This window comes from Ailuropoda melanoleuca, chromosome 14 (genome assembly GCF_002007445.2).
Source record: "Ailuropoda melanoleuca isolate Jingjing chromosome 14, ASM200744v2, whole genome shotgun sequence".
Taxonomy (NCBI): Eukaryota; Metazoa; Chordata; class Mammalia; order Carnivora; family Ursidae; genus Ailuropoda; species Ailuropoda melanoleuca.
In genome coordinates, this window is record NC_048231.1 from 33600756 (window position 1) to 33744035 (window position 143280).

General features: G+C 49.8%; 1 protein-coding gene, 2 long non-coding RNA genes and 2 pseudogenes across 3 annotated transcripts in view; 2 read left to right on the forward strand and 3 right to left on the reverse strand.

Moving 5' to 3' along the window:
* The first annotated feature begins 2438 nt into the window (after positions 1-2438).
* LOC117796070 lies at positions 2439-49742 on the forward strand. The gene is made up of 3 exons (XR_004620418.1): positions 2439-2812; positions 3087-3400; positions 47361-49742. It is a non-coding gene; the product is annotated as an uncharacterized LOC117796070 (long non-coding RNA).
* Positions 49743-57745: 8003 nt separating this feature from the next.
* Positions 57746-60529, reverse strand: LOC117796096 (annotated as a pseudogene).
* A 3245-nt stretch (positions 60530-63774) lies between these two features.
* Positions 63775-66616, reverse strand: LOC109488477 (annotated as a pseudogene).
* An 821-nt stretch (positions 66617-67437) lies between these two features.
* LOC117796049 lies at positions 67438-79027 on the reverse strand. Its single transcript, XR_004620389.1, has 3 exons — positions 78940-79027; positions 78401-78648; positions 67438-68128 (listed from the first exon to the last, which is right to left on the reverse strand). It is a non-coding gene; the product is annotated as an uncharacterized LOC117796049 (long non-coding RNA).
* A 56489-nt stretch (positions 79028-135516) lies between these two features.
* Positions 135517-143280, forward strand: part of C14H14orf132 (chromosome 14 C14orf132 homolog) — a 49618-nt gene continuing 41854 nt past the window's right edge. Inside the window, exon 1 of the mRNA XM_011217121.3 lies at positions 135517-135769. Within this exon, the coding sequence (XP_011215423.1) occupies positions 135743-135769 (27 nt within the window). The 5' untranslated portion in view covers positions 135517-135742. The remainder of the gene's footprint in view (positions 135770-143280) is intronic.

The window sequence follows — 143280 nt, forward strand, 5'->3', positions numbered from 1 at the left end:
CACTGGGTCCCCTGTGGATCACTACATTTGTATCTTTGGTGTAAATACCCAGTAGAGCAACTGCTGGGTCGTGGGGTAGCTCTAGTTTCAATTTTTTTAAAAAGATTATTTATTTATTTATTTGACAGAGATAGCCAGCGAGACAAGCAGGGGGAGTGGGAGAGGAAGAAGCAGGCTCCCAGTGGAGGAGCCCGATGTGGGACTCGATCCCAGAACTCGGGGATCATGCCCTGAGCCAAAGGCAGACGCCTAAGGACTGCGCTACCCAGGCGTCCCTCTAGTTTCAGCTTTTCAAGGAACCTCCATGCTGTTTCCCAGAGCGGCTGCACCAGTTTGCATTCCCACCATCAGTGTAGGAGGGTTTCCCCTTCCTCCTCAACCTGGCCAACATCTGTCCTTTGCTGACTTGCTGACTTTAGTCATTCTGACCCCTGTGAGGTGGTACCTCATTGCGGTTTTGATTCCTATTCCCTGACAAGCACTCCAGTTTCGTGGAGATGTTAAATAGCGTAAGGGACCTCTTACATCCTGCAGACAATTGAAAAGGCCCAAATGTGAACCCCAGTCTGCAAGGCCCCAAATGCAGAAACAAGAAGGCACCCCACTGAGGCACGTTATAGAGCCCCCAAGGCAGGCGAAAGGACATGGGAGGTGGGGTGGGGAAGCATCGCCCAGGGCCAGGCAGGAGAGGTGGTAGTGGTGGTTTGATCCCAAGAGCACAGCTGCCCCAACCTCCCTTTCTCAGAAGGTAGGAGGAGCTCAGAGTAGGAGCTGAGCGACCTGGGCTTCCATGATGAAGAGACAGCCATCACAGGAGCAAATGTCCAGGAAGGAGGGAGACCAAGGAAAGAGGAATCTCCTCCTTCACTCCCGTCCTCAGGTCCCCATGTATGCCACGTGCGTGGGAGCGTGTCACACACACCCGCGCGCCCACAGCCACACTCGCCGCTCTCCCGCCCCGGCCGGGCCCATTTCCACGCGCCTGTGGGCACCGGGCCTCAACGGGCCACGCCGCCACCTGCTGCTGCGTCCCCAGTGAGGGGAAGGATCATCTCCAGGCCTCCCGCCTCCGCTCCTGCATCCTCCCTATCCTCCCAGGCCTGCTGGGCTGAGGCCAAGTCTTTTCCGGGGGCCCCCTCCCCAGCGCTGAAGGGGAGGTGGAGGGAGGAGCTCCGACCGCAGCCGCCCGGCCTCCTCCTCCCCTCGCCCCAGCTCCCCCTCCCCTCCCTTCCCCTCGGCTGCCGCAGCCCGGTTCGTCGCGCGTCAGCGTGGGCTCCCCGGAGCGAGTCGCTAGGTAACGGGGCTGGCTCCGCAGACCCGCGGGGGGAAGCCCGCGCGCGCCGTCAGCAGCCGCGCCGCGGGGCGGGGGCCGGGCCGCACGGANAAGCAGGCTCCCAGTGGAGGAGCCCGATGTGGGACTCGATCCCAGAACTCGGGGATCATGCCCTGAGCCAAAGGCAGACGCCTAAGGACTGCGCTACCCAGGCGTCCCTCTAGTTTCAGCTTTTCAAGGAACCTCCATGCTGTTTCCCAGAGCGGCTGCACCAGTTTGCATTCCCACCATCAGTGTAGGAGGGTTTCCCCTTCCTCCTCAACCTGGCCAACATCTGTCCTTTGCTGACTTGCTGACTTTAGTCATTCTGACCCCTGTGAGGTGGTACCTCATTGCGGTTTTGATTCCTATTCCCTGACAAGCACTCCAGTTTCGTGGAGATGTTAAATAGCGTAAGGGACCTCTTACATCCTGCAGACAATTGAAAAGGCCCAAATGTGAACCCCAGTCTGCAAGGCCCCAAATGCAGAAACAAGAAGGCACCCCACTGAGGCACGTTATAGAGCCCCCAAGGCAGGCGAAAGGACATGGGAGGTGGGGTGGGGAAGCATCGCCCAGGGCCAGGCAGGAGAGGTGGTAGTGGTGGTTTGATCCCAAGAGCACAGCTGCCCCAACCTCCCTTTCTCAGAAGGTAGGAGGAGCTCAGAGTAGGAGCTGAGCGACCTGGGCTTCCATGATGAAGAGACAGCCATCACAGGAGCAAATGTCCAGGAAGGAGGGAGACCAAGGAAAGAGGAATCTCCTCCTTCACTCCCGTCCTCAGGTCCCCATGTATGCCACGTGCGTGGGAGCGTGTCACACACACCCGCGCGCCCACAGCCACACTCGCCGCTCTCCCGCCCCGGCCGGGCCCATTTCCACGCGCCTGTGGGCACCGGGCCTCAACGGGCCACGCCGCCACCTGCTGCTGCGTCCCCAGTGAGGGGAAGGATCATCTCCAGGCCTCCCGCCTCCGCTCCTGCATCCTCCCTATCCTCCCAGGCCTGCTGGGCTGAGGCCAAGTCTTTTCCGGGGGCCCCCTCCCCAGCGCTGAAGGGGAGGTGGAGGGAGGAGCTCCGACCGCAGCCGCCCGGCCTCCTCCTCCCCTCGCCCCAGCTCCCCCTCCCCTCCCTTCCCCTCGGCTGCCGCAGCCCGGTTCGTCGCGCGTCAGCGTGGGCTCCCCGGAGCGAGTCGCTAGGTAACGGGGCTGGCTCCGCAGACCCGCGGCCGGGGAAGCCCGCGCGCGCCGTCAGCAGCCGCGCCGCGGGGCGGGGGCCGGGGCGCACGGAACCTCACCCAGCGGGGCTGCAGACCCCGACTCGCACGCTGCCCCCTCCCAGGATGCCCTAACCCGCGCCGATCGCCACCGCCCAGGTGCCCCTCCCTCGCAGGGACCCCGACACCGCCGGCCCCTTCTCCTCACCACCCCCCCCAGCCTGTGCGCACCGCTCTGCGCGCGGCCGGGTGGGCGCCCCACTGCCGCGGTCGCCGTCGCCGCTGGTAAGCTGGGCTCGGGGACCGGGGCTGGGGCAGGGAGGGCGTGGGGGACCCGCGCGAAGCCGGGCACCCTCCCGCGACCGCGGCCGCGGACCGGCCATGTGCTAAAGTTTCTGGGGCTCGGCGCCCCGCCCGGCGCGCAGCGCGGGGTGCAGCGGCGCGGTGGGTGGGGCGGCGCAGTTCTGTCGGGTGCCCGCCGCCCCCGGCCCCTGCCGGGTGCTGCTCTGCGCGCTCTCACTCTCTCTTTTTCTCTTTCCCTCCCTGCTGCCTCCCGGAGGTCCTCCCGCCGAGCCCCTGCGCGGGGCATGAGGAGCCCCGGGGCGCCGCCCGGAGACGACCCGGCTGCGCGCACTCTTCGCCAGCGGCGGACGGGGACATGAGCGGCGCGCACGGGGTCCGGCGTCCGGCTGCCAGCCCCAGCCGGCGGCGGCCAGCGGGTCCGCGCTGCCCGGGAGAATGAGGCAGGAGCCAGCGGCAGCCTCCTCCTTCTCCTCCTCCTCTTCGCCCTCTTTCGGCTCCGGCGCCCCGGCCGGGCTGTGGCTCTGCTGCGTGCCCCGCGCGCCCCCCGCCCGCCTCCGGATGCGCTGCTCGGTAAGCCAGGCCCTCCGCCTCGGGAACAAAGCCCCTTCGCCCAGCCCAGAGGCCGCCTCTGAGCCCCCTGCTCGGCCCCCACGGAGAACCTGGAAGCCTGCAGGGCTTCTGATTGAACCCCTCCATTTCCTCTACCCCCAAACCCTGCCTGGGAGGTTGAACCGCCCGGGTGCCTTTGAGACCCAGGGCTTTTCTCTGCCATCAGGGAGGCAGATGCGGGCTTGACACGCAGGCAGGAGACCTGTTCGGTCCAGATAAGGACATAAGCATCTTGGCTCAGACTCATCTGTGCGGGGGAGACTCATTTGTGGAGGGAGACGGCTCATATATAGTGACTACGTCATGGGCGCCCAAGCTGTGCTGGGTAGCGTGCCTCGGAAACACCCAGGGAAGTAGGTCCCTCTTCTTCCATGGCTCAGATTTGGAAACTGAGGCCCAGAGACGTTGAATGACTTAATCAAGGTCACAAGGCCAGGATGCGAGAGACTGGGATTGGATACCAGGGTACTCTTTCCGCCAAGCTGACCCCTTTGTAGCAAACACACTTGTCCCAATTCTACTAACTGCCTCCTTCTGGAGTAATTGCATGTGTATGGAAGCACGTGTGCCCCCGAGGATCTGCTCCGGTGAGATAAATTGCCCATAGCATGTATTTTTTTGTCCATTCCTCCCTAAGGTGGCTGTTACCCCCTTATGGGAATTGTAAGCATAAGATTACTTCTCTTAGTTAAGGGGGGAGGTTAACATGTTCCCCTGGGTGCTCCCTTTCCTGCGATGCTGTTTCTGTTTCTCTCGGGCCTCTTCAAGGATGCAAAGGGCAGATTTTTGTTCCTCTCCCCAGCCCCTCCTAGGCTCTGCCTGTTGGCACATGCTCAGCCCCAGAAGCCGTGTCCTAAAGCTTTCTCTGGGGTGACGGCTAATCGAGGCTACCTGCCCCTGGTCGTGTAAGTCTTGGAGATGGTTACTTCCCAAGCACTGGGGCTGAGCCCACATGGCCACCGTTCAGGAGCCGACCCTGTCGGAAATGTTATCTTGGCTCACACTTGCCACCCCTCCCTGTCAGCAGAACTTCACCCTTGCCAGCCCAGAAGAAAGGGAGAGGGGGTTTGATGTCGAAGTGGGGCCTTCTGCTGGTGCCCATTTCTCCGGCTTGTAGCTTTTCACAGTTTGCCCGAGTGCACTTAGGCCGACCCCAAAGGGAATCACTGGGTCCTGGTCTGAGCGGCTCGTTTACTCGATCGAGTGTCCAAGTGTTGGGCTTGGTGGTTGTCTCCACGGCGTGTAGTGTTGGTGTCAGCGCAGGGAAAGCCCTTAGAAGGAAGGGGCCTCAGTTTCCCGACTCGCCTAGTCGGCCCAGATGACCTCTCAGTTCCTTTCCAACGAAACAATCCTGGGATCGGGAGGGGAGTGGGTTCTTGGCCTGAGCCAGGGTGCGTGAGCTCATCAGACACACACATCTGGACTAACAGCTCTGCCCTGAATACGCTGTTGATTTCCAAGAAGAGATGTGGTCAAAGGGGGGAGCTGCAAGATTCAGGTTCCACGCAAAGGAGGGGAAGGCTGAGCAGTGCTCTGGCGGATGGATTATTTATTGGTCTAAAGCATGGTGACTGTAAAATGTCCCAAGGTGCCAGACTGAGGTTATGGGATAGGTTAGGCTTTTCACTGGGAGAAATGACATTGGCCCCTAGGAACTGATAAAATACAGTGCATCAATTAGACGTCCAGCTGGCTAGAAAGAGGCAAGCTGGTGAGGCTGCCTGTTCCTTCCAGAAAGAATCCATCATCATTGAATAGGTAAAGCCTTCTCAGCCTAAACAATTAACCACGTAAATAAAGTGATTTTTAGAATCCCCCTCTCTGTTGTTTGCTGGTTATATTAGTGACAGGTGCAGCCCACCTAAGCAGGGACACAGAGGAACTGTGACAAAAAAAGGTGGCCATGAGAATGTTTAGACCCTGACTTGCTCATTGCCTGTTGCAGCTCAATCCATCAACTTGACCTGTGGGCCCTTAATGGGGTTGTCATAGGTCTTTTAAGATGTGGATTAATGAACCTTTTAAAGTGTTACTGAATCCCAAGTGAAATGGGCATGTCTTACCTTTTTCCCAGAAACCAAGCTCCCAGCGAGTTTTGTGACTGCTTGAAATTCACAAAACCAGAGCAAAGCTTTCATTTTGCCAAGCTCACAGGGTCTGCAAACAGCAAGTAATGCATCTCGTGAGATATTGCCAGATATTAATCTCTCTGCGTTGTGGCTGTTGTGTGTTTCAGCTCGTTGTGGCTAACTGGTCGGGTTTTGTATAAAAATAAATGCAGAGAAACAATCTTTGTTGAGTTACTTTAGAAAATGATAATGTAATTATGAAAGGACAGTTTATATGTTGTATATCATACTACTAATATCCAAAGCCAGATTACGCAGTAAAACATTACTCCTATGCCTGATAGTTTAGTTTTTAATTAGTCAGTTCTTTCCCATTTTTTGCCCTCCCACCCCCAACATGAAAATGTGTAATCAGGAATAAATTCTCCCTTTTCAATTTTGGGTTTCTCTTAAACCTACCTGTTTTTGGAAGATCTTGAAAGCTGAGCTCATGGGCACCATACATATGGTGGCCTCGTGTACACATATATTTTGGGTGCCTTTGATTTCTTTTGGGATGACAGGACGGGTTTGTATCACAAATGCATAACAACAATGAGGTGTTCTCTTGTTGGCATCCTGTCTCTGAATCGGGAATGTAGACCACGCAGCCTTGCTTGGAGCTGACATGCCCAGCATCCCGAGACCCCAGGGGGTGCTGGGGACTTGGGCAACATTAGCATGTACGAAGGTACTTATGGGGTGTGTAGATGAAAGGAACATCCCCAGAGGCCGGGAAGCATGGGGTTTGTTCCCGACTCTGTTGTTCATTGGCTCTGTGACTTTGGACAAGTTATTCCTGTTCTCTAGGCGTTCGTGGGGATCCCTGCAGCGAGTGTGTCCATGTGCATGTGTCTGTGTGCACGCGTGTGTAAGTCTTTGTGTGTGTGTGTGTTAGTAAAAGGTGATCTCTCTAATTCTAAGCTTGAACAGTCCTCGGCTTGGGATGCAGCTGGTTATTAATAGCTCCGGAATGCTCCGTACTTCAAGGTTACGTAACATTTCCAATTAGACATCCGTATAAACAGTAAGAAGAACCGGTCATTGTAAAACATGCTGTTTATTACCCTAAGTGGGAACTCTACCCTGAACATGTGATGATGGGGTTTTCATCCTGAAGGCGATGATGCCAGCGTCCCCGGCACGGTGGAGTCTTGGCATGCATCTGAGAGCACTAGAGTGAGCCGTGACCCTCTCTAGGGTCCGTGTGGCCGGAGCCGCGGGAGCTTGTGCGTAATTTGGGTCATTGGGGGAGGAAGAGCACGCCGTTGTGTGTGTGTAGCTCGAGGTCCTGGGGACGCTGAGGCTGTGCCTCCTTCTCAGGCTGTTCCTGGAAGGTAAGGAGGGGAAGTATGTAATTACTGTTTGCAGTTGTTTTGCAAATGGAAAGTACTTTAATTAGAGCCTTGAACTCAGCCGAAGCTGAAAGACGGTGAGAAGTTCGTAGATTTGGCAGGGGTGTTCTTGCTGGGTTCTCTGCATGGGCTTCCTGGTAACACTTTAAGTAGTGTGGTGTCTGAGGTCGGGCTCCCTGGCAAAGCCGCAGTCGCCGGCAGATCCGGAGGGTAGGGAGGGGACAGGGGACGGTGGCGGGGAGGGGAACCAGCAGTCCTCGAACACGCCATCTTCCCTGCAGGGGAGACGTCACCAACCTCTTGTTCCAGGTGAGGAGCCTGGGGCTCGAGAGAACGTCGTCTGAAGCGTGTTGCTCAGACCTGCGTAGTTAGTGAATGACAGAGCCACACAGGATTTCGAATTAAGTCACCTGCGCCACACATTGCCACCGTCCCTGCAATGTGCCTGGCAACCAAATGGTGTCCTTTCATCCCAAATTTCTAACCACCATGGCACAGAGAAAGCAGGCAGGAGACTGGATGCGGGTGACCCGTGGGGGTGAGTTGACTCTCCCGAATTCGCGGGGATTTTTGTTAGGACGTTGGATTGCTTTTAACTCTGTGTCAGATGTATTAGAGTCCAGAGGCGTTCAGAAATAAGCCAAGTGTTCCCCCAAAAGGGTTAGCGTTGGTCGTTCTTCGGGGGAGGCTAAAATAGAAAATAACTCCTCTAGGTCCCGTGTCACCCTGGGTTTTGTGGAAAGTGAGCACACCCCGGCCCGTGGGACATTTCGGACGGCATTGCTAGCCTGAACCTCCTAAAAGGGCCTCAGAATCAAAATTATGTGGCAGAAGCTTTCCAAAGGAGCGTGACTGCACCTCCAAGATCCTGCACGGGTTAGTCCCTCCTAAACAATGAGCCAAAAGGAAATAGGAGGAGCATAGAGCAGAATTTCAAGGTTCAGCGGCAGCTTTTAAGAATTTCCAGGACTGGGGCACCTGGGTAGCTCAGCGGGTTGTGTCTGCCTTCGGCTCAGGTCATGATCTCCGGGTCCTGGGATCGAGTCTTCGTCAGGCTTCCTGCTCAGCGGGGACTCTGCTTCTCCCTCTCTCTCTGTCCCTCGCCCTCCCCCCAGCTCGTTTTCTCTCTCTCAAATAAATACATAAAATCATAAAAAAAAAAAAATAGAATTTCCAGGAGTTGGAGGAAACGCAGGTTTTGAAGAACTTTTCAAGCTGCCGAATAGAGATGCCGTCATCACAGGCTCTCCCAGCGGCCGGCGGAAGTCCATGTACACTCTGCAAGCTCCTGCTCGTCTTTGCTGATCGGCCTGCAGATCTGGAGGAATGGCACCCCGACCCAGGACACGAGATTCCAGACACACAGTTTACAGCTAGTAAGGGCTTCCCCAAGTCACCTGTCCCTACGTTCTAGTAACAGTACTCGGGCTGGTTCTCTTTGCCGGCAGCTTAAAATCCTGCCAGCTCTGACGCTGGCCTCGCCTGTGTCATGCGAGTGACGTCTTAACAAACCAGAGCCTCTCTCTACCTCTCCTGGATTCCTGAACTGCTTTTCTGCCAGAGCTTCAAGTTTCGTGGTAGGTGATTAACGAGAAAAAGCAGACAGAAGGCGGTGGAAAACTCAATTGTGATTCATCCGTCATCTGCAAGATCCCAGAACATCTTTGCGGCCAGCACAATTTTTTGATTCGGCAAATTAGAAATAACATTGCACGGCCCCCGTGAGACCCATAGCGTCTGTACCTTTTGCCCCCAAACCTTGAGAGAGCAGATGCCCAGGATTTGCAGCTATGGGCCAGATCTCTAGCCCATATGGCTGTTAAGTGGCAGAAAACTGCAAAAGTGTCCGTCTAGAGGCATTGGGGGTAAGGCAGGAGGGCATTGACGTCTGCAAGTTGTGATCTGTGATTTCTATGAATGGTATTTAGGACACGGTTGTAGAAATGATTAAATATCCATTTACACACCAACAATCCTGGAATAAATTCACTAAAGAATTTTAGATGTTTTCGTCCTGTCTGTGCGTGCGGCTTACAATGAGCGTGGATGACAGGGGCACTTGATTCGGGGTTAAAGCCTACACCATCACAGGCTCCCTGGAGCATCTCGGTAGTTTCAAGGCTCCGTGCTGCTGCGATCGTGTGTTAATGAAACCCGAGTCACGCGGTCCGTGGTGGGGGTGGGGAGGCTTGGTGTATTCCTCGTTGGTTCGGGTTCTTAATAATCTGTGATGAGCTGATGGGTGCCTCACTCAGCATCCTGAGTACCCGGGCAAATAGGCAATGTCCAGGGCCTTGGTCACCCCAGTGTCTCAGCCTGTATCTGCTAATGTCGTCTGAGGTCCTGGCCAACACACCGCTTCATTCCCCCAGAGCTAAACTGTCCCAGGTCTTGGTGGCCTTGACGTGACCCCCGAAGGATCCTCGATTCTTTTTAATTCAGAAAGCGAGTGATAATGGCAACTGGCGTCTTCTTCATGGTCGATATTGATGAGTCTTGTATTTTGCATAAAATGAGTGTGGCTTGAGAGCACGACGCCCGGACTGAAAAGGATTTATGAATGTGTACAGCTCCGCAAACTTGCTGAGAGGGCTTTATTGAATACTTCGAGAAAAGTAAGCCTGGCTTTTGTGATGTGAAGTCTAACAGTAGCAATGGAAGTATGCACCCCGTATTCGCCCCCCGAGAAAGCAGGAGGGGAACAGTACACTCGGCCTCTAGAAGGGAATGTTGAGACCGTCCTCAGTCCATTTGATTGACAACATTGACATTGCCCTGGTCCCGAAATTCCCTGCAGATGCCGCTGCTGCTTCTGTTTGTCCACAGGCCTGCCCCAGGACATCACCGGGGAAGCGGAGAGCTGCTCTGTCTCTGTGCCCAGGCTGGGCACCATCTCCTCCCACCGGGTGTGCCTAAGCCCTGGTACCCGCCCCGTCATGCCACCGTCACACAGCTGTTGTCAACAGCAGATCACACGCGCACTGAGCACTGGCCCTCGGCGCTGCTGGGGTGGGGGCTGCACCGGGAGATCGCAGACAGCCGCAGGGTGTCCATACACTGCTTTGTTCCCTGAAGCCTGGGAGGCCACCCCCTGCTTCAGAAGTCCATTCAAAATCTGGGAGATGTGGCTGGTGCGGTGGAGCAAGAAGGCCGGTGGGGAGAGCCTGGGGGGGGCGGTGCGTCAGGGGCCTGGCGGTCAGGCCTGCCTCCTCTCTGTCTCACCTGGGTGCCTGGGGACAAGTCTCTGCTGCAGTCTGTCCCCACACTGGCTTCCCAGGCTGTCGGGTGCAAGGACTGGGTCGTGCAGGGTTTATCCCAGGTGTGGACTGGGGGACTATTCCACGAATGCACCCGTGAGCTTCCTAACGTGCGGATGGCTGAGCCTCGTTCCAGACCTGTTGAATTGGAACCAGAATCTGTATTTTTAACACCCGCCATGTAATTCTTCTCTCAGGCACGACGACATTCCAGACCCACTGGTTCTTACGGCTGGTTGATCACTGGTGGCTCTTTCCTGCTGCAGAATCGTCAGAATAAGGCACCCCTCCCGCGCTGGCCACTCTCATCGGCTCCACCCAGGCCACCTTGCTTTTTTTAGCCACTCTTTCGGCTTCCCTCCTGCCCTCTACAGTTTGTCTTCCAGGGGCCCCCAGAGGCTCCCAACCCTGCTCTGTTCAGAGCTCTCCGGTGCGCGCTGTCTCCCTGAGAGCAGCGGCCAGTGGCTTTGGGAAGGCCCCAGGCCCTGCGCGCGCCAGTCCTGGGTCTGACTGCCTCTCCCGCCTCCTGCCGCTTGCTTCTGCCCTTGTAGCCACGCTGGCTTCTCTGCCATTCTGGAAACCACACAGATGTCAGGCACTCACTCTGGGAGAGCCTGTGGGGACCCGAGACTGGAGGCTGGGTGATGGGAGGGCGGTGAACAGCCGTGAGGAGCTGCCGTTTTCTGACCCACCACTACTGTGAAAACCCTCGCAGGTGGATACACTTCAGTGTGCTGGGGCGAATCTCTGTTTCCAGGCCCTCCACCAGAGTACGGGTTGTTTTAGGGGCAGCCCTTTAACTGGGCACCATAGTTTGGGGTGACTTATCACTGGACAGGGTTATCCAAGTGGGTCTAGAAATCTCTTTCTGAAGAAGTTTCTAGAAATAGGCCGGATCTCCCCCCACCTTGGGCTGGACAATTCCTTCAGTTGCCATTAATCCTAGTCGTCCTGCCCTCCTCCCTCCTCTGCCCTCCACAGATGCCTCCCAGAGCACCAGCTATGTCCAGGCACTGTTCTAGGCCCCGGAGGCTCCGGAGAAAGGACAGCTCTAGAGTTTGGTTTCCTCTCTGACTCCTACAGATGGAACAGTGAGGCCTAGACTTTATTGCTCGGGCCCTTATCTTCTCCCACAGGGAAGAGAAGCTCTGGTTTATTTATCAGGAGCGACTCTCCTGGGGTCTGGGTTAAGCACAGCAAACTGCACTCAGAAATACTGATCGCGTGGTGAGTAGGAAGGAGAGATGGACCATCTTGTAATTCTCCACCAAGGCAAGCGGAGTGAGTAACTGGGTGGAGATCTATAAGATATAAGGAATCTTGTAGATGGGATATGCGGTCAATACAGGGCCCTGGTTCAGGTCCCTATGAAGCCAGCTTGCAAGCAGTATATCAACATGGAAAAGGCCGTGAACGCTTTAGACCCATTCCGGGCTCTGCCTATTGCAGGTGCTTCTTCTTAAATCTTACAGGAGGAGGAATTCGCACTCTCAGCTTTGTTATTTTTGCCGATCCCTACTGTGTTAACATTGACCAAGCCTCTCCTGAGAGTCCATCAGGCAGGCTAGTGTGGGGGGTGACGGTAAACAAGATGTTCCTTGTCTTCAGCAGACTTCCGAGCTAGTCGGGAAACATGTTCTGTGGCCACCTGTAGCTCGTTACAGGGGTGGATGTGAGCGAGCAGGCAGAGGTGGGAAAGGTGGGTTTGGATGCGGGACGTTGGGGCCATCTGACGTCAGCCTTGAGAGCTGAGCAGCAGCTTGTCAAGCAGAGATGAGGGGGAAGGGCATTCCAGGAGGGAACGTAGGAGCAGATGTGCAGAAGCTGGGCCGCTAGGGATGGGTGAACAAGGGGTGGTGTATGGCTGGCTGCAGGGTCAGGCTGCGGAAGCAGGTGCGCCCGTCTTGGCCTGATGGGAATGGGTCTTGAATGCCAGCAGGAGCGTTCCGTGTCTTATAAGTGATGGGGAGCTATGGGAGGTGTTTGAGTGCGGGTGTGGTTTTAAAAAGCTGGCTGGTGGTCCTATTTCATGCTCCCTGTGGAAGTTCTGTATTACAGAAGATGTGGAAGTTGCTCAGGCGGCCGCACGGTGTGGATATGAGCGTGATTGTCTGGGGTGTGACCTCCAGGCCACTTCTTTAATTGCACTCCTCTCCCCTCGTTACTGAGTGATCCTCCAGGCACTGCTGCCCAGACCCCAGCTCCACTGACCCTGCGGGGGCTCGGAGGGAAGGTGAGGGAGCCGCTGGCTCAGGCGCTTGCTGCCCAGCCATAGTGGACTCTGGCCAACAGGAAATGGAGCGGGCAGTGTCCCAGCCTGAATCACCGAGCCGTGGGTCTCCCTGCGCCTCTGCAAGCCTGTTCAGGCTGCTCCTGGCCTCAAAACAATGCTCTCAGACCTACATCCACAGCTGAGAGAATCCAGGGCACATATTTGCCAGCCAGCTTCCCTGAACTTCCCCCAGCAGCGGGCTTCATGGGTGGGAGATGGAGTCCGTGTCAGGAGCCGAAGTATGGACTACCCTGTGCCCGTTTGCCTTGAGATCAACGTATTCGGCAGGGCTCTGACTCTGTCCTCCACACCTCCACCTTTTCATTGTTAAGGGGAGGAGAGAGAGAAGGAAAAAAAGCATGGTCCAGAGACCAGTGGGTAAGTTCTTAGCTGTTTCTGGGGAGTTGGGCCCTGGCAAAGAGCCTTTCCTTGGCACAGGCTGACTGCCAAATCATGCCAAGGGCAAAGCATCCCGGGCTGGGTGAAGAGCTGCCGTGGGCTGGAGAGTTCACTGCCCCAGAACGTGGGCCCAAGGAGGGAATGCAGCTCCACCTTCACACTGGCCCCATTTATAGGTCAGCAACCCGAGGCCCAGAGAGGTGAGGCTGCTGGCCCAAGGTTGCACAGTGGGTGTGTCGCCGAGCAGGGCATCATATCATTCCGGAGTCAGTCATGATCTTTGAGGCTGGCCAATGCCCAGTGTTGGCAGGTGTCCATGTGGCAGTGGACAGTTTGTACTCGAACTGCCTTGCTGCCAACCAGGCACGGAGGACATGGCTTTCTCCTTGTTCCTGTGCCTTTCCTCTTGGGAGCGAGGGCCAGGGTCCTGGGCAACCAGCGTTGGAGGGAGCTTGGCACACCGCCTACATCTCTTGCACTTTCTTCACTCCTTTGGTTCCTGAAGCTTGTGTGGATGTTTTAGGCAAGAAAAGGGCAATAAGGGAGCAAATTAGAACGGTTCTCAGGGTCTGGGCAGGGAAAGAAATGAGGCTGAGGTCTGCGGAGCTCTGGGTATCATGAAAAGCCCCATCAAATGTCTCAGGAAAGCCTGTCACACTCGTTCTCCAAGCATCTTGGACAGACGCGGGTGTTGCACAAACCGCCCTTTGGCGTCACCATCCCTGTCTCGTCGCCTTGCCACCGTGTGTTCCCTGGATCCCCAGCACCGGGGATGCAGCTGGCTCAGCACTAGCTGCTCCGGCACCTCAGGGGCTGCGCAAGGGGTGCCGTGCGGCCAGGGACTTGTTCAGTGCCAACTCAGCCGAGCTTCGGGGCCCCCCGGCTCTCCTGGCTGCTTCTCGCCTTTTTCAGGTGGGTTCTCCCAGATGCGAGAGTGAAGCCGAAGACGACGGCAGTCCTGCTGGCTCCCTCCAACACAGCAAAAGCTGCAGGGCTTTATTAGGGAGAACTAGAAGTGCAGTTCCTGCTGTCTGTCCCAGCCCTGCCGAATGGGGAGGGATTGTGTGTGCAGACTTTCCCAGGTCATCACCCCTAAACTTCGTAGGTGTACGTGTTAGGTGAATCATCTGGGGAGTCCCGCATGTTACTGCAGCTGGGGACAAAAGGAATCTGCCTGCTGGCCCATTTCCTAGACGTCCCCACCTTATTGACTTGACGGAAGCGGGGAGCAGAGCTGTGAAAGGCGGCAGGCTGCCGTGCAGGGGGCAGGGCTGCCGCTGAAGACGCTCGGAGCGCCTGACCTCAGTCCCTCTTGTGTTTCTGGGCAAGGACCTAGGGCCTCCCAGATGGGAGTGACTTTTCTTCAGCGACATTGTGATTGCGGTCACGGCTGCTGCCAGGGGCATGCACTTTGTATCTGAAGCTCTTCTCAGGGTCAGACTGTGAAGCATCTCATCACTGTGATTCTTGGACGATTTGCAGTCGTCAGTTTGCATTGGTCTTTCTGAGCCCCATCCTCTCTTACGGATGATGGCCAGAATGATAACAGCGAGTGATAACCGGAGTTTTTAGATACTGGGTGCTTCCTCTGGGGGGAGACTCTGTGCTGAATAAGGGCTTTCCTGGGACCCCGTCATTGGATCCGAGCAACAGCGCGATAAAGTACTTGCTTTTATTGTTCCCATTTTGCAGACGGGCAAACTAAAGTTTAGAGAGTATTTCTTGCTGCATATAAGATACTTCCAAATAGTGGCTTCAAACACTGGTCACCCTTTGCTTTGCTCATGAGTCCAGCGGCTGCCCTGCCAGGGCTCAGGGAGGTGATTCTTGCGGGAGGCCTCATATGAGATTGCTTTCAGACTGGGGCTGGGGCTGGAATCATCGGGAAGGCTTCCTCACTCACATATCTGCACACCCACCCCGGGGCGGGGGGGGGGGGCTGGGAAGAGGCACACAGCCTGGGGGCATGGAGAGGCTCCTTGATCTCTGTGCCACCGGTCTGTGGGGTCTTTGCAGCACGGCTGGCCAGGCCAGCCTGACTTCCTACGTCTTGCCGCAGGCTCCAGCGTGCGTGTTCTAGGACAGCGAGAGCTGGAGGTCTGTCTGTATCTTCTTCTATGGCCCAGCCTCCAGAATCACACAGCGTCCCTTCTGGCACGTCCTGCTCCTTAGAAGCAAGTTCTTGAGGCACCCACGTTGCGGGGGAGGACAGTTGGACTGTGTCTGTGGCTGGGGGAGTGCTGGGTTATGTGCAGCACGGAGCAATGGCTGTAGAGAGGGCTGTGACTCCGGCGGTCGGAGCACATCCTGTCACCGTAGACATTTATAAACACCTTGGCCACCTTGGCCAGTGGGAAACCCCCGCACCTCTCCCCTTCGCCTGCCAGCCGTCCTCCCTGAAGAAGTGAGCAAAGCTGCGCAAGACAGCAGACATCTGCTCCTTCGGTTCAAAGAGGCCTTGGTAAGGACCCCAGCGTAGCCCCCGCCCCGCCCCGCCCTTTACCAGGGCCCTGACCTCACTTTGTTGGGCCTTAGGCACTTTTGCCTCCGTGGGCCCCTTCCTCCATAAGAAAGTATTAAAAATTATTATCTTACGCCCGAGTTGATCTAAAGATGAGTATTTTAATAGTACGTGTTCAAACATTTTCTTCTAACTAAAATTACTTCCCACCCCCCCTCATCTTAAAAGAAATGGAAGCATTTCCTTCATGGGGCCTGGAGTGCTGTGTTTGCTGCCCCTGGTGGAGACGGCAGGGGCTGCTCTCACCTCCTCTCCATGCCTCTTTTCTCTCCCCTTCCTCCGCCCCCCTTCTTTCCTCCTCTTCCCCTGTCTGCTCCCCCTCCTCTCCTTGCCTGGCCTCCCCGCCCTGCACTACCCCACTTCCTAGGCCCCTTCTCTTCTCCTGGACTGTGATCCCCGGGTTCTTGTTTGTGTCCCTCGGGCTGGTCTCCACACTGGGCACAGAGTGTCCCCACAGCCTCTGGGCCTCTTCTCTCCTGGTCCGTCCCTGGGGTGGCCCCTCCTCGTGGGAAGGGACTTCAACGGAGGCAGCCCTGTCTGGTTGCTGGCTTGTCTCTGAAAGCTGAGCCCGGGGAGCTCCTCACTTTTCCCACTGAAGGCTCAAGAGAGAAGGTTTCCCCCAAGGCTGCTGCAGGCATGCGGGGTGGCCAGCCTCAGACGCCCCCGGCCCGCTTGTCATCAGCCTCTCATCTATCTAGAAGCTTCGTTGGGCACCTGGGCTCCCGGGTCTCTGTCCTCGTGGGACTTAGAGGGGCACAAAGACAGAAAAATCAACACATGAATTGTATGAGTAATAGATTTTTGAGAAGGAGTCAGCATTTCGTGGGAACCAAAGCAAGCAGTGAAGCTTGGCTTCACAAAGGAGAGACGGTCATGGGAGAAGCCGCCGCAGCTAGGACGCCTTCCTTCCTGGCCATGTGGAGCCCTGCGTCTCACCACCTGGCACTGCCCACTGTCACCCTCACCGCTGGCCGTCTCTTCCTGCCCCTCTGAGCACGTGGCCAACTGGTGCTCACCCCCAGACGGCAGCCTCAGCCCACTCACCTCTTCTGCTGGGGGCCTAGGTTCCCGGAGGGAAGCTGAACGGCCTGGCTCAGGTGGGGGGCCCTCTGGTCTAACCAGCTGTGGCTGGGCAGGTGGGGTCATGTGGTGGGGTGAGCTGCCTGTTCTCAGAGACAGTTGGGACGGTTGCCCAGGGAGGGCATGCGGGGGTGGGGAGAAAGAAGTGGCGCCTTCACTACACTGTGCCTCCTAACCAGCTCTTTACGGTAGGGTTGCACTTGCCAGCCTTTTGATGTACGGAGGTGAGGAAATGTGTTGAATCAGAGAATTGCAGGAGACTGCGAAACTTCCATTTGTCCTGTGTTACCACCCTGGTTCGATAAATAATAAGAAAAGTGGGGGTGGGGCACCTGGCTGGCTCCGTAGGGAAAGCATGTGACCTTGATCTCCAGGTTGTGCATTGGAGCCCTGCATCGGGTGTGGAGAGTGCTTCAAAATAAAATCCTTAAAAAAAAAGAAAGAGAAAAAGAGGAAGACCCTAATATTAAAATTTTCAAAATAAGTGTTTTTTTAAAAGATTTTATTTATTTCAAAGAGAGGGAGAGAGAGAGCACAAGCAGTGGGAGAAGCAGACTCCCCACTGAGCAGGCAGCCTGATGTGGGACTCGATCCCAGGACTTTGGGATCATGACCTGAGCTGAAGGCAGATGCTTAACTGACTGAGCCACTCAGACGCCCCCCAAACTAGTTATTTTTAATTTTTTTTAAGATTTTATTTATTTATGTAACAGAGAGCCAGCCAGCTAGAGAGGGAACACAGCAGGGGAGTGGGAGAGGAAGAAGCAGGCTGATAGCGGAGGAGCCTGATGTGGGACTCGATCCCGGAATGCCGGGATCACGCCCTGAGCCGAAGGCAGACGCTTAACGACTGTGCTACTCAGGCGCCCCAAACTAGTTATTTTTAATTAATTAATTTAACGAAGTTTAACTCACCAATCAGCGTGCATTGTTCTTGTTTTTTTCATTTTGCCAAATGCAATTAAGACTCTGGTCACAGACCTGATATGGTCCGGGGACATGCACTGGGGGCCCATGGGCAGTAAGGAGTCCACAGAGGTGACTTAGGGGTAGTACCAGCATGTTTAGCTCCAGGAAGGGCTGACACATGCCAGCACGGGGCTCCGTGCAGTCCCAAGTCTCCCACGGGCCACCGCTCCTTGTAAGCCGAAGATGATGCAGCTCGGGGAGGCCACTGCCTTGTCCAGGGTGTGCGGCCAGCGAGAGCAGGAGTGAGAGTTGATTCCAGGTTGTTGACTGCTCCAAAAGTGTCCTTTTAGGGGAGGGAGATGAGTGGGGTCCCGTCAGCTAGAGCGGGGGCAAGCTGTGATGTGGGGGTGCTCACAGCAGAATGAACCAGGTATATGGAGGCTGTAAGGGGGGGGACTCGGGAAATTTCCCTGAAGAGGTGTTGGCTTAGGCAGGCCTAGAACAGGATGGAAGCATCTAGGCCACCGGGACACCGGCGCATGGGTGCAGGTCTGAGTGAGCGTGAAGCGCCCAGGCCAGACTTGCCTGTCTGGGCCGAGTAGGGCTGGGGTACAGGGAAGGGACGGGATCCAGTCTGGGATTTAGAAAGACGGCCCTGTTCCAACACGGAGGTTGAACCAACATTTGCAAATTAGAAATCTGGGCTGGCAGACACTTTTAAAAGAGCAAATGCTTGGCATATGCAGATACAGTCGAATTGACTGATTTCTGAAAACGCATTTCCATTTGGAAGTGACACCAAGGTCCCACCTCCTCTGGGTCTTCTGTGGAGCTTGAGCGGAGCCCTGTCTCCAAAGACACGGGCAGGGGGCGGCCGTGATGGTGCCCGGGACTTTTGAATGTGGATTCCTTTTTCAGAGAAAACACCGGCCTTTAATTATTTTTTTTAAGGATTTTTTTATTTGAGTCAGAGAGAGAGAGAGCACATGAGCAAGGGGGAGGGGCAGAGGGAGAGGGAGAAGCAGGCCCCCTGCTGAACAGGGAGCCCCATGTGAGGCTCGATTCCAGGACCCTGAGATCATGACCTGAGCTGAAGGCAGACGCTGAGCCCACTGAGCCATCCAGGCTCCGCAAACACTGACCTTGAGAGTTAACTTCCACCCTCTCCGACAGGGTCCCTACCTCAAGTGACCAGGTTTTTGTATGAAGCTCTATCCTGGGCGCAGTCGAGTTTGCAGCTCTGAGTAGCAGGGCAGGGCTTCATGGCCTGAAATGACAGAGGAGAGAAAAGGCTCAGTCGGGCTGCCTCGAGTCTCTACTGCCAAGTGTTAACCCCCGAGGACTTCATGCCCTGTTATTATGCAGGACATGTGCGTGGGGGAGGGTTTTTCCAATCTCCGCTCCCTGTTGTCATGTGTCCTTGCTGAGCGCTTCCCTCCATGGACTGCCGAACAGTGCGGCAAGCTGGGTGGCTGAAGACAACAGAAACGTCTTCTCTTGCTGTTCTTGAGGCCAGAAGTCCGAAATCAAGGTGCTGGCAGGGCTGTGCCTTTCCCAAAGGTTCTAGGGGGATCCTGGTCCATGCCTCTTCCCGGCTTAGGGGTGCTGCCAGCCGTTCCTGGGTGCTCCTGGGCCCATGGGTGCATTTCTGCAGCGTGTACCCCCCGTCCTCACGTGGCCACCTCCCCATGTGTCCGTGTGCCGGCGTCCGTGCACAAACCGCCTTCTCCTTTCTCTTGTAAAGACACCACTCATTGGATGCAGGGCCCACCCTAATCCCATATGACCTCATTTTAACTTGACCTTTGCAAAGGTGTATCAACGTATCGGGTCACAGGGGAGCAGCTCTTAGGACTTGAACTTACATCGTGAGGAGACACAGTGCAGCCCATTCCCCTGAGAGACTGCCCAGGGGCAGGCCCCTCGTGGACCACGCCCTCAACTAACTGGAAGGTTCTGCGAGCATTCCGTGCTGCCAGTGCGTGGGGATCTCACCCGTCCCCTGCACAGGCTGGCTTGGCACATGCCCCCAGGGGGCTCCTGTGTCCTCTGGCCCCCCTGCCAGGATGGGTGTGAAGTCAGCCACCCGCTGCCAGCTCTGAGCTCCTGGGGACCGGCTGTGCTGCTTTGGCGTCCGTTTGGGCTGCTGGATCCAGCCAGTAGGTGGCGGCTTGGGCACACGGCGTGTTCTGGGGGGCAGGGCCACCCCAAGCCGCATGTGGCAGCCTTCCTCAGGCTCCTGACAGTACCTGGCATGTGGCTGGGTCCGGGTGTCGTACCGACCTCAGGGCGGCCAGGGGGACAGCTGGGTCTGGGGAGGCGGCGCAGAGGTGAGACGCTGGAGCCAGTCTGGTTCCTTTCCCCCAGCAGACTGCAGACGTCTCTAGGGCGGGGACATGTGGCCATCTCTGTTTTTGCTCCAGCCTGGTTTCGGTCGCGTGGGAGTTGCCCCGTGTTTTCAGATCCGGGCATCACGTGGCTGCTACCTGGAGACTCTGAGATGCCCCTGGGCGAGTCTCTGTGCACATTGCAGGGCTGCTGTGGGATTCAGTGAGATCGTAGATGTTAATGAAACCCATGTGCTTGAGAGATGCCAGCTCTGGTTATAATCCGGAAGGTGGTTTAGGGAAGAAGGGTCAGGGAGTGAGAGAAGAACAGAGCGGGTCAGGGATGGCGTCTGGCTGGTTGGCCTCAGGGATGGGGGGTAGGGTGGCCCTGATGGGGACAGCTGATGGGAGTGGGCTCTGGTTTTGGACCAGGGACGTGGTCCTCTGAAAACGCGTTGCTACTGCAAGTGAATATGTGACCTGTCAGGTCTGCAGGGACTGTGGCCTGTGTGGTGGGAAAAATGCTCTCACCGAAGGATCCCAGAGAGAGGGAAACAGGGACCCTCTCGGGAGTTTGGTTAGGGGGTCTCCTGCCAAGGGCCGGAGGAGACCAGGGGCAGCGGAAGGGGTGGAGACCACATGGGAGCTTGGGCAGGGCAGTCTGTCCTGTGGGTAGCCGAAGCCACCCTGCGAAGGTTAGGTTTGGAGGATGGGGGATCGGGGTCTCAGGAGAGGGAAGTCTGGAGCACCCTGGGTAGGCAGGGGGTCAGCAGACCTGAAAATATCATTTGCTTGGCCCTTTAAGGAAATTTTTGCTGCCGAGAAGAATCGGAAGTGACTCAAGGCCCGCAGGGAAGGGGCCATCCTCCAGGAGCTCCTTACAGCTCTGAGGCTGTGGGGCTGCTCTCGCCCCATGTGAGCCCTGATTTCTCAAGCTGCATGAATACTCCTGAGGGCACAGATTGCTTCCGGAAAGACCCCAGGATGCCCCTGGCTGCCGGTGGAGCTGAGTGTTGGGTGCTTAGCAGATGTGTAGTTATGAAGATTAGAAGACCCTCTTGTTGGGGCGCCTGGGTGGCACAGCGGTTAAGCGTCTGCCTTCGGCTCAGGGTGTGATCCCGGCGTTCTGGGATCGAGCCACATCAGGCTCTTCCGCTATGAGCCTGCTTCTTCCTCTCCCACTCCCCCTGCTGTGTTCCCTCTCTTACTGGCTGTCTCTATCTCTGTCGAATAAATAAATAAAATCTTAAAAAAAAAAAAAAAAAAGACGACCCTCTTGTTGCCCGAGGCTTCATGCTCAAGGGCTGGGATTCTGGGAGCACCTGAAAAATGCTGAAGCCCCCCCCCCACTGTGCATTATGGTTCAGCTGGTCTGAGATGGGGCCTGGGCACCAGTACTTTTAAAAGCTCCCCGCTGACCCCCGCACCCAGGGGATGATACAAGACCAGGGCTGGCCTGGTAGCTCCACTCCCGGGGGCCCCTTCCTGCCTTGCTGGGCCTGGCTCACCATCCAAAACTGGCCCGAGGCGCAGCCTTGCGAGCCTGAGGCACGTGGTGGGTCTAGCCCAGCACCTGGCACACAGATGCCCTCGCTACTCTCGATTCGAAGTAGGAAGCTGATGTTGCTATATGCTGAGGGTTTTGGAGGCCAATGGGTCTCCTTTGGGTGAAACCAATGCCGTCTTTGTCATTGTTTCCTCTGCTGGGGGACGAGATAGCGTCATTCCTGCTAAGGAGCCGCGGGGTTGGGGACCCCTAATGAGTTAGACGAATTAGACAAAGTCGTGTCCCGTCGGAGCCCAGCATGCCACCTCCCCTTCAGCCAGGGTGGCAGGAGAGCCGGGGAAGGAGGGCGGCGTCCCAGCTCCGTGAGGGGCAGGCGCAAGGCAGAGAAGGAGAGGGTGTGTAGGCTCCTGGCAGCAATCTCGTGCCCATCGGAACATTTATTTTTTCTTGGTGTGAACGGCTCCCAGTCGACTGAGAGGAGATCTGGAATCAAGCCAGCACCTTGTGCAGGTGTTGGGCTGTGGGTCTATGGATTCTTTGGTTTCTACGTTAAAAAATAAAAATAAAAATCCCTAAGGCCATGCCTGAAAGAACAAGGCTGTGAGAACCGACCTGATTCTCTTTGCACCATTGCAGAGCCTCAAGCCGTCTTCCGAGACGAGCTGCCGGCCCCCTCAGCAAGCCTCATGGGCTCGGCATGATCCACAGCCGAAGTGTAGACAGAGGTAGGGAGTAGGGCGGCCGGAGGACCTGGACTCCCAGGGGATCCTCATTCAGAGGGGGTGCTCTCGGAGGGCCCTGGGGGTCTGGGTGGCGTCCCCGTCAGGTGGACTGTTCAGCCACATGCAGCTCTGCCGAGCCCCTCCTCACCGCTGGCACAGGGTTGGAGCTGAGGCCCCGAGATGGATCGGGCAGGCCATCCCCGCTCTAGAGATTCGGGACAAATGCTGGCCGCTGGGCAAGTGCTGGGAGCCCAGAACCAGCCCTGAGAGCAGGTGAGGGCCAGACAAGGCTTTCTGCGGAGGGGACCTCTGAGCTGTGTCTTAAGGAGGAGAAGCGATCAGCCCCTTGAAGGAGGATGGTCCAGGTGCGAAGAACCGCTCTGTGTCTTAACGGGGAGGAGAGCACCAGGGAAGACGCGCTGGGACTTGGCCCAGGACACTGAGCCTGGGCAAGAAGACAGATTCGCAGGCAGGTTTGCTTTGGTGGGAGAAGTGCTGGGACCCCCAGTCTAGCTCAGTGTCCAAAGAGCTTAGTTCCAGCAGAGTGCACGTGTGCCTGTATTTGGTGTGGGTGCACACGTGCGTGTGTGTGCAAGTGTGTAGGGGTCGGGTGGAGAGCTGTTGTAGGATGAAGCAAACCCCCATCCAGGCAGTGGGAGGGTCAAGTCACCTAGTCAGTGTACTTCACAGGGTGGTTCGCAATACAATACGTCCTAATACAAGGTCCCAGGGCTCAGTTCCCTGCCCCAGGGTCCTGGTTCTCTAAACCTCACATTCTGCAAAGTACGAATGATCATCTGCGGTTACCAGTGCTTGAGAATCCTTAGAAGGTACCGTCAGAGGCTTACCGAGCCTCAGACCTTCCTGGCAGGGTTTTCTGAAATCTGGCCCACACTGCGCCCCCAAACTTCAGGACTTCCTTCAGATCCTTTCGCCCTTCCTTTGAGCCGTTGTACCTGCCGTTCGCGCCTCTGGACCCCTTTTTTCTTCTGCTTCTCCTTCCTTCCCGAGCTTGGGTCTCCCCTTCTCCCTCCCCTCGGCCCCGCCCCGCTCAGCTGTTGCTCCTGTCTCCGTGGGCCACTTTCTCTAGCACAGAGCCCTTGCCCCTCAGGGCACCCACCCACAGTGGCCTTTTACTTGCTAAGTTCCTTGCAGGCATGCCACGTGCTTTGTGCGCTAGCATGGTACTTGGCCCCCGGTAGGTGCTTCATAAACTATTTGCTAAGTCAATTAACGAGTCCTTGAGAAGGCCAGAGCTCAGTGAGGTTACGATATGTTTCCAAGGTCACACTGCCCGTAAGCTGCAGAGTTGGGATTCAGCTGTCTTTTCCCTGGCTCCACACCCGTGTGGGTCCTGCTGCACACCCAGCCTCGGCTTCTCTTGCCAACCTGAACAGTCCTGCGGCCGGCAGTGGGAGGAAAGGGGGCTCAGAGAGACTGCACTCGTGGAGGGAGGGCCCTGGATGAGTCAGGCACGGTGTCAGGGTCTCGGTGTTTGGGTTTCATGAGGAAACTAAGGCAGAAGCCCAGAAATAGACATCGGGCTGATCCAGCTGCTTTGGGAGGCATCAGGCCTTAACTCTGGGCCCACCAAAGGTGGAATCTTTGGCAGCAAGGTTTATTCCAGCCCCACCTCCTGGGACGAGGTACCCCCTACCCTGTTTGGCTCAAAATAAAGCTGGGACTTTGGGGAAAGACTTGGGGTAGGCCAGAGTCAAGCCAGGAGCTGGATCAAGCCCTCTGGCCTCCGTTCTGAGCCTCCGTTCTTTCTCTTTTCCTGGAAACCTAGAGAAAATCTCTACATGCAGCATTTGCTTTCCCCTGCAATCCAGTGTAAACAGTAGAGTAGCCGTTTGAACCTGCTTGCAGGCAGTTTTTAAAAAGTGCCCAGGCTCCCCCAAAAATACAGACTCGTTTTGTGTTTGCAAAAACAGTAATAATAATACCCCATATTATCAGTATAACGCAGTGGTAGAGATGGTTGCAAACAGTTGGGGCGTGCAAAGAGCAGAATCTCTTTCCAGGCTCTCTCTGGGAAGCCTTCCTCACCAAAGCCCCCCCACCCCACATTTTCTGGGCCACCTGTTAGCCCAGTGCAAGTTGCCCCGCCCTGCTTAACAGTCTCTAAAATAGTTGTCATACTTTACGTTCTGATTCCAGTTCACTTTTGCATAGGTTTCTTCAAATTGCTCTGCTTGGCATATCTTCTTACTTCAATCCTTAAAGTTCTTTTTTAGTCAATATTTGCACATTGTAAGACACGGGTAGGCACAATAAAATATCTGATGTATTTCGAGCCCCGCGGATATTACTCACCTTAACTCGTTGAATCCTCAGCGTGGCCCTTTTCCGTTGTTTGCATGAGCCACGATTCCCATCCAGGTAGTGATTTTGTCACCTTTAGGCCGTAGCTGTGGATGTTCTAAAGCCAGAAAGGAAGACGTGACTCCTTCTCTGCCTGTTCTTAGTTTTATTAAAGTGCTTCTATCAGTTAATTTTTTAAAAAGGTTTATTTGCTTATTATTTTAGAGAGAGCATGCACACAGTGGGGAGAGGGAGAGGGAGAATCTCCAGCAGACTCCCCACTGAGCAGGGAGCCCAATGGTGGGGCTCAATCCCACAACCCTGAGATCATGACCTGAGCCAAAATCAAGAGTCAGACACTTAAATGACTGAGCTACTCCGGCGCCCCTACTTTTTAATCTTGAAGTAAGTGCCTTTCTCCATCACCCTTTCATGGTGCTTCTGTTTCCTCGTTTTGTAAGAAGAGGTGATCAGTGCCCTACTGTTTTTCCTGCCTTTCCTCTTGCCTTCGGCATCGTGCACCTTCAGCATTAGGGCTGACATTACATTGGAGTTGGTTGTATTTACATCTTGTCCTGTACTCTCTACCCTATGCTTTGTCTGGACCCTGACTCTAGGAATCAAAACCAGTAGGTGACATTGATCTTATTACTGCTGTATCAGAAGAGTCTCATGCTACATGAAACCATACGCTGGGATTTCATTTTCTTCCCCAGAGATCAGCTTCTCAGCCCCTGGATCAGTCAAAGCAGAATGTCCCAGAACAGAATCAAATGCATTCTATTTGTTTGCATTCCATCCATTGCTTAAAATCATGCCATTTGCTCGTTTCATTTATGTTTGGATCATGACTTGATCATGCGGGATTTTGTGTGTTTCCTGGAATTTCTCATAGCCTTTCTTTTTTTTTTTTCTTGCTTCATCTATCTTTATCGTATTCTCCCTTTCTTCATGCCACCTGTTCTGTTGAGCTTCTCCCTGGTGTGTGTGTGTGTGTTTTGGTTTTGATTTGTTGTCCTCTCAAGACCCTCTTTGTTCCTGTGCCAAGTTGTATACCTCCACTGCACACCTGCTCCGCAGAGGTCATTCTGGGCTCATCCTTCATTGCTTGAGTTTTCTGAGAAAAGATACATGCATAGTAAAGCTCTCAGAAGATGTCTGTATTTTATACTCACAATTAGGTAGATTTCCAGGTTCAAAATCATTTTCCTTCAGAATTGTGAAGACTTTGGAGCTTTCCATGTTGCTGATGACAAGTCTGATTCTGGCACCTTTGTAGATTTTCGGTTTTCTGTTTTCCTTTTCTGGCAGATTTTAGGAATTTTTCTTCATCTTTGGCATTCATATATTACATGGAGATACTCTTTAGGGAAGTCTTCAATCACTCTTCTAGAGACTTAGTATAATCTGAAGGTGAGTCCTTATGGTCTGGGTGATCCTAATGTATTTTATTTTTTTAAAACAAATCTCCATTTTTTTCCCATTGTGCGTTTCTGAACCTCTTTTTTGTTGGCTCTTCTACCTTCCAGAATGGGCCTATTTACTTTTGCATTTTTCTTCTATTTTCTTGTTTCATTGCTGTTTTGCTATTTACTCTGGATTTTGTTGACTTCATCTTCCAATCTATCTTTTTTGTTTATTTTTAAAAAACATTTTGGCACTAGTATTTTTGAATTTCTAAGGGCTTTTTCTTTCTTTTTAAAAAAGATTTATTGAGAGAGAGCACACGTGTGCACAAGCAGGGGGAGGGGCAGAGGGAGAGGGAGAAGCAGACTCCCCACTGAGTAGGGAGCCCAACGCAAGGCTTGATCCCAGGACCCCGGGATCATGACCTGAGCCAAAGGCAGATGCTTAACCGACTGAGCCACCCAGGTGCCGCCTAAGAGTTTTTCTTATTCTACGATTGCTCCTTTATCTAGAATCTCATTTTGTTTTATAGCTGCTAACATCCTGAGTAGTGAAATAGTGGAGTTTTTGCTTGCTTGTTTTCATCCATGATTTATTTCCCTCTTCTCTAAGGTCAGTTTTGCGTGTGCTTCTCTTGATCTTTCCCTTCGTGTTGCTCATTTCCTCACGTGCCTGCCCATTCAGAGTTGAGATAGTCTAGCGGCTCTTGAGTTTCTTCCTTGGCCAATAAGTAATCAGGCTCAGAAGGACTGAATCATCGGCCAAGGTCACACGGTGGAAATGGCACAGCTGGTGAACCCCAGCCTTTGGATGTCTGACCTGCCTCTTTTCTCCTGGCAGTTCTGCTTCTCCGTAGCCCTATGATACTTTCTTCTCAAACATGGTGAACACCTGCCACCGATACACTGAATGCCCATGGGGGCGGGCCTGCGTCTTCATGCCTAAGTGCTCTTGCTGTGGCATCCATACCTTCTGGAGGTTTTTGGGACTCTCCACGTCAGTTTTTCTGTTCTTCTGCCTCTGACCTGTGCTTCTCAGACCATCTAGTCTGATTTTAAGCTTTAGAAAAACAGACAGCAGGGGCGCCTGGGTGGCACAGCGGTTAAGCGTCTGCCTTCGGCTCAGGGCGTGATCCCAGTGTTATGGGATCGAGCCCCACATCAGGCTCCTCCGCTATGAGCCTGCTTCTTCCTCTCCCACTCCCCCTGCTTGTGTTCCCTCTCTCGCTGGCTGTCTCTATATCTGTCGAATAAATAAATAAAATCTTTAAAAGAAAAAAAAAAAAAGAAAGAAAAACAGCAAATTCAGGGCATCCAGCCCAGTGCTTTCTACCTAGTAGGCCCTCTGTGTCTGTGTTCTGCCCCAAAGACTTGACTGATTTAGGTAGACTTTAGGCCCAGATTCATCTGCTTGGCTGACTTTCATGTGAAGACTGGAATTTTCTGCAAATAGTAGGTTGTGGGACAAGTGTGGCATGGGTGTGTCAGTAGGACGACATGCCATCTGATCCCCAAAGCCCCAGAAAGACCAGTTCCAAAGGAAAAATGGCAGCTACATTAAACTTTTTAACCACCCTCCCCTTTCAAAATGCAACTATTGTCTTTTTAATTTTTTTTAAAGGGTAGAACTAACGTATTAGAGCAACCAACGTGACTGTCAGACACATCCCCGAGATATACTGGCTCCGACACCGTAGAGGTTTATTTCCCAGGTGTAAATCGTCTTGGTGGGTGTCCCTGGTTGGGGGACAGCTGTCCTCCGTGCAGTGATGCAGGGACTCGGCTTCCCCACGTTGGCTCCACCATGCTCTGGGTCCTCTGACATCCTTGTCTTCTTTTTTTTCTTTTCTTTTTTTTAAATTTATTTATTTATTTATTAAACAGAGAGAGACAGCCAGCGAGAGAGGGAACACAAGCAGGGGGAGTGGGAGAGGAAGAAGCAGGCTCCTAGTGGAGGAGCCTGATGTGGGGCTCGATCCCGGAATGCCGGGATCATGCCCTGAGCCGAAGGCAGACTCTTAACGACTGCACCACCCAGGTGCCCCGACATCCTTGCCTTCTGTTCCAAGCTGGAGGGAAGGCAGAGAGAGTGACGGGCCACTTGTCCACCCAAAGCACTTTGCTCACGTTCCTCTGTCAAGACCTCAGTCGCGCAGCTGCACACACCTTATTGCAGGCAGATGGGAAATGTAGCCTGGCTGTGCGCCAGGGGAAGGTGGAGTGTGGATTTGGTGGGACAGGTAGCGGTCTCCACTCGGGAGGGTGTTCGAAGCCGTCCTGGGAGATCCGTCACAGCCCCAGCCCTCCAGCCATCATTTACGGTATGCCCAGGGATGCAGAGAAATACACTTGCAAAATGCAGCTGGAGAGGAGGGTGGTCGGAGAGTGTCGTTGAGATGCAGTGTGCTCTGGGCAGCGTCAGCTGAGAGCAGTGGCTCAGATCTCTGCAAAGGAGGAAGAGTTCGTTCTTTTTTTTTTTTTTTTTTTTTTTTTTTTTTTAATTATTTGAGAGAGAGGGCACAAGCAGGGGGAGCAGCAGGCAGAGAGAAGCAGGCTCTCCGCTGAGCGAGGAGCCTGATGAGGGGCTCGATCTCAGGACCCTGGGATCATGACCTGAGCTGAAGGCACACACTTCACCGACTGAGCCTCCCAGGTGCCCTGGAAGAGTTCTTTTTGCTGGTGGATCCCGGTGGCTCCAGTAGATGCCTGGCTTTCTGATCCCCTTCTACTCTCAGAAATTTCCCAACTCAGGCTGTTGAATAATGGGATGTAGGAGCAGGCAGCAACAGCAGCGATTGTCTGATAGTCCGTCTGCTCCAGTCTGATTGAAAGATGGGGTCAGTGAGACCCACAAGGGGCAGTGGCCTGCTGAAGGTCCCACAGCTGGCCACTGAGCAGACGCCTGCAGGGACAGACCCTTGGTTTTCTCCTTTTCTCTGACTTCCTTGTTCACTAGTTTTGGATTTCCCATCCAGCTGTCTACACTGCCCCAGCGGGGGGGTAACACTGGATTTCCTTCTGAGTTCTGTGGTTGTCAGGGGGCACGCAGCCAGCCCCCTCCTGAGACGGTTGCTTCTTCCCTGCCCAGTGGCCTTTCCGAGGGCTCGCCACAGCTCCCAGTAAAGACGTGGGCTTGTCCCTTGCAGGACAGGAGAGCCTCCAGTTGGGGGGCTATTATGGGGGGACCCCGGGGCATACTCACTGGTTGCATGTGAATCAGCATCCACGGGAGGGACTCTGGGGTCCGGGGGTGGGGGCAGGGGCAGCTTCCACCTGCATGCAGAATTCCAGCAGGTCTGTGACTCCAGACAGGTGCCTAACAGAAAAATGTGGAATAAACATGGACATCGGTACTCTGGCTCATTTATCCTCATCTTCTGCTCCTGAGAACTTTCTCCTTTGAACTTTCCAACTTGCAGGGAGGAAACCGTAAAATCACTTAAGGGCATTTAGAACAGTCCCCCGGCTTCGGGAAGCCTCTCCGATCCCACAGGATCTGAGACGGAGGCACTCACCGGGAGCTGTACCTTGTCCTTGGTTTTTCTTGTTTGCTCAGCTAACGTGTATGAAATCTTCCTGCAAGCATGGAACAGCTCAGGGCCAGGGGTGTGGAGGATGGAGACCTAGTTGCAGCAGGAAGAGTTCATGTTTCGGGGTGGAGCCTGCAAGGGGGCAGAGCGTGGCCCCGGCTGGCAGGAGCCCAGGCAGTGGGGGGCTTGCCACTAGCAGGCAGATAGGTTTCCTGTCCAGCACAGGGCACAGCCACTCCCTCATGCACGCGACTGTGCCGAGGAGTAAATGAGCCGGCCGGAACAGGTGGTGGGCACTGCCAAGGACACAGTAAGTGTGTGGGCTGTTAGCACGTATGACGAGGTGGCCAAGGATCCCAGGTGGTTTGGAGGGTGAGTGGTGCTGGGTGCCGCTGTTGGCATCAGCAGACAGTAGCAAAGGGAGGCAAGCAGCTTGGCTTTAGAAAGAGAGAGACTATGGACTCCGGGAAACAAACTGAGGGTTTCAGAGGGGAGGGGAGCGGGAGATGGGCTAGCCTGGTGATGGGTATTAGGGAGGGCACGTATTGCGTGGAGCACTGGGTGTTATACGCAAACAATGAATCATGGAACATTACATCAAAAGCTGATGATGTACTGCATGGTGACTAACAGAACATAATAAAATTTAAGAAAAAAGAAAGAAAGAGTGAGCCCACCTGGCCCAAATCCCCATTTTATGGACAGGCAAACAGAGGCTCATGGAGGGAAAGTATGGCCCGTTGATGTGCAGTCAGACAAGAATGAGGACATGTGGTTTATAAGTGCTTCATGATTCTCTCTCTCTCTTTCTTTCCTTTTTTTTTTTTTTGGCCTTCTTTACTGTCTTTGAAGAGCGTATTTTTCCCTTTTTATTTCAGTGATCACTTATTGATTCTGCCTTCTATTCTCTGACCAAATGTTTGAGGTGGTGGGAGGTGATCCAAGAAATCGCTCCAGAAGGCTTGTGCTTAGCGGACAAATAAGCACGTGCGGTTGTCTGGCTGGGCTGAGAACCTGCCCGCGGCCGGCGCTGACCAGAGCCTGCTTTGCGGGAGGCGAGGATCTGAGCAGCAGCTCCCCCCCCCCCGCACCTGAGGTGCCCCAGCAGAAATCTGGGCAGTCACATGGCAGGACTGTCCCAGGACAGGCTGAGCATTCTGCAAGGGGTCAGATGGGAAGAGTAGGGCAAGGGAAAGAGGGGAGCATTTTCTGAGCACCTTCTGGGCCCCAGGCCCCAGGGAGATGGTAGTAGAGACGTCGGAAGAGCCAGTGTGCTTGGATGGAGTCCGAGAAAGTCAGTTATGCAAGTGTAGAGTGTAGGAGTTAATCTTAATCTTACTGATTTGCGCTCGTTCAGGCCAAGGGTGGACTCCCCCAGCTCCTGGCTCTGCCATCGTGAACAAATCACTTGCCCTCAGAGAGCCACAGCTTCCTCTTCTGGAAAATGGGCACTTAACACATTCCCTCAAAAACAGTTTGCTGTCTTTGCAGTACTTGGCGCTGGGTCTCCCGCAGAGGACAAGATTGCTGTCACGTGGCTTGTCTTCCAAGGGGGGAGGAATAGTGAAAAAATAATGCACCTTCGAGTTGTGATCAGCACTTTGATGAAAGTAAAGTAGGGCAATGGTTGGAGAGTGAGAAGAGGGGGACCTTTATCAACAGAGTGGCCAGCAAGACTTTCTGACGATAGGATGTCTGAGCAAAGCCTGAATGCTAGGAAAGAGCAAGTCAGCATAAAAGTTGGAACAACGTGTATTCTGATAGTGGAGACAGCAAGTGCAAAGGTCCTGGGGTGGTATTTTCCAAAAAGATAGAGGGTGCTGGTCTAGTTGGTACAGGAGTGACTAGGAAGGGAAGTAGGAACGTGGATCGGTAGGCAGGACCTGCATCATGTATATATTTTTCAGAGATGACACCTTATAGCAAAATCCATTTAAAACAGTTTTTCCCTGTTCGTTTTGGACAAGCATTGGATCGAAATTATAACCCAGATTTTTCTCTGTATGTCAGTAGCAATTTCTTCAAAAGTGCTATCATTCAGAGGGATGCGGTTTCCAGCCTGGACCCAAACACACTTGGAGAGATCCATATGCTGAGATGAGATTTTTGGATCTCAGGAGAGGGGGAACCCACCCAGCTGTCCGGTTATGTTGAAAAAAATCACATTAAAATGCAAATGCTCCTGAGTAAGTGAAATGTTGATGGGTACAGCCCTCCAAAGAAAAATATTCATGGAATACAGACTGTTGAACCACAGCTAGCCGGCTGAGCCATTTGCTCAGCAAAACATGAATGCTAAGAAATCTCAATTACAGGAGCCGTTCCAAAACCCTGGGATCTCCCCACGGTGTTTAGAAGTGGGGACGTACGAGTACCAGAGAATCATGCGACGGGCTTCTTGGAAGGACTGTGGCCACATCCCTTCCATATTCTAGTTGGACCTCTCACTGTAGAGCTTGTGGGGAAGGCATAAAAACGGATGCCTCCATATTGCTGGGGGGGGTCCACTTTCCTCTACCCTTGTTCAGCTTCTAGTTCTGATCTGATCAAGATCTTCAAGTTGGATTGCCTTGAAAAAGATGATCCTTTCCCTTGTGGGACTTTGGAAGAGAAAAAAAAAGGAACGTACATTTTCTTAGTAAATATGCTTCCGTGGCAACTTGAAGCCATAAAGAGTGCAGGTAGAGAGAGAGGGAGACATATGCATCAGACCCCGTGAATGTCTCCTGTGGTCCATACTGCAGTTATCAGGTGGGTGTTATCATCCCATTTTGCAGACAAGGAAACAGGCTCAGGGATGAAAGAAGGGAAGCTTGTGGCCGCTTGCCAGGAAGCCATATACCGGGCCCTCTGACAGGGTGGACCTGGTCTGGATGTGTGGGTTCGAATCCCAGTTCTCTTATACCTGCTGGCTATGGGAACTGAGAGGGGAGGTCCCTTCCTCCCCTCCGCCTTGCTGGCCCCACTTTGCTCATTTATAAACGTGGCGATAGCACCATCCCCTCTTCATCTGGTGTGAGGATTCAAATGGCCCGTGCGTGTAAGTGCTCAGAACACTGGCTTCACGGTGGCCCAGACCGCTCGCGAGGGGGAAGGGCTGGATGCTGGCCCAGCCAAGCAGAGTCGTCCGTGTGAGGCGGGGCCAGACCTGAAATCCAGAGACCTTGCTGGATTCTCGGGATCTGTGAATACTCGGAACTGAGGTGTGCAGTGACCCCCCCACCACCACACACACACACCCACACACACACACGCACAGTGACACACGGGGACATAATCACAGATGCAGCCAGCTCGATCCATTGTCTGGTTCACGCAGAGCTCATCCTATTCCTCAGGGAATCATGACCCCCATTCTACAAACGAGAATGTTTGTAATCTTTGCTCTTCCCCCAAAAGGGTCTGTCTGCCTGTTTATCTATCAGATTCTGCCAGAAGCGCTTGCTTCTGCTTAAAGAAACATCTCTAATGAAAGGCTTTCTCAGTCAGGGTCCTTTTACCTCTTACGATGTTACCAAACCAGCCTAAAATTCAGTGGTTTGAGACAAAGTCAGTATCGTCTCTCATGGTGCTGGGGGTGGATGGGCTCAGCCAGGCAGCTCTGACTCGGGCTGTCCTGCCCTGGAGGCAGCTGGTGGGGGGGGGGGCAGGAGTGCTGAAGGCTCCCCCCGCGGGGACATCTCTCTCTCCATGCTCCTGTCCGGGGGGCTAGCTTGGGCTTCTTCGTAGCAGGTAGTCCCAGGGTGGTCGGACTTACGTGGTGACTGGCTTCCCCCAGAGTAGAGCGCTCCGAGACAGGAGGTGAAGGTTGTCAGCCTCTTCGGGCTGGACCCAGAAACTGCCCACGGCCCCTGCCCCTGTATGCTGCCACCCAAGGGGAGGGGACGCAGGTGCTTGCCTCTCGATGGGAGAGAGTGTCAGAAGATTTGTTGTCCTCTGTAATCAGCGCAGCTGGGGAGGAGGGGTTCGGCAGGCTGTGTGGGGTCTGAATGTGTTCGACAGCTCACTCCCCCCCGTAGCATAGGTTTTGCTAAGTCCGTTAGACCTGGGGCCTTGCCTGATGTACCTGGAGACAGGCAGCATGGCCTCAGGGATTGGCTCAGACTGGGACCTGCCTCTTTTGGAAGCTGGGGAAAAGTCCGGCACACAGGCGGAAGCCAGACAAGCAGTCGACATTTAGGGTCCATGGGACACTGGGCAGTGGGGGACATCCCAAAAGCTGTGCTAAGCTAAGGGGCAGAGGGAGAGAGGTGAGGTGGACACGGGCAGAACTCAGGAAGGCATGCAGCCTGCACCCCCAGCCTCAGGAGCAGAGCAGGCAGGGTTTGGAGTAGGACACTTGGCCCTGGAGGATAGGGGACAGGTACAAGAGTCAACAGCCCAGACCCAGGGTCACCAAGCAGGTTTCTGGGATAGGAGCTCACAGAGCCTGCACAGTCGGAAACCTGGTCCTAGGAAGAAAGCCACAGATGTGTGCTGGCAAAGCCTGGGTATTAGCCCCGAAACACAGAATCCAAGGTGACTGGAACCGAGGACCCTCGAGACTCAGCTCCTGAGAGACGGTGGCCTCGGATCCTGATTGCTTCTGAGAGCCAGGGTGGGCAGCGTCTGCAGGGGGTCCAGGGGAATTAGAGAGAACCCCACAGGGCCTAACTATAGACCCCTCCCCGTTAGGACTCCAGCCATGGCTGAATGTTCCAGAAGTTCCCTTCAGTTCCGGGGGTCTCTATAACCAAGGAGTGACCCAGAGCCTGTGACCTAAGGCCGCTGGAAGCTGTGGTTCGAAGCTAAGACTCCTTAGCATCTGTCCCCCTCGCACCCCCATAAACAATTCACACTGGAGCAAATCCTAAGTAGGGCCTGGCAAAGGCCTGGTGGGTTGGCGTAAGTGTTTGTGAAATAAGCCTTACCTCTCTTTTCCAAACAAACACACTAATTTAGACTTGAAAGTTGCAGAAATAGTTCCGAAGGTTTCCCTCCCCCCTGCTTATCCGCAGGTCCTCAGCCTGCATGACCAGAGTGTGGTCAGCAGACCCTGAGAGGGAGCCCCATACAACCACACGCCTTGTTCAGACGTCACCGGGTTTTCCACTTGTGCCCTTTCTGCCTTGGGGCCCCAGTGGGCCCCACATTGCTTTACCCGGGTATCCTGGTTCCTTCCTGTCCAGAAGGCTTGCTTGCTCTTTCCTTGTCCTGGAAAGTTCTCATCAGTTATTTCGTATAGACTGTCCCTCAGTTTGGTTTTGTCTAGGGTTTCATCAGGAGTGGCCCAAGGGTGTGCATTTTTGGCAAGAACACCACAGAAGGGTTGTTGTGTCCTGCTCACGCCTCCTGTCGGGGAGTCACGGTGTCCATGTCCTGTCACTGGTGTTGTTGACCTTGTTTGCTGGCCACAGTGGCGTCTGCCCAGCTTCTCTACCATAAAGTTTCCGTCTTTACTTGGTGATTACAGATTCCTTGGGGAAGTTACTTCGAGACCATGCAAATCCTGTTTCTTCTTAGCTTCCACCTGTTACTTTAAGCATCTGTCAGTGGATCTTGCCTCCAGCAGTTATTGCTGTGAAGTTTGCCTGATGGTGATTTTCTTGTTTCCAGCTTTCCTTCTGCATTGATTGCTTGGAATTCTACTGTAAGAAAGAACTAGCCTTTCCCCCCATTTATATATTTATGATTATTTATTTGTATCAGTATAGACTTTTGGGTATTTACTTTATTCTATGAATCACAAGCAGATACAATCGTTATTTATTTTCTGGCTCAGATGATTGCGGGCTTGGCCTAATATTAAGAGGTCCTTCAGTTTTGCGCTTGTGGATTTGGCCAGCCCATGCCCCCTTGTATTTAGGGGGGGGGCACTTCCTTGCTTTTTCGAATCACAAGGTGTCCAAGGCTCATCTTGTATTTCCCCAGCCCTGTAATCAGCCACTTCTCCAAGGAGTCCTGGGTCCTGCACTGGGGCATGGTGCCTAGAAACCAAGGTCTGGGAGCTGGTGTGCTCATTGCTTCTGGGACATCGCTGCTCTTAGGCCCCTTCAGGGGACAGAGCTGGGATGACATCATGGGTGTCTCTGTGCCTGTCTACCTGTCTGTACATTGCAAACCTTGAGTCTGCTCTGAGATCTCGAATCCCAGTCCAACAGTGGGAGCTCCATTTGAGCCTTCTCCCCGTTCTGCATTTGTAACTTCCTTCTCCCAACAGGGAGAGACCAGCTGTCAGGAGCTAAAATATTATATTCACTTAATTCAAGTAAGCGTGTGCTCTGAATTGCTAGCCCACACCCCTGTGAGAAACACTTGGCCTGTAGGTGACCACATCTGTGTTCAGTGTTTTGTCTTCGGCCTTTCACTGTTTGGTCAGGATACTGTTTCCAGAGTCTCTGAGGTGAGTGCTTTTCCTTCCCACCCCCTTCTGCGTGGACGTGCCATGTATTTGTAATGGTTTGGTCCATTTGTTGGTGTTTATACTTGACTTTGGGTTTCCCTCACATTCGGTTGGTTATAATCATCTTGTGTGGGGCGGTTTGAAGGTCACGTGAACATTGTGATGCTTCTAAGTCAGAGCATAGAAGATCTCAGACACTCCGAGAAGTGTCACTCCCTCTGTCCCTGCCATCCCAGTCCCGTCCCCCCACTCCACCCCTTTATCACTCACCTCCATTAGGAGCCAGTCTGTTCCACATCTAATTGGCTCTTTTTTTTTCTTTAAGATATTATTTATTTATTCGACAGAGATAGAGACAGCCAGCGAGAGAGGGAACACAAGCAGGGGGAGTGAGAGGAAGAAGCAGGCTCATAGCAGAGGAGCCTGATGTGGGGCTCGATCCCAGGACTCCGGGACCATGCCCTGAGCCGAAGGCAGATGCTTAACGACTGAGCCACCCAGGCACCCCCATATCTAATTGACTCTTGCTGGTATACCAAGCAGGTTATATACTCTGTCATCCTTTCTCACGTGAGTGGTAGCATACCGTAAATACTCTTCCATCTTTGCTTTTCGAAGGGAATGGTGTGTCGTGGAATTTTCTCCAAATCTGTTCATATCACACCTGGCTTCTTGATAGCTGCAGAGTGCTTCATTGTGTGAGGGACCAGAGTTTATTCAACCAGTTCCCTATGTCCGGGCATTTCTGTTGGTTCCCACATTGTTGCGTTTACAGATGGTGCTTCGGTGAATAAACTTGCAGGCGTGGGGCGCCTGGGTGGCACAGCAGTTAAGCGTCTGCCTTCGGCTCAGGGCGTGATCCCAGCGTTGTGGGATCGAGCCCCACATCGGGCTCCTCCGCTATGAGCCTGCTTCTTCCTCTCCCACTCCCCCTGCTTGTGTTCCCTCTCTCGCTGGCTGACTCTATCTATGTCGAATAAATAAATAAAATCTTTAAAAAAAAACCAAAACTTGCAGGCGTGTTGTTGTTGAGCTGGGGCTCCTCTTCGCGTAGAGTCCAAGACGGGGGGCTCGCTACGTTGGCGGCCGACGCGTATGTAGTTCTGTTAGGTGCTGCCCAGTTGCCTTCCAGCAAGCTTTTTGCTCAACTGTTGGAAAATATTTGTCTCTTGTTGAAAGTCAACGATTTGTGTCCATCCTGAGCCAATTACAGGTGAGGACTGGGCTGGGGGTGTGGGGGACGTCATGTGTTTCAGGGACACAGCTCACTGGGGCCCGAGTCCCAGGCTCCTTCCCTGCTTCCTCCTGGTCCTGGGAATTGGGGGTGGAGTCTACCGGCAAGTGGGGTCCATGGCCAAGTGGGTGCATAGCAGGCGGGTGTGACATAGCTGGTGGGGCTAGAGGACCAGACCACAGGCCTGAGCCTCGTTTTCACTGCTTGGTTTAAGCAGCTTTGCCGCAGAGCGAGAGCTCATGACTTGTGCTCCTTGGGGAAGTCTAGGTTAATATAATTCAGTTTTCCGAAAACTAAAAAATGTGTCCTCATCTGAGCAAGGGAAATACCGATTCATTTACCCTTAGCTGTTAGCCCAGGGAGCTGTTTTTTCTCTTTTTATCAGTGTTTAAACGTTTCTTACTCCATGTGCAGTAAACTAAGCCTTGTTTGCATCAGGTGGGGAAGAAAGAAGCGAGTCTGCCGAGGGCCCTTGTACTGCATCATCGGGGTCCCTACTCTCCGTGGTCACATGGACAAGCGGAATCCGGGGAGGTTTACCCAGGCTCTTCCGCACGTAGGAGCAGAGCAGGAAGACAGATCCCACTCCGTCCAAGGCTCTGAGCGTGACACTTTGCACTCAAGAGAAGGAAGAGGCGAGGAGCTCCTGGGGCAGGAGTGGTCCTTCTGACTTGGCCTCAGGGCTGATGACTGCTTGGTCTCCCCACCAAGCATCCCCGCCCCAAGCCACCCCCGCCCCCACTTTCACTAGCCCAGCCTGCTGGCCCTGGCTGACCCCTCTTGGAGAGTCGGGAAAGAAGGCATCTCATTTGACACAGGTTCCCCTCACTGCTTGCATCTTTCTAGAGAGGTCCAGCTGGGTGGGCTGGACTATTCCTGCCATCCACTCTGCTGCCTCCCACGACTTTCCCTCTCCTGACATGGAATCTCAGCTCCCCAGACTCACTTGAGGCCCTTCTTTTCATTCATTCACTGACTCAGTACACTGAGCACCATTGGTATTCCACGCACGGGGCAGGGGGACATGGAGATGAATCAGACCGAGGCCTGTCCCACCCGAGGAGCTCGCAGTTCAGCGGGGAAGGCTCCAGACAAAGAGATCGTTACAAAGTCAGGCAGGAGATGCTCGTGTGCAGCCTGCAGCAGGCCTCCCGACATCAAGACGGGGGTCCCCGGAGATGCTGCCAACCAAGCTGAGCCTGGAAGGATGAGTGGCAGTTGTCCAAGCCAAGAAGGGAGCGTGAGCAAAGGCACTGTGGCAGAAGCTCAGCGGGGGCGGGGGCTGGGAGGGTGGTAGAATGGAGTGTGGGGGACACTTGAGGGCGGGCAGGAGATGGGCTACATTGGGTAGCAGAATCAACTGCTGAGTTCAATCCTGACTCCGTTTTTGATGAATTATGTGTTTTAGTCACTGCTCTATCGCTGCTTTCTACAGCCCTGCCTGGCGTCTTGTAGGTGTTGAGTCATTATTTTGAGTCTCAATTCCTTATCTCCAAAGTGGGAAGAGCGCTTACTTTTGTCTGTATCCCGCTATCCTCGAATAGTAGGTGCTGGGTAAACACTGGTGAGTGGTGGCTGGCCGAATGGTCCGGCGCTTGGCCCATACTGTGTGCTTAACTCGTTAGCAGCCACGGGTGCCACGGTCAAGTGTAGCTGGAGAGGCAGCTACGGGCCACGGCATGGCAGGGAATGGCCTCGCGTGCCCAGGTGTAGCCAACAACATCTCAGCAGTTCGTGAGGGACCACACTCTACTTGTTAAGAAGAAGAAGAATCGTGAGCTTTTGTTGAGCAAATTAAATGCTTTGCCAATGTCCTTTGTCTTCAGTGACTCTTTGGGCCTCATGGAAGAAAATTCCGGTCCCCAGGGCTATCCTGGCTGCCACCCCCTTAGTAGCCATGAGGGGCACCCAGGCCTTCTGTGGCCACCCAGGCTGGGCACGGGGACATGTGGAGGCGTTTGTCCTCTGTAGACAAGCCCAACGCCTGCCCAGGACCTCGCCCCGGTGCAGGGCGCCTGTTCCTTGCAGGGGAGGCTCCCAGGGATTTCCCAAGCCCCGGAAGGCAAGCGGCAAGGCCTCCTTGTGGAATGGTGGGCAGAGCTGGAGGCCGCCTGAGCCAAAAGGTCACCAGCTTTTACTTAGTGCAGCCTGATGGAGCTCTTAGGAGCTAAATGGGCTCTTAAAATTCAGGATGAGGCATCTGAGGCATCCAAAGGGTCTGCATGTGTACAGGTGCCACTGAGGAAAGAAATAGGAAGTGCGCATCACGGACGCACCACACCTACTGGATAAATTCCAAAAGTCTTCTGCGTGGTTTGCAAGAGTCCCCATTCCGGCCTCCCCTTATACCTGCAGCCTCCACTCTGCCCACGCTCGCCATGATGCTTCATCGCCCGACGCTCGGCCACCTTCCACGCTTCTGCGTTTCCTTTGCACCTGCACGCCTCCTGACTGCTCGCCCCTCCTCTGGCACCTTCGCTGAGCAAGTCCCACTAGACTTTCTCATCTCTGCTTCAACGCCACCCATCTTCCAGAGACAATTCCCTCTGTGCCCTCCCAGTCAGGGCTGGACTCCTGCATTCTCCGTGCTCCCCAGTGCCCTGGGCTCACATCACCAGAGTGATGGGGCCGCGGGGTCCTAGAGGGCCAGAGGCCTTGTCTTCTACTGGCTTTTGGCCACGGTTTTGCCTGGAGCTTGGATCAGCACGAGTGCTCTGGGATATTTTTTGGAAGCCCGGGCCTCGGGTTCCCGAGGGGTGCTGTGTTTCAGGTGACCACTGAGGTCTCTTCTCTGGGAAGACGTTCCTGCTACATCCACTCGATGGGTCCCCCAGGGTTTCTGAAATTCTAAGTAGGAGCTTATCCTCATAAAGAGGATCAGAGTGTATCCTCCTCATCCCAAAAGGTGGAAGTGTTCCCGAGATGGAGAAACACTTGGAATTGCAACTGAGCCTGAAACGCTCCAGAGAAAGAACGCAACTGGCGAGTCATGGAAGGAATTTGAGTGGCCTGGTCCCTTCCCGTGTCTTGCCTGGGTGGTACCTTTCACACAGATGTAGTCCCAGGCTGACATTATTTTTTGTTTAAGATTTATTTTGAGAGAGAGAGAGCGAGCATGAGCAGGAAGGGCAGAGGGAGAGAGAATCTCAAGCAGACCCCCTCTGGCACGGAGCCCGATGCAGGACTCGGCCTAACGACCTGAGCCAAAATCAAGAGTTGGGTTCATCAACTGAGCCACCCAGGTGCCCCCAGATTGGCATTATTTTGAAAAATAGGTCTCAACGAGAATTCCATGAAACCAAAGTCTACTCCTTTCTGTCTGAAGGTCTCTGCTCAGTTGCGGAAAGGCCGTTAGAACCTTCTCACACACGGCAAAGCCCCCCCCAGCTCGAATTCCCACTTCTTGAGCAGCGAGAGGCCACCCAGAGATGCCCCCCTGGCATCGGGATGTGGTTTTGCTTGGTTCCTAGTTATACCCATGGGTCCAGTGGGCCCTGGCCACAGCGAGGATGTGCCATTTTAAAGCGGAGCTGCCGGCAGGTGGAATGAGCTGTCCTGACCATGCAAAGTCCCAGAGCCACGGGAGGTATTCAGGAAGCACTTGGCGGAGCTCGTCTAGGGGGGTTGGAAAGGTCAGGTGAGGAAGCAAACAAAACACACTCGGTTGTGTCTTCTGTGTGAGTAAAAGTTCCGTGGTTGTAAGCGGCTGATATCAATAAGAAACGGGCTCTGACTGCCTTCAGTGAAACTGCACTATTTTTCAGGGTGGTTGTAGAAGGTCATTCATGGGATGGATGGAAAGGTGAACATAATCTGAAAAAGGTCAGAAGTCAGGTTGGCTCCAGGCGCCCAGATGGTGGCAGCCCACGGAGGCTCATTCTAGAGCCATGGCTGCGATGACCCAACATTTACAGCCACTCCGCCCTTAACACCCTCCCCCATCTGGGGCTCCCTGAACATCTAACGGGCTGGGCCCGGGTGGAGACGTTGCTACCGAAAGAAGGCCATGGACGCCGGGCAGACCTGGTGGCCAGCAACCGCAGCACCTGCTGGCCCTGACCCGCTGCGGCTCCAGGAGCCCTTGACTTCTGTCCAGGCTCCTCCCAGCTGACTTGCAGTCCCCACCCCTAGGTCACCCCCAGCCCCGTGTCCTCCTGTGGCTTCTTTTCCAAATCCCTCCGTCCCAGCTGGGAAAACTTCGACACTCCCTCAGTTGTGTTATTCAGAAGCAGCGAGCAGAGGACCAGTTGGCTGGAAACCGCTCTCGCACTGTGGGGGCCTCCGTCTCTGCGACGAGGACAGCCCCCTTCCCGGTTACAGAACACCGTGCTGCTGGTGGTACTCAGCACGGCCCTCAGTGCCCCCCCATCTTTAGGCTCCTGTGGTTATTAATTCTTGATCTGTTTTCATCAGTATTGTTTTACTATTAATTATTCTGTTGTCATACCTATGAATTCATTAGTTGATTTATTAATTACTAGAAAACAGAAGCATCTTTTAAAAATGTAAAGTATGAAGAACACTCACTAGTACTGGCTGCCCTGTCTTCGTGTTCATGATGGTCTTTCTTTTCCTTGTAATTTTATCAAGTTTGTATCTCTGGACAACGTATTGTTGGATTTTCCATGTTTCCGAACTTCCTATAAAGGGAAACACCTTTTGTGCGTCTTTGGCTGCATGACTTTTCATGCAGTGCTGCATTAACGATCCACGCGGGCGTCTTCTGGCATTTTCACCGCTGTACGTAATTCCCGCATGTGAAATAGGGCAGCAGGTCCAGGCCGCTGGGAATGGGCATTTTTGTCCGTCTCCAGCATGCCGCTCGCGCTGTCCGTGAACATTCTGGGCTGCGTGACCTGGTAGCTAGGTACAGGTGGGTGCCCAGAGGTGGGATGGCGGGTTACCAGGGTCTGAGTATGTTCGGCTTTGCAAGATGATGTCATCCTGTTGTCCCGAGTGACAGCAACCAGGCTGTTCTCTTGCCTCAGACTCTGAGTCTTGCCAGTGTTGGGTGGCTTGGATTTTTTAGCTCTTGCCAATCTGATGGCTGTTGGGTAGCTCTTTGTGTTTTAATTTGCATTTCTCTGATTATGGAAGTTTAGCTTCTTTCTAGTTATTCGCTCTTTTGAGAAGTTCCTGAACTGGGTTTTTGCCCAGTTTTCTACTGGAAGTTTAGCATGCTTCACTGATTTGACTCTAACGTGACATGTAGGATATATGTAGTATATATGGTATATACAGGATACATGTGTGTCCCGGTTTGCGATTTAACTATTCACTTTTTTATGGTATTTTTTGATAAACATTAAATGTAATGTTACTGACTTGATCAGTATTTTCTCTTCTAGCTTGAGCCTTTATGTCTTATTAAGATAACCTCGACCACAGCATCGTAAAGATAGTCACTTATATTGTCTTCTAAAAGTTCTCCAGTTTTCCCTTTCACAGTTGTCTGTAATCCATCGGGAATGGATGAACTAGTAGTTCGAGATTCCATTTCCCCCCCTCTGGATACTTAGTTACTCCAGCATTATTTATCCAAAGGTCCATTGCCTCCCTCTGATCAGCCTGTTCATGCACGTGAAGCTCTGTCTCTGTTCTTTTGGTCTGTTTGTCTGAGATGTTACTAAAGCAGCATCATAATTCTTGATGCCTTTTAAGGCACATCCCCCAACCTCCTTCTTCTTTAGTCCCTTTGCACTTTGATACACATTTTAGAATCAGCTTCTCGGCATCAAGAGCCTTGAAGAAACTGACTGGAATTACAGAGAATCTGTAGATCGCATTGAGAAGAACCGGTGCTTTCAGGATATGGAATCTTATACTCCATGAAGATGGTATAGCCCCCCCCTTTTTTTGGTAAGATTTTAAGTTCTCTCTACACCCAGGATGGGGCTCAAACTCAACAACCCTGAGATCAAGAGTCGCGTGCTCCACCGACTAAGCCAACCAGGTGCCCCGTCTCCCTTTTTATGTTTGTCTAATTTTATGTCTGTTAGTAAAGTTTTCTGATACTCTTTATAAAGGTTTTACACATTTTGTTAGATTTGTTTCTAGATACTTTGTCTTTCAGAGACTATTGAAAATGCTAACCTTTTGGAATAGACTTGTGGGGCGCCTGGGTGGCTCAGTCGGTTGAGCATCTGACTCTTTACTTCAGCTCAGGTCATGATCACAGGGTCATGAGATCGAGCCCCACCTCAGGCTCCATGCTGAGCGGGGAGTCTGCTTGAGACTCTGCCCCTCCCCCTCTGTGTGTGCGCGCACATGTGCTCGCTCCCTCTCTCCCTCTCTCTATCTCTCTCTCTCTAGTACGTGAACAAGTAAATCTTACAAAATAATGAAATAGACTTTTGAGATATCTTTACATTTTCAATAAATAATTTTAAATAAATCTTCAGTAAAATAACAATCCACAAACCACAAAATTCACCTGCTTAAAGTATACGATTCAGTGGTTTCACTATCTACACGGAGTTGTGCAACCTTCATTTAGAACATTTTTATCACCCCCAAAAGACGTGCCTTTCCCGTCATCTGTCACTCCCCATTCCCTGCTATCCCGTCCCTGGCAGGGAGGAGCCAGTGGCGGAGGGAGGGAGGGAGGGAACGAAAACTGGAGCAGCAAGCTTCATGTCACATGTGGCCCAGCCCCAGCCTTTGCTTTCTGTCTTATTTTGGTTTTGTTTCCACTCCCGGGTCTCTTACTCCTGTGGCTTCCAAGCTAATCTCCCTCTGTCTATCCTCACACTCTGGCCAGACCACTTTTTCCAAAGGAAAGAATGTTCCAACCACTTCTCTCCTAGGAAGCCCTCGGTAGCTGCCTTGGCAATCCAGCTACACTGCTGACACAGTTCCTACAGGGAACTTGAGTCTGATGAGTCAAGCACGATAGAAACAGACTTTGGGGTACAACTTCCTTGGGGCGGAGAAGGCCTCTCCTGGGCCCTTGGTCTGCTGCAGAGTCCTCAGAAAGTAAACACAGCTAACCTGATTATTTCCCTCCCCTTCCTCCTGAGTCTGAGCTATCTCGGGTTAACTCGGGGAAGAGGCTAAATTAAGCCTTGAAACCAAGCTGCCTCGGCGCCAGGCACTTGGTTTTGCTTGAGTGACTGTGATGATGGGTCTTTGGTTTTAAGAACAGCGCTAATCCCGTCTCTTTAGACCAACCGTGGCGATCTGCTCCCTGCCGTGCAGAGACAGGGAGATGCCGGGCCGCTCCACAGCACCCACTCATTCATTCCTCACGCTTCTCCCAGTGCCTGTCCCCTGCCAGGCATTGTGCTGGGAGGCCGATGTTCAGCAGCTTGGCCTCTTGGGGCTCAAAGTCTAGCTAAAGAGACTACAAGAAACAAGACTCACAGAGATGCCTGGTACTTGGATAGAGGTCTGTCCAGAGCAGAAAAAGCGGTGTATTTGAAAGTACTCGTACTTTCTCATGACTTTGTGCAGAGGCTGGGCCGTGGAGTCACCAGGAAAAGAGGTGATCTTTCCAGCACTCACAAACAAGCAAGCCACTACAACCCCTTCGAGAAACTATTTAGCACCGTCTAATAAACTGGTATGCGTGCACCCCCTATGCCTCTGCAGTTCCCCTCCTGGGTGTAGGTAGCCAACAGCAAATTGCACACGTAGAAGCCTTGTGTCAAAAGAAAAAATTGCAAACAAATACTGAACTCTGGTTAATATATGCATGCTATAGTATTTAAGGGGAAGTGTAATAATATTTGCAATTTACTTGGAAATACACCTAAGGAAGGAGATGGATGGGTAGACACAGGGATAGATACTTGATAAAGCAAGTTGAGTCACATGTTAATTGGTGGAATGTAGATGGTGTGTGTATGGGTGCTCACGGTAAAAAAAAAAATTTTTTTTTTGCTGTATGTTGAAAAATTTTATATAAAACATGGGGGAAAACGCAAACTTACATGCAAGAATGTTCAGAGCAACATAATGGCTTCACAAATGTCCTTCGGCAGCAGAGACCTGAACTGTGGGTCTGTTTGTATAATGGGATACTGTTCAATCAGAATGAATGAACCGTAGCTACCCAGCAACACAGGTGAATTTCACCCACGGAACACTGAGGGGAAAAACGAGACTCAAAATAGGACATGCTGAATGATTCTATTTGTATAAAATTCACAAACACGTGAAACTAACGTTGGGTGCAGAAGTCAAGATAATGGTTTCGGGGGGGTGGGTTTTGGGGAGAAGGGAGAAAGGATAGTAAGTGAAATTGGGTGCCACCGGGGCCTCTTGGGGTACCGGAAGGTTCAGTTTCTTGATCTTGATGCTGGCGAAGCAGATGTGAACATTGATCAAGCTATACATTTAAGGTCTGTGGGTATACATTTCTGTGTATCATTAAAAACTTTACTAGGAAAAAGAAAACCAAAGAGATCCAACTAGAAGCTTTGCTTAGCTGAGCTGCAGGGGTAGCCTCCCACTCTGAGCCTGTCTAGTATACCGAAGCTGGGAACGAAATGACACTTTGCTTTAAGACACTCATTCATTCCTGTGTGCATGCATTCATGCTGCATTAATTCCCCTCGTTTCCACTGATTGTGTCTCCTTTACACAGACATCTGCTTGCATATGCTGTGTTCCAAATCTAGACTTGCTCCCAGCTCCCAGCCCTTTCAGGGGTTCATGTGCCCAGAGGAAGGGGTGTGCAGACATTTCACTTTGCAGCCACACCCCCCCTTCCTGGATTCCTGTTTGTGATCCTTCCTGGATATTGGCCCCGAGATATCTTTTGACCCTTGTATTAGTTGTTGTCCAGAGAAAACAGAAACTGTAAGAAATACGGTAGATTGATGATAATCTAGATAAAAAGAGATTTATTCTAAGGAATTGGCTCATGTCACTATGGAGGCCGGCAGGTCTCAAGATCTGCAGGGTGAGTCAGCAACCGGGAGAATCAAGAGAGCCGATGGGCTTAGTTTCAGTACGAAGGCAAGTAAGCTCGAGACCTGGGAAGAACCAGTGTTGCAGTTTGAATTCAAAGGCAGGGGGAAGCTGATGTCCCAGCTCAAAGGCAGTCAGGCAGGAGAAATTCCTCCTGTTCAGCCTTTATGTTGTGTGTAGGTCTTCAACTGATTAGATGAGGCCCACCCACTTTCAGAAGAGCCACCTGCTTTACTCAGTCTACCAATTTAAATGTTAATCTCATCCAGAAACGCCTTCACAGAGACACCCAGAATAATGTTTGACAAATGCCAGGGGACCCCCGTGACCCAATCAAGTTGACACAAAGAATTAACCATCACAACCCCAGAGCATGAAACGCCCTCTGGCTCTAAAGGAGGGAGTACAGAAGGCCCCCGCTGCCCATCAGCTCCCCTGGATTACCATGCTTATTATCATACACAATAAAAAGAAAGGATTTCAGTGACTGCAGAACTCATCATGCAAACAAATCCAAAACCTACAAATACGGTTCAAAGGGTAATGATAAAAATGAACACCCGAGTGTCCCCCACCCAGCATAACAAATGGGACATGGCCAGTGTGTTGAAGGCTCTTGGTGCTCCCTCCAAATGGCCTCCCACTTTGTCCTTACCTGTGAGATGCCTGTCTCTTGAATTTAGTTAATCAGTCCCTTGCTTTCCATAAAAACCAAATACATGTCTTTAAACACTATATTGTTTGGTTTTGCCTATTTTAAGTCTTCATGCGTTGACTCACACTGTACAAAGTCCTCTGCATTGTGCCTTTCATTCTGCATAATGTGTTGGGGTTTCAACCACGTTGTCACTTGTACCCTTAGGTCGTGCATTTCACTGCTGCATAGTATTCCATTGTGTCCAGACGTGTCTCGTGCCAGGACCACCACGTGTCCATCTGTTCTATACTGGATGCGTGTTTGGGCAGCTTCTGGTCCTCTGCTGTCTCAAACAAAGCTTGTAGGCGTGTCCCACCCACGTCCCCAGGTACACAGGGGTAGGGATTTCTCTAGGGTCTATACCTGGGAGAATAGGTACCCTGCCCAGTTGTACAATATGTGTCTCTTCGTTTTTCTAGGTAATGCCAAGGAACTTTCCAGAATGGTTGTACCAATTTGTACTCCTGCTAGAGGCTATGCGAGTTTCTCATGGTGGTCTTCTCATCCCCTTGCCATCCTCTCTGGTCCCAGGAAATCGCCTTCCCCAGGTCCCGGCCACCCCTGCCCACACTGCAGCCAATGTTCCCATAGTGTGTATATTGTGACTTCTTTGTAGGGATGCAGGACTGTGTATTTCCCAGGTGGATCTCCTGTGTGAATGCGTGAAAAATTCCCCCTGCCCGACCACTATGCAGTGGCTTCTGTTTCTGCTTCAAGGAAACGGGGAGAGAACAAGGTCAGAAGAGTAGGTGGCCCCCCGACTGGACCCCTCCCAGCTGATTTCTTCCTGGCAGTGTCAGGACAGTCCAGTCCTCCTTGAGATGCTCTTTCTCTGCAGCCCAGAGCGGTGTGTCCGGAGATTGGATCCGAGGGGGATTTTTCACTCCCACACCCGCTCTAGTGCCCAGGCATGGTCTCGCCTCCCGCACCGGGTCTGCCCCGCTAGGGGGCGCGGCTAGTAACCGATAATCTCTTGTGCTGCTTCTTTCCCGTTACAGGTTAGCCTGGGGCGGAAGATAAAGACATTTGCCACCAAGATGGTAATCACGAGCGGAAATGAGGAGGACAGAGAAGGCCAGGAGAGAGAGAGTAAGGAAGAGAGTGTCTTGGCGATGCTGGGGATTATCGGGACCATTCTGAACCTGATTGTTATTATATTTGTATACATATACACCACTCTGTGAATGGCGCGGAGGGCGCTTGGAGGCCTCAGGGGTGGCCGAAAGACGGGAGTCCGGTGTGTCCACAGATCTGTGATCAGACGTTGCGCCAACAAGCAGGCTTGACCTACACGCTGCTCGAGCAAACGCACCTTCGAACTTTATACAAGGTCACACAAACACCAGTCCTGCTGCTGGGAGAAGACTAAAGCACAATGAATCCAACAAAACTCATTCACACAACCAGGAACTCAGCGTCTTTGGCCCGGGGCCCGGAAGACCAGCCTTTGACGCCGGCGGCGCGCAGACGGGTGCGGAAACTCACGATCCCGGATCTCTGATGGATCTCACGCCTCGGGAAAGAGGAACAGACCAGCACGGCTCGTGGGCGCGTCTCCCGGGACAGGCGCTTGGCCTCCACTCGCCGAGCCGTTCACCACGAAAAACTATAGGCAGCCCTTTGACAGACATCCCATCCATCAAAAGTGTCTAACTATTTGATACTGGGGAGATAACTTATTTTTCTTTTTTCATTGGCTTGACGTGTGTATCTGTTCATATCGAGGTTTATAAATATATATTTTTAATAAATGTGCTCTATTTTTTAGCATGAACCAAATATTTGGAGAGGCGCTCTTGGAGTTTAGAGCCTTCTTTGGTTTTATCTGCTTCGCCCCGTAGACTGCAGGTGTTCTGTGGTATAGCCTTTCAAGTCCTGCTTTGAGCATCTTCCATCTTTTACCTTCTCTCTCTCTCTCTCTCTCACTTTCTCCCTCTCTCTCTCTCCCCCTTTTTGGTCTGGAGGACATTTTCCCATAATACCAGCCATGGTCCTGGTCGATGCATGTTTTAAGATTGTCCGGTGAGCGGCTTTTTGTTGTTCTATGGGAGATCTAAACCAATCGTGGGCATGGAGACCTTAGTTGCACCATATCGTTATTGAGAATTTTGCATGAACAAGGGCTGAGTGATAGATCAGCTTCAAAGAACTGTAAAAAGGACTATCACGGAAGGAGAGAGGGCAGTTGTACTTACAGATCAATGCTAGGATGGAATATTTCAGCTTCTTCTTGGCAGCATTTATATTTCATGCTTGTGACCATTCGTTGATCAGATTTTTATTTTACTGGCCACATGCCGTGCAAGATAGGGAGACCAGAGGGGTAGAAGCCAGCACAGGCGCATAATTCCTTCCTTAGTGAGCTGCCTGGGACCTTTGTCAAAGTCTGTGAGGTGTAAATGGCATGGGGATTCACTCCCCACTGTGAGCGCTCAACTAGGTGTTCCAAGCTGCAAGGACACCCCTGTGGCAGGTGACAAGAAGGGGACAGAACAATCACCCCTAAGAGATTGCTGTGCTTCTTAAAGTTCCTGGTTTACACCCACGAGAAGCTACTTCTTCCCTGGTAGGGATGGGTGAATATATATAAATTTACCCTCTTCCCCAGCTCCCTGAGACGGGCCTTTGCCTGGTGGTGACAAAGAGGGTCACAATTCCTTTTGCTAGTGCCAGACTTGTCTGTGGACGAAAGAAGCAGCGACTTGCCTCGTTGGGTTCAAATGACGCCTAACAGGTCTCTAACCGCCAGATCTCTCCCTCCCCTTGTTGTGGTATCTGAAATTCCACCATTAGAGAGTCATTTCTTGTGCTCTTCTAAGGGACCAGGTTCTTTTATAAAGCAGATGCCCCTGAGCACCTGGCTCTGACATTATTCATCCGGTGTCTTCTCTTCCCTACTGGAAGGACGTAGACATGCATTTAGGGCACACTGCGTGCCAGGCACCGTGCCAGGCACTTTATATTCCTTAGGTCACTGAATTCCCCCTGTAACCCTGTGAGATGGGGGGGTCTTTTCCCAGCATCGTAGAAGAAAAGAGGGCTCAGAGAGATCATGTGGCTGAAACCCCTGATCTGACGAATTCCTTAGCCCAGCCGGGGCTGGAGAGAGAGGAAATGCACAGGAGGGGAAGGTGCAGGAAAGGGCTTTGCTAAGGGCCAGCTCTGCACACCTCCCTCCCTGCTCCTCCATAAAAATAAATAACCCTTGGGAACTCCTTGGACACTGACAGAATGTCATACAAATGAAGACGAGGGACCAGAGGAGGCTGGTTAGAAATCAAGCGGGATGTCGGGGAGGGAGCTATCTACTAGGTTCTTTGTGATTCTAGAAAGACTGTGTGAAAATTCTGAACAGTGAACAGAGTAAACAATAAAGGTGCAATGGATAAAAAAAAAAACTATCGTCTTTTTTTTAACATCGTGGTATTTTAAAACTTCATTGTCATTCCTTTGTCTATACTTATCTTTTATTTTATTTTAGAAACACATTTAAAAAACCCTGAATGTGACTCTTTTCAGCAGAGACTGTTTTGTTTGCACCGTAGAAGCCCCAGTGATTTTTCAAGTCTACTAATTGAAAATTTATTGAGGGGAACAACTGCCCTTCCAACCCTCTGGCCGCCTCTCGATGGTTCTTCTAGGTCATTTTAATCCACAGCCTGGAAATAAAGCTGCCTGGTCAATGCTTGAGCGGGGCCGAGGGGCGGCCCCCTCCTGGGTCTCTGGCATGCATGGTCTTATTTTCACTGTCACTTAGCAGAACCCAGGAACACACACGGGGCATACGCGAAGCTTCCCTGAGGATCTGGAGGTGTCTTCCCGGAAATTGGGAAGGGAGAGGCTGCCAATGGCCCTGGGCCCTCACCTGGGTCCTCAGCGTCTTAAGGGCACGGAGCCCAGCCTTGGGAAGTGTAGCTGTAACCCCAGCCGCAGCAGGGCCCATGCTCCCCCCAGCACGTTGCACCCATCCTGCGGGGCCCGCCCCGGGAGATGCGTGTGCTTATCCCCATTTGACAAGCTGGAGGAAAAGGCTCTCAAGAAGCCTGATGGGTTGTTCCAAGTTTGCACGGTGGGGAGCCAGTACAGTCAGGCCTTCTGGCTCCGTATCCGCGCCCGTCAGCACCTTGCATGGCCCAGGCTGCGGGTGAGCTCCGCGGGCGTGTGGCCCGTTCGGGCTCAGAGCTCACTGCTTCCCACGGGCCCTGCCGCTTCCTGATCTCAGCGCAGCTGGCCCCGGGCAGCACAGCTGAACCGATGCCTCTCACTTCTGCCCTGGGGAGAACACTCAGAAAGCTCGGTCCTGGAAGCAGGGGTTTGGAGCTGCAGAATGCTTGCCTGTGGCCTGAATCCCATTTTGGGCTCTTATACGTGGGCACTCCACCCCAATTCTATGATCCCTGGTGTTCCTCCCCTGGAAACTGGGGCGATAATGGCCCCCAAATTGCATCCGGTGGCTATGTTTACTCCATTCAACTGAGGCAGAAAGTGACCAGCAAGGTGAGTTACTTGGCAAGGAGCCCAAGGACTGTGAGCTCAGCCGGCAAGGTGCTGGGCCGAAGTTCTGGGGACTGCTGCCTTCCCCCATGCAGCCCAAGAATGGCATGGAGACCCCCAAAGAAAGAGCCTGGAGAGCCTGAGGTCCAGGGGAGGGGACAGTGTGCCTCAAAGACCTTGAGGTTCAGTGTAAGGGACCCAGACCCCTTGAAGGCAGAGATCGGGCTTCGGGTCCCACTGATTCTGCAGGATGGGGGAAGGGACAGGATCAAGAGACCCGTTCCCTAAAATTCCCCCCCCCCCTTTTTTTTAAACTCATAAGCCAACTGAAACCAAGGCAGGATCAAGTCCCCAGGTCACATAGCTCGGGAGTCCAGAGATGTCAAGGGAAGTCTGGGGAAAGAAAGCTCATAGAGACTTTTTTCTTTTTGAAAGAGCTTCATATTTTAGTTTTGGACTGGAGGGTATTATGCTGAGCGAAATAAATCAATCAGAGAAAGACAATTATCATATGGTTTCACTCCTACGTGGAATATAAGAAACCGCGCAGAGGATCATGGGGGACGCGAGGAAAAACTGAATGAGAAGTCATTGGAGAGGGAGACAAACCATGAGAGGCTCTTCACTCTAGGAAACAAACGGAGGTTTGCTGGAGGGGAGGTGGGTGGGGGGAATGGGGTAACTGGGTGATGGGCCTTAAGGAGGGCACATGATGTAATGAGCACCGGGTGTAATATGCAACTGATGAATTATTGAACACTACATCTGAAAAAAATAAGTAAAAATCAAATAGCTTCCTGGATATTGGCCACACCACAGTGCCTTTTCCCAATGCATTTCTGTGATCTCTATGTAAAGTGAATGGCTTATCAGAGAATCCTGAGCTCTGCCCCCTCTTTTCCTCTGGAGTGTGCCATCCTAACCCCCACCTCCTGCAGGGAGGGCTGAGAGAGGGCTCTATGCCAGAAGGGGCCTGTTTTTCATTCTGTCTTGTCATGAATCACACATGCATGGTCACAGTTGAAAATAATAAACACTTTTCAAAAATTCTTTATAATCTTTTTTAAGATTTTTTATTTATTTATTTGACAGAGACAGCGAGAGAGGGAACATAAGCAAGCGGAGTGTGAGAGGGAGAAGCAGGCTTCCCGCTGAGCAGGGAGCCTGATGTGGGGCTTGATCCCAGGACCGGGATCATGACCTGAGCCGAAGGCAGACGCTTAAAGCCTGAGCCACCCAGGCACCCCCAAAAAATTCTTTATAATTAAAAAAAAAATCTCCAGATACCATCCCCCAGAATCAAGTTGATATTTAGTGCATATATTCTAGACCCAGGTGGCAGGCACATCTGTTGGGTGAGACCATTTTCCTTGGAATATTAAAATGTTGTTGCCTTGAGACAAGGCACTCTTCAGGTCATTGTCCCCCCACTCCCTGTTATAATGGACAACTTCCCTCGTTTCTCTTACTTGCTGGGTCCAAAGGCCTCCTGGATGGCCATCCTCCACAGCCATTCAGACACTTCCTTGTGAGTGGGTGGGCTATTATAATTTACACAAATGGTACCCCGCTGTGAACTCTGCTCCCTGATATTTTGTCATTAACAATCAGGAATATGCTTGCATATCTACGAATTTGGGATTCTGTTGTTTAGATGTACCATCACTGATGTCCCTGTTTTCTTACTGTTGGACCTTTAGGTGGTTGGCAGTGTTTGCTATGAACCACTCAGCCTTCTCCTTAAAGCAGCCCGAGCATTCGGGGAGGGCTCCTTCGAGTGGTGTCAGTGGGATCCCTCACAACAGCTTCCAGGACAGTTATCTGGAGAAGTCACTTTCCCCAAACTAAAGTGATGGTGGGAATTGCCTGGGTGCTCAGGAGACATACACCCCTTCTCAGATCTCAGCTCCAGGGTGGAGCCCGGCCCGAGTCTTCAGAGAGACTCCCCGTTGATGAGGCCTATTTGCAGGTGTGGGTGCAGCTGGAACCCAGGATGATGACCCGGGCCGGGACCCCGGGACACAGGGGATACTGCTGGTCTTAGACGGGCCTCTCATTCTTCCCATCTGCCGAAACCTGGCAGTAACACCCGGATCCCCAGGTCATTTGGGAAAGTCAAATGAGAATGCAGATAGAGCTCTGAGCAGAATGCCTGGGAGAACAGGTGTGCTGTCTTGGCGCCACTGTATACGTTCCCCGATGGCAAATCACAAAAAGTTAGAGTGTCTGTCTCTCACTGTCTCTCTCCCCACCTCCCACCTCCCTCTGCCCCTATTTCTCTTTCTCCGTCTTTCTTCCCTCTCTCCTTTCCTCTCTCTCCTCTTAGCACCCGGGCTTCAGTCCACTTTCCTGTGAACACTGCTATCAGCCATGCTTGGTCTTAGGGGGTCTCTCTTCCCATCAGGTGTCTGCAGAATGCATCAGCACACCCACGGCCTCCTTGTGTCCTTGTTCTTTGCAGCAACAATCCCATCTGCCGTGTAAGCTCTTTCCAGATAGCTACTTCAGGAGCCCAGACTGGCTTCCATAATGCCACATGTTGGGAAGAGAAGGTTCCAGAGACCACATTCCTGATTCTTCCTCTGAGAGTGCTCTCCTAGAAGACCCTGCTTCTGCCTCCCTAAAGGCAGAATTTCTATGATGGGACACCCCTAGCAAGACCCTTTGTGGGCCGGGGGAACTGTCTGACATCAACACATAACGATTCTTCCCTCTCACGGGAAGCAGATGGAATGAACAGAGTGCTGATATTTTCCATTGTTCGTAAACAAGTTACACAAAATGGTGCATGCTTCCGGAAGAAAACATATTGCTGTGAGAAACAAGATCATAAAAGAGCTAAACTTTCCCCTACAAGACTCTGTTAAGAGGCATGCTTGTTAGACAATAATGGGGGAATTCTGCAGAATAGGAGTCAGATCGGAGGCCTCCACAGCAGAGTAATCNCTTCTGCCTCCCTAAAGGCAGAATTTCTATGATGGGACACCCCTAGCAAGACCCTTTGTGGGCCGGGGGAACTGTCTGACATCAACACATAACGATTCTTCCCTCTCACGGGAAGCAGATGGAATGAACAGAGTGCTGATATTTTCCATTGTTCGTAAACAAGTTACACAAAATGGTGCATGCTTCCGGAAGAAAACATATTGCTGTGAGAAACAAGATCATAAAAGAGCTAAACTTTCCCCTACAAGACTCTGTTAAGAGGCATGCTTGTTAGACAATAATGGGGGAATTCTGCAGAATAGGAGTCAGATCGGAGGCCTCCACAGCAGAGTAATCCAGGGTCGGCACACCTCCCTGCCTGGGACCGCAGCCTGCCGGGTACGTACACTGGACCTTAAAGGCTGGATGTTCAACTCTGTTGCCTTCCCTCGTCACTGAGAGGACAGCACAACTCAATGTCCTGTTCAGACAGTAGAAGCATCTCGCCTCCCAGCCAAGGGCATGAAGCCACGGGGTAACAGCGGAACAGCCCTAAGCATTACAGTTAGTAAAGAAATAAAAGGAGAATGTCTTTAACTAGTATCTGGCTCATTGGGACTAAAGGAATCAAAGTTAGAACAAGCAGAGAGGTGGGTCAGCCTTAATTCTGGCAAGATCCAAAGTTCACTCCTCCGATCTTCCCTACCCGAAAGCTGCCATCTTTCTCTTCATCAGAAAGGCCAAAGGTACAGACCGATGATCCATTGGTGTGGACCAGCTACGAATCCAAGCTTCTGAGATGCCTGTACGTCACTCAATCTGTGGGACCTCCGGCCCAGGAAAGGTCAACTTCAGACCCCTCTTCACAAACCTGCATATTCCAGAAGAAACATGTGGATTTCACTAGGAGTCCATACATGGATAGCTTACCTAACCCTTTAGTCAGCTCCCAACGAGACTTGTATTAATAATTCTTAGAACAGGAGTTAGGAGACACCCACAGCACTGTTGTGCTCTTGTCACCCTTGCTGTGCTCTTGTCACCCTCCTCCCTTCTTACTATCCGAGCCCCTATCGTCCCAGCCTCTGAGGTCATTATCTGACCCAGGTTGGCCACGTTTTTTCTTTGGTAACTTTGTATTTAGTTCTGAGGAGTTAATGTTATTCTTTCTGGAGACTCCGCTGTAGAACTTTGGATTCTGAAGTTCTAAGACTCTGCCTCAGCATTAAGGACATGCGTGAACTCAACTTCAATGGGGCGCTCTGGGTAGATGTTGGCTTGGCCACCAGAACTGGGCAACAGTTCTTTCCTATCTCACTTCCTTCCAGAAAACTCAGTGGGCAGGTCCATTGCTTTGGGTATTTGAGCAATAAATGTGTGCAGAAAGCCTATCACTCACTCCTCGCCAATGACTACCCCCTCTCTTTTTCTGAGAGCCAGGAAGTCATCCAGAAATGAGGTTGGGGTTCAGAACTTGACCAATCTGTGTTCAAGTCCCCAATCTGCTACTGATCAATCATAGATCTTGGACCAGAATCTTGATGTTTTTGAACTTTATTTTCTTGTCATGAATTCAATAAATCTGTTCCCTCAGCGTAATTGTGTAGATTACATTTTTATGCAGTATCATTTGGGGAACTAAAGAATGTAAGCTTCTATTAGCTATTAACAGCGATTAAAAAGTGTGTGTGTGTGTTTCAAACATTTTTTTCTACTAAGGAATAATAAGGATCTAAGAATCAGATCCAGTAATGTTTCAAGATCCTTTTACGGACAAAATTAACTGTGTAGCTTCCCCTGGGATGGTGGCAAAGGTCTATTTAATTGAAGAAACTAAATATTAGGAGCTTGGAAGTAGCTGGATATGTGAATGTGAGCACAATGTCTTCATAAGTCATGCGAGATTTTAGCCCTGTCTTCTACCCACAAAGAAAATGAACACAGAAAAATGTTTAGGAAGACAAAGGTGTGTGTGTTGTGAATAACATGGCAGAATGGAAAATGTTTAAGTTTTCTGTATAGATAGAACTTGTCATGTACTTTAACCCCCTGTGGTCCGGGTGATCCTCAGAAGAATCTTTGTGGAGTGGATGGGACAGAAAGAGACCAACTATCAGTCTCAATCAAGAATTAGCCACCTCCTTCTTGATTCCCCAGGCCAGTGCTTATGTCCCCTATACTGTCTCTCCACGGTTGCAGAAGAAGACAGAGACTTAGTCATGGCTTCTAGAAGGGGTCACCATGTGCTCTCGGTCTGTGATAGTAGATGGCACTTCTATTCCTGATGTATGTCATTTCGCTCAGCCTCAGCTCATCTGAAAAATTGGATGATGCTTTGCAAAGCTCTGGTGAGGGCTTATAGATTATGCTTGTCCAGTGCCTAGCAGGTGCTGGGTGCATAGAAGGTACTTACAGAATGGAAGTTATTGTCATTATTTCCCTAAGACATAGGAGTAAAGAACTTGATTCAGCTCCTTTGAGGTCAGCCTTAGGAATCACCTTTTCCAACACAGTTCTAGACCCTTTTGCCTAAGTGGTCTCACATTGGAAAATGAAAGGAGTTGAAAGCTTCTATTACGTCTAACTGTATGACCTTGACACAGATGACTTGTCTGGGCACTTTTGTTTGAGAAGGGGCAATGCTACCTGAATAGGATCTGCAGGGATGGAGAGGGACACACCACGATTTAACGTTGGTAGCCCATTCTCATGAGCTAGTTCCCATGCCATATGGATGAGTAGATACTTTAAATTATCACTTTGCCTCCATCTGCTCCCTTGTCCCCAGGCTTCCCACAAAGGACCAGTACACTCCACTCTTTGCTTTATCCTCTGCCACTATCCCCCAGCCTCTGTCAGCCCCCGCCACCTGCTTCCTCCCAGGTAGAAGAATCTTCGACAAAAAATCTGCTGCAGAAGTTCTCGTGATTTACCCAGTGCTGATCCCTGTCACAGGATAGGCCAGTCATGATGCCGTCCGTGCCCAACTCCCCCTTCTAGCTGAGGCTGTCTCACCAATCGTACTCTGCAGGAAACAATACCAGACTCTTCTTTGCTCAGGGATAACCACCAAAGGTCCAGGGATGGATGATTGACTCCAAGGTGGCCTTTCCACTGATAGGACCCTTGCTATACGGAGCCTGACTCAGAAAGATGGACTGGGTCAATGTAACTCCCAAGAGATATAAATAGAAGTTTCCAGGAAAGATCTAGTCAGAAGGATAAATATACTGAAAGCTTCTGTGACGTAGAGAGGGCTGGGAAAATCTTAGGGACGTGTCCACAGCCTGAAGACTTGAATACAGTGATCAGAAGAGGCAAATGAAACATATGGGCAGTGTGACAGATTGAATTACTGGTTCTGATTCTTTGCTCCTATATGGTAGTATCATACGCTTTCTTTTCTCTTCCCACCTCCCCTAGTTAATTCTCCAGCCTTTACTTTGGGTTGGGCTACAGAACTTGCTTTGGCTCAAGGAATGCTAGTGCGCATGATCCCAGGAGAGGTTTAGAATTTGGTTTTGCGTTTGGATTTTCTCTTTAGAGCCTGCGACATAGTCATGAGACAATATACCCTGGGTCTTTGCTGCCACTGCACCCTGAGTCTGAACATGAGCCAGGATCAGAATTTCCCCAGCCACCCGGAACCTGAGCCACCCTTGTCAACCTGACGACACGCGATGAGAAATAAGTCGTTACTGTTGTATACCCATGAGCTTCTGTGGTCGTCTCTCATCAGTAGCTGACTGATACAGGCAGAGCAAGGTGGATATACTGTCACAGAGAGAAGCTTCTATTTCCAACACTTCCATATGGGAATTTTCCCGAACTTGGCAGTGCCCTCATTCCTCCTCCTGGGTTTTCATGGAGCTCTCTCTTTTTCTTTTTTTTTTTTTTTTATTTGTGCGATAAACTCTCTTTTTAATGGTTTCATTAACACAAATACGACATGCACATAAACTGTCTATTCATTTTCCTCGCTGTGCAACCTGGCATTGGGATTGGCTGCTCTGATGGCCAGCTGGGCTGCTCTCTCCACGATGGCTTTGTAGGTGTTGGAGGAGACACCGTGAGCAATCTCTTCACAGTGAGATTTGTTGCATATTGGCAGGATCTCAAGGTCCTTCACGTTGTGGACTAGGAACTTCCAGAAGCCACTGGGCAGCATGGGCTTTGTTTCCTTGTTGCTCCCGTAACCAAATCTGGGTGTCAAGATCTAGTCCTTGAATCTTCTGTGCACCCTCCTGGGTTTCTGCCAGTTGCATTTAATTTTGACATATCAGTCTGACTGGTGCCGGATGAACTTCTTGGTCCCCTTTTTAATGACCTTGGGCTTCACCAGAGGTCTGTGGGCAGCCGTGATGCCAAGTAACAGATGGTCGCCCCCTCTGCAGGCAGCGCCGAAGAAGAGGGTATAAACTCTTACCTTTATTCAAGAAAGTAGTCTTATGAGAGACAGATTCAGTTTGGGGGTCTTCAGTTACTACAATGTGGGGCCCTCCTTAAGGAACAGGACACCGAATTACAAATGCAAAATTAGGTGCTAAAGTGAACCCTTATTTATAATGACAAATAGGTCGCAATACATTGCTGGAGTTTAAAAATCTGAGCAGACTTCGTACTTCAGGCCAGATGGAGTAACTAGCACCAGACCAGCCTTCTTGGCATAAACAACGAAAAACTAGACAAAATATATGAACCTACTGTCTCCAACATCATCAGGCAACAAGCAACACAGGACCGATCCCTAAGAGAAGGGAAATAAATGAAATGAGCCACTACACACCGTTATCTCTCATTAACATAGATGCAAAAATCCTTCTAAAATTCACAAATTACATTCAGCAATATATTAAAAAAATATGCTATGACAAAGTAAATGTAATTTTTCTCAGAAATGCAATATTGAATGAAACGAGACGAAACCAGAGAGGGAGACAGACCATAAGAGACTCTTAATCTCAGGAAACAAACTGAAGGTTGCTGGAGGGGAGGGGGGGTGAGGGGATGCGGTGGTTGGGTGATGGACACTGGGGAGGGTATGTGTTGTAGTGAGCGCTGGGTGTTATGTAGGACTGGTGAGTCACAGACCTGTATACCCCTGAAACAAATAATACATTACATGTTAATAATAAAACAAAAATCAATCAGTGTCGTTCACCAAATTAACAGAATAGAGGTGGAAAAGCATATGATGATCTCATCCCAATAGACACAGAAAAAGGAGTTGGCAAAATTCAACACCCATTCAGGACTTTTTAAAAAATCTTGGCAAATTAGGAACATAAGCAAACTTTTTAAAAAAGATTTATTTATTTATTTGAAAGAGAGAGCGTGTGGAGGAAGGGGTAGAAGGAGAGGGAGGGAGAATCTCCAGCAGACTCCCCCCGACATGGGGCTTGATCCCGTGATCCTGAGATCATGACCTGAGATCATGACCTGAGCTGAAATCAAGAGTCAGATGCTTGGGGCGCGTGGGTGGCACAGCGGTTAAGTGTCTGCCTTCGGCTCAGGGCGTGATCCCGGAGTTATGGGCTCGAGCCCCACATCAGGCTCCTCCGCTATGAGCCTGCTTCTTCCTCTCCCGCTCCCCCTGCTTGTGTTCCCTCTCTCGCTGGCTGTCTCTATCTCTGTCAAATAAATAAATAAATAAAATCTTTAAAAAAAAAAAGAGAGATGCTTAACTGACTAAATACCCCCCAAGGTGCCCCATAAACAAACTCTATTAAAGTGTTAAAGGGTATATAATAAGAAAAGCCATAGATAAAATTATAATTAATGGCCAAAAACTGAATGTTTTCCCCCTAAACTTGGGAGAAAAATGCCAATGCAAAAAATATGAGGTAATTAAGAATAAATTTAAAAATTTGGGCAACATCTGCTCATCGAAATGACAGATTTTTGCTAAGAGACATTTTAAAAGATCCAAGTAAATGGAGAGATAGTCCACATTCATGGAATCAAAGACTAACATTGGCAAGATTTCAGTTTTCCCTAAATTTGACCTATGCATCCCACACACTCCCTATCAAATTTCAGCAGCTTTTCTGAGGCAGTAACTGACAAACTGATTCTTAGATACATATGGATATTCAAAGGACATGTAAAAGCCCAATAACGTTTAAAAGAACAATTCTGAGGTTTTATGCCACTTAATTTTAAGAACACTCAAAATTACAATTAATAAGATGTTGTGGTCTTGGTATAAAGCATGACAAAGGGATCAACAGAACAGAGCAGAAAATCTAGAAATAAACCCGCACTTAATAGGCCAACTGATTTTAGGCAAAAGTGCCAATGCAGTTGAATGGGGAAATTAAACTCTTTTCATCAAGAACTGCTCGATCCATTGAAAATCCATAATCGGGGGAAAAAATTGAACCNCCAGGGTCGGCACACCTCCCTGCCTGGGACCGCAGCCTGCCGGGTACGTACACTGGACCTTAAAGGCTGGATGTTCAACTCTGTTGCCTTCCCTCGTCACTGAGAGGACAGCACAACTCAATGTCCTGTTCAGACAGTAGAAGCATCTCGCCTCCCAGCCAAGGGCATGAAGCCACGGGGTAACAGCGGAACAGCCCTAAGCATTACAGTTAGTAAAGAAATAAAAGGAGAATGTCTTTAACTAGTATCTGGCTCATTGGGACTAAAGGAATCAAAGTTAGAACAAGCAGAGAGGTGGGTCAGCCTTAATTCTGGCAAGATCCAAAGTTCACTCCTCCGATCTTCCCTACCCGAAAGCTGCCATCTTTCTCTTCATCAGAAAGGCCAAAGGTACAGACCGATGATCCATTGGTGTGGACCAGCTACGAATCCAAGCTTCTGAGATGCCTGTACGTCACTCAATCTGTGGGACCTCCGGCCCAGGAAAGGTCAACTTCAGACCCCTCTTCACAAACCTGCATATTCCAGAAGAAACATGTGGATTTCACTAGGAGTCCATACATGGATAGCTTACCTAACCCTTTAGTCAGCTCCCAACGAGACTTGTATTAATAATTCTTAGAACAGGAGTTAGGAGACACCCACAGCACTGTTGTGCTCTTGTCACCCTTGCTGTGCTCTTGTCACCCTCCTCCCTTCTTACTATCCGAGCCCCTATCGTCCCAGCCTCTGAGGTCATTATCTGACCCAGGTTGGCCACGTTTTTTCTTTGGTAACTTTGTATTTAGTTCTGAGGAGTTAATGTTATTCTTTCTGGAGACTCCGCTGTAGAACTTTGGATTCTGAAGTTCTAAGACTCTGCCTCAGCATTAAGGACATGCGTGAACTCAACTTCAATGGGGCGCTCTGGGTAGATGTTGGCTTGGCCACCAGAACTGGGCAACAGTTCTTTCCTATCTCACTTCCTTCCAGAAAACTCAGTGGGCAGGTCCATTGCTTTGGGTATTTGAGCAATAAATGTGTGCAGAAAGCCTATCACTCACTCCTCGCCAATGACTACCCCCTCTCTTTTTCTGAGAGCCAGGAAGTCATCCAGAAATGAGGTTGGGGTTCAGAACTTGACCAATCTGTGTTCAAGTCCCCAATCTGCTACTGATCAATCATAGATCTTGGACCAGAATCTTGATGTTTTTGAACTTTATTTTCTTGTCATGAATTCAATAAAATCTGTTCCCTCAGCGTAATTGTGTAGATTACATTTTTATGCAGTATCATTTGGGGAACTAAAGAATGTAAGCTTCTATTAGCTATTAACAGCGATTAAAAAGTGTGTGTGTGTGTTTCAAACATTTTTTTCTACTAAGGAATAATAAGGATCTAAGAATCAGATCCAGTAATGTTTCAAGATCCTTTTACGGACAAAATTAACTGTGTAGCTTCCCCTGGGATGGTGGCAAAGGTCTATTTAATTGAAGAAACTAAATATTAGGAGCTTGGAAGTAGCTGGATATGTGAATGTGAGCACAATGTCTTCATAAGTCATGCGAGATTTTAGCCCTGTCTTCTACCCACAAAGAAAATGAACACAGAAAAATGTTTAGGAAGACAAAGGTGTGTGTGTTGTGAATAACATGGCAGAATGGAAAATGTTTAAGTTTTCTGTATAGATAGAACTTGTCATGTACTTTAACCCCCTGTGGTCCGGGTGATCCTCAGAAGAATCTTTGTGGAGTGGATGGGACAGAAAGAGACCAACTATCAGTCTCAATCAAGAATTAGCCACCTCCTTCTTGATTCCCCAGGCCAGTGCTTATGTCCCCTATACTGTCTCTCCACGGTTGCAGAAGAAGACAGAGACTTAGTCATGGCTTCTAGAAGGGGTCACCATGTGCTCTCGGTCTGTGATAGTAGATGGCACTTCTATTCCTGATGTATGTCATTTCGCTCAGCCTCAGCTCATCTGAAAAATTGGATGATGCTTTGCAAAGCTCTGGTGAGGGCTTATAGATTATGCTTGTCCAGTGCCTAGCAGGTGCTGGGTGCATAGAAGGTACTTACAGAATGGAAGTTATTGTCATTATTTCCCTAAGACATAGGAGTAAAGAACTTGATTCAGCTCCTTTGAGGTCAGCCTTAGGAATCACCTTTTCCAACACAGTTCTAGACCCTTTTGCCTAAGTGGTCTCACATTGGAAAATGAAAGGAGTTGAAAGCTTCTATTACGTCTAACTGTATGACCTTGACACAGATGACTTGTCTGGGCACTTTTGTTTGAGAAGGGGCAATGCTACCTGAATAGGATCTGCAGGGATGGAGAGGGACACACCACGATTTAACGTTGGTAGCCCATTCTCATGAGCTAGTTCCCATGCCATATGGATGAGTAGATACTTTAAATTATCACTTTGCCTCCATCTGCTCCCTTGTCCCCAGGCTTCCCACAAAGGACCAGTACACTCCACTCTTTGCTTTATCCTCTGCCACTATCCCCCAGCCTCTGTCAGCCCCCGCCACCTGCTTCCTCCCAGGTAGAAGAATCTTCGACAAAAAATCTGCTGCAGAAGTTCTCGTGATTTACCCAGTGCTGATCCCTGTCACAGGATAGGCCAGTCATGATGCCGTCCGTGCCCAACTCCCCCTTCTAGCTGAGGCTGTCTCACCAATCGTACTCTGCAGGAAACAATACCAGACTCTTCTTTGCTCAGGGATAACCACCAAAGGTCCAGGGATGGATGATTGACTCCAAGGTGGCCTTTCCACTGATAGGACCCTTGCTATACGGAGCCTGACTCAGAAAGATGGACTGGGTCAATGTAACTCCCAAGAGATATAAATAGAAGTTTCCAGGAAAGATCTAGTCAGAAGGATAAATATACTGAAAGCTTCCGTGACGTAGAGAGGGCTGGGAAAATCTTAGGGACGTGTCCACAGCCTGAAGACTTGAATACAGTGATCAGAAGAGGCAAATGAAACATATGGGCAGTGTGACAGATTGAATTACTGGTTCTGATTCTTTGCTCCTATATGGTAGTATCATACGCTTTCTTTTCTCTTCCCACCTCCCCTAGTTAATTCTCCAGCCTTTACTTTGGGTTGGGCTACAGAACTTGCTTTGGCTCAAGGAATGCTAGTGCGCATGATCCCAGGAGAGGTTTAGAATTTGCTTTTGCGTTTGGATTTTCTCTTTAGAGCCTGCGACATAGTCATGAGAGAATATACCCTGGGTCTTTGCTGCCACTGCACCCTGAGTCTGAACATGAGCCAGGATCAGAATTTCCCCAGCCACCCGGAACCTGAGCCACCCTTGTCAACCTGACGACACGCGATGAGAAATAAGTCGTTACTGTTGTATACCCATGAGCTTCTGTGGTCGTCTCTCATCAGTAGCTGACTGATACAGGCAGAGCAAGGTGGATATACTGTCACAGAGAGAAGCTTCTATTTCCAACACTTCCATATGGGAATTTTCCCGAACTTGGCAGTGCCCTCATTCCTCCTCCTGGGTTTTCATGGAGCTCTCTCTCTCTCTTTTTTTTTTTTTGTTATTTGTGCGATAAACTCTCTTTTTAATGGTTTCATTAACACAAATACGACATGCACATAAACTGTCTATTCATTTTCCTCGCTGTGCAACCTGGCATTGGGATTGGCTGCTCTGATGGCCAGCTGGGCTGCTCTCTCCACGATGGCTTTGTAGGTCTTGGAGGAGACACCGTGAGCAATCTCTTCACAGTGAGATTTGTTGCATATTGGCAGGATCTCAAGGTCCTTCACGTTGTGGACTAGGAACTTCCAGAAGCCACTGGGCAGCATGGGCTTTGTTTCCTTGTTGCTCCCGTAACCAAATCTGGGTGTCAAGATCTAGTCCTTGAATCTTCTGTGCACCCTCCTGGGTTTCTGCCAGTTGCATTTAATTTTGACATATCAGTCTGACTGGTGCCGGATGAACTTCTTGGTCCCCTTTTTAATGACCTTGGGCTTCACCAGAGGTCTGTGGGCAGCCGTGATGCCAAGTAACAGATGGTCGCCCCCTCTGCAGGCAGCGCCGAAGAAGAGGGTATAAACTCTTACCTTTATTCAAGAAAGTAGTCTTATGAGAGACAGATTCAGTTTGGGGGTCTTCAGTTACTACAATGTGGGGCCCTCCTTAAGGAACAGGACACCGAATTACAAATGCAAAATTAGGTGCTAAAGTGAACCCTTATTTATAATGACAAATAGGTCGCAATACATTGCTGGAGTTTAAAAATCTGAGCAGACTTCGTACTTCAGGCCAGATGGAGTAACTAGCACCAGACCAGCCTTCTTGGCATAAACAACGAAAAACTAGACAAAATATATGAACCTACTGTCTCCAACATCATCAGGCAACAAGCAACACAGGACCGATCCCTAAGAGAAGGGAAATAAATGAAATGAGCCACTACACACCGTTATCTCTCATTAACATAGATGCAAAAATCCTTCTAAAATTCACAAATTACATTCAGCAATATATTAAAAAAATATGCTATGACAAAGTAAATGTAATTTTTCTCAGAAATGCAATATTGAATGAAACGAGACGAAACCAGAGAGGGAGACAGACCATAAGAGACTCTTAATCTCAGGAAACAAACTGAAGGTTGCTGGAGGGGAGGGGGGGTGAGGGGATGCGGTGGTTGGGTGATGGACACTGGGGAGGGTATGTGTTGTAGTGAGCGCTGGGTGTTATGTAGGACTGGTGAGTCACAGACCTGTATACCCCTGAAACAAATAATACATTACATGTTAATAATAAAACAAAAATCAATCAGTGTCGTTCACCAAATTAACAGAATAGAGGTGGAAAAGCATATGATGATCTCATCCCAATAGACACAGAAAAAGGAGTTGGCAAAATTCAACACCCATTCAGGACTTTTTAAAAAATCTTGGCAAATTAGGAACATAAGCAAACTTTTTAAAAAAGATTTATTTATTTATTTGAAAGAGAGAGCGTGTGGAGGAAGGGGTAGAAGGAGAGGGAGGGAGAATCTCCAGCAGACTCCCCCCGACATGGGGCTTGATCCCGTGATCCTGAGATCATGACCTGAGATCATGACCTGAGCTGAAATCAAGAGTCAGATGCTTGGGGCGCGTGGGTGGCACAGTGGTTAAGTGTCTGCCTTCGGCTCAGGGCGTGATCCCGGAGTTATGGGCTCGAGCCCCACATCAGGCTCCTCCGCTATGAGCCTGCTTCTTTCTCCCGCTCCCCCTGCTTTGTGTTCCCTCTCTCGCTGGCTGTCTCTATCTCTGTCAAATAAATAAATAAATAAAATCTTTAAAAAAAAAAAGAGAGATGCTTAACTGACTAAATACCCCCCAAGGTGCCCCATAAACAAACTCTATTAAAGTGTTAAAGGGTATATAATAAGAAAAGCCATAGATAAAATTATAATTAATGGCCAAAAACTGAATGTTTTCCCCCTAAACTTGGGAGAAAAATGCCAATGCAAAAAATATGAGGTAATTAAGAATAAATTTAAAAATTTGGGCAACATCTGCTCATCGAAATGACAGATTTTTGCTAAGAGACATTTTAAAAGATCCAAGTAAATGGAGAGATAGTCCACATTCATGGAATCAAAGACTAACATTGGCAAGATTTCAGTTTTCCCTAAATTTGACCTATGCATCCCACACACTCCCTATCAAATTTCAGCAGCTTTTCTGAGGCAGTAACTGACAAACTGATTCTTAGATACATATGGATATTCAAAGGACATGTAAAAGCCCAATAACGTTTAAAAGAACAATTCTGAGGTTTTATGCCACTTAATTTTAAGAACACTCAAAATTACAATTAATAAGATGTTGTGGTCTTGGTATAAAGCATGACAAAGGGATCAACAGAACAGAGCAGAAAATCTAGAAATAAACCCGCACTTAATAGGCCAACTGATTTTAGGCAAAAGTGCCAATGCAGTTGAATGGGGAAATTAAACTCTTTTCATCAAGAACTGCTCGATCCATTGAAAATCCATAATCGGGGGAAAAAATTGAACCTTGACTTCCTATCTCATACAAATAACACAAAATCCATTTGATCTGAATCAAACACCAATGTAAAAGCCAAATTTATTATGCTTCTACAAGAAAACACAAGGGAATACCTATTCAACTTTAGGATAAACAATGATTTTCCGGAGAGGGCAGAGAATGCACTTACCGAGAAACGGTTAATTGATAAATAATACTTCATAAAATATAAGCCTTTTGCTCATCAAAAGCACCATTAGAAGATGAATAGTCAAGATACAGACTAAAAGGAAATATTCACAATACATTTATCTGACAAAGGGCTTGTAATCAGAATATGTGAAGACCTTATACAACTCAATAATAAAGAGGAAGAGAACCCGCTTTTTAAAAATGGGCAAAAGGCTTGAACAAACATCTCACAAAGGAAGACATACACATGACCAGTCATTATGCGAACTTCATTAATCATCAGGGAAATGTAAATTTAAAGTACCAACTACACACCCACGTTTTAGATAAAGTTTCCCCATCTTGTTTGCGTCTTCTGAGCCTCCAAAAATATTCAGCAGGCTCTCTGAGATGTCACCCACAGAGCAAGGCTTGTACAGTTGCATAAAGTATGAGTTTTTTCTTTGCTCCTGAAGTCCAAGTTGTCACGTGCGCTTAACGCCATCGAACTATGAGACTCTGGAAGCTTGAAAGAATCAGAAATTCTGCAGATGAGCTTCTTCTTCATTATATTTCAAACCATATTTCTCCTCCATAATTAACCACACGCTTCTGGTCCTGGTGCCACAGATCATGTCCATATTGGGAATCCGTCTCTGGCTTGCACTTTTGGTCGTAATGCCAGTTAAGTCAGTTAAATGAGAGGCTATTTTCCTGGAAGCTCTTCCTGCATTGGGCGAGCTAGTAATACACGCAAGTAGCTGTGAATGACATACATTTATTTCACGAAACTAAAAATAAATGTGTCCTTAGCTCAACGTCCTTTTAGCCAGATCCCAAAAATGTTCACCGCCACCCCACTGTCACCTCGTACAGAAGGGGATGTGACAGAGGGGAAGTCAGACTGGAAAGAGACAGCAGTATTCACCAATTGTGGTTAAAATATATTACTTTTACAAAAACATATGACCCTGTGAACACATTTTTGGCACCCCACCAAGGGCCTTATGAAAAGCCTGACCAGGTCTGAGAGGTCCTGAAATGTCGGCTTGGTTAGTTCATGGGGAATCTGCTACTGGATCGTACAGCAGACACCCACAATCTTGTTTGCAAAAACAACTCATTCTTCTCTTCTTTGATGTGGTTCTAGCAGGACTTGCCATCTTCCTCCTGACCCCACCTCTCTGCATTCCCCCTTACTCTTGATTGGCTCATGGGTGAGCCAATCAGAGTAACCTCGCACATGCCCATCATGAATGGTGTGGGGAGAGTCACCTGACCCGAGTGGGGACAGTTAGAACTAAAGATTTGGAAGAGTATCAGTCCCTTCGATGGCAAAGCCGTGAGATGCCAGCAGACATCGTTGTCATCGTCATCATCTTCACCAAAATGTGCTGACCACTCCATAGTATTTGCAGTACTATTTCTATTTTATGCAGTAGGCTCCAATACCATCCGCATTTTACAGATGGGAACACTGAGGCCTGAAGACGTCAACAGACCTGCTGACGGAACAGAGCTAGCAAGTAGAAACACTGCAGTTTGAGCCCCGGGCATATTGACATGAAGGCCCCCTGCTTCATCGCTACTCTGCATTACCTATTTGATTTCTGCTCTGGGAGGAGGCCGATCTGAGAGAGTGGAGCCCACGTGCGACAGGACACAAAGATGAGTAAGAGGTGTCCAAGCTCAGGTGCGTCCTTCCCTTCCTGGGCTGCGGTCCCGGGCATGTAGAAGAATTTGGGGTTACCTGTCACCCGCAATCAAATCTCTTCTCACGCTCTGTCAGGGTCTACGTGCAACAGGATAAGAGGAAGAGAAGATATGAACCTGTCGTGGGATCCTGATAACCCGAACATCGCCTTCCCTCCCAACCATCCTTTACTTCACACGTCTGATTACAAGATGCTGATTTCCGTTTGCTAGCTTCCTGCAGATCTTCTTCAGCGTCTGACCCCGCTCGCTGTCCAGCATGCAGGGACCCATGAGTTAACGATTACACATACGTAGCTCGGGGGCCTTCAGCATCCGCTGGTCCGTCCCTTCTGTTTTACAGCTGGGGAGATGGGCTCAGGCAGGGGCAGTGAGTAGCCCAGTCGCACTCTGAGTAGGTGGCATGACCAGATGAGAACTACCTACCTGCCTAACGACACCAGGGGGAAGGGCCAGGCCTGCGCAGGCTGCTTTGGGCGACAGGCTGGCCACTTCTGTAGAGGATGTGGCTGCCAGCTGGTGGAAAGAAAACGCAACCCATTTTCCTGATGTCACTTGGAAATGTGGCACTCCTTCCTGCCAAGTAATGTGAAATATTTATTTTCTTTGTTAACAGCTGGCCGCTAGGTTTTATGTCCCGGAGTCCCTATCCAAGTGGAGAATATATGTTGGCTTCCTAAGTCTGGCATGCAGACTGCCAGGTATATAAAGAAACAGATTTGTTCTAAAACCCAGATGCGTGCAAACCCCGCTAAATATCCATCCATGGGCTATCACTCCAAATTTTTGGCACAATCGACCTCACAGGGCTGTGTAGCTTGTCAAGTGACAATGAAGATGGAACCGGGTGTAGACAATATGGCACGGAGGTTTGGGCAGAGCCAGCTGACCTCAATTCAAGGGGCAGGTGGATGGAGTTGGACTGATCAGGACATTGCAGAGGCTAACCAGAAAGCCTCGGCATGTTACCCTTTTTCTGCTTTAATGATCTTGCTTGTGAGTTGGGAGTACTAACAATAGAGCCTGCTGCATAGCTGTGTTATGAGAATTAAATGAGTTTTCATACGTGTGAATAACCAGGAACAGTGATTCGCTGTTAGGATGAGGGCCTGCTATGATTCTGTGCAATTCACAGCCTCCTTGAACCTTAATCACACCCCCATGAGGCCCTTCTGAAGCCATATTAATGAGAACACAAGGACTCAGGGATGAGATACCCTTGCCCGCAACCCCAAGGGCAGACCTTCCAAATCTCCCATCCTTCACTCTGATCCTTTCTAAGGTATCTTAGCTTTGAGGTCAAGCTATGTTATAGTTGGCTTCGATTTCCAACTTTCCCCCATAACTACTACACAAAAATAACACAATAGCTTTGACAGAGGAACCAAGGTACAACAGATACTAGATGTCAAAGTGGGTATTGAGATAACCCCTTGCTCACACTGAGGTATGAAAGGGTCAAGCATGGAGCTTGGGAAAGAGTTTGCAGGGAGTATGTCTTTAGAGAGGATGGGGGGGTGGCACCTGGGTGGCTCAGTAGTTAAGCGTCTGCCTTCGGCCCAGGGTGTGATCCCAGAATCCTGGGATCGAGCCCTACATCGGGCTCCCTGCTCCACTGGGAGCCTCCTTCTTCCTCTCCCACTCCCCCTGCTTGTGTTCCCTCTCTCACTGGCTGTCTCACTCGGTCAAATAAATAAATTTTTAAAAATCTTAAAAAAAAAAAAAAGGAAGAATGAGGGGCAGTAAATCCCATTTTTCTGGAGGATGGGCAATGTCTCCCCTTTCACTTCTAAAGAGGGGCTTCAAGGAGATGACTCAGAGAGTAATGGGGGGCTCCTGCAGGTTGGAAGTGAGTAACACAAGGGACTAGTGTCTTTTTTTCATTTTTTAAAATTTAAATTCAATTAGCCAACATTTAGTACATCACTAGTTTCATATGGGAGGTCAGTAATTCATCAGTTGCATATAACACCCAGTGCTCATCACATTACGTGCCCTCCTTAATGCCCATCACCCAGTTACCCCATCCCTTCACCCACCTCCCCTCCAGCAACCTTCAGTTTGTCTCCTATAGTTAAGAGTCTCTCATGGTTTGTCTCCCTCTCTGATTTCTTTCCATTTTGCTTTCCCTCCCTTCCCCTATGATCCTCTGTTTTGTTTCTTATATTCCACATATGAGTGAAGCCATATGATAATTGTCTTTTTCTGATTGACTTATTTCGCTCAGCCTAATACCCTCTAGTTCTATCCACTTCGATGTAAATGGTATTTGTCCTTTCTGACGGATGGCTGAGAAATGGTCATATATATGCCTACGTATATATATGTACATGTACATATGTGTATTTTTGTGTATATAATATCTTCTTTCTCCATTCATCTGTGGAGGGACTTCTGGGCTCTTTCCATAGTTTGGCTATTGGGGACTCTGCTGCTATAAACATTGGGGTGCAGGTGCCCTTTCAGATCACTACGTTCGTATCTTTGGGGTAAAGACCCAGTAGTGCGATTGCTGGGTCATGGGTAGCTCTACTTTTAACTTCTTGAGGACCCTCCATACTGTTTTCCAGAGTGCTGTACCAGTCTGCATCCCCACCGATAGGGTAAGAGGGATCCCCTTTCTCCGCATCCTTGCCAATATTGGTTGTTTTCCGACTTGTTAATTCCAGCCATTCTGACAGGTGTGAGGTGGTAGCTCGTTACGGTTTGGTCTGTATTTCCCTGATGCTGAGTGATGTGGAGCAGTAATAAAAAATCTCCCAACAAACAGGAGTCCAAGGCCAATAGCTTCCCAGAGGAATTCTACCAGACATTTAAAAAAAAACGAACGCCTATTCTTCTGAAGCTTTTTCAAAAAAATAGAAATGGGAGGAAAACTTCCAAACTCTTTCCATGAGGCCAGCATTACCTTGTCTGGCCAAAACCAGACAAAGACCCCACCAAAAAGGAGAATTACAGACCAATATCCCTCATGAACATGGATGCCAAAATTCTCATCAAGCTACTAGCCAATAGGGTCCAACAGTCCATTAAAAAGATTATTCACCACGACCAAGTGGGATTTATTCCTGGGCTGCAAGGGCAGTTCAACATTCACAAATCAATCAACATGATACATCACATTAATAAAAGAAAGGACGAGAACCATATGATCCTTTCAATAGTTGCAGAAAAAGCATTTGACAAAATACAGCACCCTTTCTTGATTAAAACTCTCTGCAGTTTGAGGGAACATACCTCAATATCATAAAAGCCACATACGAAAATCCCACTGCGAATATCATTCTCAATGGGGAAAACCTGAGAGCTCTTCCCCTAAGGTCAGGAACATGACAGGGATGCCCACTCTCACCACGTCGTTCAACACAGCAGTAGAGGACTGTGTCGTAAGGACAAGGGTTTCACTGACTGACCATTGGCATACACCAACAGAACGTGGCTGTGATGGGACTGGCTGCGCTCAGAGTTCGTCAGGACATAGGAAACATGTTTCCCATGGGCTACATGAGTGACACTGGAGTGACAGCCAGGGGAACCCATTTCCAATCCTGGCCAAGAGAACCACCTGGAGGGGCAATGGACTTCTACGAGGGGAGCCTTGTGAAGGAGATTGCCAAAAATTGAGGCTGGGGACAGCTAGAGGAAGGCGCTGTGGTCCAGAAGTCAGTGGTCCTTCGTACTGGAGTGGGATGGAGCCTCTGAAGAATTCACAGAAGTGCCTTCTGGGAGGAAGATTCAGCTTCATTTGTTTTTATTTTTTTAATAATAATTTTTTATTATGTTATGTTAGTCACCATACAGTACATCCTTAGTTTCTGATGTAGTGTTCCATGATTCATTAGTTGCGTATAACACCCAGTGCTCCATGCAATACGTGCCTCCTTACTACCCATCACCGCCTATCCCAGTCCCCCACCCCCTCCCCTCTGAAGACTCAGCTTTAGCATCTTCCAGGCTCAGCCAGCATGAAGCAGCTCTTTCAAGGGCCTGGGTCCATTAAGAGAAACAGAACAGAATGGAAAAGGAGCCCAGAGCTAGCAAGAGTGCAGAGCTGTTACCTCCCCGAGCCTGAAAGCACACGGGAGGGAGGAGTCTCCAGAGCCCAGATGGAGTAGCCTCAGAGAAGGCTGCTTGACAGGAGCTTTGGGGACTCAGCCAACCCAGGCAGTATAGCAGGGAAGGAGCTGGGGGGTCTCCTCCTGACTCCTCTCCCACACCCTGGTCTCCTGCTGGAACTTCCCATGAGGTGGACCAAGTGGAAGCCAGAGGACAAGGAGACTTGTTGATGGTCCATGCAGGTCAGTGAAGGAATTGGCTGGAGAGTGGATCTAGGGGGCCGGTGGAAGATGCCAGCACACACAACGTCTTTGGCCTGGAGCTCCTTGGAACCCTGTCAACCTACCACCTCTAACCCCAGCAGCATTTTGAAGGTCCTGTGACTGAACCAGAAGCTCAGAAAGGGCAGAGATTTTAAGTGCCTGGTATATACTGGAGCCCCAGCCCCAGGAACAGTGTCTGGCATACACTAACCATTGGATGGACAGATGGATGGATGGATGAATATTCTCCCTCATGCATGGAAAATAGCCCTGAAGCTGAAGAGAAATGTCATCTATGACAGATAATATCCACAAAAGCTGCTTTGTCATTTCAAGAGAGAGGAGGGCCGTTGTGGTGCTTCTCGGGGCTGAAGTGTTCAATAGGCCCTTGTCAATGACAAGAGGACCAGGAGTAAGTTTGGCTAAAAGGAGCCAGAACATGGATGGACGTCCCATCAGAGCTTATAGGAAGCCCTTTACTTAGGGCTTCACCTTCTTTTGGCGTCCGTTCATTCTTCAATTCAACAGATATTTGTGGAGTCCCACGTAGCCCTACCAAGTATTGGAGATGAGTAATGAGCAAGAGAGTATGTCATGTGTGTCCTCTGGGAAGCAGGTGCCAAAGCCAAGTTAGGAATTTAAAAGGCTTATTGGGGTGGCGTAGATTGGAAGAGAGGAGAGGGAGCAGGAGTGCGCAGGGAGAGCCTCGGACCCAGTGCAGTTCTGAAGGTCAACAGTGAGCTCCAGCGCAGACGGCCCATCAGAGCAGCCCCAGGTTGGGCAGCAAAGGCAAGGCCCGAGTACCCTTGCTGTGTTCAGAAGTAGGCTGTGTCTCTGATCAAAAGCTGAGGCAGTGCCTAAAGACACTGGGGCGGGAGGCTGTCGGGTTACTGCACACCTCACAGAGGAATGGGGGTTCTGCCCTGAAGGGAGATGCAAATGGCACCCCTCCATGGCATCCACAAACACCCCTGGCACCACCCACATGTTCTGGTTTGTTCTTCCCTTCACAGAGCGGGTCGTGAGGTCCTTGGAAGAGCAAGCGCCACACCTTTTGCTCCTCTGCTGTCTTCCATGCTAATTCTGTGGCAGCCAGAGAGCCTTGAATCAGTCACTCACTCACTCAGTCACTCACTCACTCAGTGCACCTTTCCTGGGCATCAGGATTGGGTACAAAGACCACATAGATGTTAACTCTGCCTTCGAGGTGAAGGCATTCAGCCTAGAACGACAGAAAAGACTTATTTATTTATTTTTAAAGATTTTATTTATTTATTTGAGAGAGAGCAAGAGAGCACAAGCAGGGGGAGTGGCAGAGGGAGAGCAGGAAGCCTGATGTGGGGCTCGATCCCCAGACCCCAGGCTCATGACCTGAGCTGAAGACAGATGCTTAACCGACTGAGTCACCCAGGCGCCCCAGAAAAGACGTATTTAAATAATAGTAAGAAATAAAGAGAGAAGCAATGATGGTGATGATGGTGTGTGAGTCAGAGAGAGCAATACAGAACCACTTGTAAGGGTCTTGGTTGAGATCAAAGGCACTCTAGACTTGGTTGAGATCAAAGGCACTCTGGACTTGGTTGAGATCAAAGGAACTCTGGACAGAGACCAGGACCAGAGCAATGAGAATGGGAAACATTGAGGGAAGAGTGAGAAACATGGAGCCTGTCGACTTGTACTCTGGTAACTCCTGGAGAGCCCTCTGCATGTCGTCTGCACACGATACCATGCAGAGTCCTACCCTTGATGTCCCTGACTTTAGCTACAACAGCCTGAAGCCATATTACTCCTTGTGGAATATGTGTCCAGCAATTGGCATATATAATCTCATTGAAGACTTGCAGTAGCCCAAAGAGCTAGGTACTATTATCCTTATGTCAGACAAGGAAACAGAGGCACATAGAGGAGAATTCATTTACCAAGTGAATGACAAAGCTGGAACTGGAACCAGGATTGTCTGATACCAAAGGATTTGGGATTTTGGGAACGTTGGCTTCATGTTGCTGAAAACTTCTCCTGGTTGTTCCTTGAAATGAAAAGCAGGGACACAATGACCTCCCGGGACTGGAATCACACATGCATTTCAGGAAAGTGCCCAGGTGCTCAGTGCACCTATCTCTTGGATCACTTTCTGCCTTTTGGAAATACCTGGAATTCTAGCAGGTGCCCTGCACTGAATCACTTTTAGTCATTTTAGAGAAAGTATTTATTCTCAAAGTATAGTTGACATACAAAGTCTTCTTAGTTTCAGGTGTACAACATAGTGATTCGATCATTCTTTTTAAAAATTTTTTAATTTAAAAATTTTTAAGTAAGCTATACACCCAAGGTGGGGCTTGAACTGAGATCAAGAGTCACATGCTTGGGCACCAGGCTGGCTCAGTCAGAAGAGCATGCGACTCTTGATCTCAGGGTCATGAGTTCGAGCCCCACGTTGGGTGTAGCAATTACTTAAATAAGTAAAACTTGAAAAAAATTTTAAAGACTCACGTGCTTTACTGACTGAGCCAGGCTTGTGCTCCAGTGATTCAGTAATTCCTTTTTTTTTTTTATAGATTTTATTTATTTATTCGACAGAGATAGAGACAGCCAGCGAGAGAGGGAACACAAGCAGGGGGAGTGGGAGAGGAAGAAGCAGGCTCCTAGTGGAGGAGCCTGATGTGGGGCTCGATCCCAGAACGCCGGGATCACGCCCTGAGCTGAAGGCAGACGCTTAACTGCTGTGCCACCCAGGCGCCCCTCCAGTGATTCAATAATTCTATACATTATGCGACGCTCACCATGGTAAGTACAGTTACCACCTGTCACCACACGATGTTATTTCAGTACTATGACAATATTATTGACTATGTTCCCTTTGCTGTACTTTTTATCTCTGTGACTTATTTATTTTGTACATGGAAGTCTGTACCTCTTAGTCCCCTTCACTATTTTGTCCATCCTCCCACCCTCCTCTCCTCCAGCCATCACGAGTTTGTTCTTTGTTTTTAATCTCAAAATCTTCTCAAAGCACGGACTTTTAAATTCCAGGCTCCTACGATTCTTTCCAGAGTCAATTTTTTGGAGTCTGAGTGAGCTTCCTTTAATTGGCTGGATGCCATCAATGTTCATAAATGTACCATCGTCTTGACAGCCAGCCTCAACTTCTAAAACATTCATGAAATGTGTGATAGGCTCTTCTCCACCCTCTAAAATATTTAACTGTCGGGGCACCTGGGTGGCTCAGTCGTTGAGCATCTGCCTTCGGCTCAGGGAGTGATCCCAGGGTCCTGGGATCGAGACCCACATCGGGCTCCATGCTCTGCGCTGGGAACCTGCTTCTTCCTCTCCCACTCCCCCTGCTTGTGTTCCCTCTCTCACTGGCTAGCTCTCTCTCTGTCAAATAAATAAAATAAAATCTAAAATAAAATAAAATAAAATAAAATATTTAACTGTCAAAGGTGAGGCAGACTTGAAAAGAGTGGACTGTACCCTGGGCTCAGACTGATTCTATTCTGCACCAAGGCCCTCTTGAAACCAGCTCTTTGATAGAAATCAAATATTAATATGAAAGGTGAATAATTCATTACTGAGGCTGAGTCCCTGAGAAACTCAGTGCAAATCCCTGGGAGGAGCTTTCAGTGCCCCAGTGACTACAGACCCCACTCTTTGTACCAAGTTCAGAGTGAGAGGCACTGGTTCCCGGCCTGGCCCCCTTCTCCAAACCACGCTACACTTCTCCACTCCTCTCTGTGCTCCAAAAGGCTGAACTCCACGGATGGCCGCGGCAGGTGCTCTTGACCTCCAGCTTCCAGTGGGGTTCAACCCATGGGGAGCTCCAGCAGAAAATGCAGGAATTGTGAAGAGGAAGGTTCAGAAATGAATTGTTTCAGCTCCCTCCCTGATGGATCACTGTGGGCTCATGGGAAGCCACCTCTTCTCTTGGGGGCCTCTCTCTACAGTTCTCTCGAAGTCCTGGTAACCACTCCCTCCTCTCACTCCTTCAGATGGGTGTCACAGCTCCTCGAGGTCCTAGCCGCGGAGTACCGCACCGTCATTTACTGATTGCCTTAAACTCTCTCCTTAGATTTGTATTTGATTTAATCTGATAAAATTACCATCTTGAAGATCAAAAATTATCGAATACCGACAAGCTCATGTCTCAATCAAAGTATTCTTTTATCAAACCTTCCTCAGTCTATCAATGTGCATGTGCTGTTTCCTACCATAACCTTGACTGAAACAGAGGATATATGACATGTGCTGATTACTTAACCTTTCCGTGCCTCAGCTCCCTCATCTGTAAGGTGAAGATGATGCCCATAGTAGCACCTACTTGAGAGCGTTGTTCTAAGTCAAATAAGCTAATGTGCAGCAGGGAGTAAAACGCTACCCGGCAAGCGATATCTGTTCAGGAGATGTTAAGGAAGGCGATACCCATTCCGCGGAGAGTAAGTCCATGAGATACAAGAGTCAGAAGAATGGACTCACGGTTATCTGGACAGGAAGGAGACAGAATCCTCGGCAATCTGTGGTTGCCATCGCTTGGAAAATTCATTCTTATGTACTATTTAAGCTAGTCAATCTATTGCCATATACCTACTATATGGCTGCCAGGCGCTGTGGAAATACAACAGCGAGCACATCAGGGACCCTCATCCTCCCCGACTCGTCTCCTGGGAGGGATACAGACAAGGAAGCCAAACATTCCATTGCAGAGTACTAAGAAATATGGCGACCAGGGAAGTCAAGGGCACCATAGGATCCCAAGGAGCAGGGAGCCCGATTCGGGAAGTTGGAGGATGAATCTCCACAGAAGGAACTGTCTGATCGCAGACCCAAAGGAGGAGCAGGAATCACCCGAGCAAAGGATCGGGCGGTGAAGGGAACAGTATTCCCATGGAAGGAACAGCATGTCAGAAAGCTAAGAAATGAGAAATGATAGCATATATAGGGGAGTCAAAGAAATTCCATGTGGCTGGAGCCTGTCCTTGGTGCCTAGGTCAGTCCCTGGTACACAGCAGGTACTTAACAATGAATGAAGTAACACCGGGTACAGCCGCATCTCACACACATATATATATGTATATATGTAATATATGTAACATATGTATATTATATATAACATATGTATATTATATTTTACATATACACACATATTACATATATATTATACATATTACATATATATATGTATGTATATGGAGGAGAGTATTCTCCAAGTGTATTACTGAATGCTGTTGCTCATCTCACTGAAGAACAGCTCCCTGGGGCCCGTGGGTCACCCCCTTCCTTCCTGTTCACTCACCCCATATCAGCATGTCAGAAACAAAGAGTCGAGATCTCCAGAACTCAGGGGGCAAGAAAAGGAAGACGGTGAGAGGCTGGAAGCGAAGCCTTTGGGGAAGAGCCTTTGACGACAATTCAGCGTATGTTGAGATCTCAAAACAAAGGAAGATCTTTTTTTCCCCCCTCATCCCAATACCACTTGCTACAAAACATAGGCCCTCCCTGGTTGGTTTGTGTCAGTCGCACTCCACTGTGGTTCATTTCCCGCCAACACTGTCTATTTTAAGGGTGTAGATGCCCCAGACAATCCATTGATAGATTGGAACAAGATGTGAATTTCTATATTGAATATTAAATTTCATGTATATCATATACATAAATGTTGCAATAGTAAATGCATCCAGTGGGCAAATAATTGTTACATGTGTAATGCACAAAGAGAGGGGATCCAGCACGGGGGTTCAGAGTAAGGGGCTCCGGAACCAGGCCGCCTGAGTTCTGCTCCCATCACTGCCACATACTTGACCAAGTACGTGCTTGTTTGTTCATTCATAAAACGGCCATCATAAATGTCACCACACATAGGGTTGCTATGAGAGTTCAAGCATTGTATAAATGTAAAACACTTATGATGGGCTGTGAGACATAGTAAATGGTCTGTATTTGCTCATTTTCCTATTATATCGTGCAGGCATGGGGTGGAGGGGGTGACAACTAGTTTAGGCTTTTGCGGTTATCCCCTCATTTGAAACATCCTTTCTTACCTTTTCTTTGCTGCCAGGCATTCTGTCCTCCAGAAAGTGTTCCTTTCCTGCCGCTGCCCTCCCTGGCGTGGGTAGTGACCTGTGTGGACACACACAGCCCCACACCCACACTGCAGTGGGATTGCCCGCGTCTGGATTATTAGTATCTTCTCCTAGCTGACAGAGGACCTTGGAACAGGCAGGACCTTCTAGACGTGTAGTGACTGTTCCTGGAACAGGGTGTGGCACACGGAGGATGCTTTCAGTACCTAAGAGTGAAAATAAACTGAATTTATCTGATTTAGAAACAAAACTGCTTTCAAATTCAAAGCCATTTACCAGCATGGTCCCTGTGCCTGGGGGGTGGGGGGGGCGGGGAATACTTTGCCAGCCACAGAAAAAGGAAATTCGAAAGATCTACTCCCCCCTCCGCCCCAGCCCCCATCCCCTCCGGAAGAAGAAGCTGAGATTCTTCTCTCTGAAGAGAAATTAATTCTACCCAGAAAAAAAATCCCCAATGAGCCTCCCAGGGAGGCCATTAGCAAACCACGGTTACCCACTGGCAGGAGTTCCTTCCGGTGCAAATCCCACTGAGTCACTGCTGAATTCTTTTCTCCTGTGGAGCAGCTGGCCCAAGCCTGAGGGATGGCCAACAATTACAGGAGAGTAAATATTTCAGCAGCGCTGAGTCAGGTTCTCAACAGCCAACAGGAAGCTGTTTCTCTTTCCTTTAAACTGTTTGTTAAACCACAAGGTTAACTCCAGCAGGAGGATACATTCTCCGGCTTCCTCCTGCAATTCACCAGCTACTTCCAGGCTGAGGTTTTCCAGGCTTTGGCAAACCTCTGGGTAAACGGCAGGTGGGGTGCTCCCCCCTCGAGGGACCACGGGAAGCAGGTGGAGTGCTCCCCCCTCGAGGAACCACGGGAACCAGAGGCAAATCCCATCTCTCCCGGGAACCAGCTCTGCGACCTTCAGCAAATCATTGTGCAGCCTCCCGGAGTTCAAGTTCAAGAAAATGGGGCCAGAAACACCTGCCTGCGTGTTGCAGAGAGGCTCACGGGATTTAGAGAATATGGAAGGGGCCAGCTCCAGGGCTGGCACACTGAAGGCAATCAGCAAATTACTTCTACCCCAGAGCCGTTCCCCTCATCTCCTCTCTAACAAAGCTCCCGTTTTGTTAAATGGATAAAGGGAGCCCAGGCCGTGGTAATCCTAATGCCCTTCCATGACTGGGAAGAATATAGGATGCACTATATTGGCCAATGAGACATGAGGGGACATAGGCTGGGGGAGGGCCTTCTGGTAAACGGATCCTCACTTCCAAAAGGGATACCTTAAGAAGAGACATCAGCAAAAGGGGTGATCACCAATATTCCCCCTCAGCAACAATAATTTGGCAGCCATCCATGACAAAAGTGCCTCTGTGGGAACTTGGGGTTCCGGGGAGGAGATTGTGAAACCCTCAGGGAGCCCAAGACCAAGAAGGACCATGCTCTAGAGGCGGCCCTTGCCCACGTCACAGACTCGCTGACCGTGGTCCTGGCTATAGGCCAGAAACAGCCCCATCCCCCTTGTGGACTCGGCTCCAACCCCAGTTGGCCTTGGTCCTGTCAACAGCACCAACCAACAAAGCAACCAACTGGAGTCACGCCTGCCTGTGGCCCACGTGACAGTCTTGCTGACCCCCATTCCCAGCTGTGGGCCCTGAAGCAGCCGATGACCTGGCTCTAGCCCCTCCTAGGCCCCAGGCCTGCCCATCTGGTGACTCAGCAGGAGACACACCCATCCATGCCCCTGAGGCAGGCCTACTGACCATGGTCTGAATGCAGATCCTGAAATGGCCCTGGAATCTGGCTCCAGCCCCTCTCCCCTTTGGGCCAGGAACACTCCTGTCTGCTCAGGGACCTCGGGGAGATGTGTCGTTCTGTGCCCTCAGAGACAGACCTGCAGACCTTCATCCCAACTTGGACCCCAAAGCTGCCCTGCGACTCAGTCCCAGATCTTCTTGGCCATCATCCAGGACCAATTCTGCCTGCCCTGGGATCTTCTCAGAGACCTGTCAAGAGCCCTTCCAGGATTCCAGGGGGAGCCATTCCCATATGTGTACCCAGAACAGGCCCACTGTCTGTAGACCCTGAAATAGATGCTTTCCCAGTGCCAACCCTACTTATCAATTACCTGAAGGCTATTCCATTCACTGAGGCACCAGACAGAACACACACTCACCCAAGCCCCTGGTGACAAGCCTACCAACCACAGACCCTACTGCAGACCAGTAGCAGCCATGTGACCCAGATCCAACCCCATTCAACTGCAATCCCAGAGACAATACCATCAGCCTGAGGACCTGACAGGAAAAGTCTTTACCGGATGAAACCAGTCCATAAATATTAGAAGAGAACAAAAAATAAATAAATATTGGAAGAGATGTTTGCTCTTTCAGATGCAGACACCAGTGCAAGGCCACGTGGATCATGAGTCAAACAAACACGACATCCCCAATGGAAACTAACAAAATACCAGTAACCAACCCCAAAGAAATGGAGGTCCACAAATTGCCTGACAAAGAGTTCAAAATAACCATCTTAAAGGAGCTCCATTAGTTGCAAGAGAACACAGATGGGCAACTAAATGAAATCAGGAACAATGCTTGAACAAAACGAGTTTAATAAAGAAATAGAAACCACAGAAAAGAACCAAACAGCAATCAGCAGTGAACTTGAGACAAGTTATGTGAAACTATCCAGTGAGAGGAACTGCTATGACTTCGTTGAGTTAATATTTGTTAAGTGGAATGCAGGGTGCCAGATGGTTAGCCGTAGTTCAATAAAAGGCCACAAGAGAAAATGAAATAGAGAAATTTATTACTCTCAATTCCCTAAGGACGTACAGAGCATTCTTTCCCGGCCAGATAAGACATCAAAGTAGAGGGTAAGCAGATAGAGAATAGGAGAGGGCACATGCCTTCATTAGGGTCTGTGGTTAGAGGGGTTTGGGTTTCCCCAGCTAAGTCTGGATTGATTGGGTCAAACCAAAAAGAGCAAGATTTTGGTAAACTCCACAGGGGGGTCTTATCTAAGGAGTGCATAAGGAGAAGGCCCTGGGAGGTAGAGAGACTGTTGAGCACAAGGGCTGCTGGGAAGTCACATCAGGAACTTTCATTTACTTGTGACTCTGCAAGCTATTATCTAGAACATATGCTTGCATGAGGGGTTGATGTCAGTTTAAGGCCCTTCCAGGCTGCCTGGCCAACCAAAATGGATGCCAAGATAGCACTACCATGGAGTGGCTTAGCTAGACTCTTGACAGGAACAAAAAGAAAAAAGAATGAAAAAGAGTGAAGAAAACATGCAGGACCTATGGGATATCATCAAATGAACTAATCTAATACACATTAGGGGAGTCCCAGAAGGAGAGAGACAGAAAGTTTATTGATACAAATAATCCCTGAAAACTTCTGAAATCTTGGGAGGGATATGAACATCCTGATACATGAAATTCAAAGGATCGACCCAAAGAAATTACCCTAGATACATTATAATCGAATTGTCAGGAGGCAAAAGGATACCTCAAAAGGAAGTGCGTGAACGTAGTAAGGAGGTATTTTGTATTACCAGATGTTAGTGTCTGTCTGTGATGTCTGGAAGTGCTGCAGCCATCTTGTGACCATGAGGGGACGAGCTTGAGAATGAAAGCTACCACACAGAGATGACAGAGTAGAAAGACAGAAAGGACGTGAGGCCCTGATGATACATTGAGCCCCTGAATTAAGCAATGCTGACTCGACACTATTTCTGGTTCCACTCTAATTTCTGGTTATGTGAAATGATTAACGCCCTTTATTGTTTAAGCAACATTTAATAGAGCCATCTACTATAGGCAGCTGAAGTCATGTTAATAAGAACACCCACCAAGAATAAAACCTCAGATTTGTGGCATATTTTATCATGGGAAATTTATCTGGCTCTCTATTCAACTAGCCAGATGCATACATAACATGCTGTCTCAGAGTCCGCAATGTCATGTAAAGTAAAAAAAAAAAAAAAAAAAAAAAAAAAAAAAAAAAAAAAAGACAAAAAAAGATACCTGGACATTTAAAAAAAAATTTTTTTAAAGATTTTAATTATTTGTCAGAGAGAGAGAGAGAGAGAGCACAAGCAGGGGGAGTGGCAGACAAAAGGAGAAGCAGGCTCCCCTCTGAGCAAGAAGCCCAATGCAGGACTCGATCCCAGGACCCTGGGATCATGACCTGAGCCAAAGGCAGAGGCTTAACCAACCAGCCACCCACCCACTTCCTTCTTGAGTCATTTTAAATCCACAATATAAATCATAGCCATCATGATGATGATGATATCTGTGCTGATTAGGATTTTTAGTTGCAGGCAATAGGGTCTCAGCTATCCAGTTTAGATGGAAGCAGAATTTATAGTGGTTGTTAGGTGCTCAGAGAATCTCCAAGAGAGCCAGAGACTAGGGCCTGGAGGCCACATGTCCGGGAACAGCATCCCAATGGCCCTCCTGCGCTGCTCCTTGCTCGCTGAGATCTCATGGCCTCTGGGTACAGACCCCGCAGATGCTGTGCACAGGACGCAGCTGTTGCGTCCTCGGGCCCTGCTGGCTCTGAGATCTGGAAGCTCCCGCTGCCCATACCCTCCGCCACCGTCACCAGGAAAGGAATCTGTGTGGGCTCTGCTTCCTCTGCTCCCTGCTTCCAAATCAATGCCTTGCCTGCATGCCTCTGACGGTCTGCGGGTAGCCTACATTCTTAGCTTCAAGCAAGGCTGGGAACTGATCTCTGGTCTCTACTCAGGGAAGAGGGACTCAAAACGTGGCAGTATCCACAAACACAGATAAAGTGTTCCTAAGTGTTGAGTGACATGACAAAAGTCCATTACATCATCTACTTAGAACTTTGATTTTACTAGAATACCCCTTTTGGACAAGCTATCGGTCTGGGGGCCTTATGGGACAACTTTGGGGTAGTAATGATCGGGTTCCGTGCCTGGAGATCTGAAGACCTGGGTAAATATCTTGGCTCCAGCACCAGCCTGCTGGGATCAAGTAACTTCCTGTACTGTTCATGGTGATCTGGTGAGCCCCGCACCCCGAGACTTCTGCATCTGGACCCTCAGACTCTCATGCCTCCTCGTGACGGGCTCAGAACCAGGGGAGCTGGGTTTTAGTCCTGGCATGGCTACTAACTGGCTTGGTGACCTTGAGAATATTGTAGGAAATTCTTGGACCTCAACGTCCATGCTCTTTAATGGTGGGTCGGACCGGCTGGGGTCTAGGCGTCCTTCCTGCTCCATTCCTGTCCCCTAATTGTCACATCTGACAACTCTCCAAAGCAGCTCTGTAGTTTCCGTTCCTTTTGCAGGAATCAAAAAAAGCAACTTCCCCGAGGAAATCTGATGTTCAAGCATTAGTAAACTTGCTCCAAATATCCCCCAAGTTAAAAGTGACCAAGCAGTGTTTTGCAAACAGAGCACCACGTCAACACCTTCTAATAATACAACCATCTCTCCCCAAAGACGTGCCACCAACTCCAGCTACCCAGCTGACTCATCCACCTTGGGAACACGGACGGCTTGGCCTTGAACGCCAGCCTCTGCCAGCCCTGCTGGCCTCTGCTGGCCCACGTGCCACATTCTACTCCACTTTCTTCCAGCGAATCCCCAGAACGCTGTCCACACTGGTGCCCAGTGAGAAGGAGTGATTTCTTTGTCTCTCGCCCTGGAGCATCCATGCACTGTAAACACGGCGGCTGTGTCTCTGGGACCCCCCGGTCCCCAGGCTGTCACGTGTAAACCACAAAGACTCACACCTCCGTGCCCACTTGCAGGCTAGGGCACAGTCTTCCCAGAGCGTGGGAGTTGGCAGGGACAGGCCTGTTTGACTGTGGACAAGCTACTAGCTCCCTTTCTGAGCTAGCTCTCTGTCTCCCGCCTGCACAATGGGAACAAAAATACCCACCACAAAGAACTGGCAGGTGGTTGTGTGCAGAAGCTCCTAGCCGGTGCCAGGCACTTAGTAGGTCCTCAGAGAGTGTAAGTGCCCTTTCTTCCTTCAATGCCCCCTTGTTCCCTGGATCCCCCGCTCTTTGCAGGGGGCTCCCAAGTAACCCCCCCCACCCCGTCCCTTCAGACCTGCCTTCTGAACAGGTAGGGCTCCTTCTAGCACCAACGTTCTGGGAATCCTGCTCTACCCTCACTCCTGAATTCTGTTCTGACCCCCCAGAAGCCTCACCCTGCCTGAAACCAGAGCAGTGGCTTATTTAAATGAACCAAAAGGACAGTCCAAACTGATGACTGAATTATGGCAGTGTGAATACATACACACAATGAATCACTAGAACTTTCGTTGTAAAACCTTAGCTAGAGAGGGGCGGTGCTATAGGGGCCCTAACAAGGCTTCTCGGGCCTATGGTTTCCAGTGAGTCAGAAACCCTCCCTGGCTGGGAGCTCCCAGAGAGCCGGTGCTGTGTCCTTTGTGTTCTCCTTATACCTGTGACCGGAAGCTGGGATCACGGTGGGCCAGGGGCTGCATGCCCCGGACGTGCGGGTCAGTGGCTCCACTGTGTGGTGGGTGTCACACCCCCCCTGAGAACCAGGAGGCTGAGCCCAGGCCGAGGCCACCCGCACTGCCCTCCCTTGTTGTGAGGCTTTGGGAAATCACCCCTCCTCTTAGCATCCCTTCCCTCTCACCTAAAATACGGTCAGGAAAATGGCTGATGTCTGTTGAGCATACTCCAGATGGTTCTACATGCATCAGCACATTCCATAGTGAGCGCCGCAGCCCCATGAAATGGTTCATGACCATCCCCGCTGACAGGAGAGGAAACTGAGGCACGGTCCCGGGCCGCCTAACTGCTAAGTGGGCGGGGCAGGCGTTGACCCTCAGTGCCGGCGCATTGCCCCCCCCGTGCTGATCCTGCCCTCCCCTCTGCAGGCTGACCTCATGAACTCTGAGACGAGAGCACATTCCGGGCACTCCAGCGCAGGAAGCAAAAGTCTTTACAGGACCCAGTTCTCAGGATTCCACCCTGAAAAAACGTGGACAGTCATCACTGTGGCTCGCCACCCCCCACGCCGGGTGATGCCATGGCAACGTGGCAGGTTCTGGAGCCAGACAGACCCGCTGTGGCTGTGCTGTGCTTGGGCGCCCGCGCTTACCCTATCCGAAGCTCAGTCTCCCCACCTGTGAAATGGGCCCCATCCTCTACCCTGATAGCAAGCATGGTGAGGCCTACATGAATCAGGGGTGTGAAGGACCAAGCAGGAAGCCCACCACCTGCCACCCGGAGCCCCCTGGGAGTTACTGACCTTGTAGACAGGGACTACTGCTTTCAAGTCACAAAGCAAGCTAGGCCAATTTGCTTAAGAAAGGCTGAGCTTCCTTGTGGGTTCAAAGGTGAGTCCTGCCCCCACCCCAACTCTCCCGTTTGGCCCCTCTTCCCTGTTACCTCCCCTCCTCTCTCCCTTGCAGAAAGAAAGCGGATCATTTAAAACAAGAAGGAAGAAAAGCCAAGAAGGAAGAAAAGCTGTTCTCAGCATCCCCTGGCTGCCTCTCCACCCCCCCCCCCCCCCCCCCCCCCCCCCCCCCCCGCACCACCTCAGCTCCAGCTGCTGTTGCCATGGTAACCCTCAAGCATCGGCGTGGGTTGTGCCTCCCCTGCGCCCTGGGTGTGCGGAGGTCTTACCCCCTCGCCCTGGAAGTCTCCAGCAAAGCCACGTTCCGGGTTCCCCTGTTTGTCCTTAAATATCCCAGCCAGCACCCCATCCTCCCTGCTTTCTCAGAGGTAGGAAGGACTGTTCCAAACAGCTGCCCCCAAAGCACGTGACAGCCTTCATTCTTTCGCTGCACAGATGTGTGTGGCTGGCCTGCTGTGTGTGGGCATGGGCCGAACAGAAATCTGCCAACACTGGCACGCATGAAGAGGAAGCCCTCATTGTACTAAGAGGGAAACTGAGGCCCAGACAAGAGAGGAGACTGCCAGGTCCTGTAGATGGCAGCAGAGCCGGTTTCAAAACCTGCCGTTCAGAACCCAGGTGAGTACTGCGCTTATGTATGCATTACCCTTGGCCAACCGCCAGGCATAGACATACCCAGGCTCTCCATGGGCAAATGCAGGGGAGCCTGGGAGCCACAGAAGGGGCAGAGCTGGCCAGTCTTCAGAACATTCCACGGTGCTCCGGCCGCAGCTGGCAGGATTCGGGTCCAGATAGCCTCAGGAACGTCCTCTTGGCACAGCTAAGGCAGGCCCTCCCCGCCGTGGCCCGTCCACTGCAGCAGACTTGCAGGTGTGCGGGGTGCCTCTCCTGCTCCCCCCACCCTGTCTGGCTCCCTTACCATGGGCGCGCTGGCGCATGTGTGGCCGTAGCCAGCTCTGCTCCGCTTACCTGCAGCCCCATCTGTGGGCTGACGTCACCTGAGTTGGGCGCGATTCCCCCTGGCGCTCTCTGCTTATTAAAACACACATGCCATCCTCCTCTCCTGCACCATTAAGAGGTTTGCTTGGCAGCACAGACTCAACCTGCTCGGGAAAGGGAGGGAGGGAGAGAGGGCATCCACGGATTCTCAAAATTAACGTGCAATGAGACATCAGCGCTGGCTCCCCATTAGGTGGCTGCTTGGAGAGGCAGATGGATCCTAAAAGGCTCTGCTCATGCAATAAGGAATCCTTAAAAGCAAGCACCCCTTGCTCGTTGCTCACCCTTCCAGGATGGACGGGACAAATGCTCAGTGAAGATCTCTATGGGTCAGGCACTAGGTGCACGAACCAAGTCGCTGTCATCTTGCCCACGGCTTAGTGAGCACTTCTGGGTGCCAGGTGCTTGATCAGGCTTGATCAGGCTTCCTGATTCCAGCTTCCACTCACAACTGCTTCCTGCCAGGGCACCCCTTCTGCCTTGTCCACTGTCCCACTCCTCGGGACCAGCCGCTTCCAATTCTGTCTGCTACTCCGTTGCACATTCACTTCCATAGGTACGTGCTTGGTTTGGGGCATCATCTATTCACTTTCTGCTACAGAACGTGGCTCTCTCTTACCACCTCCCACACCAGCCACTCACACACTTCCTGCCTTCACCTTCCCACGGGTCATTCATCATTTTGTTTACATCAGCAGCCGGTGTTGCATTATTATGATTATGGGAAGGCAAAACCAAGCCAAGTCACACTGCGCTTTTCGTTTTCCTGGGTGTGATGGCCCCAAGAATGCACATCTCAGATCTCTTGCAGCTGCGGGAGTCTGCCTGGCTGGCCGCTCCTCTGGGTCCATTGCCATGTGCGATCCAGGCCACACTTCTGCAGCCCAGTGACTGAGCGCAGGCCTGTTCCTGTGAAACTCAAAGCTCTTCCAATGGACATCTTTGGCTGGAGAACTTGCCACCATTCCAGATGCTTCTTTCAGGGAAAGGCATGCAGTCCAGATTCTTGGGTCAGTCCTGCCCGCGGTCTGCGGGCTTTCCTGACTCCTCTGCACCCCACCTCCCCTTTGTCATTCACAGGGTCTCCCCAGTCCATCTCTTGAACGTCTCATTCCATCTTGGGGTCCTTCCCACCAAACCTGACCTGTCAATCACTGTTTCTCCCCCCACATCATTTGTCTAGGTGTCTAGCCTCTCCTAGAGCCTCTGACTTGCCCCAATCTGGACTGACGCCCCTGCACTGGCCACCAGCTGACTTTTTGGGGTCTCCCTTTCCTAGCATCCTGGGGATTCCACTTTACCTCTCCCTTTTGCTGCTCCCCACTTCCCTGGTTTATATGTCTCGTTCTCCCATGACTCACCCCCTCATTTGATGCAGCACATCCTTCAGAAGCTTCTCGAGGTGGGGTGCAAGAGCTGTAATGTATAAAAGTGTCTAGTCCTTCCTCACACTGTGATGAGGGTCTCGCTGGGCCTGGCGCTCTAGGCGGGAATCGTCTTCCTGCAGAATTTGGAAGGCTTGGCTCCACTGTCCCCTCCCATCCAGTGCTGGTGTTTAGAAGTCTGAAGCCATTCTGATTCTCAATTCCACACATGGAATTGTCTCCTCTGAAAGCCTGTGGGATTCCTCCTTGCCCACAGTGTTCTGCAACCCTCAGGGCCGTGTGGCTTCGTGTGGGTGGGCTTATCTCCCTCCGTTGGCCTGGGCCTCTGTGAGTCTCTAAAGACCAGAAACCCAGTTCCTTCAAACCTGTGAAAGCAACCTGAATTTTTTTTATGAATGAATTCCTCCTCTCTCTTCTTTTCCTTCTTCACCACTGCTTTTATCTAGATACCGGACGTCAAAACCAACCCTCACGTTTCTTATCATTGAACTTCCCTCCCAGCTCTGTCATTCCTCTGCTTTCTGGATTTCTCACTTTTTATCATGTTACCCCTTAATGGAATTTTTATTTCTGTAATCATATCTTTAATTTCCGAGAGTTCTCTTTCAGCCTCGGAATGGTCCTTTTCATAGCATTTCCTTCTGTTTAAAGCATTCTTCCCTGCAAGAGAAGATGTTAATGACACTAATTGTTAAGACCAGCGAGGATAATTTATTTGAAGTTTACTCCTCTCTGCATCGCTTCTGTTTCTTTCAAACGACTTCGGTTCATTTGTTTTGATAGCTTTTATATATGAAGCGTGTCCTCAGATTTTCTTGGCTGATTGGTGGTAGTCATTAAAAAGCTGATGGGAAGCATGACTGAGGTGGTGGGTGAGCTCTTGACGGTGTATTCGGTGATCTGGCTGGGCATTTTCCTTGGGAATCCCAGATCTTAGTATCAGACTGGTGACATTTCCCGGAGAGATTCCTGATGTCTCTCCAGATGCCAGTGGAGGAAGATAACCATTGTTTTCAATCCTGTTAGCAGAGCCATACCCAGATTATTTCCAGGACAGGTCCTATTTACAACCCCCTCCTCGAAATGAAAAATTACGTTCAGTAATAATCGTGGAAGGGTTCCAATTTCTCCACATCCTTGTCAACACTTAGTGTTTTCTGTTTTTTATAATAGCCTTCCTAATGTGTGTGGAGCAGACCGACTTTTAATCAGTTTTATTATTTTTGTGACGTTCTCTCCAGGCAATGTGTGCCCTTCTTGCCTGCGCCCAAGGCAGACCCTTCCACCGCCTGCCCTTGAACTTGACGGACCTCCGGCGGGGGGTGTTCTCCAGCAAACCCCCCTGTTTTCCTGCATGGCGCCCTGGACATCCTAAGTCTAGAGCCCCCTGCTTTATCTCCCCAGAAAACAAGGCTCTCACCCTCTCCTGGAATAGGACAGGGGCACGCCCAACAAAGTGGTGGGGGGAGGCAGGAATCTAACCATTTTTTGAACTTTCCACCAATTCTCCTGTCTCTAGCCCCAAATCAGCACACCACTTCCAGTCTTTGGGGGTTCAGCTGTGTTATCCCTTGCTTTCCAGGCCCAGATGGCTCAGGATTTCGTGCCTCTGGGCTGCTCAGCCCCTCCTCTCACCCACCTGCTTTCCAGCTCACGGTTCCAATTCTGGAAGGTGCTCTCTCCTCTCCTTCCCTCTTTGGGCCTGAGAGGCTAAGGCTTCTTAAAAACCCCTTTGCTGTGATGTTGACGGGATTTCAGAAGGGAGCAAAACTGAACACATCTGTTCAATCTACCGTTGTTCACCAGCCCCTATTGGATCTTAACAGGCATTCTTTAATTCGAATTTTATGAGTAAAGATGAGGAAACTCATCTCACAGCCAGACGGCAGTAAGTAGTAAGGCTGGGATTCCAAACTGAGTCTGGGCTCCCTTCCCCGTGCACACTGTCCGGGATCCATAGCTAAGAGTGAGTCCTGGCAGCCCAAGCCACATCCAGAAGGTCAGGGGCATGTGGCCGCCATGGGGGATGAGCCCAGACAGGCCATTTGGGACCAAAAGGGCCAGACAAGGGCTCGTGGTGGGCAGGGTCCAGAGCCCAGGAGCTTGGGGAGATTAGCACCTGCGACCATGTGCTCATTCTGTTAGAGTCAAGGCTTTCTGCTCCTGCCACCCAATCCAGTAGCGATGGCCTGGGGCCATAATGATTTCAGAGGCCCAGGAGGAAATCCACAGCTTCACTCCCTGCAGGGCCGACAGCACTGTGAGCCATCCCACCCACCAGGACAGGGACAGGCAGAGGCCCCCACAGGGCCCCAGCTTCCTGCTGCTCTGACCTCGCCCACGCGCCACTGGGGATACCCAGCCTCCCTCTGCCTCGGGCGCTCCTCGATGCTGCTCCCTCCCCCACTCACAGACCCCACCCAGCCTAGTTTCCAGAGTCCCTCGGGCACTCCTAGGATGTTTTTCTGTTTGCACACACATATAACTACAAGTACTCTACACTCAGTTACCTTTCTTTGTTTGCTTGCTTCTAATTTTCAGGTTCCTTCATTTGCTCAACAAACACGGACTGAAAACCTATTATGCACTGAGTCCTAAGTGAACCCCAGGGATGCAGTCCTTGCCCCCAGAAGTTCAGGGTCGGTCACTGCAAGTCAGGCAGATAAACAGGCCATCTCTGTGTGGTGTGGTCCGAGCTGGAATGGAGGGGAAGGGGGAAGTTCAGGGAGGACCTCAAATGCAGAAGAGGTCATTGCAATCTCCCCAAGGAGGTAACAGGTGACCTGAATCCTAAAGAGGGAGTAAGAGCTTGATTCAACTTACACCTGCTCTGCACGGAGGACTGAGGCATAAAGTTTGAATCCGTGTACTCATCCCTTGATCCAAATTGACATCTAGTAGCTCCCACCATGTGCCAGACCCCAACAAGTACGGCCGGCTGAGTCTCCAGCACGCCACTCCCCTCTGGGGTCTGCCCCTGTGCTCTCAGCCCTCTGCAAGTGCCCCAGCGAGAACTCACCTGCTTTCTGAGGCCAGCCTCAGACCCGAAGGGGGCACTTACACCGCCTGGCACCCCCTTACTCTGCTTCCAAATGCTGTGACTCTCCCAGGCCCAGGTGATTCTCCAAATGGCCTGAGTGTAACCCCCACAACCCGACCTCCGTAAAATCGCAGGGAAGCCCCTCCCTCCCCCTCTGAGAGTGGAAGGTTTCACAAGCTCACAGGGAAGGTGCTCAGATGAAATTGCGAGATTGTGTGGAATTCACCTTCGAAGACAGCCAGGCCAGGAACAGATAATCCTGGAGCTGACTTGAATCCGTGCCCACAGAGAGGGCAGAATCAGCATGACCTTGAACAAAACTTCAGTCCCTTCCTGGACTGGGCATTTCCTCTGCATAATTAATCAGAGCGCTGTCCTTGGGACTGACAGGCTGGCCGCAATGAATTATCTGAATATTTGCTCCAGGTTCTGAGGATATGCAAAGTGATTAAAAAGGGGTTTGGAAACACAGACTTGTTTGTTCTTGTCCCCTAATTGTTTGCTAAATGATTCGCCATAATTCCATGTCACATCTGCATGCTCCTCCAGGTAATACATGCATAATATGGAAACAAAATTAAAATTCCCAAATCACAAACACAGTGGGGGTGGGGGTGGGCTGAGAAATTCCAGAAGGCATCACGCATGTGACCTGCCAATCCCAGGCACCGGTGTCGCGTCCCGTCTGGATTTGTAGACTAACCTGTGCGCGGCCTGGGGTGTCGCACCGAGGACACCCACGGGCGGTGACCCTACCAGCATGTGACAGGAGGCTGGGCAGTGAGTTTGCTCCTGTGCCACCGGGAGACCTGGGTTCTAACCCTGGGGTTGCCACACTGTCCCTGAGTCTAGGAAAAGCATCTGAGGCTGAGTTAGGACTAAGCCACCAAGGGTCTCACGGAGCCACGTGCCACCCCCCATCCCGCAGCTGCTCGAGCCCAGGCTTTGGTGCATAAAGAGAAGAACGGAGACCTGGGCCTGCCCTTCTCTTCTGATAGGCAAGTGGAGCCTCTCCATGGCGAGCCCATCGCAGCAGGGCTCACAAGCGATCGGGTGATTTGGGTGGGCCCCCCAATTCCCAGAAATTCCCATCCTGCTTCAGGTTCTTTACCCTTCAGAGCCTGGACAGCAGCAGTCACTTCTGGATCCAGGAAGCAGAAACCAGAGACTCAGAGCTACTAGATCTGAGACAGTCTGCAAGGTCATGGGGTCCTCTGCACATGTAAGTCCCAGGGACAGAAGGGCTGCCAGCATCCAGCGAGGGCCAACTGCTCAGGACCAGCAGCTTCTGGCTACTCACGCCGCATGCCACACCTGAGTGCCCGTCCCTTGGCCTGGACCCTGGATTCCCTGAAGACGGGGGGCTGTACCTCACTCATCTGTGTCCCCAGAAGCTAGCACCCGCCAGCCACAGAGGAGCTGCCCAGTGGATGCGGTTTTGACTTGTGTCAATCCGCTTCCTCCCGGACATATCCCCACAGGCCCAGCCTTGGTCGAGCAGTCTGCACTTAGAGCGGGCATACTCATTTCACGCCTTCTGTGTGTTATTGTGGACTTTTTCCAGTTATGTAAATTGTCTCCACAATAAAACTGGGAATTATTTATTCATATTCTCTGAATCCTTAATAATATCAGGCACAGATGTGTAGGGTATCCACATGAAATGCTGCCAAGAGAGGGGCAGGGGAAGGGAGAAGAGAAGGGAAGGGAACTGGAGGGGAGGGGAGAGAAGGGAAGGGAAGGGGAAGGAAGAGGAGGGAAGGGAAGGAAAGGGGAGGGAACTGGAGGGGGGAAGGGAAGGGGAGGGGAAGGAAGAGAAGGGAAAGGAAGGGGAGGAAGGGAGGGGGAAAGAAGGAGGGAAGGGAAAGGGAAGGGAAGGGAAGGGAAGGGAAGGGAAGGGAAGGGAAGGGAAGGGAAGGGAAGGGAAGGGAAGGGAAGGGAAGGGAAGGGAAGGGAAGGGAAGGGAAGGGAAGGGAAGGGAAGGGAAGGGAAGGGAAGGGAAGGGAAGGGAAGGGAAGGGAAGGGAAGGGAAGGGAAGGGAAGGGAAGGGAAGGGAAGGGAAGGGAAGGGAAGGGAAGGGAAGGGAAGGGAAGGGAAGGGAAGGGAAGGGAAGGGAAGGGAAGGGAAGGGAAGGGAAGGGAAGGGAAGGGAAGGGAAGGGAAGGGAAGGGAAGGGAAGGGAAGGGAAGGGAAGGGAAGGGAAGGGAAGGGAAGGGAAGGGAAGGGAAGGGAAGGGAAGGGAAGGGAAGGGAAGGGAAGGGAAGGGAAGGGAAGGGAAGGGAAGGGAAGGGAAGGGAAGGGAAGGGAAGGGAAGGGAAGGGAAGGGAAGGGAAGGGAAGGGAAGGGAAGGGAAGGGAAGGGAAGGGAAGGGAAGGGAAGGGAAGGGAAGGGAAGGGAAGGGAAGGGAAGGGAAGGGAAGGGAAGGGAAGGGAAGGGAAGGGAAGGGAAGGGAAGGGAAGGGAAGGGAAGGGAAGGGAAGGGAAGGGAAGGGAAGGGAAGGGAAGGGAAGGGGAGGGAATAGTTGAAAGCCAGAAACTCCAGGACCCAGACAGCAACAGCAAAGCAAGAACACTGCATCACTGAGTCACTACTACAATTCAGGGGCCCACAGTGCAGAGCTGAGCCCTTGGAGCAGGCGGGCTCACCGGTCTGAATCAAGACTGTGCTTTATTTAGTCCGATCAGAAGGTGAACGCAAACGTCATGACTCACTGTTGCTTTACAATCAGCTCCCCCGCCCCCGACCCCCAAGCACAGGACAAGTATTGATTCCGCGCATCCTCCCTCCCGTGCACGCTCTGGGCAACACCTCTGCATGCACACATTAGTCACCGGCTGTCCCTTGCCTGCAGTGGGGCCACATGCTGCCCAGTGAATCTCCAGCTTTGAAGACGCGTCCGCGTGAGTCACAGCCCGACCGCCCGGGCTCTGCGGCAGACAGGCTGCTCTGTGGACATGCGTAAGCGACGTCCCGCCGAAGGAACATGAAGTTGGGAGAGGTGGGCCTTCCCCCACCCTTAGGAGACTCCTGCCTGGATGGTGGAATACGGATCTCCAGCTCCAGAGAGGAAGTGGGGTTCGTAAGGGTGCCCTCTGATCGTACTTGCTTACCGCTGGAGACCAGCACGCTCCCCTGCCTCCCCAGCTGGGGCCCGGCTGCTTACCCAGAAAAGCAGGGCACCAAGGCCTGGTCATCCTGCGCTCCAGACTTGCCTTCCACGTGATTCACACCCCAACCTGCGTCCTTTGCTCCAGCCCTGCCAAACGGCTCAGTTAGGCACGCGGAGCATGACGGTTTCAGACCCCTTTACCTGTGCCGCTGCCCCTTCCCTGTCAGGAATGGCTTCCCACCCTCCCCGGCCCCGACGGCTGCGGACCCCCAGGCACCTTTCGGACCCCAGGCTGAGTCACGCTTCATTCCTCTGCACCGCGGAGGGGGGCCTCACGCCCGCTTCCTCTAGCTCCTGCTTCAGATGATTGGCTCACTCCCTCCATTACGCTGTGAGTGCCAAGGACAGAGAGCCTGTGTGACGGGGGCGCTGGTGGCCCAGTGTTCCCCCACCCATCACCCCACTGTAGAGCAGAATGAAAACTGAGAAACCGATCCCGGGCTGAGGATGGGCAAGTATTAGCCCAAGCTATTGAAGTCACCACATCCTACCTGGGGTGATGGCCGAGACCCGAGGGCTAAGCCAATCAGCGCGTGGCCTTGCCATGGAGAGGGCTGGTGGGTCAGACACAGGCGTGAGATCTGATCCAGTCCGAGCAAGACAAGAGCTTTGCCTGTAGAGTGGCGAAAAGATTTCTCCCTCTATGTGTGTGTATATATCTATATATCTGTGTCTGTCCCATCCTTCCTCACACTGGCCAAGAATAAGGAAGAGCATTAGTTCAGTGGTTCCTTGGCCATGAGGAAAACCAGCCTCCATGTGGACCCCGCCTTGAGCATGCCAGAGGGGAGAGATGGGACAAACTGTGTCCCAGTGACACCACGGCACCTCTGGATTCTCCAGCTACACTCTGGGTTGCTGAGTGCGTCTGGGGCCGTCACTCACAGCGGGAACCCCCAAACCCACACGGTACTCACCGTTCTATCCCCGTGGCCAGCTCCCTACAGGAAACAGGACAGCTGCTCAGAAGTGCAAGTGTCAGCATGGCTCACGTGCTGTCTAAGGAACAATGCACGAGGAGGACAAGAGAAACCAGCTGAGACCAGTGGATGGACCAAGGGCAGGTAATAACCATGATCTCACGCAGCTGACTCAACCGCGGAGCCAGTGCTCACCCTGGGTCTCCCTGGCTCCAAGCGCCTGGCTCATCTCGACCAGCTGTGCTGCCTGGTGGCCCAGACCCCATGGAGGGCGTTATCGGGGCACACTGCGGATCCCATACTCAACGCGTGTTATCAGGAAATGCTTTAAGGGTGTATTTTAATACTGGCCCAGATAATATTATTTCCTATCTTCTGTGTGCATCAGCATTACATAAAAATATAAAATGCCGTTATCTTACCAAAACAACCAGTGATATCTCTCCAGGTCCTCTGCTGATCCTATCAACATGTCAGCATCGTTTTTATGTTTTTGTCATTAATATCTCTTCCTGCTTCCTACATTTTTTCCGCTCAACTCTTTCATTGGCAGGCAGGTCTCTCCTTGTCTGCATACATCATTACACTTATCCTTTGAAATGACTGCGTCCCTTTCTGCCGCGGAGACAGCTTGACTCCGCAGACGCTGAGGGGTGAGTGTGTGCACTGCCTCTGATTTTTCACTGGAATAATCCATAATCTCTGTCTCTGTGTGACTCTATTTCTGTCTCTGTTTCTCTCTTTCTCTGCCTCTCTCTGTCTTTGTCTGTTTCTTGACGAGTGTCCATTACCACCAAGCCCCAAATCCACCCTCCCCTTCTGGTCCAATACTCATCCTCGGTTGTCCCTGGGCTGAAAGTCCCAGGGCATTGTGCTCCTGTATGGCCAGATGTGGGGTGTCGGGGGGTGTCATGTGTTATACCCCTACCCACCGACTCCTGTCTCTTCAATCAGAACAAAAGGGGGGCATGTCCTCGAAAGCAGCCCTCCCAGATTTGAACCTGACTCCACCACCCACTGCTCTCTGACTTTGGGTAAATGGTACCTTCATAGTGAGCTCCCCATCACTGGATGTATTCAAGCTGAAACACTCAGCTGAAGGTGTCCATTCTGCCTGTGCTCATGAGCAGTGACTCCCCCTCCAGCTTCCCACCCCGGAGGAGTTCTCACCACTGCCCAAGGAGACAGTGTTCAAAGATGTTCAGTGCACAGTAGTTTACACAGTCAACAAAGGACCGAGAGCAGCCCGGGGGAACGGAAAGGGACACGCCGTGTGCACAACCACAGAGCTGTCAGCTCGATTTCTCACCCAAACATGGAGTGACAACCTCGAAGAAAGTGGGATCTGATCTACTGTCCATCTTATCAACAAGACACCTATAGTCCCCAAATGATGCTATGGGGGTTTCCCGGAGACACATGGGGAAATGCATGTTTGGAAGGGCACGCAGCACGTGACAGCCCGTGTATGGCAGGAGAGGGCAGTAGGATCCGGAATAACAGAGAAAAGAGGAAGAAACATCGAAGTGGAATGAAACCAAACCAGGAATCCCTCTGCAGACAGACGCCCCTCCCAGCCCCCCCCNGCATCATTCCTGGGCTTTTACCCGTGTCTGCAGGATTTAACAAGTGCTGAAAACCTACTGGGCATTTGGGAAGGAGGGAAGCAGCTCGTTTTGCACATTTTATTTCTCCCCAGGTCTGGTGGGAGGAGAAGTCTGAAGGGAAAACGAGACCACTGGAAGAATCTTTAGAGAGCTTCCTGCCACTCGCACCCAGGGGACCCCTAACACTAGGAGGAATGCTGTTTTCAGAGGCACCCCGTTCCGTTTCCCCAGGAGGAAAGTCGGCCTCCCCGCCTGACACCACAGCAACAGGGACAGCACTGGTCCTGCCCCCCCATGGGGTGGGTGGAAGCCGAGGCCCAGAGAGGTGATGCGGAATCCAGCCATTCACATGTAGTGTACCTACTGATGGACTTTACTCTATTCCTTACAATTTGTTTCACTCTGTGTCATTTCTCTGTCCTCTTGTTTTGGGGTCATGTGACCAAGAAACTATTATTCATTTTCTTTTCACCCTTTGTTAATTTGGAAACTCTTAGCCTTTTCCACTCCGTCAGTGCCTACCGACCCTTGGTGTGCTGTCTTCATCAGGTATATATCTTGTTAGAAATATCTGGAGCACAGATGTTAACTATTCTTTCTCCCACCAAAGATGTATTGTATTCCCACTGAAACACACTATAACACCCACATCTCCTCCTCGTCCGTCTGGGAAGACGGCTGCTGGAGATGCTTTCCTCTTCCCTTTTGCTCCTCCTCCTTCCACCCTGGGTAAGACTGTGAGGATGTTTTGACCTTTCCCCCTGATCCCACTACTCTCAACTCTGAGTTTTCACTGAGATGGTTTAAAATATTGTCAGTTTTGGGGCATCTGGATAGCTCAGTCAGTTAAGCATCTGACTCTTGGTTTCAGCTCAGGTCATGCTCTCAGGGTCATGAGATCAAGACCCGAGTCAGGCTCTGCACTCAGTGGGGAGTCTGCCTCCGTCCCTCTCCCTCTGCCTCTCCCCCAGCATGCACACCCTTGCTCTCTCTCTCAAAAAAATAAACAAAAAGATTAAAAAAATAAATATACACATATTTTCAGTTTTGAACCGTGTGGTATAGTCTGTCCTTTGTATTTCAAAAGTCTTTATTGAGCAAACATATTACATGACCCTAGGCAGCCTAACCTCATTCATTTATATTCAACTACACACACATATTTGTATATAATATATTCTATAACACAGCACTGCTCACCATTGCTTCTGGCCTCCTCATCTCCCCTAGCTTGAAGTCTGTCTTCGAATTTCTTCATTTCATGAGTATCGCTGGCAGTATCCTTCTGCCCAGGGACACTTTGGTGGAATCTAGGAGTCGGTATCTTGGTTCTTTTCCGCCAGCTGTCTGTAGATTTTCACCATCTCCAATCTTCTAGCCCATGTAGAGGAAAAGTCCAATGTCAGTCGATTCTTTCTCCTTTGTAGGTCATTTGTTGTTTCTGCCAGAAGCTTCTAAGGGCTTCTCTTTATGTTTAGAGTTTGGGGATTTCCACAAGTTAGGCCTAAGTCCATGTCTTTTCTTATTCATCTAGCCTGAAACCCAGTGAACCCTTTCAATCCACAAGCTACTTTTTTCTTTGGCTCATAAAAGCTGTCTTCTGTTTGTTTGTTGATTATCGTTCCCCCAACTACCCCTTTTTCTGAAAGTCCTGTGGCTCACAGTTAACTTCCCTGCATCTCCTTCTAGTCTCTCATCTTTTCTTTCGTGATTCCAAGTCTCCATAATTTTGTTCTGAGATTTCAGTTATCTCAAACGCTTGGCCCTGTGGACCACTGACTTGGGTCTCTCCCATGACCAACATCTCCTGCTCACTTCTTTTAGCTCGGAGACAACACATGTCAGTCCCAGAGAGTCTTACTCACCTACTAGCCGACTCACTTTATGCTACTGTCTTATCTTACAATTCAAGTGGTCATCCGTCTCCACCGGCGAGACATTTGCTCTCTGTATCCCGACTTGCCTCCTTCTCTCTGGCTCCAAAACCTCAAGATTGGTTGTTGTCATTTCTTTAGGGCTCCAGTTGAATTTGATTATTAACGTGCTCAAACCAACAGAAGGGCTGCAGGTAAGAAGGCAGAGTGGAGGAGCCACCCGCCCACCAGTCCTCCTGTGCAACCTCCACGTCACGGGCAGGGCGGAAATAGCCCACTGTTTTGTGAAGTCGTCAGCACTTAATGGCCAAGGGGATCAGGCCCATTCATGCAGGCAAATGTCAGCCTCTCCTTTGTTCTCCCAAAGTCTTGATGTCTCTGAGGGCCAAGTTCTTTCCGCTGAGCCTCTTACAATTCCCGGCCCTCACCCTGGAACTCCCAGAAGCTGGTCCCCAGGTCCTTGCTCCATCCCACAGGGGAACCACTTGTCATTGCCACAAAGCCCAGGGCCCTGCCAGAGCTCAGCTGTCCCTGGACCCCACAGGTGTGGCCAATAGAACAGAGAAGGGAGACGGGCCTGTTCAGGTCGTGTATTTCCAGATTCTCCCTCCTTATCATCATTTATTAAATATTAGAAGGAGGGAGGATGGCACGAGGACAGGAGAAGAGAGGAGAAGCGTTTTGAAATGGATCAAGATGTGAAACAGCTTGGGACTGATAGTAACTCTGCCAGCGGCCTGCAGGCCGACATCAATGCTTTTGCATATTATGTCATTTCATCCTCCCGTCAACCTTAGAATTAAAGTAGTTATCCCCAATTGTCTTAGCTCCAACTGCTATAATATAACACTACAGACCGAGTGCCTTGCATAACAAACATTTGGTTTGCACATTCTAGGGGCTGGAAAGTCTAAGACCAAGGTGCGGGCTGATGAGTTCCTGGCGAGAGCTCTCTCATGGCTCGAAGGTGGTTGTCTTCTCACTGTGTCCTCACGGGGCAGACGGAGGAAACTCTCGAGTCTCTTCCTCTTCTTATGAGGGCACTAATCCCATCACGGGGGCTCTACCCTCATAACCTTATCTAAGTCTGATTTCCTCCCAAAGGCCCCACCTCCACATACCATCAGAGTTGGGGTAGGGTTTCAATGTATGAATTCGGAGGGGTGGACCCCAATCACAGATGAGAAAGCAGTTGTAGAGGAGAGACTCGGGTGGATTAAATATTTTGCTCAACGTCCGACAGCCGGAAGCGGCAAAGATGAGATCTCCCTTATTCCAAGGGTCCTCATCTTTGTGCTACAATGTGCTGAACACAGATATTCTTTAAAATTTTTTTTCCTTAGGAAAAAAACCCCACAACAATCCACTCTGTCCAGGAGTGTCTGGTTATTTTATGAGGCTTTATAGCATTTGCTTCTCCCTGTGGTGACACTACTTGGAATGAACTGGCTGTTCCTGAGCAGGGGAGAAATTAATTTTCTTCCTCTAGAATCTGCCCGAACTAAGAATAGGCCGGGGACGATCTTTGTATGACACTCTGAGCCGGGAACACCAGCCTGGTGAAGCTTCCTGGGTCCATGGGATGAGACTGGAGAGGGGACGCAGAGAGAGGCCGGTGGTCTCTACGCTGAGGCAGGGCTGGGAGTCACCTGGGCTGGCCTCTCAGAGATGTTAGACAGTCACGTGCACACACACACACATACACAGACACATGCATGCATGCATACACACGTGCACACACACACGTGCAGGCACAATGTACACAGTCTCTCGCACATGCATGCATATGTGTGCACTGCATACACGAATACACATGCACACACGCACGTGCATACACATACATACAATGTATACACCACATACACATATACGATGCACAATTTAATACCTTTTCCCACTTGACTGTATGCTGGACTCATGAAACACTTTAACGTGGGAGGGAAGGATCAGAACTTCCCAGTGAATGCCTTTGTAGTAAAAAAAACTAGTCTTTTTTCCACTCTTGGTTTGTATATATCGCAACCGCAGCTTTATGCCAGCGATAAGGGAAATGAGAGAGAAGGGGAAACATTCGGCCAGAATCCCTCCAGTCCAGCGCCACGCTTTGTCTCCATTCCCTCACGTTCCCCCTGCACCCCTTATTCAGATGGAGACATATTTTTACAAAGCTCCAATCACTTTTCACAGATTATTTTCAGAGTTACGGTTGTTATCAGCTGGGGTGGATTCCACTGAGCAGAATTTCTTAATTTACTTTGCCGTGTAAATATCCCTACTGCTATTTCTTTTTAGTTGTTTGCAAATTTCTGCCACCATAAATAACCGCACAGAGAACATTTTCAGGAAGAGGGGTTCTGCGATTTGGGGAGTATTTCCTAAGGATGGATGGCTGGGTCGCTGGTCGCTGGGCACGTGGATGGGAGAGGCTGGGCCAAAGCTGGGTTTTATAAGCATCATGTTCGTGGGGCCCTCAGGGAAACCCAGAGACCGTGCTCACTGCTGATCCTTGGACAGTGAGACGAGAGAGGTAGGCTGAGCCGGGAGGGTCCAGGCAGCCCCGCCTCCCCTCAGTCAGGTCCTTACTCTCCCCTCTGATGTGTTAGATTCCTGCAAACAATTTCATTTTAATAGAGTGGTGCTGATAAACATGTTTGAAAACAAGAGGTCACAATTATTCTGAAGAATATTCCTATCGAGTCCCGTTGGTTCATGAATGCCTATTTTCATTCATTTACTGATCCATGAATGGGTATTTTCATTTTATCTAAGCATTCGTTCCGCACCTTTTGAAGATCCCCTATGTGCCGGGCTAGACATCAAGGGTGAAAACATACAGAGAGAGCCCTGGCTTTATAGGGCCCACGATTTAGTAGGAGAGAGAGACATCCGAATACCGATCACAGTACAGAAAGTTCCTGAGTCACCAGGGCATTATCTCATTTCTCACAAGAGCTTTCTGGGACATTTCTTGTGATATCCCCATTTTCCAGATGAGGAGACTGAGGCTGAGAAACAAGTGAGAGATCACAGGGCTAATAAGTGCCATGTGGGACTCAGACCGAATCTCTCTGCCCAGAGCGTGAGCTCTCCGCCGTGTGACCTTGCAACTACTACTCAGCATAAACCATAGCCTGTGAGATACTCAAGAAGGGGTTGAGTTGGGGAGGACCAGAGAGGGCAAATGGCTCCCACAAAATTACACAGCAAAGGCAGGAGAAAGCTGGGGCTGAACTTCAGGTGCCTTGACTCCCTGTCCAGTGCTCCCACCTCAGCAGTAAAGGACGGGCCCCTGGCTCTTTGCCCTTGCGTGGGGTGGGAGGGGAGCTGTGAAACTTCCCGAGGCATGATGTGCTGTCCCGGGCGAGGATGGCGGAAGTGACAAGGAGGGGAAATTTCTTTGACAAGGGACAATGAAACTGCGGGATTTTCAGCACAGCAAATCCTCTCGGGTTCTTTGAAAAACTGGGTCAGCTCGCGATGCTGAACGCCCTCTTTGCCTGTAGTTTTCTACCTGGAACAGCATTTCACGCACCACAGACGTCATTACTGCCCCCCAGGGGACTGAAGGTCTGACAATGCTCCCCAAAGTTAATGACCAAAATTATGCAAAATCTCAAGGAAATGAGAATCAGAGAAAATGTCCCTCACTCCTCACTACCCTCCTTCTCTCTGGGGCTGAGGTTCTGAGACACGAAAACCAATCCACTTTAACCCAAACCCCATGGCTTCTGCACATAATGAAAGGGCTGTACTTGAAAGGAGATGAAAGACAGCAATGGGGGGCTCAGCTTTCTCACCGTTACAGAGCTCAGGAACGGTCCTCAGAGGGCAGGAAAGAGAGTCTGGGGGCCAAGATATGCAGGATCCAGCTGCCACCTCACAGTGTGACCTTGGGCATGTCACTTCCCCTTGCTGCTTAGTCTCTCATGCGTCACATGAAGGTGTTAGACTAGTCAGGGTTCACTGAAGAAACAAAACCAATAAGATTATACATATATAATTTACTTCTCTCTATATTAATTTGTGTTTGTATATAATATATATTTTCATATATATCTTTTATATCTACATATAGATATCACACATCCCTATATACATTTATATATCTATAAATCCTTATCCATATATATGTATATATCCATACACATATCCATATATCTATTTCCTTGTATATATCTTTATTATATATCTATCTATATAAATATAGGTATATAAAGAGATTTATTTTAAGCAATTGGCTCTCATGGATGTGGATGCTGAAATCTGTAGGGCAGGCCAGCAGGCTAGAGACCCAGGCAGGAGCCAGTGCTGCGGTCTGATGGCAGAATTTCATCTTTGAGAAACTTCAGTTTTTTATTCTTAAGGCCTTTGACTGATTGGACAGTATGATGACCATGATGGGATGGCGATGGTGGTGGTGGTGGGATGATGATGATGATGATGGTGGTGGGATGAGGATGGTGGTGGGATGACCATAATATGATGATACTGATGGGATGATGGTGAGGAGGAGGGTGGGAGGAGGACACTTATGGCATGAGTATGGCATGATGAAGACAGGACATGCCCACAGGTGCCGTTCTGACAAAGCTGGGAGAGAGGCAAAGATGTGCAGTGACAAGGATACAAACCTGATATCCTCACATCTGAGTTCTTATCTTGCTTCCCTCTTGTTCCAGCAAGTAGTTTCACCCACCTGAGCCTCATTCATCCAAGAGACTTAGACAATATGGATCCCAAGAACCAAGAGATAGTCCAATTCTGCCTCTGACTTTCTATCACTCCCCATAAGCTCTCTGGGGAAAATTTGGGCCCAGAGAACAGGCAGAAGAGAAGACTTTACGACCCACTGGGACCCACGAAGAAGAAAGTACACCCCCCCCCCCAGTGTGCTCCTTTCCTGAGCTAAGCTGGCCTGACTGGCCTTGAGCTGAGGCACCCCTCAGGCTGACCGTTTATGTCGGGGCTCACCTCTCTGCTCCCCTGATCTGCCCTCGGCCCCCTCCTTCTGGAAGGCCACCCCCGACTCTTTCTTTGATTCCTCCAGCCTCTCAGCCTCCAAAGACACTGCCCAGAGCCCTGGAGTGGCTCTCCTTCCCATTCCACTGCCTGCCTGCTTCCCCAGCATATACACTTCAATGATCTTAATCACTGTGGACTTAAGAAGGTGAATCCTGCTTTCCCGTTCCATACCTTGCCCACTCAATATTATCAGTTGTATTTAGTTGCTGCTTTTTATTTTTGATACCCATGAAGGCCCAGCAGGTGGGCCATGAGATCATCTGTCACACACTCGCATGTCAGACTTGGGCACCCTGCTAGGTTTGCCTTGGCTTCCAAAGAGCGTGCAGCCTGGCTGCATGATTTCATGCCCGCTCTCACTCAAATATTCCATTACTGCATGTTTGGGTTGGTTCAGACGTCCCCTTCTGTAAATGATTCCAGAATTTATGTCTTTGGGCATAAAGCTTTTCCCAATTTTGGGATCGTTCATATCTTTGACCCTTTCTGGAACACCTCTACACAGTCAGGGGTCTGTTTCAACTTGGCCGCATCCCCGCCTCTTTCTACCTTCACTGCAGGGGAAATGCACAAGGCCGAATTTCCAAGAATCCTCTTCCAATATGGTTCCTATTTCGTTTTTGCAAATGAGAGACTCCACTGACAATGGAAGGGAAAAGGGAAGAAGCCGTTATTACTTGGGGGAAGCCGGGGGCGGGTCCTTCACCTCAGTGTCCACTGGAGTCAGGTTGCTGTAGTGCTGTGGGCAGCAGGGTCAGTGATGGTTCCTTCCCCGTAACACCTAGACCTTCATTCTACTTCGGATGTGCACCACGGTGTCCCCTCCCAAGCCCACTCTTCAGGGATGATACACACATTCTGGCTGCAGACCGATAGTTCACAGCTACGTCTCTCACTGGGAATTGCCTTCCAAAGGAGGTAAATCCACACCCAAGGTTATATCCTCTCCAAGCGTGTGGCCAGTAGCCAGCAACTGACTGCCTGGATACAAAGACGGAGCTCTCGGGCTCCAGTTTGGGACAACAATGAAGGGCCATCCCGAATCCAGAGTTCCCCATCAGATTGGTGGAGGCCTCCCGGCAGCACACTGCAAGTCAGCTTCTCCCTCCACCCAATCCTTCTTTCCTTGTTTCCCTACAGGTGTATCTCCCCGAACACTGCCCAATAAATTCCCACACCCAAATCCTCAGAGCCTGTTTCCAGGGAACCCAATCGAAGACTCCGGTGTTTGCTGCCCAAGCCCTTCCAAGAGTCACGTAAGCCAAGCAACTGCCAGCTTGGTTTGCCCTGACTACTGGCATCGATGATCATAACAGAAATTGGGCCTGGGGGGTGCCTGGGCGGCTCAGTCGTTAAGCGTCTGCCTTCGGCCCAGGGCGTGATCCCAGAGTCCTGGGATCGAGCCCCACATCAGGCTCCTCCGCTAGGAGTCTGCTTCTTCCTCTCCTACTCCCCCTGCCTGTGTTCCCTCTCTCGCTGGCTGTCTCTCTGTCAAATAAATAAAAATAAAATCTTAAAAAAAAAAAAAGAAAGAAAGAAAGAAATTGGGCCTGGAAGTGGAATTCGGCCAGAGGAACAAACCTGATCTATGTGGTATTTCCTTGGTGGTCAGGTGATGGGCATTGAGGAAAACGAAGGCAATGTGGAAATATGTCAATTCAGCTTATTACAAAATAGCACAGCATATGGTGAAACTCACCTGTAGTTATGTGGGAGGCAGACCACGGGCTTACTGCATTGCCAGTTCTAGGGCAGGGGTTGAGAAAAGATCATTAGTGATGTGCACTCCCTGTGATTGGCTGGCTTTGATAAGACATTATAAGAGGAGATGAACTCAGATAAAAAAAAAAAAAGGGAAAACAGAGAGTCCAGAAATGTGGGGCTTCGCATGGATGAAAAAAAAAAAAGCCAACTCTCTTTAGATCCCAAACAGGAAGAAATGGAATCAAAAGAGGCTTTAAGGTACAAAGTCCAGCCAAGCTTCCCTGTCAAGATCCAATTTACAGCCAGGATCAGAGTCAGGGTGTGGGTTGCCAGCCTGCAGCTCCAGATAACCTCGGTGGGACCTCCATTAAGCGGGGAGGGACGGGGAGCAAGGGAGCAGAGAACTAGTTGCAGTTGCAACTAGTTGCAGAACAAGGTTGAGCTGCAGTTACTGATGCATGGACCCAGCTGGAAGCTACTATTTCTGAAATGTGCTGTGTGTGCGGGTCTTATTACCAAAGGAACCACGCAGCCAGACTGAGCAAGCCTTTCACAGTTCAAGTCTGAAGACCATCTTTGCGCCAAACTTCTAGAACACCCAGTGGGACAGAGAGCCAAGCAGTCCCCCAGAGAGGGATTATTCCTCAGTGACCAACTTCCACGCTACCAAGAAGGCTCATGAAACAAAACCAAAAATAAAACAAAACAAAAAGTAAAAAAAACACCCAGAAGATGGAATCAAGACTAACAGAGAACAATCAACGAGGAGCATCTCCCAGAGAGTGATGTCATTGAGGTCGTGTATTGAGGTCCTATCTTTCCAGTTCTATCCGTATATATTGAGGGCGGGGTTAAGCGAGTTACTTCTTCTCTGTTCAGAGATCTCTAGACCAAGAGTGGTCTAGATGGTCAAGCATCGTTTGGAAACCCTGAGTTTGAAACCACATGTAGCACCTGGAAGAGATTTTGGAGGAGGGGTTAAGTGAGCTGGGGGGAAGGGGAGAGAAGACATCAAAGGGACCTTTGGAGCCCTGTGCGCACTGAGCTTCAAGTTCCTTGAATTTCACACCTTACTGCATTACGTCACAGAGAACTGTGCTTGTCTCTGCAGCACAGCCTAGCCTGTCCTGACTAATACTCCTACTATGTGCTACTTTCTTCTTGTCCCCGAGTAGAAACAGAGGCTGGATCGCAAAGTAATTCAATGGTTGTTACAAAGATTCCAAAATCTTACAGAATTCGAATGCTGCTGCTCCTTGGACTTCTGGAATCTCTTTTGGTTAGACTCATTTTCTGCTGTTATTTCTGAGGGGCGAGGGAGCGGCTCGAGGAGGGAGCCCTCCCTCCTCTTGTTGACTCCAGCCCTTCAGTAAGCTGTGTGGCCCAGTCTCCCCTAGGAAGTCCCCTCTTTCACGGCTCTTCCCACCGGGAAAGAGTGATGGGTACCCAGCAAACGATCCTCACCCTTTCTCAACCAGGTGCAACCTGGGAAACAGCTCCCTCCTTGGGTTCCCAGCTCCAGCCGGAGCCAGCTTGTTTGGAACAGGTCTCTCCACACCATGATAGCTTTGTGCCAGTGCCCCTAGCCGCAAAAGTCTTACCATTTCCTAGACCCAGAGCTCTTTGAGGAGCCTCTGTTCCTTGTTCCAAGGACGCCCCACAGGAACTTCGCATAGCGACAGCAACTGCTTACCGAGCTCCCACTCTGCCCAGAACTTCATAAACCTACCTCCAATCATCTCAACAGCAATTTGAGGTTGAAGTTTCCTCCTCCATTTACACAGGAGGAATCCGAGGCTCAGAGAGGTTAAGTGACTGGCAGAAGATCCACAGCAAATAGCAGAACTGGGATTGGAAACCAGATTTGTTGGATTTCAAGGCTGATGCTGTTTTTACCTTCAGTTGATTTTTGCACCTGCTGTCTGTCCCTTCCCTGCTAGAAGTCAACTCTGCACCGTTCCAATTTTGCTCGCCATTGTTGTCCCTTTGCTTCCACGTACTGAGCACTCTGGAGCCCCCGAGAGCCTGGGATGACAAAAAAGTATGCAATTAAAGCAAGATAAGCAGCTTCCGGAAATTTGCACCATTTAAATCATCAAGGATGAGCTCCATTGAATGTAAGACAAGGGCCCAGATGGCCAATGGTCAATGTCCCCTTCCCATTTCAGCTACAATGTTCCTTGTTTTGCAAACTTCTCCAGCTGCTCTCTGATACCAGTATATTCAAGGCCCCCTGAAGGATTCTCCACCGTTCTCCAGTATGGCTCTCGCTTGCCCTCATCAAAGCTGGCCAATGCACTGCCTAGTGTCTTGGAACTCGGCTGACCATGAACTGTGCTGCTTCTTCATAAGAGCTCTGTAGACAACAACTCATCCATTCGTTCGTCCAGCAGATACTTAAAATTCCATTTAGGGGACACCTGGGTGGATCAGTCGATTAAGAGTCTGTCTTTGGCTGGGTTCGTGATCCCAGGATCCTGAGATCGAGCCTGGTATTGGGCTCCCTGCTCAGCAGAGAGCCTGCTTCTCCCTCTCCCTCTGCCACTCCCCCTGTTTGTGCTCACTCGCTCGCTCTCTGTAAAATAAATAAATAAAATCTTAAAAAAAAAATCCATTCAGGGCCCTAGGCACGATTGGAGGCCCTGGGGCAACAACGATAGATAATACGCTTTATGAAATGTCGGCCGGGAGCTAAGAGGTGGACACAGCAAGGCAGCAAAGGATGACAGGTGAGGTGCAGGAGCCTGGACATGGTGCAAGGTTACAAGGGAAGGGACAGTCGGTGTATTCTGAGGGCAAAGGTTTCCAAAGAGGCTTCAGGAAGGAGGTGACGGCTCAAATTAAACACGAAGCACGAGCAGCTGATTTCCAGGAGAAGAAGTGGGTTGCTGGGTTGGTGTGGGAAAAATTCAGGAGACGGAACTAGCCTGAGCAAAATCACCGCCATATGAATCATCCAGGGGCGTTCTCCAAGGTCTAGGCAGCTGGGGATGGCCAGGTTCCCGGGTATGGGGGGGGTGGGCTCTTGTTGGAGGAAGGGTGCCCAGAGAGGTGTGCTAGGCAGGGGCCCGATTCTGCAAAGCTGGTGAGCCGAGCCAGAGAGGGGCTGGGCTTTACCCTGTGGGCCGCAGTCTCACGCTTTACTGAGAGCATCAGGACCCCCCAGGGGGCAATTACGTGCAGGGCATGGAGTGCACACCAGCAACACTGGCTTGGCCGGGCTGGGCAGGAGACGGGGAGTCTGCATGTTCGACAGGCAGCTGGGTGAGCCCTGTGCCTGGGGTCCGGGGGGCCCTGCCCGCTCTGAGAGAGGCGGAGTCTATGGACAGCACCTTGACCCTCCCCACCCCCCAACAAAGACAAGAGCCAACTGCAACACAGGGTTTCAGTGTTCTTAGTGGTGTTCACATCCTCATCTCATAAAATCCAGATTTAGAGCCTCCAAAAAACAAGGGCTCAGTTCCTGCTACTCTTTCATTCGCAGATGAGGGTCAGAAAGGGAGGAGCTTGCCTGCAGCGGGAGCCCCGTGCCCTCCGGTGGCCGAGCTGGGATTCCAAGCCACGTTCTGACCCTGCTCACACTGCCACGGCCATGGCCACATCCCCACAAAACTGTGATGGAAGAAAAGTCATCTCTGGCCGGCGGCTGACCATCGGGGCCCAGGACCAGTCTGCTGAGGGGCCCTGCTGCTCGTACAGGGCAGAGTCACCCAGTAAAGCACTCTTGGGAACCAGCCCAATCGATCTGTGGTGACGTCAGCGCAGGGGCTGTGACAAGAGAGAGCTGGGGCAGGTGAGGTCCTTCTCCCAAGCCTTGAATCGTTACAGGACAGTGACTGGGTCACTGCTGAGAAAATTTCATCAAAGAATATCATTAGGCACTTTGCATTTTTTCAGGCCAAGTACAATAGCTTGGGTAAAGGCACCCTGGAACAAGTGGATGGTCAGGCTTCGGGTCTCTGGAAGCTCCTAGAAACATCTCTGGAGCTTCTGACTGTGCCCTCCAGCGCGGGAAACGCGCTATTTATGACAGACTATCCTGGTGGGGACGCTGCGGAGTGGAGCTCAAATCCTTCCCCCCAGAATTTAGGTTGTCTACACCATGGATTGCAGACAGAGGCCTCCCCTCCGTGGGCCCCAGCCAGGAGCTGCGGAAAGTCTAGTGCTGCCTGTTTCAGAGTTCATTTTGTTCGGAGAAAGCAAACTATTTATAGGGGGAATTTAGCCCGGAGTCAGAGGCCCATTTCTTATGCACTAGCGCCCCCTGCTGGCTATATATGGATAGCCATGGTCCTGTCTACATTGACCTTCTAAATGGGAAAGCTCCCAATTGAAGACGGTGACTTCTCGTTTGTGAAATCAGATCACCCTCCATTCAAAACCCGGAAGAATAAGGTGGTTTATTGGATAATGAGAGCTGCAGGTCACCCGTGGGAGGAGATTTCATGAGAGCCCACTTCGCAGACTACACTGATAGGAATTGTCGAGTTACATAGAGAAATATGAACTACCGAAACTAAGAATGTTAATTTGATTCCTGGTGGAAAACACTTCACACATGTAGAACCAAAGTAAGATTTCATAAGGGAAAGTGTTAATAAGTCAAGGGGAAATATGTTCATTTTCGCACGCCAGTCGCCTTAGATGGAAACAGACACAAGCCGGAGGTTTTGCTGGAAGGGCTCTCACAATGACACCTGTGGGCGAGGGGGTGGGAGAAGCAAGACTGGAGAGAGGGACGCTGAACTGCAGTGTGATGAACAGACCTCACAGGCCATTCTAGAGCTGGGGCAGTACCTTGGGCTTTTGTGTCCCCGTGTGGACCTGTCATGGGCTGTGGGAAGTCCTAGGGGACACGTCTCAGGGAGGGACTAGGTTGTGAGCCTTTTGTCAGCAGCTAACTTTCCCAGCAGCTGGCAATGGGTCTGTCTGTCCTTCTGTGGAAATTCGGATGGCACACTATACCATCCACTCCACCAGTGTTCGTGCCCATTTTATCCTACTCTGGACGACATTCGTGATTGATAGTTTTAAATCTCTGCCAGTATCACAGGTAAAAATTGAATATTGTTTTAATCTATTAGGGCACCTTTTTGTTCATATATTTACTGATTTCTCCCCATGTTTTGTGACATGCCTAGTTAGTTTCCTTGCTCCTTTTTCTACTAACTAGACTTGGCTTTTCCATTAAGTGGGAGTTTGGATAATAACCTATTTATAAAGGTCACTTGGGAATAAGTCAAAGGCTTGTCTTCTACCATCATAATCATAAACCTTTAAATGTATTCTTTTTTCAGATTTATTCATTTATTGGAGAGAGAGAGAGCACGAGCAGCAGAGGCAGAGGGAGAGAGAATCTCAAGCAGATTCTGCCTGAGCGTGGAACCCAACTCAGGGCTCGATCCCACAGCCATGAGATCATGACCTGAGCCAAATCCAAGAATCAGATGCTTACCCAGCTGCACCGCCCAGGCATCGCCCCCCCCCAAATGTATTCTTATGAACAGAAAACCTTTACGTCCTGATTTATTCTTACTCTCCATTCCAACCAGCTGTATTTCACTCGGATTCCATTCTCCTCCTTTTTCTTAAGGGCCTCAAAGCAACAAATCTGGTGAAAGCTGCCTGTCAACTGCTAAAATAATCCTCAAGTTCTTCTGCGAGAAACCTATCTTCCAGCCAAAAGGTATTTAGCTCCACTTTTAGAAGTTGCAGAATCTAGAGACGATTTCTGAATCGTCCTGGGGAGTACACATGTGTCTAGCCTCTTTAAAAAGCCATATCTTATTAAGGATCACTTTCTGAGAAAAACAATCATCGCATTGTCAAGACGTGAGACTTTTCTTTATAATGAGTATCCATTTCACAGGTTGGCGTAGGGAATGTGTTGGGGGCAATGTTCTTGTTAAAACAGACGTGGTGAGGCTGAAACTTTGAAAATTGCCCCTAGGAAGACAACAGACAGTTCAAGATAGAAACAGTGAAGCTTCCTACGTTCACACCCACCTAATTCAGCGGCATGGGTAACGGTTGGCTATCTGCCCTCCGGAAGGCAGCAGGCTAAGCTTGAAATACGTGCGTATTTCTCAACACAGTTCAAGGTTCTTCACGTTTCTTGCTTAGCTCCTACCATCCAGACCCTTCTCCAGCCACATCTAGGACAATCCTCAAAGTGCCCCCACAGGGGACCCTGAAATGGCCCCAGCATGCCTCCCTGGCTCCCACTCCCCTGTATTTGTTGACACTCCCTCTGTGATCATCTTTCTGTACACAGAGAACTGCCACTATGACCTGCAGATGCAGCTCGGATCCACTGTGTAAAGGTCTCGCTTGCCCTGTGTCCCCAACAGAAACCCCCCTTCCTCCTCCAGGCGCCCACGCTTTGTACAAGCTGGACTACGGTCTCTACGGTTCTCAACAGTTGTTCTCTCCTACCGCTTACGAGGCCACCAGTTCTTTAAGGAAATGAGCTGTGCCCTCCACATTGTGCAGCGTGCAGCTGGTAGACATCATCAGCAAACGTTTGTGAATGAGCAAGTGGAGAGATCCGGAGAGTGCTTTGCAATTTACAAAACGTTTGCACAGACTTGAGACAATGCAATCATCACAAGGGCCATGCAGGCTGGATACTGTTTTTTCCCATTTTTTTTTTTTTTTGGTGTAAATAAAAGAGAGAGAGACAGAATTAAATAAGCTCCTACCCTCAAGGGGTTTACAAGCTACTGGAGGAAACAAAGATATTATAAGCCCTTGTCAGTATCAGAAACCTAGATAAGACGATGCAGAATCAGTCTTAGAGTCCAAGAGGTAAAAGAGGAAAATACTAGTCATTTTGATTTCCCCAGGTGTTAGAAAAATCCTAGCAATAACTTAAACACGCCACACAGGGGCAGAAGCAGCTCATTATAACTAGGATTTCCTATTCAGTGAGTTTGCACCTGTTCGTATACATTGGGTGGAGACACAGAAGGAAATTAGGTTCCTCACATGTATTGAGTGCCTACTGCATGTCAGAAAGTTTACATAGAGTGGTTCAGTAAATCCTCTTAATCCTGCAAGGGATGTTTATCTGCTCCCCAAAGCTCCCCCATCTCCATCCCTCCCCGTCTCTTAGCCCCAGAGATGATGTGACATGTCCAAGGTCACACATACACGGTCAACAATGGAGTTAGGATTCAAACCTATGTCAAATTCCAAAGTCTGTTTTTATTCTTTTCATTTCCTGTTCCCTTTTCATACTTTTTAGATTACACAAAAATACAAGAATATATTCTCATTGTTGGGGCGCCTGGGGAGCACAGTCGTTAAGTGTCTGCCTTCGGCTCAGGGCGTGATTCCGGCGTTCTGGGATTGAGCCCCACATCAGGCTCCTCCGCCGGGAGCCTGCTTCTCCCTCTCCCACTCCCCCTGCTTGTGTTCCCTCTCTCGCTGGCTGTTTCTCTCTGTCAAATAAATAAATAAATAAATAATCTTAAAAAAAAAAAGAATATATTCTCATGATTAATAAAGACATTCAAAATTAAACATGTCATCCTAGATTCCCACCAATCCCATCCCTCTCTTATTTTTTTTAAAAGATTTTATTTATTTATTTATTTATTTATTTATTTATTTATTTGAGAGAGAGAGCATGAGCAGAGGAGTGGCAGGCAGAGGGAGAGGGAGAAGCCGACTCTGCTGAGCAGGGAACCATGCCACAGGGTTTGATCCCAGGATCCTGGTATCATGACCTGAGCCAAAGGCAGACGCTTAACCGCTGTGCCACCCAGGTACCCTCCCTGTCCAAACTTCTATCCTTGCATTTACGAGCATATAGATATTTATTTGAGCACAAATTTGTTGACACTGAATTATTATGTCATTACTATGATACACTTATTGACTTAAAATATATCTTATAATGACATATTATGTTTAAAACTTGATAAGGTATAGGGTTTGCTGTAAAGTAACTGTTGGAGTAGGAGGAAGTGCGATGAAACAAGGGGTCTTGGATTGACAGCTGCTATAGCTGGGTGATAAGGTTCATTGAACTGCAATTTACCATACTAAAAGTGTTTAGATACTCTTGACTTCCAGTCTCCAATTAGGACATAGGAAAATGGAAAGAACACTGCTTTCATCTTCACAACATCAAAAATGTAAGACAATCTGTAAATTCATAACTTTTCTTGAGAGCTGAGGTCAGAGGGCAACCAATTATTGCCATAGGGCAATAAACCTTGTCACCTTTGGGGCACTGGTGAAAACCCTTTATAGCTGGGAAGAAAGGGGGGGAGTCCTCTGCTTTTGGGGAAGGTGAAGGATCACTGTCCACTGACCAAACCGACAGTTGGAGGTAGGTAAGATCACTGAGAAGCCCCACCTCCAAGACCTTGGGACTGAGATTTGCTTGGTCAGAACATAAAAGACTACCTCCAAACCCCACCGGAGGCAGAATAATACTTTGGGCATGTGAGGTGGGCGGTCACAGAGGGCCCATGCTCTAAAGGTTCCTGTAGTTGGCTTAACACTCCGCTGTCGCCAGCTTAAACTTTTTAATATATATATTTTTTTAACCGAGCACCCCACATTTTCATTTTTCACTTCAAATTACATAGTTGATCCTGCCACCAGGCTAACAAGTGTCAACTAACAAGTAACTGGCAGAAGAAACAGGAAACTTCAAGATCATCTCATGAGATTATCCATTCTGAGGAACAGAAAAAAAAAAGTTTTAAAAAAGAGTAAGGTAAATGAACTAAGATTCAGAAAACTGTGGAACACTATGAAATGTCACAAAATACACATAATGGGGCACCAGAAGAAGAGAAAAGAAAGAAGAGGACAGAAAGAACATTTCAAGACAGAATGGCCTAATACTTGGTAAATTTTGATGAAAAACATTAATATGTACATCTAAGAAACTTAACAAACTCCTCGTAGGATAAATTCAAACTTTCCATGCCTAGACATATGTCTCATAATCCAACTTTCAACATCCAAAGACAAAGAGGGAATCTTTAAAGCAGCCAAAATGCAAGGAATTTTCAATAAAATTAACCAATGATTTCTCAGAGAAACCATGGAGCCCTAAAGGCAGTAGGATGATATATTCACAGTGATCAAAGCAAAAACCTGTCAAATAAGAATTCTGTATCCAGCAAAAATATGGGTATAGTTTGCTATAAAATCCCAAACTATAGAGATGGAAATTAAGATACTCTCAGATAAATAAAAAACTTAGATAATTAGTTGTTACCAGAACTTTCCTACAAGAAATACTAAAGAGAATCCCACTGGCTGAAAGGAAAGGACACTAGACAATAACCCCAATCCAAATGTCCACATGAAGAAATAAACAGCACTGGTAAACATAACTCCATGGTAAGTATAAAAGTTGGCAAACATATATTTTTTATATGTAACTTTTCCTCCTTCCATCTGATTTAAAAATTTTCATAAAGCAAAAATTGTACAACTGTGTTTATGGACAATTTGTATGATAATAATAGCATGATGGAAAAAATAATAGCACAAGGGAGGAGGAAAGTGAACAGAACTATACAGGAGCAAAGACTTTGTGGACTATTAAAATTAAATTGGTATCAATTTGAACTAATATATATATATATATATATATATATATATATATACCAATAAGGGAATTACAATGGTATTAGAAAATATCTATTTAATACAGAATAATGGAGTAATAGAGGAATAAAAAAGATCTAAGACATAGACAAAGCAAATATCAAAATAGCAGATATAATTCTACCCTATCAGTAGCAGCATTAAATGTAAATGGCTTAAACACGCCAATTAACAGGCAGAAATTGACAAAATAAATAAAAAACCACCATCCGAGTATATTCTATCTGCAAGAGACATGCTTTGGATTCAAAGACACAAATGAATTGACAATAAAAGAATGGAAAACAATATTCTATGGAATGTGTAACCCAAAGAGATCTGGAGTGGCTCTTCTAATATCAAACAAAGTGGACTTTAAGACAAAAGAAATTGTTACTAAAGACAAAGAAAGACATTATATAATGAGAATAGGGTCAATCGATCAAGAAGACACCACAATTATAAACAGACATGCACCTAAGAACAAAGTCCCAAAATACATAAAGCAAGAAATGGCAGAATTGAGAACAGAAATAGACAATTCAACAATAATAGTTGCAGATTTCAACACCTCAATTTCAATAATAGAAAGGACAACTATACAGAAGATCAACAAAGACAGAAGATTTGAACAAAATTATAAGCCAAATAGGTCTGTCCCCAAAGAACACAAATGTCCCATGGAACATTTTCCAGAATAAATCATAAGTTAGACTAGCAAACAAATCTTCAAAAATTTAAAGGGACTGAAATCATACAAATTATTTTCCCTGGCTATGATGGAAGTAAATTAAAAATCAATAACTGAAGAAGATTTGGTAAATTCACATATTTGGAAAATTAAACAATATGCTCTTAAATAATGGATTAAAGAAGAACTCACAAGGAAAATTTTGAATTTTTGAATAAATTAAAATGGAAACACAATATACCAAGATTAGTACGATTCAGCTAAAGCAGTGATAGAGGGAAAGTAGAGCTATAAATGCCTATATTTAAGAGGAGAGCTCTCAAATCAAGAATCTCACCTTACACCTTAAGATGCAGGAGAAAGAAGATCAAACTAGTGGCTTGTTTGTAATTGCCAAGCAGGAGGAGGAAGAGGAAAGAAAGAGGGAGAGAGGGAGAGAGGGAGAATGGGAGAGGGAGGGGAGGAAGGAAGGAAGGAAGGAAGGAAGGAAGGAAGGAAGGAAGGAAGGAAGGGAGGGAGGGAGGAAGGAAAATCACTTCAATTTCCTTAAGGGGAGAATGGATAACATAAATGCAGCAGAATATTCCTCCACAATAAAAAAGAGAAGGAACTGCTGAAACACAGCACCAAGGTTATACCTCAAATCAATTAGGTAATTAAGTAAAGTGAAAGGAGCTAGACTCAAAGGGCTGTATACTGTAGAATTCCATTTTTAGGACCTTCCTGAAGGCACTAAATTGTATGGATAGATAACAGGTCTGTGGTTACTTGTGACTGGGGGTGTGGGGAGTGGTTGACTACAAAGGAACGTGGTGGAAGGTACTTTGGGGAGATGATGGAACCCTTCTATATCTTGATAGTCGTGGGGGTTACACGACCGCCTACATTTGTCAAAACTCACAGACTTGTACACTGAAAAGGATAAATTTGACTTTAAGTGCCTTATAGCAATACAAAATGTGAGTAATTTTTCTTTAATGTCTTAGAAATCTTACATGTTAGGGGCGCCTGGGTGGCACAGCGGTTAAGCATCTGCCTTCGGCTCAGGGCGTGATCCCGGCGTTATGGGATCGAGCCCCACATCAGGCTCGCAAGCTTTGGGACCAGACATCTGTCTGCTGGAGCCCTACTTCAACCTCTCTTTCTCCATTCTGGGATTTTTTTTCTGAGCCCTAGAACTGCAGGTCTGCCTGCCTACTAGACATCGTCACTGGGATGGCCCATCAACCCCTCACGACAACATGCTTAAGAATGGAATCTTAGCTTCTTCCTTTCGCCTCCTCCAGTGCCCTCACCTCGAAAATGGCGGAACAATCCACTTGGTGGGCCACACCAGAAACCCAGGCATCATCTTTTTAGGTCAGTCTCCCATGCCCAATCAGTTCCCAGGCCTGTTGACTCCATTTCCTAACCATCGTTCCTAAATGCCTTTGGAAACCACTGATTCTATCCATCATGTCATCACAGCTATCTCCAGGCTGTGTTCTCGAATGGCTGCAACTTGCTCCCAACTTCTTTCTCAACTCCTGTGCCCTCCTTCATGCCATTTTCCAATTGACAAAGTGTTATCTTTTGAAAGATGCCTTTGGAACTTTAACAAGATACTTGCTTTTACAAATGGATTGAAACCTTGGCTTTCGTGATTGTTGCCTTAGCTATGAGTATGAAAATAATGCACTTATAAACTCAATTGACAACTTTGTTCTCTCAGAGATCAATAATTTCCCCTGAGGCCATAAGCCTCAGCCACCTAGTCTGCTCTTAAAGGTGGGAAGATTGTAGGGTAAAAAGGAATTACCTACAACGAAAAAAACATGTCTATTTCAAATGCTTCAAATATTTGTATTTATAATATTTTTTTTTAAAAAAATGTTATCTGCCATCCTTCTGACAGTACAAAGATAAATAATGTCCGTTTTCACATCCTTGTAATGGGCAGGACGAGCCTGATGTCTGAGTTAAGATGCTCAGCTCCAGTGAGAGTTTTAACAATAGCATGTACATTTCTGGGGCGCCTGGGTAGTGCAGTCCTTAAGCGTCTGCCTTCGGCTCAGGTCGTGATCCTGGCATTCTGGGATCGAGTGCCACATCTGGCTCCTCTGCTGGGAGCCTGCTTCTTCCTCTCCCACTCCCCTGCTGTGTTCCCTCTCTCGCTGGCTGTCTCTCTGTCACATAAATAAATAAAATCTTAAAAAAAAAACAATAGCATGTACATTTCTGACTCTGAATTATAAGAAGCAAACTTAAACATAACAAAATTTGATCCATTGACTTGCTTTTTTCCTAAGAATTAGGATGTGCTAGAGACATATTGACTACAAGGAATAGCAATCTACGCAGAAGAGCCAAGATACAAATGGCTCTAACAAAATATCAAAGGGAAGGTCATGGGTATCAAAGGTAGGGAGTGCCTGGATACTGGAAATGTGTCAGTGTCCTCTTTGCAACTGGATAGCTAGAGGGCAGACATGGGGTGGGGGTAGAGGTCTTGGACCATGGGGTCACGGGAACACCAAGAGGTGGTACAATAACAAGATGGAAGGAGCTTACACCCAAGTGTCTTTGCAGAGTAAAACCACGTCAACCAACTTGAACTGCTTTGTGAGAGAGAATCTGCTTCAGTCTTGTTTAGTTCACTCTTATTTTGGTTTTTGACCGTGGCACTTGAAATTACATCCTAAATATCACGCTTCCTATCCCTTCTACCTCTAACTCAACCCAATCTCTACTTTTTTTTTTTTAAAGATTTTTTTTTATTCATTTGACAGAGATAGAGACAGCCAGCAAGAGAGGGAACACAAGCAGGGGGAGTGGGAGAGGAAGAAGCAGGCTCATAGCAGAAGAGCCCGATGTGGGGCTCGATCCCAGAACGTCGGGATCACGCCCTGAGCCGAAGGCAGACGCCCAACCGCTGTGCCACCCAGGCGCCCCTCAATCTCTACTTTTATCTCGCCCAGCCGGTGTGGCTTCTCATATCTTGCTCTCTGCTTGCTATCTGTGTTCTCGCTCAGTGCTAATTCTGCCTAGCCACCCCCCACCATGACTGATAACCCAGCCTTTACCTCAATGCCAAATTCTTAAGGCAAGAAACATCTAATGGGCCCACTTCCAGCTAGAAATCCATTAAGCTATGGACAGGATCACAAGGCCTCCCGATACCAGAGCTGAGGACGGAACAGGGTCTCTAGGAAGGAAATATGGAAAGGAAGGACATGGCAAGCAATTCCAGAATAGCATAAGACTCTCTCTGTGGAACAATGTAGACCATTTGTGGAGCCCAAGTTAACAGCATAGGACATAAAGCAGAAATAGCTCCTGAAAATTATGTATGAGCAATTTGCTTTAATTCATCATCTCGTTTTATCCTCACAATTACCAAGGACACAGATACCGTGCTCATCCCCAGGTACAAGAGAGGAAAGTACAGCGCAGAGAAGCACGACACTGTGATCAGCTGAGTCCACCTCAGGCCCTCTTGACCACGGCTCTGCGGTGCCTCTGAAAGGCTCGCAGACCTCTAACGCGGCCCTACTAGAAAGAGGGAGTCTGGGGTCCCTCGACCAGCTGCGGGACAGCTGGGGGAGACCCTAAGCATCTTGACATCTAGCTGGTGATCTTTCTACCCCACCAGGCTCCTCCGAGGGTGTCTAGAGAAAATACATGGAGAGGCGTTGTAATGTCAGCTGCTTTTCTTGCCCCACACGCTACCTCTGAGCCTTCGGTCATCACTGTGGCAATTGAAAAATAGTTTTCGATGGAATCCGAGTGGCGTGATGTGGTCACACTTAGCATCACTCTCTGCCACCTCATGAGCAGCGAAACGTCCCCCAGGGCCTCATCTTGAAGACTTCAGCTCCTCCCCAGTGTGGAAAGGACAGATGTGCTGCCTCGGTCGGCAGGTGCACGAGGGCCTCCGCGGTGATCACACAGGCTCTCTTGGATTGAAGGCATCAGTAGATACTCAAAGTGATGATTTTTCCACTTGAGAAACAGTCGCCTCGTTAGCATAATATCCAGTAATGGGAATCAAGGTCGTTGCCCTGGGATTGTCTTAGCCTGCTTCTCCCAGGCCTCCTGGGTTGTACAACACCGAGAGGAGGCAGGAGGCCAACAAGACCCAGTGGGGCCCCATCAGGTGGCAGGGAACTCTTCGCAAAACAACGCAAGGCGGCACCTTTCTGGCAAATAATGCAAGGTCGCGCCAGTGGCTCAAATATGCACGCCCAAGCCCACCCTCCCACCCTGCTGATGTCAAGGCTGGCTGACGTGTGTGGAGTGTGAGACAAGAACTCCCTGCAGAAAAACGAAAGACAGACAATTCATGATGGCCTTAGCATTTACTTGGGACCCTTGTCCACAAGACACTTTCAGCCACAGGCCAGGGAGTGGGTCAAGGAGGCCAATGCTTTGAGAATACACTGAAAAGAACAAGGACCTAGAGCCCCATGAATGAATAAAAAAGCAGTCAATTAAATAGTAAACTAAGAAACACAGCCTATTTTATAGAGCACATTCTATGGGCAGCACTTTTCAGGCATCCCCTCCTTGAAACTTCACAAAAAACCCTACGGCGTACGATCATTGCTTTCACTTTACAAATAGAACTTTGGATTCCAGATCCTGAGATGTCGTGACTGCAACCCCCAGGATTGGGAACGGTGACGCCACATGTCAAATCTCAGCAGAGTGTTTATAGAATATGGAGAACTCCATACACCTTTGGATATCCTTTTTCAACAAGAAAACTCTCCTTTGATCTATATGCTAAATGTTAATAGCCCCCAACCAACACACATAACACAAAATTCCACATTTAGAAAATCAAATCAGATCCAGCTCTGAGTCCTTCTCATCAAAGTTTCTAAGAAGTTTCTGATATCAAACACTGGAGGACCCCTTCCTTCTCCCTTTGGTTATACCAGAAACCCCAAGGCTTACTCAGGCCATAAAATTTGGAGAATGACCTAGCTCCCTAGCTTGTGGCACCATCCCCATGGAAGGCGGCTGTTTTTAGGGACAGAGCTCAGGCGTCTCCACTCCGGGAGCATGCCAAATCTGCCCCTTGCCAATCTCACGGCCACTCCATACCCTTCCTCGAAGCTCAGAAATTAACAGCCCCTCCCCCTAGGAGAAGAACCAGCTTAATTATGAAACACAAAAGCCATTAAATCCTCTTTGAGCCAAGAGAGTCTCCACCTTGGAACTCAAAGCCTGGTCTCCCATCCTACTGGGCCAGGGAAGGGGACAAATCCCTCTTCACTCTTATTGAAGTATCTCTGGCAACCCAGAAAAGCCCGAAACCCACTCATTTCTCACATGCTCATCCTTCCGCATCTGTTTTACCCATTGGGCTGCTTTGAATAGAGCACACCATAGCTAAAAAGAAAATGGTTAAGGGGCGCCTGGGTGGCACAGCGGTTAAGCTTCTGCCTTCGGCTCAGGGCGTGATCCCGGCGTTATGGGATCGAGCCCCACGTCAGGCTCCTCCGCTATGAGCCTGCTTCTTCCTCTCCCACTCCCCCTGCTTGTGTTCCCTCTCTAGCTGGCTGTGTCTGTCTCCGTCGAATAAATAAATAAAATCTTTAAAAAAAATGGTTGAAACAACTGGAAAATGTTTGCATTTTATAGATGAGAGTTTAAGGGTTTCCCCCAAGGTCTCTGAGCTTCTAGAAAGCTCATCAGAGTGTCAAAAGTTGCCCCACTCCGGGTTCAGAAGCCCAGCGATTGCTAGACCTTGATTTCTAAACACCAGTCACACTGAAGGAAACCAAAGCTTCTTTGAAACATGTCTGGCCCCAGGCTGGGACAAAAAAAGTATGACATGAATCTATAACATCAAATTGTCTTTTTAAAATATGTACATGTTGGAAAGAAAGAAAGAAAGAAAGAAAGAAAGAAAGAAAGAAAGAAAGAAAGAAGAGAGAAAGAAGAAGAAAGAAAGAAAGAAAGAAAGAAAGAAAGAAAGAAAGAAAGAAAGAAAGAAAATGTAAAACGGACACAGAAACCAATGTGAGCCAACTTGAAGGGGTTTCCAATGGACAAATCTGAGACATGGGAACAGCAAAATAATGTCGTTGCACTGCACGAAATTATGTCCCTCAAATGTATAAATTGGAGCCCTAAACCGAGGAGATGGGGCCTTGGGAGGTAATCAGGATTAGATGAGGTCATGAGGATGGGCCCTCATGATGGGATCAGTGCGCTTATTAGAAGATACACCAAGTGCTCTCTCTCTCTCTCTCCCCATGTGAGGACACAGCAAGGAGGTGGTCATCTGTGACTCAGAAAATGGGGCTTCACCAGAGACAGAATCAGGGGACACCTCTATCTGGAACTTCTAGCCTCCATAACTGTGAGAAATACATTTCTGTCATTTATAAGCCATCCAGTCTATGGCATTTGGTTACTGCAACCCAAATGGACTAAGACACCAGCTAAGGAACATTCTGCAAAACAAAAATGCCAATGTCAAGAGAAACAAAGATAAACTTATGAACCATTCCAGGCTAAAGGAGAAGAAAAAGCAATGAAAATTAAATGCAATGCTTAATCCCCAAATGGGGTTCTGGGTTAGAATAAAAATGACCATAAAGGACATTGAGACAATTACTGAAATTTGAATAAATCCTATAGGTGAAATAATAATATTATATCAATGTTAAATTGTCTGATTTTGATTATCATAGTATAAGAAATAGCCTTGCTCTTAAAAACACACAATAGCTATTTGTGGGTTAGAGAGGCACAATATTTGCAACTTAATCTCAAATAGTTCAGAAAAAAATTAATAATTTGCATCTATAGAGAGAGAGGGAATAATAAAGCGAATGCCACAAAATGTTAATCATCGGTGAATCTGGGTGGTATATGGGGTATATGGAAGTGCTTCGTAGAATTCTTGTGACACTTTGGTGTTTGAAATTATGTCAAAACAAAGAACTAGCCTCTAGAGCTCCAAGATAATTATACGCACTCAGAGACACCCCATATGGGGGGGGGAGCTAAATTCAGTCGACAGACAATTTGCACACCTCGGTGGCTAACTAGGTCTACACTTCTGTTGGGTTCACACAGCTGTGGAAATACTGCAGTTGGTGACCAGGAGTTTTTGGAGTCATTCACATACAGTTGGAGGAGGAAGAATGCAGAAGATGAAACCCTTAGAGAAATCCCCAGGGCTCTTCTATTCCAAATGCCCTCACCCCAAGCATCAGCTTGAGTTCTTATATGTCCAGATTCTTTCTACTGTAATGGCAGAAACTCAATGCAAGCTGGCTAGCAAAAGAGAAGATTTACTGGCTCACTTAGCTGCAGGTCCAAGGGCTCCAGAGTGCCAGGGGCCCAGAGGCTGTTGTCTAAGTCTGTCTCACTCTGTCTTTCCATTCTGATCCCCTCTGCCTTCGGGCAGACTCTCCCTTCATAGGAGGAAGATGCTACCAGCTGTCTAGACTTGCCTTCTAATGCCTACATGGCCTCAGGGGAAAGGGAACCTCTTTTTCCCCGGTAGTTTCAGAGGAAGTACTCGCTTGACTTTTATCGGAATAATATGTCTATCCTTGATGGACTCTGGGATGTAATCACTGATTGTCTAGGCTTTGGATCCTGGAGCAATCCCTAAGGCTGAGAAGGGTGGATGGTAGGGAAGCTGTCAGTCTGATCAAGCCCTCTGTGTGAGGCTGGGAAGGTCTTTTCCCCACAGGAAAAACAGGGTGCTGAGAGCAGAAAAGGCAAGGATGCGTCGGGGGGGAGTGGTAAAAACAACATGACAGCTCCACCCTGTGCTTCGAGTCCCAAACTGGCACATACCACAGCTTGCGACACCATCAAAATGTCTGCACCTAATAGGATACAATGAAATCACGTACAATCCAACACTGTCCTCTCCCCCAGCCCGAGGCAACCTGAAGGCATGTCCAGATCCGGATCTGAATCCATGACCCCTGGGTGAATTTCATGAATCTCGATTAGATCTGTGTATGATTTCCAGATGTCCATCTAACACACTGCTGAATGTTACATTAACTCTCTCTCCTAACGCATCTCTTGTACAACAGTGCCACAGAAAAAGAAAAATTGCAACATACCTCCCTTTGGGAAAAGAAGACAAGGAGAAACAATGTAAGAGTCTGGCCTGCTTGTTTCAGGGCAAGTCCTCAGACCAGCTTCTGAAGTTAGAATTCTGCTTGAGGTGAGGGTCCTTGTGTCCAGGCCACGGCTTGGGAAATTCTACAGGTGACAAACAGGCTTCCCTCTGTTCTCTTATCTTCCTCCCAGTCAACTTGTATCATTAGCCGCGGGCAGAAAAACTCTCTTTTATTCCCCATCATGTCTTGGGTGGGCCAGCTTCCAGCAAAGTTCATCTCTGTCTTGTAAGAAGGTACTGAAGTCCACAACAGGCTTGCTCCAATATCCTTTCTCCACCATGCCTCTTAAAGCAAGTACCAGCAGACACATAGACCCTGTCCCAGGAGAAGCAAGCAACTCTCAACCAGCTGGTTGGCTCCAAATAACTTCCCCACCATAGATTTAAAAATTCTCATTGCTCCACAACCAGGTGCCCTTCTGGTGATTCCTCATTTTCGGTTCTGTTACTTGCAACACCCCACTTCTGCTACGAATTTCAATATCGAGCCAGATCTTTTGGTTTCAGGACACAAAACTCTAATTTATTTTCTCCAGTCACTGGGAAGTCCAGAGATAGATGCACCTTCAGGCTCCACAGGATCCAGGTGCTCAAATGATGGCATTGGGAACTTTCTCCCTTCATCTCCCAGCTCTGCTTCCCTATGGCTGCCCTTGGGGAAGAAGATGACCACTGGCCCTTCCAGATCTGCATTCTACCAACGTAGCAACCTCACAGAGAGACAGGTCTCTTCCCAGGTAAAACGTCAGGGCTAACTCTCATCGGGCCAACCGGGGATTGAACGTTCACCCCTGAATCAAATTCCTGTGGTTACTGGGGGTGGCATTGGTCCTTGTGGAGCCACATGGACAGAGAGCCGAGGACCCAAGGAAAATGGGGCTGTTGTCATCAGAAGAGAGAGGATGGTTGGCTGAACAGACACAGACAATACACCTTCACTCTCAGTTTCCCAACTTCAGTGGCAACTCTACTTGGAAAGCAGCAAGACAAAGGGAAGGAACAATTCTGCCTCACCCGCTGTGCGGCTTTCATCGGCTTATCTTTTCAACTTATATTTTTGAGCACCTGCCATCGCAAAGAATAAGAGAAGCTAACTCTTCGACAGCACCGAGCGTCTCCCAGGCTTCACTGTTCGCTCATTGACATGGCTCACAGCTCTACAAGTGAGTCCCATAAGGACCATCCCCATTTCCTAAGAAGCTGGAGCACAGAGCACATCGTCCCGTTGGTTGTAAGGCCCGGCATCTATGTTAGTTTCCCAGCCCCACTGTCACAAAGAACCACAACCCCGATGGCTTGAAACAACAGAAATATAGACTCTGACAGTTCTGGAAGCTGGAAGCCTGAAATCAAAGTGTCAGCAGAATCATACTCCTTCTGAGACTCTAGGCGGACCTCCCTCCTTCTCGTCCCCGTGGCTGTTGGCGGCTGGCTGTCTGTGGGCTTCCTTGCTTGCAGCTGTGTGCCTCCGTCCCTGCCCCATCACCACATGACCATGGGCTCTTCTCTTCTCTCAAGGACACAGTGACATTGGATTAAGCCCCCCACCCCTCCGCCCATGACCACATTTTAGCTTAATTACATCTTGCAAGACCTCCCTTTCGAGTTAGGGCACTTTCACAGGTACTGGGGTTAGGACTTCAGTATTATCTTTTGGGGGGACACAATTCAACCCACAGCCTCCAAGCCAGGCCTGGTCCCAGAGTCGTCTATTACCCCTCGTCTCAGGTCTTGGAGACAGCTACTGGGGTCCCAGAGGAGAGGAACCCGGGTGAGGACCTTCCAGCGGCTTCCGCGGTATGGGGAGACACAAGGTAAGCTGTGAGTGCTCTGATGAGGGTGAGAAGAGAAACTGGGCATTCCCCAGTCTCCAGCAGGTTCCTGGAGGAGGGGGTGTCTGCATGGAGCCATGAGGGATGAGCGGAATGCAGGCAGGAGGGGGCAGAGAGGGGAGGGAGGAACAGGTTCCAGGCAGAAGGGAACAGGACAAAGGTTGGGAGACAGAGGGAACAGGGCTCGCTTGGATTTGTCCAAACAGTTCAGCAGGACCAGAGCAGAGAAGTCAGAGGAAATGCGAAAGAGAAATCTGAACAGGCTGGCGGGGGCAGACCCTGGAGGGTGGGAAAGCCATACCAAGGAGCTCACACACTGTCCTGGATGTCACAAGGAGCCACACATGCGAGGGCATGTGCCGGGCTCGGCTAGAGGTGCTGTTTTCTTTCTTTTTTTTTTTTTTCTTTTTTTTTTTTAAAGATTTTATTTATTTATTTGACACAGAGAGACAGCCAGAGAGAGCAGGAACACAAGCAGAGGGAGTGGGAGAGGAAGAAGCAGGCTCATAGCCGGAGGAGCCTGATGTGGGGCTCGATCCCACAACGCCGGGATCACGCCCTGAGCCAAAGGCAGTCGCTTAACAACTGAGCCACCCAGGCGCCCCGAGGTGCTGTTTTCTATCCAATTCTCACTGCCCTGTGGGGTCGGTGAAATCAGCCCAGTTTGACACAACGGAGAAATGAAGGCTCCCAGAGATCACAGCTGTCTAGGTAGAGGCAGAGGCCTAATGTGGCTGGGCTCTGACCCTGGAAGTACCCTAGGGACCCATCTTACTACCCAGGGTTTGGGCTATGAGGTGGGGGCAGTGAACAGATCGTCAGGCCAGATGTTGAGTTCAAGTCCCGCCCCTCTGCTCATTAGCTCATGACCTCGGGGAACTTGCTCTGAATGGTGCCTCCCCCATGCAGACATCTTGCCCCCGCCCCCGCAGGGCTGCTGCCTGGAGTCGCCAAGACATGGGCACAAAGGGGCTTGGGCAATGGATGCACGGGAAAATGGGAGCAGCCGGGTGACAGCATGAATATGGTCATCATCGTCTGTCCCTGTGACTTCCTGCGGGGAGAGGATGGGAAGCGGCTGCCCAGACAGGCAGAGCTGAGGAAGAAGCGACCTCCTGTGTCATCACAGCCCCGCCACCCTCCCCAGCAGACCCGCACGGCCCCCATCGCTTCCTCCCAATTCAATCAGCGCTTTAATTAAAATCAGTTCATCAAGACTCTGGAGGCGCGGCCAACAAAGGAAGCAGAAACAGCAATTCCCTTCTGGAGGCGGTGCCTGGAGCCATGGAAGTTTCCTCTGAAGAGAAGAAAGTGGGGGTGGCTGGCAAGACTGAGCTGGGTGCTTGGGGAGAGGGAGACACTCTCCTCTGTGTGTGTGAGAGACACGGGCAGCTGTGCATGGGTTTCTGACGAAGCATTCTGCACCCTGGCTCCCCGTGGAGGACCGAGATGCTCGGGTGGGGTGGGAGCTGTCTTCCCCCATCGGTGATGGAAGAGGGGCTGGATTTGAAACGCCGCTCTGTTTTGTCTACTTGGGAACCTGGGGACCCGCCCCCCCCCCCCGCCCCCGGGCTGGACCACCTTGTCTGTCCTTCTCTCTGCTCATCCAGCCCACAGAGCTGGCCCGGACCCCTCCACCCTCCTGCGTCTCCCACCCCAGCACCGCAGATGAGCTCTGGCTCCCAGAAACAGAAGGCGAGGCACATACACAGCTTGAAATTTTCTAGCAGCCCCATTAAAACAGGCAAAAAGAAACAGGTGAAATCAATCTGAATCATACATTTCATTTGGCCCAGTAGATCCAAAATATTATCATTTCACCATGTCCTCAATACTGAAAATCATTACTTTTTTTATACTCAGGCTCCAAAATCCTGTATTTTACACTTCTATCCCAATTCAGACTTGTCATATTTCTTTTTCTTTTTCCTTTTGTGTATAGGTGACACACAGTGTTACGTTGGTTTCAGGTATACAACATGGTGAGTCAGCATCTCTCCCATTATACTGTGCTCACCACAAATGTAACTGCCGTCTGTCACCACACAATGCTATTCCACTGTCATCGACTATGTTCCTTATGCTGTGCCTTTCATTCCCTAACTGGAAGCCTGCATCTCCCACCCACCTTCACCCATTTTGCCCATCCCCCCACCCCCACCCCCATCTCTCTGGCAACCATCCGTGTGTTCTCTGTTTGTAGGTCTGATTCTGATCTTTCTTTTTTCACTTGTTTTGATTTTTAGATCCCACATCTAAGTGAAATCTTACGGTCTTTGTCTTTCGCTGACTTATTTCACTTAAAAGAACACTCTCTAAGTCCATCTAGGTTATCACAAATGGCGAGATCTCATTCTTTTTTATGGCTGAGTAATATCCCACTCTATCTATCTATCTATCTATCTATCTATCTATCTATCTATCATCTATCTATCTATCATCTACCACATCTTCTTTATCCGTTCATCTATTGATGGACAGTTGGGTTGCTTCCATATCTTGGCTCTTGCAAATTATGCTACAATAAACATAAGGGGGCATATATCTTTTTGAATTAGTCTTCTCATTTTCTTTGGTTAAATACCCAGTAGTGGAATTACTGGATTGTATGGTATTTCTATTTTTAATTTTTTTGAGGAAGCTCCATACTGTTTTCCGTAGCGGCTGCACCAATTTGCATTCCCACCAAGAGTGCATGGGGATCCCTTCTCTCCACATCCTCCCTAACAATTGTTAACTCTTGTCTTCTTTGTTTCTAGCCATTCTGACAGGTGTAAAGTGATATTTCACTGTGGGTTTGATTTGCATTTCCCTGATGATTAGTGATATTGAGCATGTTTTCATGTGTCTGTTGGCTACTTGTATGTCTCCTTTGGAAAGATGTCTTCAGGTCCTGCCCATTTTTAATCAGATTAGTTTGTTAGCATTGGGTTGTATAAGTTCTTTATATATTTTAGATATTATCCTCTTATCAGATCTATCATTTACAAATATCTTCTCCCATTCAGTAGGTTGCCTTTTTACTTTGTTGATGGTTTCCTTCACTGTGCAGAGGCTTTTTATTTTGAAGTGGTCCCAAGAGTTTATTTTTGCTTTTGTTTCCTCTGCCTTAAGAGACATATTTAGAAAAATGTTGCTGTAACTGATGGCTGAGAAATTACTGTGTTCTCTTCTAGGAGTTTTCTGGTTTCAGGACTCACATTTAGGTCTTTAATCCGTTTTGAATTTATTTTTGTATATGGTATAAATATTCCAGTTCCATTCTTTTGCATGTAGCTATCCAGTTTTCCCAACACCTTTTATTGAAGAGGCTGTATTTTCCCCATTGTATATTCTTGCCTCTTTTGTTGAAGATTAATTGGCCATGTAACTTCCGGTTTATTTCTTGGTTCTCCATTCTATTCCACTGATCTATGTGCCTATTTCTGTGCCGGAACTATACTGTTTTGATTATGATACCTGGATTGTGATACTTCCAGCTTTGCTCTTCTTTCTCGAGATTGCTTTGCCTAATTGGGGTCTTTTGTGGTTCCATACAAATTTTAGTATTATTTGCTCTAGTTCTGTGAAAAATGCTGTTGGTATTTTGATAAGGGTTGCACTAAATTTGTAGATTGCTTTGGTTAAAATGGACATTTTAACAATACTCATTCTTCCAATCCATGAGCACGGAATATTCTTCCATTTGTGTATGTCCTCTTCCATTTCTTTCATCAGTGTTTTGTAGTTTTCAGAGTACAGGTGTTTTACCTCTTTGGTTAAGTTAATTCCTAGGTATCTTACTCTTTTTGGTGCAATTGTAAATAAGATTGCTTTCTTAATTTCTCTTTCTACTATTTAGTTATCAGTGTATAGAAACACAACTGATTTCTGGGTATTAAAAGTGTATCCTGCAACTTGACTAAATTCATTTATTATTTCTAATATTTTGGGGGGAGTCTTTAGGATTTTTTATGTTCAGTATTATGTCACTTGCAAATAAGGCCAGTTTAATTTCTTCCTTATCTTACTTTTCTTGTCTGATTGCTGTGCTGACTGGCCATATTTCAAGTGCTCCGTGGCCACATGTGGCCAGTGGCTACTATATTGGACAGTGCAGGTCTGTCCTGTGTTAACTTTGGGTAATAGTCATCTTCATTTATTAACTGGGTACCTCTCCTTCCTGTGGAACTAGGACCCAGTGAGGACGGTATTCACCCTCCAGAGAGCCTGGCACAGTGCCCAGCTCTGGTACGAGCTTCACCATTGTTTTGGAGTGAATGAATGATTCATTACGAGGGAGGGTCTCTCTGCCCATAATATGAAATGGTGGTAGGAGATGTGGGCATGGCAACGGCCCAGGAATCTTGCCCCAAGTTCCCATTTCCTGCCCAGGCCGTGGGAGCCCCGCACCAAAGGGGAAACAGTGAATCCAGCAGGTGAAGTTCTAGCATCTGGCATTGACTCATTTTAAATATCAGCCCTGGTGTGTGAGCGCCAGCAAAGGAAAGCACGTAAGTCCGTGGGGTGGGTGTGGGGGCTAGAGGGAGACATTCCATTTCTACAACCCCCTACTTAATTTCATCCATTCGTTTATTCAACCATAAGTGCTTATTAGCTCCTTAGTTTGTTCATTTAGCGTACTTCATTTAGGCTAGGCATTTGCTAGGTGCTGGTGCGTTTCATGAATATATAGGAAACCATCCTCTCTCTTGCTCTGTAATCCTCTAGTGAACTTGTTCTAGCAGAACCGGTGTTTAAACTAGAATAAAGAAGCAAATGAGCAACGCTTGTATAAAGCTAACACCTTCCCCTCCCCCCGTGGACTTTTTTTTTTTTTTTAAGTTTTGTTTATTTAAGTGATCTTTACACCCAATGTGGGGCTGGAACTTAGAACCCCGAGACCAACAGTCACGTGTTCCTCTGACTGAGCCAGCCAGGCGTCGCATGTGGACTTTAACTTTCCTTCTCTCCTTCCATTGATAGCACACCTACTATGTGCCAGGTACAGTGCTAGGCCCTCTTTCCACCATCTCATTCAACCTTCCGTTTTTAGGGATGAAAAAAATCTGGGTCAGAAAAGATTAGGTAGCTTGCCTGATAGCTTCCAGCTAGCAAGTGGCAGAGCCTAGACACAAACCTGACTCGTCAGCCTCGCTAAACGGGGGGTGGGGGGGGGAGGGTGTGTTTGGACCCTACTGCAGTTCTTGTCATTGCTGTCGAAGCCCTGCCCAGCTGTCTCCACGCCTTCCAGGAGTACAGGGCCCGGCACACAGCAGGTGCTCTGGAAATGTATACTGAATGGATGAACGGGGTACTTGTTGAATTAAAGAATGAATGAATGAGTTCTTCATTACTTTGTGATGATTTGTTTTCATACTGGTCTGACTACAATATAAGTTCCAGATGGGCAGGAACCATAGCACAAAAGGCATGTGGACTTTGCAATCAGCTGGATCTGGGTTCAAATCCTACCTTGGTCCATATTTGCTGAGCGATCTGAGAGAGTTTCTTAACCTCTCTGAGGTTATGTTTTCTGGGGTTTGGAAGCAAGATTCTATGCTTAGCATAGTGTAGGTGCTCAGAAAACACCTGTTAAACAGAATGGTACAGAATCGCAATTTGTTAACAGAGTCTCTGGGAGGGCTGGGGAAGAGAAGGCTTAATTTTGGTTAGGAGGAAGATGAGCCAGCCTCAGAGTCATTCGGGAAGCATGTGTAATCCCGACTTCACGCCCCCCCTTCCAGAGAATGAGATTCAGGAGGAATCTGCCTGGTGTTCCAGACACTGGTGGGCTGGGATCGCTTTTTGAAAGTGATCACCCTGGAGCATTTGGACGGTCCGAAGAAATGTGTCTTGTAGCAAGGTTGCGGAGGAGGGAGAGTGGAGCCAGGCCTCGGAAGACAGCAGGATTTCCTGTGCATTTTGCTGCCTCCACCACTGCCCTGGATTTTCTCTGCCCACTAAAGGAAAGGTGGGTCCTGGGCCATCTCTGCTCCTGTGATGAGTCTTGAATAATTGATCAAGTCGCTCAGTGAGAAGCTCATGAATTCTTAAGCCCTTTTAAGGACCTTCCAGGAAAGGAGGGCATCCCCTCCAGGGTCTCTGGGGCCCTGTGCCCTCTCTATATAGGTCCCAGATGAATTGAAATGTCAGGGTCAGGCCTCCCTGTTGTGGCCTTCAGGCCAACAGCCTTTTAAAGAATGGAATGTTTCCCCACATGGATTCTACACCAGTAATTGGCCTAAGGGCAAAGCAGTCTGGAGACTGTCCTCAGGACCCAGATCTTCTAAGTGAACCATGCATAGATGAATTCCCTTCCTCTGTCCCCATGCCAAGCTGCCAGGACCCAGAGCATGCAGGTGACTTGAAACCCAGGATGCTCGGGACCCTGCCAGATTGCCTCTTCCAGCAAGTAAGTAAATTTTTAAAATGGAGAAATGCTATGGAAAAAATAAGGTGTTCTCTTGTTTTAGTTTAAAGACAGATTACTTACCCTAAGGAAGGCCTCCTAGAAGAGTTGGCTTTTGAATTGAAACCTGGACCTCAAAAGAAAAATCTGGAGAAAGACAGCTGCACGTGGAAGGAATAGCGAAGACTGTGTCCCTGCAGGGAAACACTTGATGTGCTCCTGGGACAGAAAGAAGCCCATTGTGGCCAGAGCACAGTGAATGAGAGGGTGGGTGGGATATAAGAGAGGCAGAGGACTGGACCTACTGACCCTTATGAGGGCTCTGGGGAAAGGGGCAAAGATACCCTTCCTTCGGTATAGACATAGCCCCTTATCCATACACAAGATTCCATGAGAGGAGCATGGCTGCATTTTAACCCCCACTTGCCTATCTGCCAGCACCCCTGTGCAGTGCACAACATGCAGAACTGTACATGGAGGACCTGGGGAGTGCCATTATCTGCCTGTGATGGAGCCGGACAGAAGAGGGAAATCATAGCTCAGCTCTGGCCAGGTTAAATGTGAGATGCCATTAGCCATCCAGGAGAAGTTGCTGAGTAGACAGATGGATGTGCTTATCTGGAGCTCAGGGCAGAGGTCTGGGTGTCCTCACTGCATCATCACAGGCTTGGATCAGGCAGTCCAGGGAAAGCCACAGAGTGGTATTTCTGATGTGCAGATCTGCCTCTGAAGTGCTTACTAGTCCGTGGGAGAGGTCAACAAGGTGCTTAGAAATCAGAATTTAAGGAGACACTCCCTCCCAGGGTCACGTAACACAGAGTTGGCTTGAATGCCACCTTAAAATGTGTGTCATCTTAAATCTAGTCCCAGTCCCTTATAATTCAGTGGAGAACAGATCGTCATAACAACTAATGGTGCTGGCCCACTCAGACTCTCATTTGGGAAAGAAAAAAAAAAGAACCTCACACTTTCCTTCACACCGTATATAAAAACAAAAATGGGTCAGAGACCTAACCATAAAAGCTAGACGTATGAGACTTTGGCGGGGGCGCGGGGGGACAGAGAAAACCTTCATGACCTTGGGGTAGGCAAAGATGGCTGAGGCCACAGAAAGTAACCATAAAAGAGGAAAAAAATCAATTTTATAGAAACTAAGAACTTCTCTTAAAAAAAAATACCATTAAGAAAATGAAAAATGCCAGAAGCCCAGAGAGACCATGTACAGTATATTTATCCGACATAGAACTTGTTTCCAAAACACATAAGGAACTCTTACAACTCAGTAATAAAAGGACAACTGATCCAATTTTTTTCAGTGCGTCGAAGAGTGGAACAGACCCTTCACAAAAGAAAATGTACGGAAGTCCAAGAGTGGGCAAGTGAAAGTGATGTTCAAGGCCATCGTCATCAGGAAAATGCAAATTGGAACCATAATGAGGCACTACTTTCCACCCACTAGAACGGCTTCCGTTAATAACCATGCCAAGTGTTGGTGAGGAAACCAAGCAACTAGAATTCTCCTACCCTGTTGGTGGGAATGTAACATGTACACGCACTTTGTCATACGGTTTGGCAGTCTATTACAAACACACAACTAAGCCATTCCAGTTTGAAAACGGAAACAAGATATCTATACAAGGACTTGTAGCCAATGTTCAGTGTTTTAGTCATGATGGCCAAAACCTCGGAGACAACTCAAGTGTCCATCAGCAGGAGAAAAGATACAAACTGGAGTGGTCCGTCCGTGCACAGAAACTCTACTCAGCAATCAAAATGTAACTACCTATATATGTCGCATCATGGAGGATTCTCCAGGGCTGAATGAACAAAGCCAGACAAAGACAAAATACAATGTGTATGATTCCATCTATATAGAAATCTAGAAAAGACAAATCTTATCTGTAGTGATAGAAACCTGTTCCATGTTTGCCTGAAGCTGCAGGTGGGTGGTGGGGGTTGACTGTAAGGAAATAAGAGGGAACTTTTAGGGGTGAGTGGAATGTTCTATATCTTGATTGTAGCTCTGGTTACAAGGTGTGTATATGTACCAAGACCCATCGACCTGGATCTGTAAAATACGTACATTTATGTAAATTATACATCAATAGAGTGATTTAAATACCTCCCTTCAAGGTTTGGTTGATAACCTTTTCAATCCTCTGGTCGCCCTTGTTACCCGAGTGTGGTATCAGACTGTTTCTTCTCTTCAAGGACATTGTGGTTAAATAGTTTGGTCCACGGCCAGGACATAATGGGCATTAAAAATAGACTCAGGGGGCGCCTGGGTGGTTCGGATCCTTAAGCTGCTGCCTGGGGCTCAGGTCATGATCCCAGGGTTCTGGGGTGGAGTCCCACATGGGGCTCCTTCCTCAGAGGGGAGTTTGCTTTTCCTTCTCCCTCTGTGATCTCTTTTGCTCTCGCTCTCTCTCAAATAAATAAATAAAATCTTAAAAAAATAAAAAAAGAATGGACTCAGGAATTGCAGGTGCATGAGGGAACTGGTGCCCAGAGGACACTTGTCTAAGGACACACAGCCCCGTACAGGTATTGACTACAAGGTGTTGCTGGGTGTGGGGGAGGTTGGGGTTTCAAAAAATAAAACCCAAACAGGCAGACGTCCGTCTGTCGTCCGCGCACCTCCTGTCCTGTTTTCCTTCAGAGCTGAGTCTGGGGAGAGGTCAGGGTGCCTCCTCCACACCCCGAGCGAGGCCAGTCCCGCCAGGCGGGTAATTGCACAAATCCTAGGTCTGCAAAGGGCCTTCCAGGCGAGACGCGGCCCCCCCTCCCCGCAAGAGCACAGTCCTCACCAACCAGCCAGGTCCAGGTCTCTGCGCCCCCATCATTGCTCACCTGGCCTCCTGGGGTTCGGCGGGGAGCAATGACAGTGGTCTGCTCCCGCTACTCTTAAGGAACCTAGTTCTGCTCAGGAAAGTGAGGCAAGGCCGGGAAATAAAGAACGAGCCGAGCTAGCATTTAAACCTCCTTGTGCCCAGTTCCAGGGCCAGAAAGCACACTGAACTCCGGGCGCAGAGCTGGCACAGAAAGCTGGGTCACCCCGACCCTGATCCTCAAGCTCGGAGCAAGGAACGCCAGCCCCCACGGGGCGCCAACAGCGTTGTACTTGAGGTCCAGGCCGGTTCCCGCTCCCACCAGCTGGGCGGCCTCCAGCCTCAGTTTCCCCACTTGACCCCCACGCGGGAGAGGCTCTGGCTCTCGCAGGGGTTCCGCCGGGCCCCGCCCTCTGGGTGGGGCTGGGGACAGTCACGTGGAGGGGCTCCGACGCCCCCGAGCCCCGCCCCGCCCCGCCCCCAGCCTCTGCGGGGTCTGGGTCTGGAGCGGAGCGCGCAGAGCCTGCCGAGGCCGCCACGCCGGGGCCACGCTGAGGTCGGCGGCGCCGCGGGGTCCGGGGAGCCTGCTCGCTGCTCCGTCCGCTCCCGGCCAGCTGTGCAGGCGGCTGGAGCCGCAGCGGCGGCAGCAACAGCAGCAGCCCCGGCAGGAGTAGCAGCGAGGACTCGAGCGCGGGCGGCAGCGGCGACACCATGGATCTGTCCTTTATGGCCGCGCAGGTAACGGGGCGCCTTCCTCGCACGCCCTGGGCTGCGAAGTTTGGGGAGGTTCGGGGCCACTGGCTCTCCCTGCCTGCGCCGGCTGGGCGCGTCCGGAGGCTTTGAACCGGGCGGTGGCGCCCGCCGGGGATCTACGTGTCGGTCCTTTGTCCGGAGCCGGGCATCCCTAACCTGGTTTCTCTCGGCCGAGGCGGCGAGCGCGGCTGCCGGGGGTGGGGCGGGCCATGCGCCCGGAGCGCCCCGGGTCGACCTGTTCCCAGATTGCGAGGGGCCTGGACGATGCGAGTCGACCCCTCCCTGCCCACTGCCTCCCTGCCGTCCCCCGGCTCCAGGACTCAGGACTCCCCCAGGGCCGTGCCGCCCAGATCAGTGCAAACCCCGGGCGGGTGGGCACCCTCGCTGTTCTCCATTCCCTGTTTTCCCGAGGCGCGGGAGATCTCGGGGCGCCCCGCCACTCACTCCCCCTTAAGTGGAGACCACAGCCCCTGCAGCCTGAGGAAGGAGGTGAGACCCGCTCTGCGACCAGCCGAGCGCCAGAGCGCAGCGATCCTTTTATCCTCTTTTTTTTTTTTTTTTTTTTTTTTTTTTTTTTGCTTTGTGCTGAATCTGTAGCCATCAGTACCCAGCGCGACCATAACTCTTCCCTTGACACAAAACAGGTTGCCAATGGCAGGAAAAAACAGATGACCTCTCATCGCTTGATTGTTCCTGAAGGAGACTCCCCTTGAGTTCCGAGCGTTGGGTGATCTTTATGTTTCTGTGCTCAGCTCTCATGAGCTAGAACAAAGACAGGCAGACACCCCCTTTGTGGAGCTGCCTGTGGCCTCTCCCAGGACTCAGTGCTGAAGACAGTCTGGCTCCAGGGAAGGCCACATTTGGTCTGGGCGAGTAAATCTCAGCGTACCACATTCGGACCTTGCACCTTCTATGAGTTGCTTATGCTGGGAGCCCAGAGGTAGGAAGGCCACCAGGGGTCCCTCTGTCCCCTGCACATGTAGCAGGGGCCTGTCTGCTGCTATTTAATCTACCAGGGTATGGATTTTAAGAGAACACTTTCCTTTTCCGGCCCCAAATTTCACCCCAGGGGAAGCCTCTTGAAAAGTGACATCAAAATCCAGGCTGTATGCACAGCCAGTCCCTGAACACAGTCATGCAAGATGCAGAATCCACGGGATGGTTCCAGATCTCAGCTCTAGGCAGCCCCTTGTTTAGTTTTCCAAAATGTGCATTGCTCTAGTCAGCAACACTGGTCATTTTTTTGCCTAATTTTCTGTCTCCTGTTCCTAAACCCATGTTTATAAATATTGTCATGGGGGCGTCATTTGAGACAGTGGTGACTTTAGCTGCAGGGTAACTGGAGTGGCTTCACCAGCTTTATTTCTAGGGGAGAGAGGAGCTCGCACACGCCTGTCTCTGCCTGTCCCCTCTAGATCCCACCAAGCAGCTTGTGTCCATGGTTACGAGATAAATTGATCACTGCTAACCCTGGGATGGGCTGGAGCATCAGAAGTTGCTATGGTAACCTGACACAATAAACATAGGGCTTTTCACCATCTGTAAGCAGAGCCTGCCCAGAGATTGGGTTCTTTTTTTTCTCTCTCTCTCTTTTGTTTACTCCCAAGTTTTGTGTGCTCCGTGTGTTCCTGCCAGCAGATATTTGGGCATTGATTACATGCCCAGTCCTGAGTCCATTGCAAGGAACAGAAACTCGATGAACCATACCTGGGGACACGCTGCGGTTTGTGGGGACACTTGCTGTATGCCAGCCACTTGCACACTCTATCACAGTGAATCCTTACAGGGCTATGACATGGGCACTGCTATTCCCCCTTTTACAGATCCGGATACCAGACTTCAATAAGATTAAATAATTTGCCTGCTTAGTGCATGTCACCAAGTTGCTGTCCCCACACATCAACCGTGGACAGTTTGACAGGGAAATGTTAATGCCTCCATTGCTTGTTCAGCAAAGGTTGGGTACTCACCTTGTGCCAAGCTCCGTGCCAGGCACTGGGACTGAAGTGCTGGCAACAAAGAGGGGTAGGATGTAGATTTTTCTTTCTGGGTACTTACAGAGGACTGGAGAAGTGACAGGCCAGGCAATCCCCAGCAGGGGGAATGGATCAGGGCGGGGTGGACCAAGACGCGTGGCACATAGTAGGCCTGCAGCAAGTTTCTGTTAGATGATTGCATGGGGGTGAGACAAGATGGATGTGTGTTGTGAAAAGACAAGAACAGGAAAACAATGCATTCCTGGTGTCGGATGCCCCTTCCCCGCCCCCGAACACCTGTCATCATCAGGACTTGCAGGACGTGAGTTCTGATGGAGTAAAACTACAGACAGATCTCCCCTGGTGGATTCTAGGCAGAGAGGCAGGAGCAGGGAGGCCCGGAATATAATCACAGACTCCTTCAGGAAGAGGAGAGGAGAGGGGGCTGGGGCCAGGTCACAGAGGTGCAGATTGTGGCATGGGAAGTTCACATGAATCAGTGGGCAGTGGGGGCCATTGCAGGTCGTTGAACAGGGAAGGGTTTATGACCAAAGCAGTGCTTTGGGAAGATCCAGCCCCAGTGGAGCACAGAAGCTGGAGGTGTGGGTGGGGCCGGAAGTGCGCGCCTTGATGATTTGACCTAGTGAATGAAACCAGCTCCCTCTGACTCCAAAAGCTCCTCCCCCTCCTCAATGTTGTGAACTGTGATTCCTGTGCCCGGCTTTAAAAGACCCGGAGGATATAAGCCATTTCAGAAAGATTTGCCTCTCTAATGCTAAGCATTACGAAGACACCCTTTAGGGACAGAGAGAGTGGACACCAGTTATCCCGCAACTCCCCTGACCCAGTTCTGCCCTTGATGGTGTGGGGACCTGGGGTTGTGTGATGGGGCTTGGAAGAGCTGTGGACACTGAAGATGTGAAGACTCAGCTCGTGGATCCCCGGAGGTGCTCAGCTGCCCTTTCCTCCACCCTGGACACACCCCAGTCCCCCTCTGCACAGTTCCTGGGTCCCCTCAGACACCCTGGCAGGCTGAACAGTAAGCAGGAGCACCTGTTGCTCTATGGCCGGTGGTGGGCAGAAGGGCAGGGCTGTCCAGACGCCCAGGGAGCTGGGGACGGGGAGGGCAGCACAGATGTTGAGGATTGAGCCCCGAATCCCTGTGTCATGGGTGGGGTGGCCCTTACTCCAAAGATGGCCCTGTTCCCTCCCTCTCCCACATCAGGGGGAGATCTGACTCCCCTCCCCTTAAATCTGGGTTGGCATCAGTGACTTTCTTGACCAGGAGAAAGCAGTGTGAGTGACGTTCTGGAACCTCCGAGATTAGCTTTAATGAAGACTGCAGCGTCCACTGATGACTCCCAGAGTGCTTGCTCTAGGGGAGTGCAGAGACCCCGAGACCTCCGTGATGAGACAAGAGAGTGAACATTTAAGGAACCTACTGCATGGGCAGAAATGAACAAGAGGGCACAGGAGCGCCCATCACGAGCTCGAGGCCGTAAGGCCAAGTTGAGCAAGCACATGTATGGCCCGAGAGCTCAGTCTTGGGTTCGTCCTGCGCTGTCCTTACAGCAACTACTCTAAACCCAGAGCTCCCGATATTGCTGCCATTAGGATCCCCTGGGAGCTTTTAAGACCTGCTGTCTCTGCCCCACCCCCAGTGCTCCCCTTAGAGTCTCAGCGGGAAGCAGACATCAGTATTTTCCATCATTCCCCAGTGGGTCCCGGCGTGTGGTCAGGGGGAGGCTTGAAGGTGAAACCGCTTAGGGCTGTCTCCCTCCCCCTCCTCTGAATGCAACAGATCCTTGGCTCTGTGGTCCCTTTCAGGTGGCAAAACGTCATGTGGCCTCCGGAAGTCATCCGAGTATGGGTTCAGCAACTTAAAAGAGTGAGGCCCAGAATAATATAACCCAGAGACTTGTTCCAGAATTGTTCTCCCTTCCTCCTGCCCACACCTGCCACAGGTGGGAGACCTGACATCGCGTAGGTGGCTCTGCTAGTCCCATCGTGAGCCAGGGTGGCTCAGCCGACAAGCAGAGGAGCCAGGCGTGGAGCCCCAACCCCAGGGTCGTCCTGCTTGTGGGCTCCCCACCTCGCAGAGCGGGCCCAGTGCGGGGGTGCGTGGGGAACCTAGGGCCCCGCCGTGGAGGAGCTCCAGGGGACCCTCGGTCCCTGAATACAGAGCGTTGTGTTTATGTCCATTGTTTGAAAGATTTTATTTATTTATTTGTTTGTTTGAGAGAGTGAGAGCGCACAAGCGTGAGCGGAGGGAGAGGGGCAAGCAGACCCCCTGCTGAGCACGGATCCCAGGACTGTGAGATCATGACCTGAGCCAAAGTCAGACGCTTAACCGACCGAGCCACCTAGGCGCCCCATGTTTATGTCCATTTTTAAACACATTCCTAGAGGCCTGTAATAGTGTCCTGGGGCTGCCCTAACCCATTAGCACAAACAGAGTGGTTCCCGACGGAAATGTAATCTTTCCCGGTTTTGGAGGCCGGCAGGGCAGGTGTCTCTGAAGTCCCTAGGGGAGAATCTATTCCACGCCTCTCTGTTAGCCTCACGGTGTCGCCTGCTGTCCCCGGGGTCTCTTTCCTGTAGAAGCAGCTCTCGAATCTCTGTCTCAGAAAGCCTGGGTCCCCCTCCCCCGCCCCAGTGTGTCTCTGTGTCTCTTCTCCGCTTCTTATAAAGACGCCAGTATATTGGATCAGGGCCCACTCTAATGACCTCGTTTTGACTTGATTACACCTGCAGAGAAACTAGTTTGAAAGAAGGTCACTTTCACAAGAACGAGGAGTTAGGGCCCGATAGCATATTTTTGGGGGAGACACAAGTCAACCCATAATAGCATCTGAAGACCCATAAAGAATCAGGATCTCGATTCTTGTGTTAGTGGCCACTGGTCTTAGAGAAGCAGTGGACAGATCGCCTCTCTATACCTTGGTTTCATCATCTGTGAAATGGGCACAAAGTCGCCTTCCCCGGGGAACTGTTCAGTGTCGTCCTTCAGCAGATGTATCTGTGGGCCAGACCTGGAGCTCTGGGGAAGAGAGGGCCCCAGGCCTGCCATGTGATATGTGACATGGTATAGGTAAATGCCCGGATGAGGCACCTAACCCAGAGGTCAGGGAAGGCTTCTGGAAGTTTGAATTGAGCTGTCTGAAGGATGCTTACCTGTTACGTAGACAAAGAAGGAGGAACGACATTCCAGGCAGAGGGAATGGCATGCACAAAGATTGACTGGACTAGAGCTTGAAATAGTGTCTCCTGTTGGGCGTGGGAGTTGCAAGTCAGGGCATTTGGATGGACTAGGGGGCAGGTGGGGAAAGAGTGGGAGACGGGCCAAGCAGGTGACCTTGTGTAGTGGAACAGAGCTGGGTGGGGTGACCCACAGAGCAGAGGACGGGCCTGGAAGGGGGCACGGGCTGCTTCAGCTCCTTGCTCGTGCCCTGCAGACACACAGGCCCAGGGCTGCCGGTTCTTCAGGGTTTTCCAGAAAACTGAATATTTGGATTTTTACATGCAGTCTGGATTTTAAAATTTGGCCACTCATTAAAAATTTTTAATAAGCCAACCAGCCACAATGTGAGCTGTTTCCATTACTTATTGCTTATTTTTTCAGTTACTTAGTGGCTTAAAGCAATCATTTATTTTGCTCATGGTTTTGTGGGACCAGATTCTGGGAAGGACTCAGCTCGGCAGTTTGTTTCTGCTCTCAGTGACAGCTGGGCCTGGAGTCGAGACTTCGAGCATCGCACACACGGCTGGCGACTCTGCTCAACTTGACCGTTCTCGCCACTTGGCATTTCGTCTTGCAGATGCTTCTTCAGGCAGCTGGGATTTCCCTGTATGGAGGGCTTCCTGTGTAGTACTGCCTTCCCCCCAAATGGGCATTTCCACGTAGAAACCGTGGGGCTTCTTATAAACGAGCCTCGGAAGTCCCAGAATGTCAGTAATTCTGTGTTCATTTGGCCAAGAAAGTCCTCAGGCCAGCCCCAGTTTCAGTGGAAGGGATCACAGCCCACCTCTCAATGTGGGGAGCAGTGTGCACGTCCAGGAAGGACGGAAGAAACCGAGATCGTTGGCGACTGGCCCCTGGAGGGGTCAAACCGGGCAGGGGTGTGAGCAGGGTTGGTCCTGGGGTGGCCCGAGCAATCACTCTGGACCGGTGGGATGTGTGTAGAGCTTGACAGCACCTTGTGAACTGCCAACCCCAAGAGAGAAGTAAATTACTACTCAGGAGGTAGGCCATGTTGTTACTAGGCTGAAATGTATCAAGTTGCTGATACTTGGCCCTTTTTGACCTGACAATTTCATATGGTTCAGCCTCATCAGTACTGCCTGGTAAGACGGTAAGTTCTTGAGTTCTGGAGGGCTGGAGGGAGGAGGCATGGCGGGGGGGATCAGTACTTGATCGGGAGATCTGAAGGGGCTTCCTGTGTTTGAGGAGTGGGGCCTCCCCCCGCCCACACACACACACACACTTCTCTCCTCAGCTGGGCTTTTAGAACCTTCTTGACCTTGCTGGTGGGAGGACATAGTCACTCCTGGAACATTATGTTGATAGTGGGCAGGTCTTTCTGGAAGACAGCCTGTGTGGTTTAATCATAGCTGAGTTGTATCTGCTGCCAGTCCTTCCTGCCCCTTCCTCCCCCTGGACTTTGGGGAGCTCACGGGTAATTTGCATTTTAATTATTTTTCATGGAGAAGGAAAAATCCACAAAAGAATCTGGTAGCTCTGAAGAGGCGATTTTGTTATCTTTTGAAGTGGCCATCGCTGCATTCATGGGCTTGTGGGATTATTCCAAAAGATCTGCAAGACACCAGCAGAAATTTTCTCTCCCCAGAGGAACACAGCACCACCCAGAAAAATAGAATTTTAGGGAGTCTGGCAATCTGCTACTTAGAGAATGTTTCCCCAGCCAGCAACTGCTCCTTTTTCTTAAAGCAAGAATTATCATTAAAATACAAATTGTCTATTATCTCAAATGTTTTTAACCGAAGGGCCTGTCTTGTTGTACTTCAAATTCTCACTTAAAAGATTTAAATATTTTATCATTCTAATTAGACCTACTTCGGGAGAGAATCTAACGCTAACTTTTTGCAGGGGTGTAATGAGCAGTTAGGGGAGAGTAAAAATCCACAGTAGTTTTTGTAGACCAGATTTCTAGACAGCATTTTGGGAATCAAGACATTCTATTTGACTGGCAATAATTATATGTCACAGAGCTAAGAGAAACGGGGCATCTGGAGGTGAATTGCAAGTTTCTAATCAAATATCTGAGTGTTTATGGAGCAGCTGCTGTGTGCTTATCCCTGCTCACCCTGCTTTTAGGATCTGAACCCCAGTTCCTTCTATTCTGTCCCCTCAAGATGTCCCTGTACCTTCCCATCATAACTGCCATTTATCAAATGCTTTGGGGAGTGCCAGACAGGTCCTGTGTTGTGCGGTACAGAGAATCTCATTAAATCCTTTATGACAGCTCCATGGAATAGGCAAGTTTAAGATCCATTTTACAG